General features: G+C 42.5%; 8 protein-coding genes and 3 pseudogenes across 29 annotated transcripts; 9 read left to right on the forward strand and 2 right to left on the reverse strand.

Annotated features, from left to right (window-relative positions):
- The first annotated feature begins 13,312 nt into the window (after positions 1-13,312).
- Positions 13,313-16,662, forward strand: LOC148702586 (uncharacterized). Its single transcript, XM_088705125.1, has 3 exons — positions 13,313-15,480; positions 15,554-15,711; positions 16,589-16,662. The coding sequence occupies exon 1, from the start codon at positions 13,607-13,609 to the stop codon at positions 14,969-14,971; it is 1,365 nt and encodes a 454-aa protein (XP_088561251.1). The 5' UTR covers positions 13,313-13,606; the 3' UTR covers positions 14,972-15,480; positions 15,554-15,711; positions 16,589-16,662.
- LOC120112320 (coatomer subunit beta'-2-like) lies at positions 15,028-25,086 on the forward strand (annotated as a pseudogene). The gene is made up of 8 exons (XR_015969207.2): positions 15,028-15,615; positions 16,738-16,961; positions 17,100-17,193; positions 17,382-17,488; positions 18,560-18,692; positions 21,222-21,440; positions 22,245-22,294; positions 22,484-25,086. The product of XR_015969207.2 is annotated as a coatomer subunit beta'-2-like (transcript).
- Positions 25,087-27,719: 2,633 nt separating this feature from the next.
- LOC103720787 (leucine-rich repeat extensin-like protein 4 pseudogene) lies at positions 27,720-30,495 on the forward strand (annotated as a pseudogene). Its single transcript, XR_015969159.1, has one exon. The product of XR_015969159.1 is annotated as a leucine-rich repeat extensin-like protein 4 pseudogene (transcript).
- Positions 30,496-34,634: 4,139 nt separating this feature from the next.
- On the reverse strand, positions 34,635-39,190 carry LOC103720796 (uncharacterized). The gene is made up of 5 exons (XM_026810093.3): positions 39,070-39,190; positions 36,424-37,084; positions 36,079-36,278; positions 35,760-36,004; positions 34,635-35,680 (listed from the first exon to the last, which is right to left on the reverse strand). The coding sequence occupies exons 2-5, from the start codon at positions 36,970-36,972 to the stop codon at positions 35,178-35,180; spliced, it is 1,497 nt and encodes a 498-aa protein (XP_026665894.3). The 5' UTR covers positions 36,973-37,084; positions 39,070-39,190; the 3' UTR covers positions 34,635-35,177.
- Positions 39,191-44,508: 5,318 nt separating this feature from the next.
- On the forward strand, positions 44,509-54,703 carry LOC103720833 (uncharacterized). Of its 4 annotated transcripts, none has more exons than XM_008810757.5 (14): positions 44,509-44,834; positions 45,094-45,221; positions 48,693-48,754; positions 48,952-49,039; positions 49,132-49,193; positions 49,269-49,362; positions 49,509-49,931; positions 51,492-51,947; positions 52,033-52,197; positions 52,276-52,380; positions 52,481-52,564; positions 53,176-53,323; positions 53,427-53,496; positions 54,049-54,703. In XM_008810757.5, the coding sequence occupies exons 2-14, from the start codon at positions 45,123-45,125 to the stop codon at positions 54,185-54,187; spliced, it is 1,995 nt and encodes a 664-aa protein (XP_008808979.3). In that variant the 5' UTR covers positions 44,509-44,834; positions 45,094-45,122; the 3' UTR covers positions 54,188-54,703. The 4 variants fall into 4 exon arrangements, with proteins under 4 accessions (XP_008808979.3, XP_008808989.3, XP_088561262.1 ...); XM_008810767.5 differs by having other exon boundaries at positions 44,515-44,834; positions 49,269-49,356; XM_088705136.1 differs by having other exon boundaries at positions 44,545-44,834; positions 45,094-45,216; positions 49,269-49,356.
- A 2,026-nt stretch (positions 54,704-56,729) lies between these two features.
- Positions 56,730-74,477, forward strand: LOC103720805 (protein MLN51 homolog). 7 transcript variants are annotated; one of them, XM_088705132.1, is made up of 13 exons: positions 56,748-57,769; positions 59,460-59,562; positions 59,697-59,911; positions 60,011-60,870; positions 61,161-61,275; positions 62,061-62,183; positions 64,131-64,183; positions 64,315-64,360; positions 64,516-64,582; positions 64,672-64,750; positions 69,353-69,553; positions 74,080-74,161; positions 74,248-74,477. In XM_088705132.1, exons 1-9 carry the CDS (start codon positions 57,225-57,227, stop codon positions 64,541-64,543), a joined length of 2,088 nt encoding a protein of 695 aa, XP_088561258.1. In that variant the 5' UTR covers positions 56,748-57,224; the 3' UTR covers positions 64,544-64,582; positions 64,672-64,750; positions 69,353-69,553; positions 74,080-74,161; positions 74,248-74,477. The 7 variants fall into 7 exon arrangements, with proteins under 7 accessions (XP_088561257.1, XP_088561258.1, XP_088561260.1 ...); XM_088705134.1 differs by having other exon boundaries at positions 74,080-74,134; XM_088705131.1 differs by lacking the exon at positions 69,353-69,553 and having other exon boundaries at positions 56,730-57,769.
- Positions 74,478-77,979: 3,502 nt separating this feature from the next.
- On the forward strand, positions 77,980-80,927 carry LOC103720850 (copper transport protein ATX1-like). 2 transcript variants are annotated; one of them, XM_088705137.1, is made up of 4 exons: positions 78,135-78,276; positions 78,635-78,744; positions 78,918-78,993; positions 80,507-80,927. In XM_088705137.1, exons 2-4 carry the CDS (start codon positions 78,661-78,663, stop codon positions 80,689-80,691), a joined length of 345 nt encoding a protein of 114 aa, XP_088561263.1. In that variant the 5' UTR covers positions 78,135-78,276; positions 78,635-78,660; the 3' UTR covers positions 80,692-80,927. The 2 variants fall into 2 exon arrangements, with proteins under 2 accessions (XP_008809019.3, XP_088561263.1); XM_008810797.4 differs by having other exon boundaries at positions 77,980-78,744.
- Positions 80,928-84,649: 3,722 nt separating this feature from the next.
- Positions 84,650-86,703, forward strand: LOC103721634 (karrikin insensitive 2 receptor CA). Its single transcript, XM_008811916.5, has 2 exons — positions 84,650-85,131; positions 86,119-86,703. The coding sequence occupies exons 1-2, from the start codon at positions 84,773-84,775 to the stop codon at positions 86,558-86,560; spliced, it is 801 nt and encodes a 266-aa protein (XP_008810138.3). The 5' UTR covers positions 84,650-84,772; the 3' UTR covers positions 86,561-86,703.
- Positions 86,704-87,628: 925 nt separating this feature from the next.
- On the forward strand, positions 87,629-88,935 carry LOC148702587 (uncharacterized; annotated as a pseudogene).
- Positions 88,936-94,163: 5,228 nt separating this feature from the next.
- On the forward strand, positions 94,164-117,416 carry LOC103720861 (3-hydroxyisobutyryl-CoA hydrolase-like protein 3, mitochondrial). Of its 10 annotated transcripts, none has more exons than XR_015969163.2 (12): positions 94,164-94,462; positions 95,148-95,249; positions 95,425-95,489; positions 102,189-102,323; positions 102,443-102,539; positions 107,071-107,200; positions 109,295-109,473; positions 109,812-110,616; positions 110,706-110,768; positions 115,512-115,639; positions 115,758-115,859; positions 117,068-117,416. XR_015969163.2 is itself a non-coding variant. In XM_088705138.1 (10 exons), exons 1-10 carry the CDS (start codon positions 94,195-94,197, stop codon positions 117,164-117,166), a joined length of 1,305 nt encoding a protein of 434 aa, XP_088561264.1. In that variant the 5' UTR covers positions 94,168-94,194; the 3' UTR covers positions 117,167-117,416. The 10 variants fall into 10 exon arrangements, 4 of the variants coding, with proteins under 4 accessions (XP_088561264.1, XP_088561265.1, XP_088561267.1 ...); XR_015969164.2 differs by having other exon boundaries at positions 110,723-110,768; XR_015969162.2 differs by having other exon boundaries at positions 109,812-110,768.
- Positions 117,417-120,042: 2,626 nt separating this feature from the next.
- On the reverse strand, positions 120,043-122,341 carry LOC103720888 (putative 2-oxoglutarate-dependent dioxygenase AOP1). Its single transcript, XM_008810847.5, has 3 exons — positions 121,922-122,341; positions 120,710-121,028; positions 120,043-120,518 (listed from the first exon to the last, which is right to left on the reverse strand). The coding sequence occupies exons 1-3, from the start codon at positions 122,266-122,268 to the stop codon at positions 120,243-120,245; spliced, it is 942 nt and encodes a 313-aa protein (XP_008809069.3). The 5' UTR covers positions 122,269-122,341; the 3' UTR covers positions 120,043-120,242.
- Between the last annotated feature and the right edge of the window lie 18,914 nt (positions 122,342-141,255).

Genomic DNA, 141,255 nt, shown 5'->3' on the forward strand with positions numbered 1-141,255 from the left:
GGGGGCATTCGGTATGGGATGATTGTCTTAGAATTAAAGGTAATGTGGATGGACAAGCGGGAGAGCACACTGACATACCTGGGTGTGCCGATACTTGGATGACGTCTGCGTAGAGGAGATATTTCCTCTCTTGAGCTCAGCATTAGACTCAGGATTGAGGGGTGGCAGATACACACTTTGTCCATGATAGGCAGAGTCACTTTGGCACGGACAGTATTTAGTTCTATTTCGATATACCTTGTGTCTAATTCAGTTCTTCCCTTGGCCTCGCTGAGGTCAATTGAGCGGCTTATCGGGGACTTTATTTGGGGGAGGCGTGATGACAAAGGCAGTGTCCATCTAGTGGCATAGGAGGTGGTTTGTCAGCCGGTCAGGCATGAGTGCCGTCTTTGGTGGCGAGACGGGAGGCAGTAGTTATGCGGCTTGCAGCTTCTCTTATGTTGGAGTCCGAGAGTTTGTGGTCCTCCTTGATGAGGATTAAGTATGGAGCATTGACGGTTGGCGCTCGGACAGGGAGGACCCATTCCCCTATCTGGTGGGAGATTTGTGCTAGAGCTTCATTGGTGCTTCCAGCGATCCGGTGGGCCATCGGGGACGGGATGTCAGTCGATGTTCTCGAGGACAGCTGGGTGACTGAGCTATTGATTAGTAGACTACCGACTATGGTAGACTCGGGCAGACTAATGGGACACAGGGTTTGTGACTTGCTAGTCCCTGGTGAGGGGAGATGGGCTGAGGACCTGATTCGGGATGCTTTTGGAGAGTTGTTGGCGCAGAGGATTCTGGCCCTGCTGATTTCGACCCGGGTGGAGCCAGACAGACTGATCTGGTTTCCGTCAGGCCGATCGAGGGTACGGACCCGAGACATTCATGCGTGGGCTAGTCGGGAGCTGGATAGGTGGATTGATGGTGGCTGGATATGGAGGACGAGGGTGCATCTCCGGGTGGTGCTTTTTTTGTGGAAGGTGGCCTGGGGTTGCCTTCCGACTAGGAGTATGCTCGCTATGCGGGGGATGAGGATGGACCTGCTCTGCGAGGGGTGTCTGGATGCTGAAGAGACTATTAGCCATGTACTTCTTCGATGTCCTATAGCTGTGCGGTGTTGGAGACGTGCATCTGCTCTACTTCCCCCGCTGTGGGTGTCACTGGAGGATTTGATCCAGTTTCTGAGGGATCCACTCGGAGGCCGAGCGCTGCTGAGACAGGTTCTATAGTTGCTTACATAGCCTATCACATCTGGCTGGATAGGAACGATCGCTTGTTCGAGGGCGGGTGGTCGTCACCTTGGACTGTGATGGAGAGAGCTCTACGACAGGCCGCGGAGGTAGCTATGGTGGCCACATCGACATCATCTGGGAGGGCCAGGGATACCTGGGGTACTTGTACTGCTGTTTCAGCGTCCAGGTTCAGTTACTTCTCTTGGGTACCCCCACCTCCTGGTTATCTTAAGGTGAATGTCGATGGTGATATGGCGGAGGATGGTGCCTCTGGGGGAGTGGGCTTTGTGATCAGGGACAATGGGGACAGTTTTATAGCTGCTGGTGGGCGGAGTACACCTGGCCTAACGGCGGTGGGAGCGAAGCTTCGGACTGCTTGGGTGGGCGTCTTGTATGCGAGACGGGTCCTGGGGGCCGACAGACTTCTACTCGATGGTGACTGTTCTACAGTGATTGACTGGATATGAGGAGTGGACACCTATGGGGATGGCCACCCCCTGATACGGGATACCCGCAGATTGGTGCGAGAGCTGACGTCCTGTCAGATTGTTCATGTATACCGGAAGGCGAACAGTGCTGCAGGTTAGGTCGCCTCTTATGTTGCCCGACACGCTAGGGAGGTCCTCTGGATTAGCTTAGATTGTGTTCCACACTCTCTATTTTGTTTGCTTTCTTTTGATATGTCTGGTTGTATTCACATTAGAGGTATATGAATGAAATACCGTTTTGACCAAAAAAAAGGGTGATGTGGGTGAAGGTGATGAGATCACCGCGTTTGGTATGGAGTGATCGTCTTAGAATCAAGGGTGATGTGGGTGAAGGTGATGAGATCACTGCGTTTAGTTGCACCACGGTGATCCTACGTGGCGATGATCTTAAATCACCTCCACTTCTCAAATCACCCCCTAACTCGGTGATGGGATACCCGTCCTTGAGGTCGAAAATTCAAGATCACCTCAAGGCAGTGATCCTGGGTTGAAAGTTAAAGATAAAAATACCTCTCAAGTTAGCAAAAAAATTGATATATCAATATACCATCAATATATTATGTCAATGTTATATATATATATATATATATATATATATATATATATATATATATATAAAACATTGACATAATATATTGATGGTATATTGATATATCAATTTTTTTGACATAATATGTTGATATTATATATTATATTAATGATATATATTATATTATAATATATTACTAATCATATTATTATCCTATTATTATTGAAGAATAATTTTAAATTCTAGTAGAAATATAGTATTATATTTTATATTTATATAATGAAAATATTTAATATATTACTATATTACTCCTATTTACTTTATTTTTCTAATCAAAATAATTATTAGTATTAAAAAAATCTATTATAAGTATAAATAAAAATATTAATTCTATAATGAAAAATAACATATTTTTTGTCACGCCCCGGATCCGGATCCGTGACACGGCCGTGCTATTGCCGACTATCGCCCACAGTAGCACGCAGCCTCATACAGGGGTAACAGGTAGCCAAAAGGATTCAAACTTATATATATATATTAAAAGTTTTGCAGTACAACCTTCAAGTTTGAAACCAAAAATACAGAACTTCTATGCTATTCAAATGTACAAAAGTATATAAGCTTCTCCAAAAATACGAAGCTCTGTAACAAAATAAAAACATATCTGGTGGCGATCACTGATGAGGATCTGAAAGAAAACGAAGCATAAACAGATGTGAGCTACACGGCTCAGTAAGTAATCCTGCATAATCCTACCGGATCAACCAGTAGGCTAAACATGTAAATCAGGGTTTGAGAAGCTGACATGCATGTTTATCTAATAATCATCATGGTATAATATGTATGCAATTTAAACAAGGTAGTAGTGCAAATCACAAAATTTTCATAATATATGCATATAAAACCGTGCCCCCGGCATGCCGTGGTCCATTCTCTCGGATGCTACTGCGAAGTCAGACTCGACCACTGGCGGGGCCAGCTCAGTTACTATTCAGCCACTGGCGGGGCAGGCTCAGTTACTATTCAGCCACTGGCGGGGCAAGCTCAGTTACTATTCAGCCACTGGCGGGGCAGGCCCAATTCCAACTCAGCCACTGGCGGGGCAGGCTCAGTTACTATTCAGCCACTGGCGGGGCAGCTCAGTTACTATTCAGCCACTGGCGGGGCAGCTCAGTTACTATTCAGCCAATGGCAGCTCAGTCATTCTCAGTAGCATCTTTGAGCCCATTATAGTGCCTCTGGGCTAGCTAAGACTTTATAAACTTACATGCATGATTAAAATATCAGTATCATCATGTTGCATACATAGCCATAGCTTCTGGGATCATGCAAGTTACTTATGCATTGTAACATATCATGCATGAAACATATATACTTAAAATAAATGCTTAGGAAAATATTAATAACATGACATGATCCATAACAGGATTAGGACAGGTTACTTACATTCTTCACTAATCATGCATACAATTCAAATTATATGAAAAACACTGGTTCATCTTATAAAACGTAATACAAGATCTACGATAGGATTAAGACAGATTACTTACCTCAATTCGCTTTCCAAATTTCTCAAGTCCAGGTGACAAATCCTTAATCACCTAAAACAACACCATAGGGATCACATTATTCCCCATTTATTTATTATAAAATTTCTTAGTTCATCATACTATGAACTTACTTGCTTGGATCCCATCCAAGGATCTAGCCCAAGTCCAATTTACCCAATTTAGAGCCTTTGGGGCTTGATTTTTAGACTTAGCCTAGTCTAATTGGGCTTGGGTTAGCCAAATTTGGCTAACCCATTTCATTTTTTTTTTCTTTTCTTTTTTTTTTTTCCTTCTTTTCTTCTCCTTTCTTTCCCTTTTCTTTTTCTTCTTTTCTTCTCCTTCCCGAAGCTTCTCCCGACTCCTCTCTTCCTTCCGCCGCGAAGAGAGGAGGGTGAGCTCGAAAGGGGTTGAGCCACGGACGGCCGGCTCCCGCGACCGGCTCTCGCGGCCGTCACCCGCGACCGAAGCCCGCGACGCCCTCAACCTGCGGCCGAGGCTCGTGCCGGCGACGCTCGCAGCCGAAGCCGGTGGCCGCCGCACGTGACAATAAACCGATGAGTCCCTGTTCCCTCTCTCTTTTTTTTTTTTTTGTGTGTGTGTGGGAGCCGCGCCGCCACCTCTTCGCCGGCGGAGAGGCGGGGGGGGGGGGGGGGGGGGGGGGGCTCGGCGGAGGCTGGTGGCCTCGGGGCCGCGCCGGTCGCCGGTACGGCCAGACCCGGCGATCCCTTGGCTGCCCCTCTGCCCGAGGGCGGCCCTAGCCGGGGTCGGTCATCCGCAGGCCGAGTCCGGTTGGGCTCGGCCCGGGTGGCGTTGGGCTCGGGTTCGGGCCGTTCTCAGGCCGGCCCGCGGCCTGTAGGTCCGGCCTGCAGTCCTCCTCCTGTCTCTCTCTCCCGTGCCGGTCTCCTCCTCACTGTGCCGGTCTCCTCCCCTCTGTTTCATCAGTGAAACAGAGGGGAGAATACCCCACAGAGGGGTACCTCCACCCTGTCCTTGCCCAGAGATCTATTTACAGAGCCTTACCTTTTGCGGTCGGTTGAAGCTGTGGGGGATCACCTCGATTCACAGTCCCTCCTTCCTCCCCTGGGGCTGCAGGGTCCCTTCCGCCTCCAGATCCAAGGCTTGGCTCTCTTGGTTCAGTAGATCCAGAGGGTTAGAGGTTTAGGGAGGGTACATTCCATTCGGGGTTAGCAAGTCTTAGGAGTTTTAAATATAGGGCTTATGACTTGACCCCACAGGAGAGGTGGCGTTCTCTCCTTCCTCACTGCTCCGGGAGCCACCAGCTGCCCCTCCTCCTCAGGCCAGCTCACAGCTCCGTTGCCCGAGGGGGAGGAGGTGGCGGGCTCCTATTTTGCATGCCGGTGGGGGTTTCTCCGTTAGCCATCTGGTGGTCTTGTCTTTTCAGCCCTCAGGCGGGAGATTATGGCCATCTTGGGCCAGCTAACCCCTCCCTAGCCCAATACTATTCAACTGGGCCCTACAGTATTGGGCCCGGTCTGTATTGGGCCCGGACATTACATCCTTCCCCCCTTAAATAAATTCCGTCCTCGAAATTAAGCATACCTTGGTTCTTGAAGAGCTGAGTATAGCATTGTCGCATCTCTTCCTCCAATTCCCAGGTAGCTTCCCTTTCAGTGTGGTTGGTCCACTGGACTTTAACATAGGGAATGGTGCGCCTTCGGAGGATTTGCTCTTTTCTGTCTATGATGCGCAGGGGAGCCTCCTCATAGGTTAAATCTTCATTTAATTGCAGAGGCTCATGTGGCACCACATGGCTGGGATCCGGAACATACCTCCGTAACAAGGAGACGTGGAAGACGTTGTGTACGCCTGATAGCTCCAGGGGTAGGGCCAATTTGTAGGCAACCTTGCCTATCCTGGCAAGAATCTCGAATGGGCCGATGTAGCGAGGACTTAGCTTGCCGTGTCTTCCGAATCGGGTAATGCCCTTCGATGGAGAAATTTTCAGGAAGACAAAGTTTCCCTCCAAAAATTCCAAAGCCCTTCTTCCTCTGTCAGCCCATCTTTTCTGTCTATCCTGAGCAGCCTGAAGCCTTTGCTTAATCAGTAGTACCTTGTCCCTGGTGTGCTGGACCAATTCGGGGCCTAGCATTTTCCGCTCCCCGACATCATCCCAGTGTAAGGGGGATCGGCATTTTCTCCCATAGAGAGCTTCGTATGGGGCCATCTGGATACTGGAATGGTAACTATTGTTATAAGCAAATTCCACCAGTGGTATATGACTATCCCAATTTCCACCTAGGTCCACAGTGCAAGCCCTCAACATGTCTTCCAGAGTTTGGATTGTCCGCTCTGACTGGCCGTCAGTCTGGGGGTGGTATGCTGTACCGAGCCTCAGTCCGGTACCCATGGCCTTCTGAAAGCTTCCCCAGAATCTGGACACGAATCGGGGGTCACGATCAAAAATGATACTCACTGGTACTCCGTGCAGGCGTACAATCTCGTCGATGTATAATTGGGCCAGCTTGTCTAAGGGAGTACCAATTCTGAATGGTAGAAAGTGGGCCGATTTTGTGAGACGGTCAACTATCACCCATACCGCATCATTCTTCCTTACTGTTCTAGGAAGTCCTGTAACAAAATCCATCGTGATGTGCTCCCACTTCCATTCAGAAATTTCTATTGGTTCTAGCAACCCTGCCGGCCTCTGGTGCTCTGCTTTTACCAGCTGACAGGTCAAACATCGGGCCACAAACTCAGCTATCTCTCTCTTCATCCCCTTCCACCAGTAATGTTCCCGAAGGTCCCGGTACATCTTAGTACTGCCTGGGTGAATAGAGAAACGGGATTGGTGGGCCTCTTCCATGATTTCCCTTCTTAGGTCAACATTTGCCGGTACACACAGTCGGTGGCCAAACCTTAGAGTGCCATCGGGGTGCATTTGGAGCTCGGGTCGCAACCCTTTCTCCACTTCATCCTTGAGCTGGCAGATGTGCTCATCAGACTGCTGGGCAATCTTTATTCTGTCGATCAAGGTTGGTTGTATACTCAAGGCGGCCAGCAAACTTCTTGTAGTTCGGGTAACCACCTCAACCTGCAGTTTATCGAGATCCTTCTGAATCTGTGGTTGAGTGGTGAGTAATGCGGCGGAGCTCATTACTGACTTTCTGCTTAGGGCATCAGCCACCACGTTGGCCTTTCCTGGGTGGTACTTAATACTCAGGTCATAATCCTTCAGGAGTTCCAACCACCTTCTTTGCCTCATATTCAATTCCTTCTGGGTGAATATATACTTTAGGCTCTTGTGGTCGGTGTACACTTCACAGTGTTCGCCATATAAATAATGTCTCCAAAGTTTCAAGGCGAACACTACTGCGGCCAACTCCAGGTCATGTGTCGGGTAGTTCTGTTCATAGGGTTTCAGCTGTCTCGAGGCATAGGCTACCACCTTGCCATCTTGCATCAGCACACAGCCTAGCCCGTTCTTGGAAGCATCACTGTAGATGGTAAATTCTCCAGTTAAGGACGGCAATGTTAAAATTGGGGCAGAAACTAACCTTTGTTTAAGCTCCTGGAAGCTCCTCTCACACTTGCCGTCCCAGATAAACTTGGCCCGTTTCTTAGTCAACTGGGTCAAGGGGGTAGCTATTTTGGAGAACCCTTCCACAAATCGCCGGTAATACCCGGCTAATCCCAAAAAGCTTCTTATTTCCTTGGCGTTGGTAGGACGAGGCCAATCCACCACCGCTTCTATCTTCTTGGGGTCCACTGACACTCCTTCCTTGGAGATTATATGGCCGAGAAACGCCACACTGTCCAGCCAGAACTCACATTTGTTCAGCTTGGCATACAGCCTTTTCTCTCGAAGGATTTGTAGCACCACCCTCAAATGGTCCTCATGTTCCTTCCGGCTCTTTGAGTATATCAAAATGTCATCGATGAAAACTATCACGAACTGATCCAAATATAGTTTAAAGACTCTGTTCATTAAGTCCATAAATGCAGCCGGGGCATTGGTCAATCCAAAAGGCATAACCAAAAATTCATAATGCCCATACCTGGTTCGAAATGCAGTTTTTGGCACATCCTCAGATTTGATCTTTAGCTGATGGTAACCCGACCTCAAATCTATCTTGGAGAAGACTTGGGCGCCTTGCAGCTGATCAAACAGGTCATCGATCCGGGGTAGGGGATATTTGTTCTTTATGGTTATCTTGTTCAATTTCCGGTAATCGATGCATAGCCGCATACTCCCGTCTTTCTTTTTCACAAACAGGACAGGAGCTCCCCATGGCGACGCACTGGGCTGAATGAACTTTTTATCTAGGAGTTCTTGTAGTTGTACCTTCAATTCCCTTAACTCAGCAGGGGCCATCCGATAAGGAGCCTTGGAGACTGGCCCCTCTCCTGGTGCGAGGTCGATAGTGAATTCGATCTCTCGATCTGGGGGTAATCCTGGTAGTTCCTCCGGGAAGACATCCGGATATTCTCTGACTACTGGAATATCTTCCAGTTTGGTCTCTTTCTGGGTATCCACTACACAGGCCAGATAGGCCATACACCCTTTTCTCAAAGCCTTTCCAGCTTTCAAGGCAGAAATAAAGTGTAGTGTAGGAGCATCTTGAAGGGGTATATCGCCCTGAAAGAAAAATTCTTGTTCCCCAGGTATCCGAAATACCACCCTCTTGTGGTAACAATCAATGTGGGCGTGATACTGTGACATCCAGTCCATGCCCAAGATAATATCAAAGTCTTGCATGTCAAGCTGTAAAAGATTTGTCTCTAATTCTTTTTCCCCTATCTGAATTATGCAATCTCTATATTTAATATCAACAATTACGGTTTTCTGAAGGGGTGTAGCAACATGCCATGGTTCCACTAATTTCTCAGATGTGCTATGTAGTTGTCTGGAAAAGCTAACTGACACGAAAGAATGCGTAGAACCAGAATCAAATAGAATGAGGGCAGGAACCGAGTTGACCAGAAGTGTACCTGTCACCACCTGATCGCTAGCACTGGCATCCTGTCGAGTCAGTGCGAAAACTCGAGGGTTACCCCTCGATCTCTGGTCCTCTGGTGCAGTTTGTCTAGGCTCGTCCTTCCTTCGGCTAGGGCAGTTGCGAGCGATGTGTCCTGTCTGCCCGCAAGAATAACAAGCTCCAGTCTTCTTCATGCAGGTACCCTTGTGGTTTCCGCCACAGGTGGGGCAGCCTCTGCTCTGTCTCTTCTTGGGCACAGATCCCTTGCTGCCTCCAGACCCACTACTCTGAGCTCCCGACGATCGGGTCCTCTTCATGTCTTCTCTCTCCCTTCCAGACCGTATCAGGTCAGCCTCAACCTTCAAGGCTCGGTCCAGTACATCCTTGTAGCTTGAGAACAGATGGGAGGATATTCGGGATCGAATCCCGTACCTCAATCCCTGTTCAAACCGGTTTACCTTACTTCTCTCCTCCTCCATGAACTGGGGGCAAAATCGTCCCAGCTCGTTGAATTTATTGGCATACTCCAGAACAGACATCCGGTCGGTCTGGGTCAGCGCCAAGAATTCATTCTGCTTAGATTGGTTGACTGAATCCGGAAAATATTGGTTGTAAAACAACCTCTTGAAGTCCCTCCATGTAAGTCCGTCGACGGCATAGGCTGTCTCCATGGCCGTCCACCAGAACTCGGCGTTTCCTGTCAGCATAGAGGTCGCCATCTGGACCTTCACCTCATCGGGGAAAAGAAGAGCTCGGAACATCTTCTCTATTTCCCGGATCCATGCTTCTGCTGCCATAGGGTCAGGCCCACCCTCAAAGGTCGGAGGGTTTAGTCGGCGAAACCTCTCATAGCAGGTGCCTGCCGGTGGCATAGCGGCCAGCTGCATCATCTGCTGCTGTTGCAGCACTTGTGCCATAAGCTGGTACACTCCGGCTAGGCCTGCCTGACCTGCTGCAGATCGTGGAGTATCTGGGGGAACCGACTGCTCACTAGGCTCCGGGGAGGGTGGTCTCCGGTCGTCGTCCATATCTTCCTAATGATCGCCTAGCAGTCAAAAATTTTTAAAGTGAGGTTATGATAAACTAGCATATTATAACATTTTCTATGACGGCGGCATTCTTAACTACCCCTTTCCTTAGGCATTTTATGGTTATCCTATTATTTAACCTGGCACTGATACCACTAGATGTCACGCCCCGGACCCGGATCCGTGACACGGCCGTGCTATTGCCGACTATCGCCCACAGTAGCACGCAGCCTCATACAGGGGTAACAGGTAGCCAAAAGGATTCAAACTTATATATATATATTAAAAGTTTTGCAGTACAACCTTCAAGTTTGAAACCAAAAATACAGAACTTCTATGCTATTCAAATGTACAAAAGTATATAAGCTTCTCCAAAAATACGAAGCTCTGTAACAAAATAAAAACATATCTGGTGGCGATCACTGATGAGGATCTGAAAGAAAACGAAGCATAAACAGATGTGAGCTACACGGCTCAGTAAGTAATCCTGCATAATCCTACCGGATCAACCAGTAGGCTAAACATGTAAATCAGGGTTTGAGAAGCTGACATGCATGTTTATCTAATAATCATCATGGTATAATATGTATGCAATTTAAACAAGGTAGTAGTGCAAATCACAAAATTTTCATAATATATGCATATAAAACCGTGCCCCCGGCATGCCGTGGTCCATTCTCTCGGATGCTACTGCGAAGTCAGACTCGACCACTGGCGGGGCCAGCTCAGTTACTATTCAGCCACTGGCGGGGCAGGCTCAGTTACTATTCAGCCACTGGCGGGGCAAGCTCAGTTACTATTCAGCCACTGGCGGGGCAGGCCCAATTCCAACTCAGCCACTGGCGGGGCAGGCTCAGTTACTATTCAGCCACTGGCGGGGCAGCTCAGTTACTATTCAGCCACTGGCGGGGCAGCTCAGTTACTATTCAGCCAATGGCAGCTCAGTCATTCTCAGTAGCATCTTTGAGCCCATTATAGTGCCTCTGGGCTAGCTAAGACTTTATAAACTTACATGCATGATTAAAATATCAGTATCATCATGTTGCATACATAGCCATAGCTTCTGGGATCATGCAAGTTACTTATGCATTGTAACATATCATGCATGAAACATATATACTTAAAATAAATGCTTAGGAAAACATTAATAACATGACATGATCCATAACAGGATTAGGACAGGTTACTTACATTCTTCACTAATCATGCATACAATTCAAATTATATGAAAAACACTGGTTCATCTTATAAAACGTAATACAAGATCTACGATAGGATTAAGACAGATTACTTACCTCAATTCGCTTTCCAAATTTCTCAAGTCCAGGTGACAAATCCTTAATCACCTAAAACAACACCATAGGGATCACATTATTCCCCATTTATTTATTATAAAATTTCTTAGTTCATCATACTATGAACTTACTTGCTTGGATCCCATCCAAGGATCTAGCCCAAGTCCAATTTACCCAATTTAGAGCCTTTGGGGCTTGATTTTTAGACTTAGCCTAGTCTAATTGGGCTTGGGTTAGCCAAATTTGGCTAACCCATTTCATTTTTTTTTTCTTTTTTTTTTTTTCCTTCTTTTCTTCTCCTTTCTTTCTCTTTTCTTTTTCTTCTTTTCTTCTCCTTCCCGAAGCTTCTCCCGACTCCTCTCTTCCTTCCGCCGCGAAGAGAGGAGGGTGAGCTCGAAAGGGGTTGAGCCACGGACGGCCGGCTCCCGCGACCGGCTCTCGCGGCCGTCACCCGCGACCGAAGCCCGCGACGCCCTCAACCGCGCTCACGGCCGACGCTCGACGCCCGCATCCTCGGCCGGCCTGCGGCCGAGGCTCGTGCCGGCGACGCTCGCAGCCGAAGCCGGTGGCCGCCGCACGTGACAATAAACCGATGAGTCCCTGTTCCCTCTCTCTTTTTTTTTTTTTGTGTGTGTGTGTGAGAGCCGCGCCGCCACCTCTTCGCCGGCGGAGAGGCGGGGGGGGGGGGGGCTCGGCGGAGGCTGGTGGCCTCGGGGCCGCGCCGGTCGCCGGTACGGCCAGACCCGGCGATCCCTTGGCTGCCCCTCTGCCCGAGGGCGGCCCTAGCCGGGGTCGGTCATCCGCAAGCCGAGTCCGGTTGGGCTCGGCCCGGGTGGCGTTGGGCTCGGGTTCGGGCCGTTCTCAGGCCGGCCCGCGGCCTGTAGGTCCGGCCTGCAGTCCTCCTCCTGTCTCTCTCTCCCGTGCCGGTCTCCTCCTCACTGTGCCGGTCTCCTCCCCTCTGTTTCATCAGTGAAACAGAGGGGGGAATACCCCACAGAGGGGTACCTCCACCCTGTCCTTGCCCAGAGATCTATTTACAGAGCCTTACCTTTTGCGGTCGGTTGAAGCTGTGGGGGATCACCTCGGTTCACAGTCCCTCCTTCCTCCCCTGGGGCTGCAGGGTCCCTTCCGCCTCCAGCTCCAAGGCTTGGCTCTCTTGGTTCAGTAGATCCAGAGGGTTAGAGGTTTAGGGAGGGTACATTCCATTCGGGGTTAGCAAGTCTTAGGGGTTTTAAATATAGGGCTTATGACTTGACCCCACAGGAGAGGTGGCGTTCTCTCCTTCCTCACTGCTCCGGGAGCCACCAGCTGCCCCTCCTCCTCAGGCCAGCTCACAGCTCTGTTGCCCGAGGGGGAGGAGGTGGCGGGCTCCTATTTTGCATGCCGGTGGGGGTTTCTCCGTTAGCCATCTGGTGGTCTTGTCTTTTCAGCCCTCAGGCGGGAGATTATGGCCATCTTGGGCCAGCTAACCCCTCCCTGGCCCAATACTATTCAACTGGGCCCTACAGTATTGGGCCCGGTCTGTATTGGGCCCGGACATTACATTTTTATAAGATTAATAATTTATAGGAGTAATAAATATATTTTTATAGAATATATTAATAATTAATATATTGATAAATATATTAATATTTTATTATCTATATTTTATATGATTAATAAATATATGATAAGGGCTACTAAAAGTAGAATATGTGATAAAATTATGGAGCTATTATACGAATTAGTATATTGACTTACATTTTTAATTCATGAGAATTAAAAATATATAAAAAATCCATCTAAGATATATTAAGGATATTTGTGGTATTATGTAGTCAGTGATCTTCGATCCCCGTACCATATCAAACAAGTTATTTATGGATATTCGGAGATTTTTAATCACTGGACCTATCAAATACATTGATTTTAGATCACCGTTGATCAAATCATCCCAGCATTTGGATCACTGGGGATCTTAGATCACCGTGGTGATCCTGTTGGGGTTACCAAACGCCTCCTAAGTTGATGAGAATGGTGTCGTGATATGAAAACTCAGGACCCCATTTTATTGGAGCTGAATCTGGATTAGAGATGTTTCAGCTCAGCAAGGTTTGAGTCGAAAAAGCCAGACCAATCTTTTGGAGGCAGGTTTAAATTGGAATCCCATTAGCTTAGATCCCATTTCTCGAGACAAGACAATTTCGATCCAAAGATTTGATTTGACATGGACTGAAGTGGAAGGCTTATTTGGATCAAATAAGTTGGATTGGATTGGGGTATGATTGTAGCCTAGGTTTGGAAGAGTGATAAATTCCTCGATGATCTCCATTTTTTGCACCGAACTCCGGAGAAAAAGCAGCTCCAACAGCTAGTTGAGGAGAGAGGATCTGTGGCGAAGCCGTGCTCCAACGGCTAGCTCTCGCCGGCGGGTTCTTCGAGGAGGCAAAGATCAGCTAAGTTCTATTTGCTGAGTTCTTTTCTTTAAAACTGAAAATTGACCAGGGAAGACGGCGGTGTTTCTCTGCTTAACGGCTAGTTAGCTCCCTCTAACCGTTGTGTCAAAAACTGTGCGCGGCGGCGATGGAGCGAAAGGCTCCTTTGGAGGGGAAGACGACCTCGGGGAAGACGGCTGCGGGGGCTGGCAAGGGCGATGGCCTCGCGCAACCGGTGCGCGGGGAGGGCTCCGGGGCTCGGGCGAGACCAGGGCCCTGGGTGACCCACAGGCCCACGGATGCGGAGGTGGAACGGCTCTCCCGTCGGTTCTCGACGGTACTGGAGCTGCCGGAGGAGCCTATAGAAGCCTCGCGCCGGGATTGGGAAGGGTTGTCGGTAGTGGTCCGCAGCCTTGGTCGCCGGGTCCCGGCCGACGGGGTGGCCAAGGACGTGGCTGCCCGTGGGAAGATGGCAGGGGAGGTGGTGGCGGTGCCTCTCGCCGACGACCACCTGGCCCTGAGGTTCCGGACGACGGCGGATCGGGATCGGGCTCTCTCCGGGGGTCCGTGGGTGGTGGCGGGTCAGCTCCTCGCCATGGATCCATGGAAGCCCGATTTTGTGCCAGGCGAGGACGCCGTGAAGACGGCGGTGGTGTGGCTCCGGCTTCCCCGGCTGCCGCCGGAGTATTGGGCTGCCACAACCATCCTCCGAATCGCGGCTATGGCGGGGCGGCCGATCGCGCTCGATGGGGTGACAGAGCAACGGCGGGCGATGGGTTTCGCCCGGGTGAAGGTGGCGATTGATGCCACCGAGCCACTCCTTCCCGGCGTTCAGATTCAAGGGAAGACGAGGGTGCGGTGGCAGCCCTTCGTTTATGAAAACGTGCCGGACATTTGCTTCCGGTGCGGGAGGATTGGGCACCTGAAGGTGGCGTGCCGCTTCCCGGCGCTGGAGCAAACGGAGGAGGAGAGGTTCTGGCAAGGGCCAATGTCGGTTGAAACGGGGAATGACCCTAGTACGCAGGAGGCGAGCCCCGAGGAGGTGGCCCGTAAGCCGTTCTACGGCCCCTGGCTGGTGGCGACGCGGATCCGGCCGTCAAGACCAGCGAAAGGGTCGCCGCGGCCGAGGAAGACGACTGAGGCCGCGCCTGAGTCATCTTCGGCTCGGCCGCTCTCATCAGTGGCTCGATCGAGCTTCCCCGAGCCCCCACTGGACACGGAAGGTTGGCAAAAATCGGCGAAGGTGGCTCACCAGCGCTCGCCATCGAAGGTCTCAACGACGGAGGGAAACGGCGACCCCGGGTCAGGGCCTCCGCGAGGAGGAAGCCGAGTTGGCTCGGCTTTCAACCCGCTTGTAGGCCGGGTCGACTCGGCGGAAGGGAAGGGGGCATCTGAGCAGATTGGGCTGCAGGGCATCCCAGAGGTCCGTATAGTGGATGTAGGCCTGGGCCAATACAAAAAGCGGCCCAGAAGCCCCGTATCACCGTCATGGCGCTCAGGGGCGGGCCGGTGATGCAGGCCAGGCCCTATCTGTGGATGGCGTGGGCATGGCCCGTGCGCATAGCACGGATGGGCTGCAACCCCACGGCGAGCTTGGGCATTTTGGGTTGGCGCGCCTCTCTGGGCCAAGAGATGGGCTGGCTATTGGGCAGGCCTCAGGCGCCTGGTGTGGGCGGCCCGCAAAGTGGATCTGGAGCAGAGCCGGGAGCCCTATTCTGGTTTGGTGCAGGGGCCTCGGCGTCCACAGCTCGGGAGGCGAAGAGCGCGCCTGATGCGGGGGGCCCGCTAGCCCAGGACTGTAGCCCTGCCGTAGGGGGCTTTGGCATGGAGACCAACGTGCCACTAGTGCCTAGCATGCACGGGATTGGGCCGGGGCCAGGTGAAGAGGTTGAGGCACCAGCGGGCCGGGAGGTGGTGGGTCCCCCCTTCACCCACCAAGATGAGTCGGAGGGTCGTTCGGAGGTAGGTTTGGACGCAGGTGGATCAGCGATGTCAGGAGAAGGTGCGGCAGTGGCTCAGCCGGTCCGAGCCCCCCTGGGACTAACGACCCAGGAGGGTGGCAGCGATGGAGGCGGTGGCGATGGTGACCGGGCAGCATGCAGGGGGGCCACTGGCAGGGCGGCGGTGGATCATCCGACTGTGGTGCAATGGGTCAAGGCAACAGTGATGCGGCGGTTGTATTTTGCTATGTATTTGTTATGAAGTCTGGATGATGCTAAAGACATGCACAAGTATATGAATGTATTATAGAAAGTAAGAATTTCATATGAATTTTCTAGACATGAAGTAATTAGTTTAGAAATTGCTAAATGGATCATTTTGCTAATACTAGTAATTTTATATCAGCTGTGAACACAGAAAAATTGAAAAGGACTTTGTATCCCTGCTCTAACTAGCAAGAGGCAGGGTAGCAGATTGTGTAATTTCAGGATGTACAGTCTTGTGCACATCATACACTAGCCCTTCTATGTTTTCCCTCAAAACGGACACAATTTTTCCTGCTAATCTTAGTTAGCTGGAGGCAGAGAAATAGGTTTGTTTGCCCTAAGGGAAAATGGCATGCTGTCACCCACATGCTGAATAGGTGCCCCATGGGCCATAATATTCAAAGGTGTCCCACCTGTAATGACAGTGAATCGGTCATGTTTATGATCATCTGAAAGCCACCTGTATGTGTATTCAAACAGAGTGGCAGCATGCCTTCTACTACATGATCCTAATCCTTTGACGAGAGGCACATGTAGTGTGTATGAGCTTATGCTAGCAATGCTAGTCAGTTGTGGCAGTTTTTCAGCCTCAAGGAATCATATTATGGGAAATTAATTGCTGATGTCTATATAGTATCTGGTTGCCATAGAAGTTAAACCATAGTGTAATGCTTTTGTTCCTATCATTTTTGAGCATTCAATTGCAATGCAGTAAGAATAAGAAATGGTTGTATTTTAGGTTAACTGACTTTATCTATCTTTTACATATATCAAAGCAGGTTTCTAGTCAAAATTAATAGATTGAATTGGTATGTCCACGTGATTAAACTGTATTGCTGCTCAATATTGGTCATCAAATGAAACTTGTATTTCCTGTATTCTGTTTCATAATGATAGAATAAAGTTTTTTGTTTTTCTAGCAGAAATTCTGAATTCTACAACTTAGATTGTTATCATCTTGAATTTTCCTCAACTTATGCTGGAGATCTCCCTGCTAGTGTGCATCATGTCTTTATGTGTTAAATAGTTATTCAGGTTGACAAGGTTGATTTTTTGCATTTTCCATTCTTAGGTGATTCTTTCTTTATTTTTTTGGCAGTTAGAGCTGGCTGAGGAATGTTTGTCACGTGCAATGGATTTGAGTGGATTATTGCTTCTTTACTCTGCTCTTGGTGATGCCAATGGAATAACCAAACTTGCATATCTTGCTAAAGAGCAAGGGAAAAACAATGTTTCATTCCTTTGTCTATTTTTGCTAGGCAGATTGGAATAGTGCCTTCAGCTATTGGTTGAGAGGTAATGTTGCATTATATTCTGTATTTCAATTACAAGTTCCTCATGTCATTGTACTTTGATATAATATTTTGGACATTCAACAAAACTGTATTCCCTATAGAGATATATCTATTACTATTATCATAAATTCTTTTGCAGCAATCGTTTTCCTGAAGCAGCATTAATGGCACGATCCTACCTGCCAAGCAAAGTCTCTGAGATTGTTGCAATTTGGAAAAATGATCTGAGCAAGGTTCCTTCTTTTTCACTTTCTCAAGCTGTTATTTTTGGTTGTATGCAATGGGTTCCTGAAATTGCATGTTGGTTTAGAAACCTTAATATTTTGTCATTCTTTATTTGATATATGACTTAGTTTGCACAGGTTTTGTTAACCTGCTACAATTTGTTTTCTTGATTGTGATTATCCTTATATATCTGAAGGTCAATCAGAAAGCTGCTGAGTCTTTGGCTGATCCTGAAGAGTACCCAAATCTATTTGAGGACTGGCAGGTTGCTCTTGCCATCGGGTCTAATCTTGCCCATGACAGGTGCCTTCTAACTTGATAACTGCTTGTTCTTTTCTTTATTTCTCTTCTTCTAATGTCTTTCTTTAGCTTGTTCAGTTTAAGTATGCATGCATTTGTTTTATAATATTCCCTTCCATAGGCATTCTTTTGCATCTAAAGATGAGTATGACCAATTATAGAAGTCAGCAATTCCACTCTTTATGGTAGGCACTTATGTCATTTGATTCTTTTACAGATGTGTCGCATGTTATTTACGTGATCTGTATCTCACGACCTGTAGTTGCATTTTTTTAATTTGAAGCTCTGCCATTTTATCTTAGGAACATATGTTATTTTTGTATTTATGGGAACTTGGGACAACTCTGCATTTAAGATGGCATAGCTAGGATCAAAAGTTTTTCTGTTCACTAATTTGCTTGCAGAACTTTGAGGAACATAACCTCTGTTTACACATTTCCTACATCATTTGCATTCTGTTTCAGGCAGGATTTTTTGTTTCCACTCTTTAGTTTCTTTGCCTGTTTTCCATTCTAGGTCTCTTCTTGAAGAATCCAAACCGTAGCTACTCTGTTAGTTGTTTGCTGAGGTTCTGATTAGTTGGAGGGATGATCATTCATGCTATGAGACAAGTCAGGGCAAAGGCAACTCACAACCAAGTTGCGCACAAAACACATCCAAATTCTCATTGAATAATTATTGTCCTTGTTTAGTTTATGGTTTAATCTGTAAACAAATTACCAAGCTCTCTAGCATCCAAGCATATCCGGGATAGTTGTCAAAATTCTTATTACCATTAGTTTTGTATGACAAAATGCTGTGCATGTGTGTGTATCAGTGATTAGTATTTAGAAAATTATCATTATGTGCTGATCCATGCTTTCACTTGGGGTTGTCAATTGCAAGCAGAGTACATATACTAGTACGAATTTTAATAAAAATCAAATTGAACCATATAAGGACTACAATTCTTTCAATTTCTTTCTAAAGTATAGGTAGTCGATGGAAATTAATTCTCAGGGAGATAGTCAGTTTCTGGAAATTATTGAGAATATGTCTGTTGCTTGGTATTGATTGGTTGTGTCATTACCACAGGGGTGATTATCCTCCTGCTAAGGAATATCTAAGCTATGCTGAAAAGTCAAAGATCAATCTTGTGGAAGCATTCAAAGTCATGCGAGTAGATGAAGGGAATTTGCCACTTGCAAATGGAGATTCTGGCCATGAGGTATGTTCTGCTTATAGATGTTTTTTTCTTTTTTTGCCCCTCAGCATAGTGCACTAGTCTTTTAAGTTAGCTAAATTAGAATTCTTAGAGTAAGGTGAAAGGAAAAATGTGTTGATGTGTTAGCTGAATTAGAATTCCTATCATAAGGTGGAAACAAATATGTGTTGATGTGGTTTTTCTAAAATGATATTCGCTGCTTAATTAATGCATTAGTCGTCACTCAACGTTCACATCTAAGATAGGACCTTGACGAACTTCTAGCACAAAAATATCTGTTATTACCAAAACAATGACCATAGTTCTTTAATGCACGTTGTAGTATTAGCAATGATGTTTCAAGAATGTCAATACAATGATGTTTCAAGAATGGCAATGCTAAGAGATGACTCTTCTATGGAGTTCATCTAGCATAAAAGGGCATGGTTAGATGGTTAAGGAACTAGTTGCTGTACTTGAGAGATGAGCAAATTTGCTAGAATGGTGTTAACATCACCAATATTCCATATTTGGTTACTTTATGAAACTCTTCCGACATTCAATTTGCTGAATTTCAGCATGTCTATTGTGATGGTCTAGAGATGTTGCTCCCTAGGGTATCAGAAAGGGAGGCAAGATTTTGTTGTCTATGAAGAACTTGAAAGGTTTTCATTCTGCTTTACATGGAAGTTCTAAAAGTTGCCTAGGGACATAACTAGTTCGCGTTGAAACTAAGTATAGCCAAAGCTTCAGCTGAAGATAGAAAAGTAATAACCATCTTCTATATTTCAAAATGAAGGATATAGTAAGGATTCGTAAAATCCAATGCAAATTGTTGTCACAGGGCTTATTAGTTATGTTACAATTTTATACATCATTTTATTTTATTCATGACATCTGTTCATAAGCATTAAAACCAAGGTTTGTATCTTGGCACCGAACCCTATACCACTATCATGCTGGTACCCCCGATTTGGTGTCGATACAGGGTGTTATGAACTTGGGTAGTGAATCATGATTAAAACTGAGTACAGCTAAAGCTTCAGCTGAAGACAAAAACAATAACCATCTTCTATATTTTTAAATGATTATAAGATTTAAAGGTGATATTCAAAATTATTCTAATTATCGTGGTATTAAACTTATGAGCCATACTATGAAACTTTGGGAGAGGGTGATTGAGCATAGATGAGATGTGACACAAAAATATCAAAAAACCATTTTAGTTTTATGCCATGAAAGTCAACTATGGAAGTTTTTTTTTTTTTTTTTTTGAGGTTAATGAAAAAGTTATAGAGAAAAGGGAGAAGATCTTTATATGATTTTTGTTGATTTAGAGAAGGCGTATGATAGAGTCACTCGGGAAGTTTTATGGTGGATGTTAGAAAGAAAAGGAATTCCCATTAGATATATTAATGTGATCGAGGAAGTAGATGGAACGGTTACTAGTGTGAGAACTCGTGGTGGTAATAGTAGTAATTTCCAATCACAATAGGTTTCCACCATAGATCTATTCCAAGTCCTCACATTTTTGTGCCAATTATGGATGAGCTTAATAGGCATATTTAGGATGCTATTCCTCGATGAATGCTATCTGCAGATAATATAGTTTTAGTAGATGAAAGTAAGGTCGTGATTAACCATAAATTGGAATTATGGAGGCGTGAATTGAATCCAAGGATTTTAGGTTAACTAGGACCAATATGGAATATATGGAATGTAATTTCAGTAAAATTAGAACTAGAGATGAAGGGGGTGTGCAAATTGAGGATCATGAAATCTCTAAGAGCGATCATTTTTGGTATTTAGGATTGATTATACATAAGTAATAGAAGATTGAAGATGATGTCATCCATAGGATTAAAGCAGCTTGGATAGAATAGAGAAGTGCAATTAGGATATTATATAATTGTAGGATACCTGTCCAGTTGAAGAAAATATTTTATAGGACAGCCATGTGACTAGCTATGCTCTATTGAGCGGAATGTTATGTAGTTAAAAAATAATATGTGCAGAAGATGAGTATGACCGAAATGAAAATATTGAGATGGATGTGTGATTATGCAAAAAAAAGTTAGAATAAGAAATAAAGTTATTTGTAAAAAAGTGAAACCGTGAAGATAGTACCAATTGAGGATAAATTGATAAAAGGGATGCACTAGTATGGAGTGATTTGATACATGTAGAAGGAAAGAGAGGTAGAGATAGGCCAAAAATAACTTGGAATAAAGTAGCAAGGATTTGATATTATAGCATCTCTCAAAAAGTATGACCCTAAACTGAGCGAATGAAGAAAAATGATTCATGTAGCTGAGCCCAACTAGTTTGAGATTAAGGCTTAGTTGAGTTGAATTGACTTCTATATTTCAAAATGAATGGCACAATAAAGATCCATAAAAGTCGAACCCATTAGTTATATTATCATTTTATATAGCATGTTGCTTTATTAATGCTATTTATTCGCTTTTTACTTGCTTGATGCCTTTCTCTTGGCTCTCATCATATTCTACTATTTACTTCTTCATATTATAATTTAATGAGGTGCATATATAGGTAATGGATGAGAATATAGAAGAGGATGGCCATGTAGAAGCTGTCGAAGCTGATGCCGATGATTCTACAGATAGTGCAATCCTCATCAATGGGAATGAGGGTGAAGAAGAGTTGGTTAAAAATATTGAACAAACTCCATCAGCCTAAGAGCAGTTGGCTTGACAAGTGTGAAATCCAAGTTTTGTCCTATGGTGATCAATCAATCTTTTCTCATAATGTGTATGTTCTCTTAACGTACTCTCTCTAGTCTCTCTAGCATTGTGGCTTTCTTTAGTTATAGTACGGGTAGTATTAAAGAATTGGGTCCATGAAAAGGCTGGACTGGGGCCTCTTGTCAAAGCTGCAACTGGATAATGAAGACTATCCAAAAAGAGACCCAAACTGCCTCCACTTTGAAAATATGCAGGTGGTGGTTGATTAGGTTTAAAAAGTGACATACATGGCATGGTCATATTTGATATCCCTTATTGTTTGATGTTAGTCTTGAATTGCTGTTGACAAGTAGCGTTGCAGAATTGGTTTCTCATTTTCATGTAATATTCTTTTGGCCTGAAATAATCATGATTTTTGTGTGCACTTATTTGTAAATGTTGGAAGCATATGTTTTTGTTTTGCTGTGTTAATATGGGGGGAACATAATAGGGTTCCACTATTGCATATAATTTATATAGCTGGAACACGACAGTCTCTATTGTCAAATATTAACTGGATTGTTTTTCATCTACATGGTCAATCTATTACCATCCAGCCTTCTCCCAACTACTCATAATCAGCTTTTCCCCTAAGTCATCAGCATGATACAATTACCTATTTGAGTGGGTACTTAGAATGGTGCAATAAGATGAGATTGTCTTGAAGATATCATGTCACTATGATACCGATGTTTCATTTTACTTGTGAAAGACACTAATGCAGAATTATAGGGACTTATAAATCTCTTATATTTCTTTTCCTGTGACATGTTTTATTTTGGTGAATCCCTACCTTTCCAGCCTGACCGCATTTTGTTTGTTGAATTGGTAGAGCTTACTCTGTAAGGAGCATACAAGACAAACCCCGGTTGTTTTTTCCTGGTGAGTCGACTACTTTATTATCGAAAGCTTTATTCTTTACTTCTCAGGTTTTATTGATTGCTGTGATGTTTTTGAGCCTTACACTTTGATAAGTAAAGTCCATGTAGTCTTAAGTTTTTACTTTGTTTAGGTTGCTAAGAGGAACCCATTTTGGTAAACATCCTTTGACCGTCTCGTCATTCATTGCAGGTCCTTGGCCGAACAGAAATCTCTGGTCGGTATGAATAGTTATTTTGCTGATTGGTGTATTATCAGAAATCTTTGTTTACTTTCTCTCTCTCATTCTCACTCTCTCTTCTCTTTGCTCTCTCCCACTCCCCTCTCCCTTCTCTCTCCTATATCCAATCTCTCTATTCACTCTCCTCCTCCCCCTCTCTCGCCTTCCCCCTCTCCCTCTCCCGTCCTCTCTCTTCCACGTGATCTCTCTCGCCCTTTTTTTGGGCCAAATACTAATCTAATCAGCCTTCCGAGTGACCTTGGATTTGGGCTTGGGCAGGAATTATAAAAGAAAAAAATTATGTTGGAGTCCACTTGAAGCCTGATTTTTTTTTTTTTTTTGTGAATCGGACCCAAGTTGCATAGAAACCTGACCTCGTCCAATTCCATCCGTACGAGCATGTGAGCTTTTGTTGTGCACTGCTTACCCCAAGAGAGATCCGGGGCAAAAGAACTATGATATTTTATTTTTTTTTGGGTACATCGGCGGCTTACACCTGACGACTATAAAAACAGCCAACAAAATTTAAAAAACTTATGTTAAATACCATAAATTTATGCTAGCGTTGGAGTGGGTTGGCCAAGAAATCTTGCATCATCAAGAGCCGGTCTTTCATGTTCATTGTTAAGGTATTTTAAAGCTGAGATACTGGGTTTTTTTTTTCAGCCGAACTTGTGGAGGTGTGGGAAATGCAGAGCCCCTCTTCCGTTTTTTAGGGTCAGGGAGGCCTAAGTTCAGACTGCTTATACTAATCCTCCCTGACTTCACCAATTTTGCTGCTAAAGCTGTGGACAATAAGGACATTCACGGACTGATCAAGATTTTCAGGCAACTTGGTTCATAAAATAGAATTGGACAATTATCAGCTATTTAACAGCATTGATATGTGTTTTAAAAATCAAAAATAGTTGAAAATAAAAATGATTGTGAAATCTGTCGACTCTGGAAATCTTGGCCAACTTCATAAGGCCATGATGGGCAAGATCTCATAAGGAAATTGGGGCAAAATAGGAAGGCGTGAAATATCACAGAATATCCATTGATATTGTTTGGCACAATATCTTGGCAAATAAACTGATATGTTGGCCGAGATCTCAGCTGATAAACTTTGATATATCAATATTATATTGGTTACCATATCAATATTTGGACATTATTTTGTATAGGAATATCTCATAACATATGGTATATTGGTACAAGCTATAGCTCAGCTGACCCAAAATCTCTGTTTAAACTATCAATATTTTGAAGCCATTTTTGGCATTGTCGAGAACATAGTTGCTTGGCGGCTATTATTCTGATTAGCCTCAGAATGGGCTGTCGAGGTCAATTAATGCCCTGCATGTGGCAATTCATAAAATATCTAATGTAGCAATTCATAAAATAGTTTCCCTATGAGCCGTTACATATATTGTCATTCAATTTGTAATACCATTAGTTTTTCTATAGACATATATCACCTCATAATCTATTAGTCTAGCCTCTATTTTCTAATAATGATGGAAACTAGTGTATGAAGATGGTAAATTAGATAGCTACCTAACAATTATCAAAAGTCACCTTCAAGTATAATATGAAAAGCCTTTAGAATGTTCAATGTGTATTTTAAACCTTTCTATGCAACACGCAATTCTATTATATGAATTGTAGTATCAAATAAACTAACACCACTGCTACAATCAGCACAGTGCTATCGTTTCTAATGATAAAGCTTGCTTCATTCGATTCTCCTTTATTTTGAAAGCTACTATCAAAATTAATCTAGGAAAAAAAAATAAAGGACGATGACTTCCAAAGGAAATAAATTATATGTAGAAATAGAGAACATACGGAATAGAAACCACAGCTTTTTTTTAGCTATCAAAATGTTTTTGGACGCGGTTACTTGCAAATACCAAAGACTTTGGAGGGTGGCTATGATTTCCCTCGTAGTTTCATTGCCAGGCGAAAGCTGTCGACACTACCAAGTGGGTCCGTCACTCATACCGGCCGAGGACATCCCAGTATCAGGCACGATTCGCTTATGCGTTCTAAATTTTTATTTGTCACAATCGTCTTGGCGATTTTTTTCCTTTTTCTTTTTTTATCAGATTTGCTGCTGCAGGGCGATGAAGCTGATTATATCCACGCTCTCACTCTCTCCGGTGGCATAATGCGTAAACGGATAGAGATGGTTCTTACCATTGACCTTTTGTGTGTGCGCGCGCGCGTGTGGTGCTTTCATTGAACAAAACATAGTTCAATATGTCAGCGCAGAAGCCAAATTCATTCAACATCTTGGGCTCATAATTTGAGAGGCAATGTTGGAAAAATCTTTTATATACTCATACTAATCTCGCATGAACATTGCTTACAAAGTCAAGAAACAAAATATTCCATAACAGTGGAGGGATAGATACACAACGGGTCCAAAGAAGTTCTCTAAAATGATGAGCAGCAAAGAAGGCAACTCAGTCAACAGCTCTTTTCGTCTTCCGAAACACATGGCCAACCTGAAAAACAATACATTCTTGCAATAATCGTCTAACTTCCTCTAAAAATGAATGGTCGAAGGCCCTCAGCCTTTTCTGCAGAATCCACTTCACCATCTCTGCTGAGTTTTCTTTCAGAATGATATACTGGGCTTCCAAAACTCGCAAGACATCCTTCCATACTGCCTATCATTAACTATTGGCTGGGCCGAACCAGCCAGCTGATCGGCTTTTTTTTCTTTTTCTTTTTTTGGGGGTACAAAGCTCATCGCCTCATTGGCGTGCTCCGTCGGGAGCCTATGCCTCGACGCGGCACGACTGACGCGCGGCGGTAGGTCTCTTCCCGCGGAGTATAAGCATGCCAGCTTTCGCTTGTCAGGGTGCAGCTTGGCCTCTCTTTGAGGAGGTGGCACGGGGCCCCACCTCGTCGATTTGCTCGCTCCACGATGATGGATCAAATAAGCTGTGGAATGCTGCTTTCGCCGTCTTCTATTCCATTTTTTACTTTATTTCTTTTTTTTTGAAGTACTTGATCATGAGTTTGATCACAAATTATTATGATCAGCAGCAATTGAGAACCGTCTGATGCTCTGCAGCCCTCCTGTGGTCACCGCTGATGCGCCACACTGGCAACCCCTAAAATAGCAGGGCCATTACTACATGACGCATGTCCTCGTGTATTGACGAGCAAGAACTCGTTTAGTGGGTTCTACTTGTCCTCCAACCTTATAATTGAACATGGCTCATGGATCCCTTTTAAATTGCGGCGTCACGCGTATGATCGCAGGGAATGAGTAAGATTTTCTAAGGATGAGAGATATCACCTTCCCGTCCCCCCCTCTCTCGATCTGCTTGCCACCCACGGACTCGAAAGCAAAACAAAGTTTGAGCTGCTATCTTACATCCAATCCTGTGCTGCCGCGTAAGCAAGTAAAAGAAGTGCGAAGAACTATGCTTTGGCAGTAGATCACCACTATCACGATGCATTCATTTCATGCACGATGCTATGCTTTGAAGTGCAAACAGCTTCATGTCGTCCAACTTTCTAATGATTATAAACTTCTAACTTACGCTGACATATATGTAATATATCTAAGCAACTTTCCCTTTGTTTAGGTAATTTTTTTTGTTTCTTCCTTGAAGTTTATAAATTAAGCATAGTTTGCCTGATGCAGTGACTCCGTCTGCCCGGGCGCCGGGTTAGAGACATAGAGGCCAGAATGAGTGAGGTGGGTGCAGGATAGAATCATGTTGGGGGGAGGAATGGCCTCTCTTTTTTTTTCGTTTCTTAAGAAAAAAATCTAGTAGACTGAAAAGCTGGAAGCGGTCATTACTCGATTGCGGCACGGACACGGTCCGACAATGCACGAGACTTTAAAACCACGTACCATCCTCTCTCCTTTGCGTGACCATTAAGAACGGGGCGTACGGCATTTGATAGATGTACACCGATTTAAAAATTAGAAGAGGTGGCCGTGAAGTCTCGCCGGCCGGTGAGCACCACCCGGCACCGGCGGGAGCAGGAGGCGGCTCAGTTTCACGGGGACGCGGTGTGGCTGAGGGAGTGTGTCTCGGCGCCGACGGTTTAAGCGTGCGCGCTGATGCGAACGTTGGGGCCGGGCCTGCTCACATGCCAAGCTAATCTCGTTTTCCCGCTCCATGGGCCCCAACGTTATCTTGGAAACCCCACCATCCATCCATCCATCCCATCCGCATGAATCAATGCGGAGCCCTGAGCCTAAGACCATTGGGTTGATGAGAAATGGTGTCGTACAAATTGACTCAGACCTGAAAATTCGGACCCCATTTTATTGGAGCTGAATCTGGGTTAGAGATATTTCAGCTCAGCTAGGTTTGAGTCGAAAAAACCAGACCAATGTTTTGGAGGCAGGCTTAAAATTGGAGTCCCTTTAGCTTAGATCCCATTTCTCCAAACAAGACAGTTGCCATGCAAAGATTTGATTTGACATGGACTGAAGGGTAAGGCTTATTTCGACCAAATAAGTTGGATTGGATTGGGTTATGATTGTGGCCAAGATTTGGAAGAGTGATAAATTTCTCCCACACTAGTTATTTGCTCGTTTTACCACTTCACCTGGCATCAGAATCTGCAACGCTTGATTCTAGCTGCCTGGGTCCGGGTCATGCAGCTTAGATTAGCCCAGGTCATACGATCGGCCGGGGATTGGCGAAGGTTGCACGCTTTACTGTTTGCGCTTCAAGTGGAGCCAAATCCATAGGGACCTAATTTGTGGCTATTCTTAGAAACTTTTTCAAGTTAAACGGCTCCCAAATCCATAGGGACCCAATGTGTTGCTATTCTTAGAGAAGGGCAACGTACCAATCCGACACCTACGACTAACGAACGAGCAAAACGAACCCAATCCCCTTCCCTCGATGATCTCCATTTTTGCACCGAATTCCGGAGAAAAAAAATTGAGAAGAAATGTTAGCAGTTTTGGTTCTCACTAACCGTGCGGATACTTGCACGTTATACGGACCCCTTATTAATCTATTCCTTCCTTCCCCCTTTGTCTTTTATGAAAATTTTTTTCTCCCTCCAAGTTATTCCTATTCTTCCCTTGCCAGGTCCAACCGAATACGATTCAAAACAGCTGAATAAAGCCTCTCCTCTCCATACTCCCTCGCGGAATCGGACCACTTTAATCCCCAACCACGCCCTCTCCCGGAACCTCCTCTGTACTTTAACCCACTTGTCAAGAGAGGAAAAAAAAGAAAAGAAAAAATAGAGTATCCTTTTCCCTTGCATCAAAACTGCGAGTGAGCATAACAAAGGCATGAACAGAAGGCAGGAAATGATGGAAAACTTCGGTATTTCGTAGAGAGATTGAGAGGAGTGATCAAAACCGTCCATCTCCCTTTCTCTAGAAACTCTAGTCTTTCTTCGTGTGGTGGTGTTCTCAATGTTCTCATTCTCCTCCAAGAGCCCCTTAAAGAACAGCCCCCACTTCACTCCTCTCCCCCACCCCCCCAACCCCTCTTCCCTCTAGCATCCATCTTTAGGAGGAGGATGAGATGAAGGAGGATAGACCAAACCTGGATCTTCTCCTCCTCCTCCTCCCGGTCTTGTTTCTCTCCTGTAATCTCCCTCTATCCTCCGCCTTCTCCAGCCATGGCCTCACCGACGCGGAGGCCGGCTACATCCGGCGCCGGCAGCTCCTCACGTACAGGGACGAGCTCGGCGAGCGCGGGGAGAACGTGACGGTGGACCCCAGCTTCGTCTTCCCCAACCCCCGCCTCCGCGACGCCTACATTGCCCTCCAGGCCTGGAAGCTCGCCATCTTCTCCGACCCCCTCGACCTTACCGCCAACTGGGTCGGCCCCGATGTCTGCAACTACACCGACGTCTACTGCGCCCCCCTCCCCTCCGACCCTAACCTCACCGTCGTCGCAGGCATCGACCTCAACCACGGCGACATCGCCGGATACCTCCCCGACGAGCTCGGCCTCCTCTCCGACCTCTCCCTCCTCCACATCAACTCCAACCGCTTCTGCGGCATCGTCCCCGGGACCTTCCGCCGCCTCCGCCTCCTCTTCGAGCTCGACCTCAGCAACAACCGCTTCGCCGGGAAATTCCCCGACGTCGTCCTCGATCTCCCTTCTCTCAGATACCTCGACCTCCGCTATAACGAGTTCGAGGGTGGCGTCCCCAAGGCTCTCTTCGACAAGGATCTCGACGCCATTTTCATCAACAACAACCGCTTCGTCTTCGACATCCCGGAGAACCTCGGCAACTCGCCGGTCTCCGTCGTGGTCTTGGCCAATAACCGGTTCCGTGGCTGCCTCCCGCGGAGCATCGGTAACATGTCGGGGACGTTGAACGAGATCATTTTCCTGAACAATGGGCTCAAATCTTGCCTGCCGCCGGAGATCGGCCTGCTCAAAAGCCTCACTGTTTTTGACGTGAGCTTCAACCAGCTCGTCGGGCCGCTGCCGAGCTCCATTGCTGGGATGCTTAGTTTGGAGCAGCTGGATGTGGCTCATAATCTTCTCTCCGGCCAGATCCCGCCGGAGATCTGCCGGCTTCCCAGGCTCCAGAACTTCACCTACTCGTATAACTTCTTCACCGGAGAGCCGCCGGAGTGTCTCAGGGTGCCGTCGTTCGACGACCGCCGGAACTGCCTGCCCGGCCGTCCGGCCCAGCGATCGGACCGCCAGTGTAAGTCCTTCTTGTCCCACCCCATAGACTGCGCTGCCTTTCGCTGTGCCCCCTTCATCCCCTTCCTCCCTCCACCGCCGCCGCCGTCCCCTTTTCCTCCGCCTCCGCCGGTGCTCTCACCGCCACCTCCGGTCCTCCTTCGTGCTCCTCCCCCGGTTCTTTCGCCGCCGCCGCCGGCGCCATCTGCTACACCACCATCCCCACCACCGCCGTCTCCTCCACCACCATCGCCACCTCCGCCCTCTCCGCCACCTCCATCCCCACCGCCGCCATCTCCTCCACCCCCATCCCCATCTCCGCCGCCTCCATCCCCACCGCCGCCGTCTCCATCCCCACCGCCGCCGTCTCCTCCACCCCCATCCCCATCTCCGCCGCCGCCGATGCCACCACCTCCATCGCCGCCGCCTCCTGCTCAACCGGCGCCCATCTACAGCGTCCGTCCCCCACCGCCGCCTCCACCAAAATCCCCTCCCCCTCCGGTGTACTCTCCACCTCCGCCGACGCCTGCCCCGCGCTTCTCGCTTCCTCCACCACATTACTCGCCGCCTCCGCCACCTAACTCACCATCGCCACCACCAAACTCCCCACCGCCGCCGCCTCCATGCAACGAGCTGCCTCCGCCGCCACCATCGCCACCACCATGCATAGAACCACCACCACTGCCATCACCGCCACCACCTTCTCCCACACCCTCGCCAGTATATTACCATCCTTCGCCGCCGATGACGCCTTCGCCATCACCACTACCCCCAATTCATTATGAAGCGCCCCCTCCACCTTCCCCCTCTCCTCCGCCACCTCCAAAGCCTTACGAGTTCCTGCCGCCACCACCCTCCCTGTATGAGGGCCCATTGCCGCCAGTTGTTGGAATCTCATATGCATCGCCCCCGCCTCCTCCTTTCTACTATTGATTCTTTTGAAAATTTTATTTCTCGCCCTCCTCCTGCCACTGGTTTTTTCTCATCTTCTTTTCCATTGCCGATCGCCAACGGAGAAAGAAGACAAGAAGGCAGAGTTCTTTATCTGGCTTTGTACTCAAAGCAGCTTCTGTCGAGGTGATGAAGAGATGGTGAAGACATGGAGAGAGAAATGGCAACGATGGGGAAAAATTCTCTCTCCATACGTATTTGGATTGCGGATATTTGAGTTGTGAATAAATGGCTTTGAGAGACGGAATCAGAGAGTGAGAGAGGTGCAGGGAAATGAATGTATAGTGCATGAGATTGATGTAGATCTATTGCGGTATCATCGCCTCCTATTATACTTTGTTCTTTTTATTTTGATTTCATGATACGATTATTCATGGCTTCTTAGAACCGGGTATGTTAATTAATTGCTCTCCATCCGATCGCTTGTAAGTATTCGGTTTGGCTTTCTTTTATGTTACAATTGCTGTGTTATTTCGTATGGCTTGTCTCAACTAGGCTCTATCAGTTCTCTCTTGTCCCAAAAAAAAACGAAAAAAAAAAAAAAAGCAGATCTAAAGATGGTAATGCAGACAGAGACACAAGAGCATAGAGATTTGCATGTTTTGGTCTCTGGCTTACGTTTTGGAGCGGAGACGATCGAAGAAAGTTTTACTAACGGTGGAAAGAGTATGAGGATAAAATTCCAATCACAAAATCTTTTAATTTCACCAACTCTCGAATGTCTCAAATCGAAAGCACGCAGAATCCCACGAGTCCTGGGACAGACAAAACCACATACACGTACGGACATCTAAAAAAATCGGACCCAGCCCTTTGTATTGGGCCTCAATCTCCAGACCGAGGGCCCGGGGAGAGGCGTTTTTGCCGGTGCATCCTCTAAATATAATAATAATATAATATATAGCTGGAGATCACCTTGTTTTCAGAGCTCATCCTTGAGGCGCGATGTTACGTTAGTGGGTGGCGGTCTTTGTGCTACTTGTCATTGATTCGACATTTGTTTCTATTTTTTAGCAATCTGTGTTCTATTTCCTACTTTTTTTTCCAGTGTCTTCTGCGTTCGCTGAATGTAGTTTGTTACCAAGAACATGTTGATTGTCTAGGTTTGTGTTTCTGAATCATTCATTGGTTGGAACTTTTTAAACCTTTTTAAGTCATGGGACTTTCTTGTTACTAATTTGAGCATCAGAAGATCGTCTTCTCCGACCTCTCCACCCATAGCAATAGCACTGAAAGCTATTTTCTTAACATTTCTTTCTAGCTCGATCCTATTTATATGTCTGCGTTAAAAACCCTTTCTTCTCATCTGCCGCTTTGGATGCCAAGTTCCACTCATCACCCATTTGTTTTGGGTGTAGACGGTGGCCAACTCCGTTCTTTTTTTTTATAGGGCCACATTGCACATCGGACCAGCTTGCGTCCCTGCCACTTGTTTCTCGTGATCAAAAAATGTCAAGAGACAGGGCCACTGCTGTACAGTAGAAAACCTAATTTGGCTTGGTGGCCGCTGAATGATCTTAAATGGGCAATTAATAGGTTCGCCTTTTGGTTTGCGCTTTGTCGGAAGCTTTTGGTCTAAACTCATAGTCGTCGCCTCTTGTCGCCAATTAGGTGCCGCTTGTTTCCTTAATAAGTCGGTTCAAAGTCTACTGGCTCTAATGACTGGTTGGTGGGAATCATTAATACATTGAAGCTGCCCGGATGGATAGAATTCTCCGTGACGCATATTAAGTTGTTTCCTTTGTATCTTTAATTGCTCTTCTCCTTGCCTTATAGGTTCGTAAGACAAACCAACCTCTTATTTTGTCATCTAAATCTAAATGTAGTCTTGATTCCTTGGTGCACAATTTCGGGTCGCTGCTTCCTCGTCTTAAAAGAACATTTATGTTCTTCAGTCTTTTTTAAGATGCAAGCATATATAATGAATGAGACAAAATAGTTACTCTTTATCCTTGTTTTACATCTTGTGATTCGTGACAGTTTTTCCAAATTTAATTTCCTGAAACGGTAAAACCTATCTAGTTGCTTGCAGACTCCCATAAAGTACTCTTTTGCATCTCTATTCTTTATGTCAAACATTTCGGCAAGTAGAAGAAGCAATATCTGCACCTTCTAAGCCTCTCAGTAGTTAGAACAATTAAATTTCAAACTTTTATCAATAAATGAGTTTAAATAAAGTATCTTCCCTCCAGGTGTATCAATACAAGCTGCCCCAGAACTCTCTAATTGCTATCTAGTAACTCCCACTATTTTCCCATCTTTTTCTGAAATACATACAATCATAATTCTCGCTTTCCAAGGATCGAACATAGAAGCGAGAGCAAGAATATTTCGAATCTCTAAAAGAATGCCAATTATTATTTCTCTGTTTTTAAATTTTTTTAAGCAGTGTGCTGGTGATTCCCTCAAATACGGTGATACCTCCGTGGCCATCAAAAATATTATTTGTTACCTATGAATCCGCACCAATTTGCTTGTCTGGATTCTCGCATACTATCCATATTCATATTGCGACCTTACAGAATTTATTGGAGAGTCCGCATGAGAATTTATTGGACGTAAAACTGTATGGGTTAGAGAAACAGCATTTGTTTGGTTGCTTGTAAATATGGTAGCATCCATGGTTATTCTTAAGCAAAAGAAGGGAAATTTTTTCGATGTGCCCAAAGAATTTTTGTACCTCGAGGTCTGCACTGTTCTATATCTAGTTGATGGCGATAAGGAGCATGACTCTATCCCAACCACCAAAAGTGGCTGGGTTGGGGGCTTCCTCTGCTTTTAGCCTTGCTTCAATGGCCACCAATGCAATGCCCACTCTGGTGCTTTCACTCCTTGAGGAAGGATTCCCATCCCTCCTACTTTTGTTCAATTGTTTTGGTGATTTTTGTGACCGTGGAAAAATTTAATCAACTTCCTTCAGATAAAGGTTACTTGAATTCTTGGGTAGAATGATACAGGGTTCAGGCGCAACCGACTAGATTTCTATACTTCGGAAAGAGATTGTCGCATCCGTGTAATGTTTGAGATCGTGATAGCAGATTGGGGGGGCAAGCTGTCCACATTTTGGCTGCTTGTTTGTCGGACCAGGCCAGGTATGGACCCTATTAGATTGTGGTAGGAGAGAGACTGTGTTGTGGCATCCAGTTCGGAGATTTGTCGGTAGATCTTCTTCTCCCTTTCTCCTATCAGCTTTCGCCAAATATTTGCAAAATGCTTTGCTCACAAAGAGGTTGTTTCGGCTGTTCAAACCAAAAAAAAAAAGGTGGAAGGTAGGACTGAAATTGATGAAACAAACTTGATTGGATCAGTAGTATATATTTTTACCTAAATAGGTCATAAAAGTGGGAGACATAGCTAATTTACAATGAATAACAAAATTAAATTAGTTCAATTCATCCAATTAATTTCGGTTGAATTATTATGTTTGGCTACTAGAAAAAGTGATGGCCCGTGATATGGACAGCTTACTGAAAAATGGAGAACGGCATCGATAAAAGCCGATGCGGGTGGAAATCCTCGGACACCGTAGATAGAGACAACTCATGGAATTGTCCCAACCGTAAATGGAAAAACTGTGTAAAAAGAAACATGCGGCCAAATATGATTTGGATTGAGTCGTTGGTGAAAATGACCGAAATACAATTTACATTTTCTGAATGATTTGAAACTGAATTGTTAACGACTATAACTATTATCTCGAGATAGCAAGTCCTTGAATCCACCCATTAAGTTTTATTTCTGGGAAGCAAATCTTTTTTAATCACGCGTTAGTCTGTTAGTGCTGCTCGTAAAGTTCTGTATAGGTTTATTTTCCATTTAACAACATTCGCTACATTTTTTTTAAGGGAGATACACGCTCTTCCTTCTGCTGAAACATATCGGCTTTTGGTTGGGAGTCGAAGCGGCCGTGACGAGGAACCTCCAACAACCACCACAAACCGTGAACCCAGCCAGCACCATGATGCTCGCCGAAAGGCGCAAAAGGTGGCGGGCCTCTCCCGCCGTATGAACGTGAGCTTACTATACCTGGTAGTTTGCATATCTATCATAGCCAGAAGTGCAAGCTATCGGTGTGCTATTATGCTGATGTGGCAGCCAATGGCAGCTAGATTTTTGATATCTCAATTTTAAAAACTGGTCTGATAACGCCATAAGCCAGATGTAGATGATGTTTGAATTTAATATACCAGCTGGTTTACATATCTATCATAGGTAATTAATACAGCAGAGCAAGCTATTGGAATGCTATTATGCTGATGGTCATGATTCACATTGTAATGCCATAAAAGGGGCAATAGGAATGAATACTATTTTTATTCGCCTAATAATCATGATGATATATTGAAGAGACCTCGACGTAAATTTATGTAAATGACATTGGAGGTGCATCCTCTGTCATAATAGCCGTTAGTTCTTCTAAAAATATTATTTAAATTTTAAATAAAGCTATGTCCTTTTTTTTGTTGGATACGATATGCCCTCTATTTTGAATGGTGAAAAGACAAGAGGCCACGTGCTTTCGCACCCTGCCTTCAATAATGAATTGATGAAATATTAAAACCTTATTTTAGTCTCGATGACAGCTGAATTATTTAAAATCTGCAGCAAAAATCCCAACTAGCAAATAGGACATTAAAAAATAGATGATGAGCTCGCCAGTCCAAACTTTGATATCACTCATCATAACATTACGGTTGCCCATGATCACTTGAAAAACGATGGGCTTAACCATATTTGATTTCTTGGTAAGTATTTGAAGAACCTCTCTCATTTGACCAGTTGGAATCTGAATATTTGCAGGTACTAGTGCCCAGAAAATCAAGTTGTGAGCCCCCATTGTTCAACTGTCTGCTCAAAGTCCTTTGCTTCTTAGTACTCACAATCCTTTCTTGGGCAAACTCGCTTGTGGTGAAATATTTTCACTGAAAAATGCAGTTGCATCTAAAGCAGACGATGGCTGAAGAAGGGCACCGTTGGATAAATCTTCCAAGCCTTTGAGGTCATGCTGCATGCAGGTAGCACGAAAAATAGCATGATCAAGAACTAGAGGACAATCTGGAGAATTCTCCAAAAGGTTAATCAACGTTCAAAGGTATATTTGGCATGCTGATGATGACCTTGATACCTGCCCCCGATTTCTACAGATAATACCTACTTTAATCACATGCTCGCAAAGATTACCCAGCCTCGACCAAGGGCAATCACAGATTGAAAATTCTGAACCAGGATTCCATATTGTGTATACTAGGCTCCCATCAGATTGGGAAACAACCTTTGATAAGTGAAGGTCTTCCTCATCCAATAACACATCAAGATCTGAAATTTGCAATGCCCGATACCATGAATTGGTTGGAAGAAACTCCTCTATGTGATTTCTTAGAAGACCACATTCTTCAGTGTATTTGTGAAACCAATATATGGAGTAAAATTCAGTGGTTAATGTGTGCACCAACCAGTCGACTCGGTGCCATGAACTGGCATGCATGTCACTTAAGAGTTTCGATTTCAATTTTAAATGGTAGGACTCAATTGCAGCATGAAGTTCTTGCTTTGAAACTGGAAGAGCCCTCGTAGCAGCGATCCACATGTCTGAGAACAGATAAGGGAATAATAAGCATACTCTCAGAAAAATAACAAATACAATGCAAATGAATGTAAGGTTGGATACCTATTCTTGCCAACCATCGTTTCTTAAAGTACTCCATGAATTCACGCTGATCAATAAATATTTGCATGAACTCTTCTATTGTACCCATGACATTTGGGCCACTTTTTGCACAGTACAAGATGTGTCCTAGCAGCCTAAATATTTCCTTCTGCACATCAAAATTGACGCATTTCTTCAAAAGGCCTTTAAACCAAGCACGGCGTACATGCCAAAGGCATAAAAAGACCCGACACTGAAATGCATCTCTGCAAGCCCATGATGTTTCAAATTTGTCAGCATAGTAAAACAAAATGTATAATAACAGCTTTAAGAAAAGTACCTGACGATGAAAACATCAAGAGATGGATCATCGACTAAGAAGGAATTTGGCCTCCATCCATGGTGCCTTGCTCGTGCTCGCTCAACAAGGGCATCCATCCAGTTACGTATATACGGACCATCAACACTAGAATTGATGACCCATGCAACAGGAATCACATTTTGGCATGAGTCAAAAACTAACAATGTATGCAAAGGATGCTGTAAAAGAAGGACAAAATATCAGGTGAAAGTGCACAAACATATAATATAAAAGAGAGATAAGTTATAACCTACAAAACTTTACTTCATTAATATAGGAACATATTCCGAAAGAGATATAGGAAATGGAGAAGAAAGCATATACCCGAAGCTTCTTCGAACCAAAAGATGAATGTAAAGCTATGCAACCATTATGCCCATAACGAAGCATCTGCTGTAACTGCCATTCCGTTTGTATGCCTAAAACAAATGGTTCCTTTTTACAGTTGCCTCGGAAGAAAAAAACATACTTCTGATGGCGCTGCACCCACATGTCCACGCTTAGTGCATCATCAGCATGCAATTCGTATGTAGAATGGCGGATTACCCTTTCAATGTTACGAACATCATTTCTTTTCAGAAAATCATCACGATTACAAGGTCCACCATGTCTCTCCACCATTTCTACATGATGTTGAATGATGTTATCTAAAGAGATACCAACATAAAGCATACAAGTTATTTTTTGCCGCAGTCCTTCTGAAATCCGTGGAGCATACATGGCTCGGGTTTCAACAGCATCCCTATCCCGTAGACCATGACAGGGTGCCCCTGTCTTATCAACATGATTTCGCTGGTTATAGATGATGAGTGCTAGAAGTGGACGAGCATACAAGCGCTTAACAGTGAAATGGCAGAGACAGCCTCTCATCATGTGCCGCCTACCAGGCCTGCTACCCTTCCCTGATGATGGTTTATTATTCGGGCAATCGCCAGTGCTAGACTCAGAATGACGATAGTCTTCAGGACCATAAGAACACCAATATCTACATATGATTAAAAAAAACATATATTTAAAATTCTAGAGGCAATGAGATAAAATGCTTACACAACAAATTTCTTGAAAGCATACAGAGTATATTCGATATAACCATCAACCCTAGGCTTGGTAACACTTCCTTCAGATCGTTTTCTTCTAGACTCAATACGAAAACTTGCAGGGCATTCCGCATTTGACGATTCGCCTTTGACAAAATCGCCAAGTCGGGACTCGGGAGTAGGGAATCAGAGTAATATCATCACCACCCTGGCGACCTCCATCTACTTTTATCCAGTTCAAATTAGCGGCAGAAAATTCAGAAAGTGGAGGATCTTGAACCGGAAGATTTAGAATATCCTCCATACGCGGCATCTGAAAATAACAAACCTAACAATTGAAATATATGCATTGGAAACTCTCAGGTATTCCATGAATGACTACTGTAAATATTCAGATTAGATTAAATCTTATACCATTGCCTGGATCAATTAGCAATCACAGGCGGTTTTTTTTTTTTTTTTGGTGGTTGGGGGGGGGGGGGGGGGAGAATCTTGATACATCCAAGTTCAGCGCTGAAAGGAGCCGTGGGATCTCACCAATTACATCTTAAAGCTTCCAGACAAAAGAAGAGGCACTCGATAGCTACCTACTTTCCAGAGTAGCATTTTCAGAAAGACAATGTAAATAGCAATTTTTAAACAAGATAAATAGGAGCACATCTCTTATGCCAAAAAGGAAATTCATGTGTGGTCCAGCTGGAGAAAAAACCTGAAGTAAAAGTGGATCACGCAGGTGAGCAAATATATGATGAAACACCTGTATTCCAATTTCTCAGAAATTATTTCTGCGGTTTGTAATGATCGCTTTGTATTTGTAATGCAGACTCGATGTAAGGCAGGTTAGGTCAATAGACTAGTGCTGTGAGTGCAGATTAAGATGTAATGCAATGTATAATGGATTTGCATCAAATTGTCAGCCCAGCAAACTGCATATGGATACAAATGTCTTTTACTTAGTTGAGTACAGGAATTTTACAAGTTTAGTCATATTTAAATATTATTTAGGTTTTATTTCAAGATTACTTCGCCTCTCCATCTCCTCCCAATCAATCTAAATGGAAACCAGAAAAAGAAAAGGAATAATGACTGAGGCATGTTTCAATTTTCATCTACGTGTCCTTTCCCAACACAACAGTCCTCTCCTCTCTCATACTCCAAAGCACTCCCAAACAATCCTAATACAACAGTCAACTAGTTCAGTAGGAAAAAGAGCTAAGGATAGAGGAAAAGAAAAGGCTCAGTTTTTGGACTACAGAATCAATTGAGGCTTACCATTACGAAGTCAGGGTCACTCACTGCTACATATTGTTTTGGATGGTAAAGTATGATATATACTTTTTACTTATTTAACATTTCTGGCTCTTGATTACTTCATTTGTTTGCCTCTGCATCACTTACACTTCATTCCCATCATGTCATGACCCAGTGGCAGACAAGAATGTAACAGTCATAGCAGAAATTATGATTAAGGAGTATTTATAATCAAGATAACTAGCAATTAATCATATAGAGCTTGTAATTTCACTGTCCATAACTAAGTATATGCATTGGCAAATTATCTATAGTTATTACTACTCTTTGTGAACGGCTGAGAACTTAAATCGAATGGAAATTGGTGTTAAAAAATATATTCTTGAACAACGCTATTGCTCAATGAAGAATCCTTGAACTCTGATACTCCATTCATCGCACTTCGGAATCAAATAAAGTTGCAAGAAACCATTTTCAACATGAACTCAAGATGAATAGAACGAAACTTTACAAAAAAAAAAAAGCTTATTAAACCCTTCAGCAAGAAATCAAGAATCAGACAACAAGATTCGTTTCCGGTAGTCATCCAACAAAATTCAAGGAGTACAAGAAGAAGCCTTTCGCACGGAGAAAACCCTATAAACGGGGGTAGGAAAAATGCAAGAAAAGGATTCAAACATACCTGGAGGGAGGGAGGGGAAAGGAGCTCGAAACAGGAGCGAAGGGAAGGTGGCGACAGAGAAGAGAAAGGCGAGAGCTCTCGCGAGATTGGCCGCGGTCGCGAGCTAGGGTTTCTCGTTCCAACTAAGGGCGGGAGCGCAGAGCTAGAGTTTCACGGTCTTGGGACCAGAAGGAGGTAGAGAGACTGAGATTTGCTGTTTACTTCTGAACAGCGAGGAAACTTCTCAGTCCATCCAAACCGTCCACCTGTGACGTCTAGCACGATGTGTAATGCATTGGCAATTCAAAAAGGAGGGACGGCGGCGACACGCTACGACAAGATAACGGAAGGTTTTCCATCTCAATTGCCACGGGGTAACAGATGAAACTAGCAAATACCTACTTAGATATTGGATAGCAAATACCTATCCAAATTTCATCCTAAAATCCATCAGCTATCTATATAAAAATAAAAATCCGTGAAGATTTTTCTTTTCTTCCTATAAGATTTTAGCTGGAATGTGTTAAATTTACGTGAGTCATGGATATAATTTAGTCGAATTCATAATTCTATCAGAAAATTCAGTCTAATCTTACTAAATTATCTAAACAAATCCTAAGGCATATAATTTTATTTTTTCTTAAATGATAAAAATTATTTAATAAATAATATAGGCCAAAATTCAAATCTTTCGTAAGTTAACAATGGCAAGCTTTAACTAATATGGAGTGCAAAAGATGGAAAGCATGTGGGATTATAAAAAATAGATGGTTGAACATGCTTCATACGTCATCATATTAGATGAGTTGGCCTTATATAACGAAATCGATAAATTGGAGTGATTTTTTTAGGTTCAAATGTTGTTTAACATGATATGAAATTCAAGTTTGTTGGAGATAGCGAAAGTAAATTCACCAACTATTTATTACAAAGATTTTTGCATATAACTCTCAAAATTTCAGAATTTGCATGTGTGAATAATTTTTATTTTATGCAGTCCTACTAGAAATATATTTTTTTACATAAATATTCTTGCCTTTCACTTCCGTCGCCCACCACCGTTCTAACTCGAGGTTAAAGAGACTTACTTACGGTTAAACTTTAATTGTTATTATTAAATGACCAAATTATCATGGAGTTAGCAATCGTTAGAATAATTGTTTAAGTGACTTTTGCATAATTTCATGCCAAAGAGGACTTAATTATGAGTTACATCGTGTTCCTTTCTCTTTCTTCTCCTTCATCGTTCGTCCTTTTCCTTCTTGCCCAATCATTAGCTTAACCTTAACAACTCAAGAGCTTGAGCCTTAGCTCGATCCTTGTGTTAACTCAAGAGCTTGAGCCCTAACTCGATCCTTGTGTTCCTTCTCTTCCCTCGAGAGCTCTATGACTTGATTGCACCTTCGAGAAGGCCTCCTCTCAAAAGCTCCATGGTTGGTTGTCCACCCTTCGCTCAAAAGTCCATGAGTTCGTATACTGTATGTTTTTCCCTCTAAATTTCCTCTCATTCTCCTATTCCTCTTTTCCTCTTACCTTGTTTTTTCTCCCATAAATCTCCTGCTCCTCTCTGATTTAGCACAAAACCTTTATTTTTCCCGCAACCAAGTAATATTCTTTTCCGAAGGTTGACATCCCGTAATCTCTTGTTTGATAAACCTTAAGTCATGAAAAGACTGCTGTTGCGGCCAAGACCGTGATTTTCCTGCTTTCACAATCAAACTTGAATAGAACTAAACTTGCATGATACAAAACTGAATTAGCTGTGTTAGGCCCAAGGTCTCATAAAGTCACTCATATTCTATTCGAAGATTTCATGGTTCTTGCATTTTTCATCCTCTCTCTCTATAATATGGAAGGAGAGGCTACCTTGCCACCTAACACAATATGGTGATGGTACCATAAAAAAAAAAAAAACCAAAACTTGGTAAGTTTTGGTAGGCAAGGGTAATTTGGGGAGTTTTGGTCAAATTATGTGGTTGTTTGCCTGCAAGCTTCCTCTATCCAAAAAATATGGTAGTCATGTCACTATAACAATAATGACAATAATAATAGTGACATGGACAGCTATTCCTAAGAATTATTTATTTGTATTAAGACTTTTTTTTAGCAAAAATAAGGAAAGGCGTAAGTCCAACTACGATTATCTTCTAAACTTATCTAGATGGGTGATATTTCTAATAAAAGCAAGTTCATCATGACTTTTTTGGTAGCTAGGAGAGGCCCGTTAGCCTCCGACAATATACATGAGAACGACAAGGTAATTGTATCAGTCCCCACTAAAGACTGACTTGCCGATGCATATGGTTATTTTAGAAGTTGAAATTAAATTCGGTAGTAAACATGGACTTCTCACTCACTTCCAACTTCAGTATTAATTCCAGCAAGGATGATGAGAAAATTGGGATAGTTGTAGATGGTGAGAAGATTGGCGATGTCAATGGATGGCATAAAGTCGGCGGTGGTAGTAGGAGCAGTGAGGGCAACGCTCAAATAATATATATATATATATATACATATATACATATATATATATATATATATATATATACATATATATATATATATACTGCAAATGATGTTTTGGTACCTTAAATAAGTCTTCTTGGCATGACTCAAACAATATTTTTGGTGTTTTGCCACGTAGCCAATTAGAGGGTAAATAAAGTGATCTAGCGGCCATAACTATACAAAATTTTCTCGGGGGCCGTCCGTGAAAATAGTTATCTAGAAGGATGAACTTATTAAATAAAGAAAGACCAAGCAATCCAGCTCATCCTAATTTCTAACTCATGCGAGGGATCTGGAATCTAGGGCGCACCCACGCTGATAAAAGCACTCCTACATGCCTATATTTTCCGTATTGAAAATTTTTGGAGCTCTCAAATTGCCCATCTCCTTCTCTGCTATTACAACGAAAATATCCCAAGTTTCGTCTAAGACCAATCTCCCAACAACTCCATTTTTTATCAGATTTGCATGTGGAGAAATCTAGTTTGCATGGTAATGGTGCTCGTTCTGCGCTACCCGATTCTTTTACAAGTTCATGTCGACCGGTCGTTCTAATATATATATATATATATATTATTTTAAAGAAAAAGGCATCAATTGTCCCAACAAAAAGAAAAATACAATAATTTTTAGGATATATTCATTATAATTAACGCATTTCAAGTCATTTTTTAATTTAAAAAATGCATCAAATTTTAGGATATCTCTATTGCATTTAATGCACCACAAATACTTATATGGCGGCCTTGGGTCAAAATTTCAAGTTTTTTATGTGTTGCGTTCTTTTCATAACAATGTTATATGCAGTGTGATTTATAGAAGATCTCGATTTAAACCTACTATGACAAGAGGTATGATTACAGCATGTTACAATCATGCTATATCTTTGTAGTATGCTATGATTTTGACATACGTAGACTCTATAGATGTAGAGATATGATCATTTTTAAAAAATAGTTATTTTATTATTTTTTACAGATTAACTTTTGAGCACCTATAATATAGGTAATTTGTCAAAAAGAAGAGAGTATTTGATTAATAGATATGATCTATCTATTCAAGGTAAACTCAATAAACCCCCATTTGCCCTCATGTATCTAGTTTTCCTTTTTTTTTGGCCTTTTAAAACAATATATTTTACTATTTAAATTACAAGCAAATTTTTTAGTAGTTTGTGGAGCCTTGCTTAAGAGTTTGCACGCTTTTATCGATATAGAATATTCGTAGCAAACCTCAGCTATATTTTATTATAAGAAAGTCTCTCTCTTTTCTCTTTATATATATATATATATATATATATGTATGTATGTATGTATGTAATAAAAAAAGATGAAATACTAGGTATTCAAAAAATAAAAAAAAGATGCTCAAAAGATTAGACTATGAAAAAAAATATTGAATGAATGAGATATTTAAGCTAAGTTGAGAAAAATAGAGTTGGAGACATATGAGCAGTTTCTCTACTACTTATTCATGTTATAATGGGTATTATATGTTAACTTGATATCCCTCTTTACTTTTAATATGCATTTCATATATACCCCTTTTTTAAGAATAGGAATTATGGATCACCTATAAATATACTCCAACCCACTGTAACATGTTAAAATGTATTCACTATATGCATTTTCTTCCTTTGAAATCACTTATGCGTAGGAAAACTAATAACATAAAAATAAAATCATGAATCATTATAATGGGACCAAATTATTAAACTGGCATCATGATTACAATAAATTTGTTCTTCAAAGTTTACAATGAACATGTTGATTTTTGAAGTCAAATCGAAAATCTTTCAAAGAAATGGGCATGCCAACCATCTGAGCCGAGACTTATTTATATTGGAATATAAAAGCTATATTATAAAAAATAAGAAATAAATCGTAATTCATTGGACCTTAATATCAGGAGATCCCAAAGAAAAAAAATAAGAGACATCTTATGTTGCTACTTAAAAAAACGCGTTGGTCCTTACCGCAAATTGATATTGTTACCAAGGACGCTAAAGTGATACAAGACCATACTTTGGGAGGGCATTTTAGTAAACTGGCCGTTGCGTAGGGCCAAAATCCCGTGGGTGGTTCTATATACACCCCCCCTATTGCTCAGGACACCCCCCAAAAATTAAAAAAAAATTAAATACTCTCTACACCCCCCCCCCATTTGCTAAGGACACCCCTAAAAAATTAAAAATTCCTAAATTACCCCCCACCCTCCCCACCCCCTCACCTAAATTGCTCTCTACACCCCCTCGCCTCAAGCACCTCGCCGGCGGCCAAACCCCCTCCGTCTCCCTTTGAACTGTTCCGCCCAAAGCACCTCGCCAACGCCCAAAACCCCCCGTTCCCCCTTCTCCCTCTCATCGCCGGCATTCTCCCGATCTCCGACCACCTCGCTGGCTTCTCCCGGAACCACCTCGCCGGCTTCTCCCGAATTTTTTTTTTTCACGGTTCGTGCTCCGTTCGACACTGGATCGCCGAACAAAAGGCTTCTGTTCGGCTGAACAGTGCCGGACAGAAGCCTTCTGTTCGGCACTGTGCAGCCGAACAGATCTGTTCGGTTGAGGGTTGCCGAACAGAAGGCTTCTGTTCGGCACTGTTCAGCCGAACAGAAGCCTTTTGTTCGGCGATCCAGTGCCGAATGGAGCACGAACCGTGAAAAAAAAAATTTCGAAACAAGGTGGAACACGTACCTTTGCGGCCGATTCTTCGTCCCAAATCACTAGTTGCTTGTCCATGCTTCGAATGGGGCTTAAATCTCCTTCAAAGATCGCCTAAACGATGTAAATGGATCGAGGGGTTTAAGGGGTGTTTTTTTTTTTCTTTTCAAAACGAAACGGAGGAGGAAGGGGGGTGTATGAGAAAATTTCAAGGGCAATATGGTAATTACACTAAAGGTTAGTTTGGGTATTTTCTTTTTTTGGTTTTTGGGGGGTGTCCTTAGCAATAGGGGGGGTGTATATAGAACCACCCAAATCCCGTCGTCGCCGGCTATTCCGGCGACGTTTCGTGTGCTTGACCGGAAAGAGAAGCAAGAAGAAACGCAAGACCCTCCGCTTCTCTCTTTCTCTCTCTCTTCCTCAACTAGTTCGGGAAAGCGGCATATCTTCTTCGCCTCCAAACCTGGATAGAAGTAGAGAAGAAGCCCTCGATCTCTCCAAGCCTGTGCGGCTTTTAGATCTCAATCTCCTTCCGCCGTCTTATCATCTGGAGCTCCTCAGCATCGGTTAGGAACTTAGGCTCCAAGCTCTCATTTCCTCCGTCCGGAGCTCGAACCAGGTCCGTTCTTGGCTCTTTTCGCTCTCAGATCTTTCTAGGGATTCTTTTATTTGGACGAATTATGCTTCAAATCTTGGCGATTCATAGGTGTACTCGTTGAGTTGCATCAATTCATGATCTTTCTTGTATTTTTTTTTTAATGTTTTCTTGATGATCTGCTCTTATTTTTTAATGGATTCAGTTTGGTTTCTCGGTTTTTATGTTATGATTTTTTTTTTTTTTTAATTTTGGATCTTGAGCGCGATTGTGATCCTTGAAGGAAGCAAGGGGGGAAATCCTGAAGAGAAAATGGCAAGCCGGATGAAGGAGGACGAGAAAAATGAGAAAATAATACGTGGGCTTCTGAAGCTTCCTGCTAATCGGAGATGCATCAATTGCAACAGTTTGGTACCATTTTCTCACTCTTCTTTTGCGAATTGTAGTCATTTTTTCATTTACTGCACTCTTCCATCGCATAAAATATATGGAATCATGTGGATGAACTAATCTTTAGTTTCATATCGCCCATGCTGTTATAACATTATTCGTTGAAGATGTCTAAATTCTACCTTCTGAAGTACATGATGTAATGGGAGGTGGATTTAGTAGAGGAGCAGGGCTGTGCATGAAATATGGTGAGCTAGTGGGAAGAAATCATGCCTGGAAACCTACAATCAGGTTTCTTTTTCTTTTTCTAAATGTTTTATGGTATATCTCTCCGTTTAGAACTCTGCAGACTGTCTTTCCGCAGGCCTTGTTTGGCCTGACCACTGTCTCGCCCCACTATCTCTGGTCATTTATTTAGAATGCTTCAGCGTAGTGGATATCAGTGTCATCAGTGTCATTGGTAGTATATTGGTGTCATTGGAAGTTGATTGCACTGGATGTATATACAAACGTCCATGACTTATTGTTTCTTAATTATAACTATCTGTTCTGAAAGTAATATTCTGTTTTGACCACTTCTCCTTCCATTGTTTACGCATAATTGCTGTGTAATTCTATGACATAGCGTCATAACCATCTCATCTCAAAGTGATGTTGACCGCTGAGATTCTGGGACTTATCCATTAAATTTGCTACCTTAACTTTGTTCTTTGCTGTCTCATTTAGCCATCCATTGGTCTGATATGTAAATAGAGCTGATTCATATGTTTCAGTTCTGGACTTTATATCAATGGGGCCTGGGATTAAATCCCATAGGACGAGGGTGTCCCCGTTTCTCTATGGAACAAGACGTCTTGCTGTCTCGCCCCACCCCGGCGGCAGTCCAGATCATGCATCTGTTTTGTAGATATCCTCTGTCTCTTTCTCCTTTTTTCCCTTCTTTCTTTCTCTCTTTTTCTTCTTTCCTTCCTTCCTTTCTTTTCTTCTACCTTTCTTTCTTTCCTTTCCTTTTTCTTTATTTTTCTTGTCCCTTCCATTATTTATTATTTTTCTTTTTCCTCTTCTTTCTCTTTCCTTTCTTCCTTTTCTATCCTTTCTTTCCTTTTCTTCTCCCTTCCTTTCTTTCTTTCCTTTTTCTTCTTCTTCTTCTTTCCTTTCACTTTTTTCTTTTCTTCATCGTTCCTTTCTTTCTCCTCTCCTCTTTTTTCTTCTCTCTCCATGTGGATGAGTTTTGGAGTCCCACCCTGTCTTGATCCAGTTTTCTCATGGGAATGGGAAGATGGCTGGGACGCCCCCCATCCTGTTGGAACTTAAAAACTTGAATGGGGCATATAATGCTTGCCTCGTCGTCTAGTGTAGGTGAAGGAGAAAAAATCTAAATTCTTAGGCATCACCTTCATTTTTCTTATTTTCAGAAATAGAAAATAGAAATTTTATTTCTAAGTTTTAAAAATATAAATATGTTTCGTATAGTCCACTACCTCCAAAAATATGAACATGATAATGGTTTCCAAGGCGGCGATAGTGGTGGCGGAGACAATGACGGCCATAGTGGTGGTGGGGTGGTGGCAAAGGGAGGGAGGAGGTGCTGGCAATATGGCGGTGGGGGATGGGTGTGGTGGTGCTAGCACCGATTATGTGCTGGTGGTAGCGTTAATGGTGGTGGTGGTGGCAGTATGGTGGAGGTGGTGAGAATGGTGGTAGCAGTGGTTATGGTGGTAGAGACGACGATGGTGGCGGCAATGATGGTGGTGGACGGTCGGGGTAGAGATGGTGGTGGTAAAAAATATAAGTTTCTTATTTTTTCGAAATAGTGAAAGTTAGAATTTCTTAGTTTTTTCCTAGAAATAATGAAACTGATTTTTGAAAAATAGAAAAATAAAAATAATAACACCAAACATGCTTGTCGTTTCCATGATTTTATTTTTAAAATAAAAATAAAGAAATTAAATCGATGCCAAACAGCTCTTAGCTTTTTTGGTCATATGATTTACAAGCTGCTAACTGGTCTGGAGGGATAAGGCTTATTGATAATGACCATGATTATAAGTAACTAACTAATGACTTGCATGTGAGCTAGCGGGAACACATACGATAAAATGCTTATAATTACAAAGAAGTAATTCATATGCATGGACAAATTGGAAGAAAAATAGATATGAAAAATACTAGAAAACTCTTGGTATATAAATTATAATCTTGTAATTTAACACTTCAAGTCATTTTATGTGGTAGTATAGAGGCAGGTAAGGATGGAGGTCCGGTCCATCATTTGTTGCATGTGTGTAGTGAGAGTAGTGCATGGAATAATATGAAATTAAATACAAGATCTAATAAACTAAAGGAATTGCCTAAGCAAAAGTATGAAAGAGGGTAAAGGTGTTTAGACCATATCACTGGCAGATGTACAAGGGTAACTAAAGGGCCTTGCACCTCGTCTCTCAGTTTTTTTTTCTTTTTGACCTCTAGCATCACCCCTCTGGCTTCACAAACTTTAGTAGATGTGCATAAAAACTTTCAGTAAAAGTCAATGAAGTTGTCCAATGTCTCACCAAGCTCTTGCTCTCTAAATTAACCATGGCCTTGAATCTCAAGCCTCTTACATAGCCTCACTACACAAGAAGATAAAAGAGAAAACTCTCTCAAATTCTATTAACTCAGTTCAATATGTAAACGAAAATAGTACATGGATATTATAGACAGAGGGCCTTAAACTCTTAGGACTCTTGCCTAATTCATGCATGACTAAAATATAACAAAAAAAAAAAAATCCTTTTCTATTTCTAATAGGAACTCTTGCTTGTTTCACAACCTTTTTCATTAGGAATAAGAAAGAAAAGTAGGCCAACAAGCAGTCAGAATTAGAGCTTCAGTCATGAATGGCAGAATCGTAATTTTTGCAAATTTGTTGGTGAATTCTGACATGACAATCCTCCTAAAAGGGCATAACTTTCTCATCCAGTATCTGATTGTAAACGTTCAGTATGTATTGGAAAGTTGAAAAGTTGAGTTGGTATTGGATACCATGGATGTGGCTTAAAATTCAAGTTCCTTGTCTTCTAATTCTAGCGAAGCCTTCTTTAAGCTGCTTTACCTTTAAGGGTTACCCTTGACTTTGGCTTTTTGACTGTAATTCAGTTGTCCTTGAAGCATGGTATCGAGTTACTTTGGCGCCTTGGAGCACATGGGATGGGATGTGACATGTGACCTTGGCCTACCTTAGTTCTCCTTGTAGAAATTCATTTTTATGATGATGATGATGAGAGATCGCCTTGATTTTCACATTGATGAAAGGATGATTACTTTACAAACAAGACCCCAATTTTTTAAATTACCAAGATTTACTAGCTTGCCTTTTTATGTTGTTTTGTCTGTTAAGCATGCTTATCATCTAATTCTATTGAAATTGTTCAATTATATGTATAGAAAAAGCATTTTATATGCAAATATGCACTTTACAATAGATTATTTCTAATGTGCTTCTATGAACAGGGACCGCAATATGTATGCACAAATTTCTGGACTTTCATTTGCACAAATTGTAGTGGATTACAGTAAGTATTGATTGGCATCTCTGTTTGTTTTTTATTTTTATTTGCCTGTAATATTGATTTGTTTCTTGTTGTATGTCTTCACAGTACATGATACATGGTATATTTAGATTATTTGAATATAATATGATATGGATGAGTGATAAAAATAAGTCCTCTGGTTCTATGCTGACTTTATGACTTTTCTTTAAATAATTAAGTCGGGAGTTCACCCACCGTGTCAAATCAATATCGATGGCCAAATTTACTCTGCAAGAAATACGTGCCCTTCAAGAAGGAGGGAATGAGGTACATATGCATTTTAACCACTATGTGCAACCTGAGGTTTCACATTATTTAGTGTTTGTTTCTTACTACATTACCTTTTTCTTTTTAAACAGCGCACCAAAGAATTTTATTTCAAAGAATGGGATCCACAGCGACACTGTGTTCCTGACAGCAGGTTTATTGCTGATGCTAGGTTTTCCATCTTGATAGCTGCATAATTGGTAAATCTGACCATTTGTTCTGGTTTCAGTAATCTTGATAAACTCAGAGATTTCGTTAAGCATGTTTATGTGGATCGGAGATATACTGGGGAAAGGAGCATCAATAGGCCTCCAAAGGTGAAGGTGGTATTGAATGCTTTGAGTCAGATCTTAAATGTTTGCTTTGATATTGTTGCTGGTAGATGTGAAGAAACCTTCTTAGAGGTGTTCCACGGTTGTGTATGATAGTTACCACGTTGTTAAAACAGGATTACATATGTATGATGCAGGATAGGGGAGATTCTTATGAAAACAAAAAGGAAGATTCCTACTGGGGTGGCTCAAGAAGCCCACCTTATGAGGACGCTTATGAACGCCGTCGTAGTGAACGACCTGGTTCCAGAAGTCCTGGATATTATCAAGGTGATCACAAGAGAAGTCCTGGCCGCCTTGAGATGGTAGATGAAAAGCGTCTAGATGATAAAAATGGGAATGGAAGCCAACACCGGAATTTTGAAGATCGCCAGTCTTCAAATGGAATTCCAAGGCCAGGGGAAAGGTCACCAAGCCATCAGAAAGATGTTAATGCACCCAGTCCCCCCATGGTACGATCTGTCAGAGATATTCTAGGTGATGATATTCCATCTGTTCGGATTAATGAGCCACGCAAGTCAAATGCAATCCAGGAACTTGGTAGTCCTGCACCAGCACAGGTGAAATTCTGGTGATTTGTGAAAGATTTATTACTTCCACGTATCTGTGATGATGGAAATCATTTCTGGAATACTTTTGCTTATTTCTTGCCTTTTGTTTTATAGAAAGCCAATGCCAAGCTGAAAGCAATTGCTGTCATGAATATCTGCAAACTTGTTTTCTAATACTAAGAATTGCTGCTGCACAAGCTATATACTTAGTTCCACCCATGGTCAAATATATCTATTTGCATGAAATGGTAGCGTACTAAATTGATGCTTGGTTCATTTTGGTAATAAAGGACAAGCAGAACCCGTTTGTGGATACTTCAAGGACATTGAAGATGTATTAGGGCAAATATCTTGTTAATCTATATTGTTTTGGCCACCTTATGATGGTGAAATCTGTTTTGGAGCTTTGTTGGTAAATATATGATTAGAAAATATACGTACTATGTCATGCAAACAACTCCAGACTGAAACTAGCTTGGAAATAACATTGTGACTGATGTATGCTTTTCAAAAAGGAGACACTTCAGAAACTAGAATCCTTTAAATGTCAACTGCTCTAATACATATTACATAATGCAGTGTATGATGATGCTTTTTTTGCACAGCAATCTTTCTTGGAAAAGAGTGCAGATGAAACAATATCAAGCTATATTAGGATGCTCTATGTCAATAGATAACCTTTCCCACCAAAAAAAACATATATATTCATAGAAATGCATATTGGAATATGTTTAACTGTACTCTGCTGCTTGAATCTGTGGGAAGGTATATCTTACAAGATGTGATATACTGATATGTTAATCCATAAGTTTCTTAAACTTAATTTTATCACCAAAGGCATGATGTGAAAAGGTCAATCTGTTACACTTTGGCTTTGTAATTTTCTTTGTCATTAATAATACATGCTCAATCAACAAAGTGTATTTTCTATTATTGTAATACCAATCTGGGTTCCTTTAGGTTTTTTCATCCTCTTTACCTATCCATTATCACAAATTGAGGTCTTTGCCTAGCTGGGTCCTGTTGTAACCCATGCTATCTTTTTCAGTTTTACATTGCCTTACTGCAGTTCTTCAAAATACTCTTTCAAAATACATGGTATCGCAGCTAAAAATTGCTTTTTAAGGCATAAATTATGGCTACATGACTCACCATGAAACCATGAGAAATTGATTCCCCAGTGCTAATCGCATGTCTCATGTTATGTCACTTGGCTGCCCAGTCCGTAGTCATACCTTCATCAGCAGGTCATACCGAGATGTCAAGAAATCTGATAACTTGTACATAGTTAACCTCAGAAAATGTTAATCATATCATACTGCAGGACTGTGGATCAATTTGTTTCATTAGTCTAGGGCTGTTAGCAGATCTGAAAATTTGCATTATTCCATTTTACCCCTTCTTAATTAATGTTCGGAAGCAGAATTTCTCCATCTCTGGCTAATTTTTCACTTCTGTTCATAAACTCTTGGGAGAAACTGTGGTCTCTGGATGCCGAACCTTGGGTTGTTTGTGTCACTTCTGGGTAGTCAATAAATGGGAGACTTATCTTTCTAAGGTTTATCACAGGCCACTGCACCTTCAAGCAGCAGGGGATCCAGTGCTGGAAATCCTGTGGAATTGAAGAGAGTGAACTCTGGTAGTTTGATTGATTTTAGCACAGATCCTGAACCTCCTGCTGCTGGAGCATCGCATCAATCTCTGCCTCAAGAAACTGCCTCTCCACCTGTTAATGGTGGAGGTTGGGCATTTTTTGATGTTGTTGCCCCTCAAAAAGTACCTCAAGCAGCTTCAAGTGCAAGTCCTCTTGAATCTGTACTGGCCGAATTGTCAGCTCCTGGATCCGCACCTGTTGCCAACTTCTCAATCTCGCACGTTGCTGGAGTTGATTCCTCTCCAAGAACTAATAATGAAGGGCAATGGCCAACTGCAAATCAGCATCATCTTTCTTTATTCTCAGCTGCTGATGTTCAATCTATTAATCCATCCTATAATGCACCTACTGTGGGAGCTCCAAACAACTGGGTAAGTATCTGTCCATGCTATAAAAATTGTAATGATATTGCTGTAATAAGTTATTTAGTTGCTTTCTGTGTATGATCTCTATCAGCTATGGGGTTCTTCACTTCCACCAAACTTACAAGGACCTATGGCTACTCCAACTGCACTATCTTCCCAAGCTGTGACAAAACCACCTCAGGAAAACAGTGCTGGAATTTCATTGGAGCCTCCTTCCTCAGAAGCTAAACCTAGTGGGAGAAAAGAACTTCCAGAGGTAATCATTATTTAATTTAAGTTCTTGTCCTTGTCCTCATGCTTTTGACATTTCTTCTGAGTATCAAATCATCTGCAGGATATTTCTATGACACTTTACCCGCCAGCATCTGCACTTATTCCAGGTTGGCAGACAGGCCTGCATCTTGGCATGGGGTATGGTATGCAATATCCAAATGCAGCAGTATGTGCTACAGCTCATTGTCATCTTGGTCCATCAGTAACTTCTGCTTCCAACGTGTCTTTTTCTGATGGTGGCTTGTGTATGTTCTTTTTTCATACAGGCATTGCCAACAAATCCTTATTCATCAAAATCTATGAATCCATTTGATCTTGTCAATGAGCGAAAACTACCACATGCTTCCACGGTAAGTAAAGTTCATGTTTCAATATGTTCTGTCATTACAGAGTTGCATTCTGGAGAAATATTCAATACAAAGCTTTTCAGTCACTTTGTAGTATTATTTTTCTATTTGAGCACCTGTTAGTGATGGCCTCATTGGCAGGAAGAGGCCTTTATTTAAGCTCTGAAGTTTGCTTCTAATGGTAATACTAAGGATGCCTTTAAATGGCACTGGCTATGTTCCACCAGACAAGTTGATTATCTAGGAATCAACCGAATCTTATAAATGCAAACTCTTATTATCATTTTCAATGGCCTATAATACCATGATCATACTCTTGTTAGCCTTCTATCCTTGATGTCATTAAATATGTGACTCGTATTCTTGCAACATTATTTGGTCTTATGACTTTACCATCAGGTATATTCATCTGGAAGTCATAACTTCTTATTTTTCTTGGGCATAGCTAACATATTTATGCCATATCAAAATGCATAGTGGAAGATCAAATCTGAAAAATGCAGATCCTCTAATTTAATTGGTTACTTGGTATTATTTTCTTGCTGGAGGTCTTAGAACATGCGCTGGCGAGTTTTTCACAATGTTGATTTGGGGTTACTCGTTTTCCTGTGTAGTTCCCATCTTTGACATCCTTGCAAGGAGAATTACCGAACCTGAACATGAATAACATGTCAGCTTTGTTGCATACTTCCAGCCTCGGTTCCCCCTCCCCACAGTGGGTGCCCCCACAACAACCATCCTATCCATCGGCTGTGACTCCAAGTAATATTATGTTCTGGCATTTCAATTTTCTTTTATTGATGCAAGTTACTTGAATTGTCTTAAAGTATCTTTGATGGTGCTGATGACTTAGTTTACTTCACAGGTTCCTCCATGATGCACCAGGGTGTGAATCACATGCCCCAGCAAGTACCTAATAGTGCATTTCCTGTTGTGTAAGTCCTATGATGGTGTCTGCTTGTCTTTGTTGAGTTTCTCTGATGATCAAGGATGTGTCATAATGTCCTCACAAGTTGCCAAGTTGACGTCTTATTCGGATAGCAGTGATTTAGTAATTTATCTTGTCTTGATCAAAACCATGAAAAAGCAAAGTTCATTCTACAATATATATTTCTCTCCAAACAGTATTCATTTTTTAAATCCTTCTTTGTTGTTTGTCACAGTTGTTACCAAATCACATATTTCGCCTCGTATTGTACTGGTGAATGTACATCAGATAGCTCCTTGTTGTGATTTATTTAAAGTTTCTATCTCCCAACCAGTTCTTTAGGTGGCAAGACTTGTGACATTGTATACAAAAATGCTGGAAATAAATGCCATATTTGAAACATGTTAACTGCATTCTATGTCTCTGAAGTTAAAAATATGTTGAACTCTAGGATGCTAACATGCAGAAGTTTAACTTAGGATGTGCGAAACATGTTTCACTTTTTTTTTGGAGGAAACATGTTTATGTTTGTACTGAATCTATATGTACATGATTACAGGCCTCAAAGAATTGGAGGTTTGGGCACTGAGGGTGCTGCATTTGCCTTTTCAGGCATGGATCGACATTCAGCTGCTAGAAGCTACCAATCGGGCACCCCAAATTCATTTGCTACTGTTGGAGGAAATCCTTTTGGATAGCCGCAATAATCGACGGTGGTATTTGCTATTTCTATGTACGTTATCATACAATGCCTATTAGCATTGAAAGTCTCAGCAGATTTTCTTTGGTTGGGATTGTTCGAAGAAGCAGTTCCACTGAGTTACATATCCTCGGTCTGTTATCTGTCTGGTGAGACTTAAATCAGAAGTTATGATGTAAACTGAGCATGGATAGAGGCAAGAGCACTTCCTGATTGTGGAAGGATCATGCCGTCACAGTGGTTCAAGGATTTTTGTTTGAAAAAAACCTTCCAGTGTATTATAAATTTTTAGTGAGTCATGGTACTGTTATGCATGTTTAGGGCTCCATAATGTCTCCGTTAAGAGTTCATTGTAATCTTTATTTTATCACTGTCATCAATTTTGGGGTGCATAATTTTTTGGTTAGGGTTTTGCTGTTTATTTTTTTTAATTGTCCACTTAGGTGGTTACTGAGTTTGTGAAGGAACTTCTTGTATCAGTTGACTGAAAATTCAATGAGAATGTACTTGAATATCTGTGCTTGTGGTCATTCTCCTGCCACGCCTAGAATTTATGGCCAAAACTTCTCAAGTATTCAGGTAGCTTATTCCTGAGGATGGTTTTGAATTTGTAATAAACTTGCAGTGGTCACTTGATGGCTATAAATAGCAATTCACAGATAACTCTAAACAGATGCAGCTTGAAGTGGCATAAATTTGGAATATTGTCTGTCAATATTGCTTATTTGGCTCCATGACTGCAGGAATAAGATTGTCACTGGCTCCCAGAGGCAGCATGGAACACCTTCATATATTTTGGCTTTTATATGGCAGTGAAACAAACTTTTATCTTCTTGATCATCATCTATTTAGGTTCTGGCACTGGCACCATAACAATAGCTACTTGGAAGCGAGCATTCCCGTCAAGCGGCCACCCGTTTTCTGTCCGCAGTCCTCATCTATCAGATCTTCCGCAAGTGGGGACTACTTTAAAGTAAAAGAAGAAAAGGTGCATGACGTTATAGCCTCTTTTAGCTCTACCATTGTCAGTGATGTAATTTTAATTGCGTTGCCTTTTTGATAGCAGGCTGAAGCCTAAGAAGCTGTGTATAGGTGGTCCCTCAGTTTCCAGGTAGAGTTCTCGCTACTTTAATAAATGTCTGAAGATGCACCTGCTACTGATATATTGTTATTAGAAATCCAGCGAGCTTAGCTTTTAATGGAAAGGTGATGCATAAAGAGCTCAAGGCAATAAGCGACTGGATGCTTTTGATGTCTGGACTGCTAGTATATATTGGATAATTGTGCTGTTGTTTATGGGATAGAGCAGCATCAAATTCTTGAACTATTGAGCTACTAGTATTGTCTTTCTTTTGAGTTGGCCATTAATCATCAGATGTTGATACTGCAACCTTTGCCATGATTTCAAGCTTTGTTCCATCTATCAGAAATCTACAATCCAGATACTGCTGCCATTCATGTATCAAAAGGCTGGAGCCTCTTGAATTCTTCTGATACTTCTTTCTCCTTGTTCCAATCCATCTTCTCAGTATCTTATCAAGGCTATCTTCATGTAAGGTCATATCTTTTTTGCCAGTTGGTACAGCTCTTAAACCTCTTTGCCCGTTGGAAGGCAAAAAGGTTCATTTTGTTAATCAAACTCAAGTGGATGTTCATTTTCTTACTTAATGGGATATGCAATTATATCCAGCAGGTGCAATGCATATGAGAAGGCATATAATCATGGTTGTGCATGCAATTTACATGTGAAAAACAAGGATTACTGCAATTGAGAAATAATAGGGATATCGTGAGAATTAAATAAGAGAGCAAATGGAGAGTCTAATGCTGGCTTATCATTATCCTCCATGCTTCCCTACATAGCACCTGTCAAGTTCTATTGTTTCCTATGGGAAAGGATTTTATCATCAAGGATTTTATTCATGGATCCGTACTCTGACTGTCTTGATGAACCAGGCTTGGCCCTAATAATTCGATCCCGGCGATCCGGTCCATGGATATTCTTTTGATATTCCTGTTATCGCGAGTTGTCGCCTGTACGAAGGGGCCTAATGGGCTACCAAGGCTTCCGTTGGGCCATTCTCGCGAAGCGCATTAATCAACGGACTGTCTCCAATCCGAGATCAATCTTCCGTCAAATGAACGACGGCTATGACCGATTCGCCGCAAACGCAAGCTCCCGCTGATGACCAATGTCCCCTTCCAGCCGACGGTCGAGATTCTTCCATGCGTACCCCCACCACCGGAGATCCACCGCATAAAGATCGGTTGCACGTCACACACCCCATATTTATCCAATCACAAGCCGCCAAGTCATCAGGCGGGGTAGTCTCCTAACTCCCCACACACGTGCGCGCTATGGTCGTAGATGCTCGAATCGTGGCGAATTATCCTCCATCCATCCTATACCATAAATCGTAACCTCTTTCCGTACAATTACGCTGTTGAAATCGCTCACCACCGATAAACCAACCGCAACGTCAGTGGGCCCCAGAAAGAAATTGGCGAAGCCACATACAAGGTTCCTTCTTAGACTCAATGGATAAGTTATTTTAATATTTGTTTCTAGATTTCCATTATGTATTTTTTCACACTTGTTCTTCACACCCGCAGTTGCGGCGGTGCATAGTCTCAGGCGATTAAAAGGGGAGAGTCGGACTGGGAGTCGGAAACCGCTGTAGAATGTAGAGGTTAACAAGTCCGTTTCCCTTCCTCTCCCCCATCGTCGAGCGATTCCTCCCTTTTTCTCTTCTACTCTCTCTCGACTCTATAATAGGTTCCTCTCTTTCTTTATCCCCATCCCTGATTCAAAGACATCTCCCCTCCTCCCGTTTCGAAGCCACCGATCGTGCTCGATCAAAACCCTAATTCATCTCTTCGCGACCTCCGTCGCCTCTCCTCGCTCTCGATTCGGGGAATCGGTGGAGGGTTCTGGGGGAATTCGTAGATTCCGGCCAGAGTTAGGGTTTTCGGCTTTCTTGATTTGAATTGGTGAGGTTTTCTTGGTTGGGGGGCTAGGGTTTGGGAAAGGATCCATGGCGGCAGAGGGGGAGGAGGTGGAGTACGAGAGCGATCCCGAGGATGCGCCGCTGCCATCGATGCGGCGGAGGGAGGCGAGCGACGACGAGGACGGGGAGGGGTCAGACGGGGGAGGCAAGACGACGAGGAGGGATCCTAGGGCGGGGATTGGATCTGATGGCGAGTCGGACGGTCAGGGCGGAGCCCAGGTGTACGAAGATGATGAGGAATTCGAGGCGGAGCAAGATGACGAGGAATTAGAGGCGGGGGAAGAAGTGGAGGAAGAACTCGAAGAAGAAGGAGCGGAACTTGAGGAGAGTGCTGGTGAAGAGGGTGGGCATCATGGTTCTGTAGGGAAGGCTGAAAGCCCTGCCGAGGGGCGGCCGCCGGTGGAACCCGCCGGCGATGGCTGGAGATCTGGTGGGGAACCAGTGGAATATCGGGGCAAGAATCAAGTGGAAGAGGAGGAAAAGAAGGAGAACGAGCCGTACGCTGTGCCGACTGCCGGGGCTTTCTACATGCATGACGATCGCTTCCAGGAAAATGGCCGGGGTCGCCACAGGTGCTGTTCTTTGTCCTTTGGCCTTGAGTTTGATAAAATGCCTCCTTGCTACTGATGTCTGAAGTATATGTTCTTCGACCCTATATTTCGTTGTAGCAAGTTAATTGCTTCCGTCCTGTTTATAGAATAAGGAAAGAAACGGACGTCGACTCTTTTAAAATTTATAATCATTTCTTTTTTAGGTTTGATTTTGTTGATCATGGCCACATAGAATATTATTGTATGGTGGATATGCTTGTGCAAGAAATATTTTTCATTCTACACCTGGTATATGTTTCATCAATTCTGTTGTAGAATTTGGATTTTGAAGATTAAATTGCGAAAACTTAGAAAACATCACAGTATCCACCAAAATTTCACGTGTGGTTTTATCAGATTCAATTTTACATGTTGTTCTTTTCCTCAAGAAAATTCCATGAAATCCATAGAAATCCCCACTACCGCTTTTCCAATGTGAATAATTGCTGTAAGATCACATAAATCTTACCATAAAAACCACAATAGGGGCTTTAATCATAAACATCTGCTTCTTAGAGTACTGCTACAGATGACTGCTCCATTCAGCACTCAAATTCTTGTCCTATCAGGCTGTTGGAGATTGGTGTGATATATAGGATATGGGGGTAGGTGGTGTCAGAGGTATGAATGATGCAGTAATGTTTAGAATTTTCCTTTCTCAAAATGAATTGAGAGCTTTGATTATATACTCTGTGATGCCAAAATATAGGTTTACTTAGCTCATGCCTTGTAGCTTTGAAATTCTTTAATCATCTTTACCTGTAGTGTTTTTTTTTTCTTGATAATTTCTTTGTGGACTTGCTTAGTGACTGTAAATATTGTTCTGGTGCTAAGAATTTTAAGAACAAACGAGATTTTATTGTGATGTCAGTTCCTTTTTTCACTTTATTTCGCAGATTCACTAGTTCAGTTCACTAAACATACTCTTATTACCTCAATTTCATTCGTAGAAAAGTGTAAAACTTTGAGTTACAGTTATGTGTAGTATCTCGAGTCAGGTGGCAGTGTATTGCTGGGTTGGTGTTGGTTGGTGGCTGCATCATAGCCTAGTTGTGTTTGTAGCGCAATTGTTTCATGTCATAGTTTTATTGGCAAGGGTTGTTTTGTAGCAGCATGTTGCTTCCTTGACATTCTTCTGCTCAGTTTGTTTGTGGTTGTTGAAGTAGCATTAGCTGCTTGATTTGTGGTGGCGGTACTTGTTCCAGTTCTTGTATTTTCTTAGATTACAAACTGATGCCTTTGTTTTGGTTGTGGTAATGAAACTGATTCTGTCTGCTTAGCTTTTTGTATCATAGCTCTTTCTGCATTTCTCTCTCTCTCTCTCTCTAGGCGATGTTTATTGTCATTGTATCTCAAACAAAGTGCAATCCTGATAGTATTCTGCAAGGATGAGTGTCTTTAGGTTTCTTTCTTTTTTCTTTTTCCTCGTTTGCTATGTGAAAATTGATTCAGCAACTTATGTCCCATAGAAGGATGAAACTGGTCTAGCTAGTTTTACTATGACAGTTTGATATGTTGTTGCCTTGATATGTAAATGTTTCTGCATTTGCTGCATTTTCCAGTGATTTATATTTTTAGCTTACATAATAACATTACTTGCCTCATATTTTGATTTAAAGTTTTGCATTCTATCCCTGCGATAATCAGATTTTTCTTTGATCATTACATCCAGGCGTATGTTTGGTGGGCGGAAATTGTGGGACCCAAAAGATGACCATGCCTGGGTGCATGATAGGTTTGAAGAGATGAACTTGCAAGATGCACATTATGATGAGGTCAGGTCTTTTTTTTTGGAGCGTCTATCATTCTGTTTTCATTTTATCCTTCCTTCATGTCGTCAATGCAATTCATTGTATCATGTTATGTTGAACTCACATGCAATTTTCTAAGTGGTGCATTTATATTACAGGAAAGGAGAAGATCCAGAGGTCGATTTAGAGGCCGTGGTAGTGGCAAAAGATGGGGTAATGATCGTGGTTATGCTCGAGGTAGCAAATCTCGTGCTTACTGTGGCGATGGTGGCAACCAAAGCCGTGCTTCAAAGTCTGTGAGAGGGAGAGGGCCAAGACGCTATGAACCTCTTCCAAAACACAACAGCGAGATCCCTGCAACTCAAAACAAGCAGTAAGTAGTGAATCCTTCCCCTTCGTTCTGCAACAAATGCCATTTCCCCTTTTCTATATTGTGCTTATTGTGATGTTCAATTTTACTTGGCATTTTCAGCTCTGTAAAACCTCAAGAACCAACAGCCAATGCATATGCAGGGAGACCCTCTTCGCAAACTTCAAATGTGCAACTGGAACCAGTAGTTCCTAGGAAGCAAGTTTTTCCTTCGAGTTTAAGTTCTGCTTCTCCTCCATTTTACCCCTCTGGGTCATCCAATCAAGATGTCTCCATGACTCAGAAAAGCAATGCACAAATTGGAAGTGCCAATAAGACACTGTCATCTTCGATGCAGATGGAGGATAATTTTTCAGCTTCACAATCTGGTTCGTTGTCGAGAGGCAAAATGATTGTTGATTCCCTAGCTCATGATAGGTTATGTGCTGATGATTCTCTTCGTCGAGGTGCTGGAAAAGTGATGGCTAGTTCTCCATTGCAGTCTTCTGGCTTTTCTTTATCGTCGACCAATGCTGGTCAATCTTCAAATTCCAGGGTTCAGGGGAGGGGTGTAAGCATCGGTGGACTGCCAAACAATCAATCTGCCCCGTCACTTGATCGAGCTGCAAGAGTTCCTGCTCAAATCCAGCCCCCGATAGTTCAACAGAGACCAGTTCAAACTCCAAATCAATCTGCATTACGAACTTCCACTCAGCAGTTGGGTCAACGGCCTGGCAGTGGAAATCAAGCTTCCTCTTCATCTCAACCTCAATCAACAAATTCGTCTGAAGTTGGAGAAACTGATTCACCTCCTGGATCAAGTAAATCCAAGACGGCATTGACTGGAAGGGGGAAAACTAGCAGTCAAGGAACTGGAAGGGGCTCTATTCTGTACAACGGAGCTCAGGTTATTGGAGCAACTGGGACTATGGGCCTTGCACATGGGGACCAGGGCTTTCCTCGAACTCCAGCACTGTTGCCAGGTTCATTCCATTTCTTTTTCTTCATTCTGAGTTGCATGAGGAATTCTCTACCACATTAGACAATCTCACTAGCCCTTAGGTTGCACAGAAAGTGTTGTAGAGAGCTTACCCCCTTCGAGTAGCATTGGCTGCTAATTGGCCCGTGCCTTGCTCATTATGTTTTTCATATGGTCTTCTGCTTAATTTATAAGATTTCTTTCCTATTATAGTAAAAAAGAAAAAAAGCATTAAAAATTTCTGTTGAATTTTGTAGCATTCACATTGCCTTTTTTTCTTAAAAAAATACACAGTTATGCAATTTGGTGGTCAACATAATGCTGGTCTTGGGGTTCCTACTGTTGGTATGGCTCTGCCAGGATACGTGGCTCAACCGCAGCTTGGTTTTGGGAATTCTGAAATGACTTGGTAAAGTAAATATGCACATTGCTTGTCATGTTCAACTAGGCTGAATAACGGTCATTTATTTCTACTGCCTCAGTGAATGTTTGAACTTCTTTTTATATGTATATGTGCGTGTGTGTGTGTGTGTGTGTGTGTGTTTTGCATTTTAATTGCATTTTCCTGAACAGCCATTCCAGATCTTAGAAGTGGATGTCAGTTAGGTATGTTGTTGAAATTGTCCCCAAGCTGCCATTTGATTCATTTGCTGCTGTGATGCATGAACATCGTAAAGCTTATCGTTCCATTCTATCCTTGTCATCTCATTCTGTTACTACTTCTGATCCCACTTCGTTCCATGTTGAGAACCTGTTGTGTGCTGGTTCTGTGCTGGAGATTGCTTTTTGGGACTTGATCAAATTGAATGTTTGTGATTGTTTTTTTGAATGACTTTTTCTCACGTGTTTTAACTGCTATTATATTCTTTATCTCAGCTATTTTGGATCCATTAATTAATTGTCACTTGCTCATATTTCAAATGACTAGATAGGGTCTGGTAGGCTGGTAGTGTATGTTTTCTGTATTTCACAATCTATTAGTTACTTGAGACTGGCATTTGTTTCTGCACCCCCCCCCCCTCCTCCTCCTCCTCCTCCTCCTCCTCCTCCTCCTCCTCCTCCAACAATCTGTATGAAAGATAAATTATGGAAAGAAATATGCTGCAGACTGATTTTGAGATATATCTGATTCTTCGCATTTCTTTTCATTAATTCATTGCTGACTGAATTTTTGTTCTTGAATTTGGATATTAGGGTGCCGGTATTAGCTGGTGCTGCTGGAGCTTTAGGGACATCATATTGCTCGCCCTATATAGCACTTGATGGTAGTTATATTGCCCGTCCTTCAGGACCGGCATCTTCATCAGTTTCTTCCAGGCAAGTGTCTCTGGCAATATTTGGTCTCTGCAGAGGCATCCTTTCCTCTTCTTATATCTGCTTATCATTTCTTCGGAGACTTTCAACTACTTTTTGGTAATTTATTGCTACTTATACATGAAAGGAGATAAAACCTAGTTTTGCGTTCTTAGGAATGTTGGTTTGGGCGGTAATATATTCAACTGTGTCCAGGATTCCAAGGTGATTCGAGTGCTGAACAGGATAGGCACATTTGAAGTAATCATGATATAAGATGTCTGATTTTATGGATCTGAAGCTTTAAGCCTGAGATCTTTGTCTTGCCAGGCAGAGTCTATAAGGAGCATAATACAATAGAAGGAAAAGTGGGCTAGAGTTTTATTACAGGAGTTACTGAGACTGTTATAAGTTTCTTATAAGATCAATGAAGAATCCACAGGATAATGTAGTAGAAACTTGATATGATAGAGATTTCTTTTAATGTTTTGTTTTTTTTTGGGGGGGGTGGGGGAGGTGGGGTACAAGGGCCCATAGATTGGGGGTTACATATCCAGCTATATCTTTTGACAAAGTGGATGCAATTCTAAACATCCCTTAGTGGATGCATCACTCCAAACATCCCTTATCCAGATGGAAACTGCACTGTTCATGCAAAGAGGACCTTACCAGGTCTACATTCTGTCTTACCGGCACATTAGCTCGGCCCATGAGCTTGCCTGTTATTGCAGTAAATTTCATGCTCAAAGTTCAAATAGTGACATTGGGCAACCCAAGAACTAACCTGCCTCACATCAGGTGGAGGTCAACCAACTCTTGTGATGGGCTATTGGTGGCTAAAGGACTAGTAATTTAATTATAACTTTACAATATTTTCCCTTCAGTACAGTTAAGAACATTCATCTAGATTCTGGAGGATCTGTCAACCTGTCTTGAAGATACATGGAAGAGAAAGATAATTTTTTTTCTTCCTTTTTCTGTTTCCCAGCCTAAAACATGTCTGTATAATAATGAGATCGCAAGGGGTTTGACATTGATGCCTATTTGAATTTCTAACTCCTAGATTATTTCCAAAAAAGTACGTTAATTTGATTCCTGAGAACTTTCTTTCACACCTTTCTGTTAATAAAAGTGAAGAAACAGAAATACCAGTCTCTTGTGGTTGGACTTGTGGCAGAAATAACACATCTAAGACTTTTTTTTTATTAGAGGGACTAGCTGCCTTTAGTCCAAGGCAATCTTGGTATGTCATTAGTATTTTTGTAAGTTTTGGATTCTTTATTTTATCATTATCAATTGATGTTTGTCCTGACTTACAATATAAGTGATGTACATAATGGCTAAGGTATCAGGAAAAAAAAAGGTCAGGGCTTAAGAGGTGCTAGAAGTGTGGATCTTAATCTTTTGCTTTTTTGTTAAATTTGGCACACTTTGACATACCATTGATGATCTTAAACTCATATCTGAGAACTAACTTTTGTTATCTGATAATATTATGACTGGTATCACACTTTTTGCTTGACAATGACTTCATGTTCAGTTGCTTGTTGCTTGCTCATTTTTTGTTCTTTTTTCACGTGTCTAACAAGTTATACGTATAGTTTATTCCCCTCTCTTGCACTTATCTATTTATACAATAAAAATAAAAGTATCTACTATGATATTATTGCCAGTTTATTGTAGAACAGTGAATTGCTTCTTCTTTTCTTCATCTTCTTCTCCTCTCTCTCATTCTCTCTTCCTTTGGGGAGGGCAGGGGTGCTGGAAGGATTTACTTCTTTTTAATGCTTGGATGGTGTAGGTTTTATTATATCGTATATGGTGTAAATATGATGAAATATGGTCTCATAGAGCATTTCGGATGCTGATGCCATCCGAGTGATGCATTTGCAGATTTTACTTAAATATCCTCCTCCTGTGGTGCTTTCTATGAAATCTTGAATAACTTATCACTGATTTGCTATGCTGCAGGGAAACTAGTGCAACTAAATCTTCTAGTTCCTGGAAACCGCCACAGAGACCTGGTAAAGTATTTTCTAATGCCTTTTTTGATATTATTATTACACTCGCAAAATGGTTGGTCACAAAATCTATTTTTACAAAAAAAATTCTATCCTTTTATTATATTCTGAATTTGTTCTTATCTATTTTGCAGAGATTGTGAATGATGAATTTGGGCAACACCAGAACAAGCCTCGTAGGTAAGTGAAAATATAAAGCTGATCTCAATATGAGCACTTTTTAATGGTCACATATATTCTGGTAGCTGCACTGTTGCTTTCTGAATGTATTACAAAGTTTTTTATATGTATAAAATATATTTTATTTATTTATTTTTATATTTATGTTTTAGCAGATATTCAGAGATGAACTTTGGCCAGTGAAGTACATCCGTAAGATCGTGTTCGAATAAGCACCTTAAGGTTAGTAACCTAGATACCTATTCCTGCAAGATGCTTTGATTCATCCTTTTTTGTTGTTGTCTCAGCTATATTTGTGTTCATTCATGCAGGCCCATTTGCTAGCCCTCTGTGATTTTCAGTTTCTTATCTGGAGCACTTTGGGCTGCCTAGTGTCCCAAAATATGCTAGGTTTGTGTTCTTTTGGCATTTGTCTATCATAATTATATATTTCTTTTTATCATGTAACATCAGTTCTGATATTCAGTATTGGAAATCGAAAAGTAAAAAAAAAACTTAGTAGAATAGAGGTATTTCCATGCAATAATGCTATGAATGGCACCATCTTTGTATCTTGTGGCTCTGATCATTGTTTAATCCATTGCCACTTGGAATATAATAAAGCTGTTTATTGATGGTGTTACACATGTGCTCTGTTCTAGCATGGTACTATTGGCTAGTTTTTCTTTTAGTGCCTCTTTATTGATTGATAACCTTTGAAGAAGCATCATGTATCTAGGTTTCTGTTTTCTTTTCTACTTTGCAATGTTTTATCTATGTACATTTTAGTTTGAAATTTGAAGTCAAGAATTGTGCTGTCATAATAGTTTCATGGTGTTAATGCTTTTATATGAATTGCCATATATTGTATTGTGTATAGCATTTCAGAGTGTAATGCAGATGGCTATGGAAATAACCTTTATGCTAATCTTGTACAATAGTAGGGTCTAAGGCATGGTCTGCCGTACCGGTCGGTACGGGCCGGTACCGGCCGGTGCATACCGGTACCGGACCCTACCGGTACGGTACAGCTACATATTTCGGTACCGAACCGTACCGGCCCGTACCGACGCGGTACCGGCCTGTACCGACTCGGTACCGGCCCGTACCGACGCGGTACCGGCCCGTACCGAACCGGTACCGGCTCGAACTGACCAGTCCGTACCGGCTCCAATTTTTTTTGGTTTTTAGCCCCATCGGTACAGTACCGGTTCGGCACCGTACCGGTACCGATGCCCACCGGTACGTCGGTATTGTCGGTACCGCGTACCTTGGTCTAAGGTTTGTTGTGCCAGTACCGGAGCCTGTACCGGTTGCCCGGGGGCATGGGTCGGTATGTCGCCGTGTCGTGCCAGCCCAATACCCACACAATAGAGGCGAGGGAGCGGGAGAACGAGAGAGAGAGGGGGAATGAGGGAGAGGGAAAGAAAGGAAGAGAGAGGCCGGCTGGGGCCGGCCGACAGAAGCCAGGGAGCCTTCGCACGAAGGAGGCGGAGCTGGAGAGACATGGAGGTGGGGCTCCACCTCCGATCCTCTGTTTCGTTTGAAATAGGGGCTCAGAGGGGGCCCTTTTATTTTTGCGGATTTTAAGCTGAAGTCGACAAATCCATTGCTGACTTATTTTTTTTTATTTAGTAGTTCTTTCTTGGAACTCAAATGATCCTTTCATTAAGGTGGGATCTCTCTCGCATGCAAATTTTTCTATCGGAAAATCCTCGAAAATGTTTTTTTGGACCAAAAAACATTCTCCCGTAATCATTGCTTTTAGGCCAAATCTGTACGAAGAAGCACTGCAATGTGACTTCTTTGAGGCGAGGGCATTTGTTTCTTCAGACGTGGGTGCTAATGGGCCTTCTACTTCGCCAACTACAAGATTGAGATCTCTTTCATTTAAAAAAAAAAGTGAAGTTAGCAATGGGTTTGCCGATTTCAACTTAAAATCCGCAAAAATAAAAGGCCCCCCTTTGGGCCCCTGTTTTGAACGAAACAGAGGACCGGAGTGGAGCCCCGCCTCCGCGTCTCCTCGGCCTCTCTCTGCTGGCCCCGGCCAACCTCTCTTCCTTCCTCTCCCTCTCCCTCCCTTCCCCCCTTCTCTTTTCTTTTTTTTCCTTCTCCTCCTCTGGCGACGACATCTCGGTTTCAATGCCGGAACTGTCCCGGTTCGCCGCCGGTACGGCTCGGGATGCTCTAAATCGGACGGTTCGGGACAGTTCCGTAGACGTTGGTAGGGTCCATTGGTACGTTGGATTGTATACTGACCATATTAAATACATGTTAGACACAAATACTTGTTGTATGGAGTTATTATAGATGTTGGACACTTATTTCAAGTGTCCTATTTTTCAAGTTTAAAAGGGGCTTTGGATGCTTGGATATGCCTGAGGTACTTCTTGGATGAGTTTTTTTTAATGGTTGATTTGATGATTAATCTTCATTGTGCACGTGGGTTGGGTTAGGTTCCAACTTCGAACTGTGCTGACCTTGTTTGATTCTCAACATTTGGATTTAGAACTAAAGCATTTAAATTTGGAACCTGAATGAAGGAACCAATCAAGATCAGTTTGGTTCAGATTGGTTCTGAGGTTATCAAAAATAAAGAATGCTTTCAGCAATAAAAATTTCTTCATTCTATTTTAGAACCCATTTATTACTGGTAGTAGTCTAACAAATAATCTATTGAATAGTTGAACAGCATCTTTTTGAGCAAAATCTATTGACAACATCATACAATTAGAGAAACAAATAAAAGAACTATAAATTCTGGATAATCTATTGAACAGTTGAACAGCATCTTTTTGAGCAAAATCTATTTGACAACATCATACAATTAGAGAAACGAAAAAAGAACTGTAAATTCTGGATATGTTCTGACAACAAGAAAAATGAATGCCCTATTAAACAATCAAAAAAATTCACATAAATCATTGACCTTTAACATAAAATGGTGCAGCGGTATATATTTTTTAATCATAATTATATTATGATATATTATAGATCAGTTTGGTTCAGGTTAAATTAGGTAACTTAGCCCCATTGGACTTGGGCCAACAATCCAATCGAACTTCAAGAACGACAAATGGAACCAAATGTTCTATGTTCAATCCCGAACCACTGACCAAATGAGGTTAGTTCGATTCAGTTCTTAGATTGGTTTGAAACCATGTGTACCAGTATTTTAGAGTTTGTGATGTTGATGTTATTGTATGAATTGTGGACCATGGTTTATAGATTTAAGTGACGTTGAAGTTATTGAGTTTTTGTGCATGTTGATGTTGTTTTATGGAGTATTTCACTATATATTATTATAACATTTTATGACTATTTATTTCTGTATCCCAACCATATTGCATTTTATTTTATTTTATTTTCTAAAAGATATGTTGGTGTATCTGCATCGTCTTGTAGCATTTATTATATCGTGCCTGTGCTTCAGAGGTACAATATTCTATTTTCTTTAATGAGATAGCATTTGTCTATGTAATATATGCAACATTGACAATGCAATGAGTCATGATAGGAAGTAAAGAAATACAAGTATAAGGGTGAGGAACTTCATATAAGGCGATCAAAGATGAGGTTTCTTAAGCGCTATGTTGCAAGTCATTTTTTTGCAATGGGTTAATGCATTCAACAATAGTGTCTGTTTTACCTAAGCTCCCATTTTGTGGTTTATGGAGAAAGAATGGTGAAAAGAATGGTTAGATATGCGATAATATGCTTGGAACTGGATGACCTGTATTGAACAGTTTTGAGGTTCGGGTCATGGGTCACTTGTTCAACCGTGGTTCACCCTAGTTCAACCATAACCCTTACCTAGTCGGCTTCTCTTAATCCTTCTACTCGTAAGCCTTGTTCTCAATTCCAACAAGCATCTCCATTCTCATCACTAGATCTCATTCCCCTCCTTCCACCTCCTTGACCTAAACCGTTTAGTTCCACCATCTACTACCACTTGCTTGACGATCCTCAAGCCCTGCCACCTCGATCTCTTTTCGGCCCATCCTGGTTGCCACCTGCTGCCCCAATCACACTTCTTGTCTACCGTCTTGGCATCTGGCATCTTGACCTCCGAATCCAACCCCAGTATACAGTGACATCACCTCACTGCCCTTGAGCTCGGCCTCTGCCATCTTGTAGTCCCACCATCCCCTTGCTTCTTCGACCACCTTCTGACTTTGTCTTGGCTTTCAATCCCACCACCTCAAACACTTCGACAGTGTCTCAGCGTTATAGCCCACCACCTCAACCGCGTTCTCAATGCCTCAGTCCAAGCGGAGAGGGATAGGGACCTTCATGCCTCACCCAAGATTGCGGAAGGCATTGCAGTTTTTTCTCTTTTCTTTACTCAATCAACGGAGGTGCTGACACTTGGCTGGTTGAACTGCTAGGTGCAGTGGTTCAAGCGGCTTTTAGGAATTGCAGGTTTTTCTTTGACCCAATCCACTTTGGCTGGCGGGTCAGGGATTGGATAGGTTGAGCTGGTTGACCCCTTTGGGTCTTGAAAAACTGCTATCTGATGTTGAAGCTGGATTTTGATTCATCCAGAGGGTGATTTCAGGTCTATCATTGGAGAGTATATAAACCCTTTCCTAACAAGTGACTCATAATGGAAGTTGGGGTACACCTGCAAGCAGGTCTGCTTGTGGTTTGAATCTAAATGAGATCATATGTAGGACTTTGATAATAACATAGGTGTTATAGATTTAACAAGGAATATGCTTGATCAGTTAATTTTAACTGACCTGCAATTTGGTTATTGTGGGGATTATAACATAACTGTGAACACTATGAGTGAATAAATTGCTTATTGGCTGACAGCAGTTGCACAGAAGTTGAAATTAACATGAATTTTGATGATAATAGTTGAGAGAGCTGTTCATTTTCTCTAGAAAAGCACTCTGAACTTTCTTCTAAGTGGGCATAAAATTTTTTGACTCTTTATAATATGAAGTCATCTCTGAATATTGCATTCCAAGCCGTGCCCTGATCTTTTTGGCTTGTATTTGGTCGCAGATAACAGCCTCCATGTGTTCAACTGGGTTCAATTCATAGTACTGTTACACCACCCAGAAGAATAGAAGCAGCATGGGAAGATTTAACATGATCTTGTAATATATGTATTGTTTGCCGATGAGTAGATAGTGTTGATGGGATTATGGTTGTGTGAAGAAAATGAGTTGAGGAGAGATGTGGTGGCTGGATCATTTTAACAAGGTAAGGATGGGAACAGTGAGCAGTCTATCTTAGTAAATTAATAGTTAGGTATGTTATTATTTGTTTGGGAATAGATTGTGATAAAAAACTATATTAGACTCTCATGTCATCTAAAATGCAACTCTTGGAATAAAAACTGGTACAAATGGTCTTTTGGGTTGGCATAACACCAACTTAGTGATTATGTTAATGTTCATAAGTAATTGTTTTGGTTTTGTCAAAACATATATCTTGGGCATAAAGCACAAGCTTCAAGATAGGGCTAGGAGTACTTAAGTGCTGCTATATGATGGCTGTCTTCACGGTGCATCAGCTGGACCTGGTGCAGTAGCAGTCTAGTCATTGCTGTCCCTCATATTTGTAATTGTCAAGGTGCTAAGAAACTGGTTGACCATTTTCATGAGACCTATGTGTTGAATATAACATCTAACATCTGGACGTGGCTCAGTACTATACAACTGAACTATAGGGGTTTATAAGGAGCAAGGGGTATCATAAAATCATATTACGATAAATCTGATTTCTTGCAAGTTAACAAGGGGCATATGCTGCATATTTTTACCTGTAGGCATTCCAAGTATAGCAAATCCCAGCAAGAACTTTAGCAAACTCAAGGCCAAGTAGATGCTCTGGTACTTTGTAAGAAAGACTTGGGGAATGCGTGAAATGATCTATTTGCTGATAATGGTTCAAGAGAGTACTGAGATTAGTGGTCATGTATGCCTTAGCACTAATAATTATAAAAAAATGATATTAATATGTTATGAACCATCCTTATAGAATGTAGTGACATACATGCTAACGATATTTAAATTTCTATATGCTAGAAAGATAGAATAGGTTGTTCAGGCGAGGTGATGCAGTTTTAGGATTGGTTCCAAAACATGTTGGGCCCAAAGCAAAACTTAACTAATGAAATATTTGTTTCAATCTAACATTGTTTGTTCTTCTATTGATGGCTCATGATCTTTTATCAGGTGTCACTGAGAACTCCCATAAAGAGGTGAATGCATGGCATGTACTCAATCAAGGACTTTCCTATTATGTCATTAAGGCTTAAATGGATACTAATCATGTCCATAGTATTCTAACCTAGCAAGGTGATAGTCCAATGGAATGCCCATTGTTTTAGAAATGGAAGCGGTTTGAGGGCACTGAGGTTATTGCATAAGGAACTCAGCCTGTTTAAATCTGGACTATATATGCAGCTGCCTGGACACATGCTGATTGATTATGCAGTCCATATGTGACCCACTGCATAAAGGGACAGCATATGGCTTGTGCTGTCTAGTCCAGGAACACATCTTGAGTTCTCGGTTGGGCACAGCTGATCCAATGCGTGGCTGTGCACTCTCAATGTTGGAAGTGTGGAAGTGAGACAATGATCAAAAAGTATCCTAACTCTGTTTCTTCTGGTTCTTTGTTGCACATTATTATGCAAAATGTTAAGGAAACCATCAAACAAAGTTGCAACTCTGACAGGAAAAAGAGAAGGGCGTCCTCCAACGTTGTTCATCATTGTTTACATCGGTGTTGGTCAATGGTACTGGTGACACCGCCGCTGCATTGCACTCATCCTCCTCCCAAAGTGGAAGGTGCAATGTTAGGATTCTTTTGTCAGATGTGAACAGTTGTATGGGCTCCCTTGTGCTGGGAATGTATCCTTTGATATCTACATGAGAGCGAGCTACCACTCCAGATTCTGTGCAATGGTATTTTTGTGGCTTCTTCGTATTCTTCATTGTCCTCTCTGAAGAAACCATAATCCATTCTGGTTAGAGTGTATCATTGAAACTTTAGTTTTTGAGAACTCATGACATTCTAAAGAAGGAGATTGCTGGCATTTGGTATGGTAGTTGAGAGGATGGAATTGGAAAAGGAAAGGGTAAAGGCTATGAGGCAGAATGAAAAGCAAAGAAACGAGTCAAGGAAGCATTTTTGAGATGCTTCACAATCCATGCCTTCCATGTATTGAATGCGTGCAGCCACACGAATTGGATCAGCTGTGTGTGGCTGCGATCTCAAAATGTCTGTAGTGTAGGAGTTGCTTCTCCATATGGGCCCTATAAACCGAAATTTAAAACATTGGTAATGTTAGAATTAGTTGACGATACTAGTTCCTTCGATATTTATACAAAGCCCCATATACTCGACTAGGGAAGGGAATCAGGTCTACCATCTAGAAACTACATTGATCTTCTTTTATATATGCAAATACAACCTCATGTGGTGCAACAGCTGCGTTATAGGGAATGTTACATAAGTTCATCTTTTATTATTTGGGCTCTTCTGTAAATTCTGGAAAAAGTTGTTAGTATGTTTATTCAAGTTTTAACATGTTGGCCTGCAAGTCTCCTGATATATATGTATGTATGCCTAAATGTTGGACTGCACACTTTATGCTAACTCATGGAAAAGGGATTAACGATGTTAAAATCAATGATAGGCTATCCAAATTGAAGATTCAAACCATCGAACATCATTTGCACTACAAAAAATGCCGTGAAACCAAAATGATTTCTTTTTGGTCTTTAATGTATACATCAAGTTGGTACAAAAATGAATGGTATTAATTGTATTAGTATGGTAAAATACACGATATGGCATATAGATTGAAGATCCACTTCATGGATCATAATCTATACATCTTAAAACATGAGTAGCTTTAAATTTGCTAGATTTTAATGATTAGATCATAGTAAAATATAGGATCGTGCTAGTAAAACTGTCCATTTTAATGCCTACATCATGATTGGATTAGAAACCAACAACATGTAAAAATTTCGGTTTCTAGGCTTTTTTGTTGTAGTGAGATCATGTTCAAGGGTTTGGATCTTGAATTATATTTTGAATCGTCGAGTCCTTTTTCAAGAAGTTAACCACTCTCTCTCTCTCCCTCCCTCCCTCCCTCCCCTCCTCCCTTCTCTCTTCTCTAGATATGGATTTTCAGAAAATGGAAATAATGAAAACAGTGAACTTGTAGAGCAAATAATGGATATATAGATTCCTATGCAGAGGTTGGTCTGCGCATATGGAATATGTGTATGATGGTTAATGCTCAGAACTACTGGTGTTGGCAGACTGATGGTATGCTGTGATATACACTCGTGAAGTGTGGGCACAGCATGGTTCATGTGGGTAATGGAATGGCAAGGTTAAGCATTGCTGTTGTGAGCCTCGTGTTGTCTGCCTGCTTGTAAACCTTTGCTTGCAGACTGCCTGATGCCGAGAAACATTATTTTGTGGCATACATTGATATGGTGATAATGTATAATTCGTGAGTGCGAGTAGTGTTCATAAGTCAATCACATGTAGTTTCTGTTTGCTGCTCATTTTTCGCTTCTTATTTTCAACTAGTCATGGTTCAAGTCACTGTCAGGAGTGTTTATTGGGTTAATTTTTTATTGATGTAATTGTTCATGAATGCTGTATGAGAGGTGAAATTGGTCAGTGGTTCAATTTGATTGTGATGATAATCTAACAAAGTGGTGGCTTTTGAGGAACTGTCAATATTGTAATACTCCATTGAAAGCTGACTCGATTTGTGGAAGCAAAGCAAATGGCATAACATAATGATTGAGGAAGCTGTAGATCAATCTAAAACGGCATATAATAACCCATGCTTGTGATACAATATATTTGGTGGATATAGTTGTAGCTTAATGGAATTGGGTATGCCTTCATTTTTCACTCAACTTTGGCTAGATTAGCTGTTTTGGTGAATTGGAGTACAAGTTGTGAAGGGATATGATGGAAGTCTTTAATCCTTGGATCATATTTTTTTATTCCATATTAATTCATGTTTTGTACTGCATACTGTAGTAAGACCAACGTTCCCAATGGGCACTTTGTTCTTGTAGAGGTGGGTTTACCTTTATTATGATGATAGAATTGATTGTATGGAAGAACCTGCTTACAGTGAGGTCCTAGAATGGAACTTTGAAGCAACTTTGGTAGTAATCCTAGCCCTCCAGGATTGCTGTCTTGGGATCCACCGACATCAAAAATTTAAGTGAAATGGGTGACTTTAAGGGTGTTATTTCCGTACTCTGATTCATCGTTGAGGGCATTTCCTTATTACCTTGCATTCTAAACAAGATTGACCTCTAGCTATTTTCTGTAGCTCTTTTATTTTTACTTAATGGTAAATGTATTTACACTTGTACTAAGCTATAGGTTTTGAATTAGTCAGTATGTCTTTATTTCCACTCAGATAATTTAGCTTTTGGGTCCCTAAGAGTTGAAATGTGTATACATTCTTCTACAAATCTGCAGAGATCTACTTATACATATTGTCATCTTTCTGATCTATTGTTCTGAATGATTAACCTTTTTTAAAAAAATAAAATAAAAATAACAATGAGTGCTGGCAAGTACCAACTCTTGTGCGAGCCTGGTTCTTGAGGTGTTTTAGTTACTGCACTTCATAAGATTTTAAAACCTGGCTGCATTTTTGAATAACTTTGATGGCCAGAGGTGGTAGTTTTGCGAAGCTCTCACTGTGTATTATTGTGTTGACTTTGCAGTTATATAACGCCTGTTATTGCTTGTTGCTGTGTGAGAAGAACATTACGCAGCAGGGTGGGTGGCACTCTTGTTTGCACCGTGGTAGGGATTTTTGGAGTAATACTGTGTGAAAAGCTCAATATTATGTAGTTGAACTAACATTGAGTTTTTGAATTATGAATTTGCAGGTATTGTTGAAGTTGTTGATAGAAGCTTGAGAGAAATGTGACGAGCTTCTGTTAGGAGTGAAGAAAAGGGTTGAAAAACAAATTGCAGTGGTTGTTAGGTTTACTTTGTACTATGTTTTGCCGTGAAGTGTTGTCGGGTAGAAGTGCTTGTCGTAGGAGCTGATGCATCTTTGTTAATCTGGATGTACACTTGGTAATATGACTGGTAGCTATGTTATTACAATGTTCTAGCCGGATTCTTCCGTTTAGACGTCGTAGCCCCGCTTGAGACATGGTGTCTGGGGTTCGTCGTCATTTTCTGTTGCCTGTTGACGGTCTGATGATTTGGGTGGGTGGCTCCATTTTGCGTGTGCTCCAGCTGGAGTGTGTCGGACGGGTTATTACATTAAAGAAACAAAGGTAATACATGCTTGCTTCCAATTGGCCGCCCGAAAGTCATAGATCCTTGTGTGGCCTCTGGTTGCGTAAGCGTGACGCATATTCCTTATTTTATCGTCAGTCCGCCAGCTTGTTGGCAGAAATCTAAAGTCCTCGCGTGGTGCTGGCTCTGTACGTAATGGAAGCTGCACCCCGCGGTGGAGGGATATAAGGGTACGTGGGATTATTAATTTCATATGCACGGCATGGATTTGGTGGACCTGGTTGAAAGTCGAGAGAGTAAAGCTCCTTACCGGGCGCCCGTAGAATGCCTGGAGGTACCCAGTGTTCCGGCTGTTCAGTATGGTACGATTATATTTCAACTTTCCCCAGTTAGAGCGCACGGTAGGGATTTGCTGGTGAATCTTGGTGGGTGTTTCTTCGTGTCTGGGCGAGCATGAAGCTCCGAAGAGCTGGAATCGTGGCGACATGCTTCGCTAAATTAGAAGTAAAAGAATTATTACGCGCGGATGTGATGCTAATGCAAGGAAATATATAACTTAGAAATTTGATGATTCATTTAATAAATCGTATCCGTTTTCGGATGTGACTTGGAAAGCAAAATGCTTCATTAAGGCCTCCTCCTGATTAGCTCCATTGTCATCTATTCTTCGCTCGAGAACTCCACGAGTTCAGGTAAGTTCTTCCCCCAAATTTTCCCCTCATTCTGCTGTGCCTCTCCCCGCCGCCTCTTTTTTTTTCTTCCCCAATTTTTTTACGCTTATTTCGTCGTAATCTCCTATTTTCTTGTTTTGTAAACCGAAAATCATGAAAAGATTTCTCGAGACCAACCTATTGGTCGCACGAGGGTGGCAATGGTTGTGGTTAGGTATAGGTTTGACCAAATTAGAGAATGAAGCTTGGCACCTACTTGAGTGGACCTGCACTCGCATGACATCAGGTCCAGACCTCTTAAACCATACTCAGAGACACTCAGACCTCATGATTTAACCTGTGTAATTCCAAATCAGTTTTGAAGTGGAATTAAACCAGTAGTGCACCACATGATCTAACCTAGCCTCTGCAATAATCTCCCAAGATTTCGATCCCGACTAATTTTCTCCGGGATTTCTAGGTTACAAACTTGGATTCTTTCCTAGACCAGCCCAACTATTTCCGCCTCCCCTATTCTCGCATCCTGATCTCCTTTGAGAAAACGTGGAAAAAAGGGGGGGAAAAATGATTCAGGCCAAAGCTTTGCCTCGTACATGGCATATCTATGGATCTGAGTCGATGTTGGATAGAAACATAGCTTGAACTTAGCGTAACAGACAAAAAGAGAGGATCAAAACAGGGGAAAGAGGGATCAAAAAATAAAAGAAGAAAGAAAAGAAAAGATGATCCCATAAACACAAATGACGGTAACTACAGAGATTTGGATTATTCTCTTTCTTTCTCTTGTTCATGGTAGGATATCGGGATTCAGATGATCCAGCACAGCGACAACCTTGCATTAATGCATGGGCCAAAAAGGCCACATGAAACAGCCGAGTGCCATCTCCTCTCTTTTGTTAGCTATCGCGAACATGCGACCCACACGAGCATAACGTAATTGAAAGTTTCACAGGAACCATCATGTCTTACTTAAGACTACTCTGTACGGAGATGATATAGTAATTAAAATTTAGTTAAACCAAGAAGGTTAGACAGGAAACATATTTGCTTTTACTCAAAGCAAGCAAAAATGACGGGCTTCAATGGAACAAGCAGATCCAAAAGGTTTGCACACAAACCTCCGTAAATTAGGATTTAATTAGTAGGATGATAAAAAGGAATTATGACCAATTTAAATTTCAAACCGTCCGTCGCCTTCTCAATAATGCATGGACCCACTTTGTCACCGTTTGCACATCAAACCACCGCGCTCAAAGTGCTTCTAGTCTCACCCGTTTCCCTATAATGGTCTGCTATACTTTTCCAGAGGAATCCTCCACCCACCGCCACCCTCGGCGATCTTCCATGATCGAAAGGTTCCAAACCTCTGACAGACAGAGAAGGGGCCTCCATGGTCGGAGCAATTCAACTTTTTTACGACGGTTCACCAGGTACCAGCTTGCCCAATTTTTCTGGGAGTATCTTGGACATAGCTGTAAACGGGCGCAGCAGTATTCCTAGGAATTCCATGAGGGAGTAACAGAGGCCAGAATTGGCATTGCGAATATGATGGGCATCATGCCTTCTTTTGGCACCATACTATGTGCATGTGTAAATACTTGCCTTCGCAGTTGTAGAATTTGTTGGAAATATATTTTGCCTAAAAACTATTGAATCTTTATTTTATAGAAGTATTATACAAGAATAATCTATTAGGATAAAATCAGAAGATTCAGAAGAGCTTGCTTGAATTGAGATGTGTGATATATACTGTCCTAAGAATGTGATTCGTCCCATATGTGCAGGTTTGCGGCGTTCTTGTCCTCAAAGTACAACAACCCGTCAGTTGCCTAGAAAATAAAAAATAGAAAGCAGAAAGTTGAATGTAGAAGAACTCAAAAACTTTTGGAAGAGAGAGAGAGAGAGAGAGAGAGAGAGAGAGAGATATTAGATTGGATTATTTTTTTGATTAATTCCGAAGGAGTCTATTTATAGACTAAAGATCGAAGAGATGCGCTGGTTCTGAAGATGCATAATGTTTTGGAAACACCGTACCTTTTCGAAAACCAGCATTCTCTTTCGAAGAGTGACAATCCTATGTAAGAGGCGTCTTACAAAAAAGTATTTTAAAGCATTTAAAACAACTAAAGTTTAAAAAATAAAAAAATTAATTTTTTTAATTAAAACTCCAACAAGATTATCTTACCACCGCAACAAAAATGATTTTTTTGGGCATTCAATTAGGTTCATGTCAATCTCTTTTCCATTATAAAATTAAGAGGACTGCAAGAACCACGCCTCTGTGCGCAGATGCTGCTTTTTTAGTGGGAAAAGGATGTAGGTTATGTCACGTGTAGGTGAACGACTTGCACGCTTAGCATTAATTAGGATTAATATTAAATATAGAGACATGAAGATGAACATAGCCACTTTAATATTTGGCATACCTTCAAATGACGACCTACCATTACTCTAGTCGTTCACCATCAACACATCTGCCATAATGCATACGTATTTAGACTAGAAATATTTGTGCTTTTCTCCGTCACTCGGGTGGTGGTCGGTAGATTAATCCACAATTAGAGTTATTTTGATCGCAATCGGACGTGACGCATTTGGTGTCTGTTGCAATAATTGAAGGCCCGCATTAGATAATATGCAGATCTTTTGATGGCACATGCAATCAGTAATATTTGCATGATACCGCCACCTTCATCATAAGAATTCTTATCCAGACTCGCCTATAAATATTTTCTTCTCTTCTTTGGCCGACCACTCACATGCTCTCAAGCTATAGATATTCCCACATTAATCCATGAAATAGCTTCTTTACTCCTTAAGTGGAAAGCGAACTCCTTGTATTTAAAAATCTCGATAATTCAGCTGTTGTTTTTCCTTTAGCACCTAGTCGTATGGGAGTTCTGCTGGCAACCACAATTTGATCGTGGATTCCTTTTGCTGGAATTTTCCATGCATTTATTTCTTGGAGGTTGGTCAGATGAAGAGAACCAGCCACAAGTGAGATTTACTAGTTGGGCCATTTTCATATTATTATTTTTATTTGGAGGAATTTGTCTAGGTGGGACTATGCGTCTTCTCACTTAAACTTGCTCAGCCATGCAAGGTGGCTGAGCACTTCCTTCTGTTTTTCAAGGGATTCCTGGGATTTAACCTTTCTGTCTTGTGTTCTGCCCAAGGGAATACAGGGGAGGTTCTTCTGTCAGGGTATTAGGTTCTTTTAATTGAGGGTGCGCACTTTGTAGTGTAGTGTAGTGTAGTGTAGTAATGGGGAGGCTAGGTTTTGACAGGGTTTTGGATTGCTTCTCTCTTTCAATTTCTCCAAATTCTTGTCTTTGCATGGATCCCATGGAAGAAGAAGACGATCTGGAGAGAAATGCTCTGATGAAGAGTCACGTCGAGGAGATGTTAAAGCTTAGAGATATTGTTGATGGAAGCAAGACACTGGCTTTTCATCTTGAGCCCAAGGTGAGGGTAATCTTTATCCTTGGTCATGTTTAGATTTACGTTCGTTTCAAAATTCATACTGTTTCCTCCTGAAAATGTCCTCCTAGCAAAGAAATTTCAGAATGGAAGAAGAAAACTTTTTTCACCGACCTTTTTGCCACTCACTGCAATGCCATGCTTTTCGTTGGATGCAGACTGTAGTTTTAAGGGTGTCAATGCATTGCAATGGCTGTGCAAGAAAAGTGCAGAAACACATCTCAAAGATGGAAGGTATGGGCAAGATTGTCTGCTTTTGTTCATTATTTTTGCTCAGGAAGTAGTAGCAGCTCCTCCATCATAGTAATCCTCAATCCCCTTTACTGTATGAAATATATTGAGGAATATAAACTCAAACATATACGCTACTGCTTCATCTATTGACCTACTAACAGGAAGGCTATGCCATCATGAAAGCTTATACTTGATAGATAAAAAAGAGGGAGAAAAATACGAAGTTTTGTTAGTAAAAATGGGAAGATAGGTAACATATTGTACTGTTTGGTTTTCATATTCTTCGCTTCAAAAGTTTAGATAAGTGTTTGTGAAATCAGGATTTCTTAGAATTCTCTCCTTTCTTTCATCATAATCTGCTGACATTAAATGAATTAACGCCCTAAAATAACTCAGATAGAAAGGGTTGAGGAATAAAGTCAGATTGGATTGGATTACTTACTCTTGAGAACATCCTTGGAAAGGTTTTAAGAAATATTTGTTATGCAATATATTGTAAATAAAATTTTACCTGCATCAGTGTAATGAATTTTTTAAGCTTTTTGGGTACATGTAATTATTAGGCTAATTCGATTGCCACAAAGAGCATAAATACAGAAAATTATTGAACAGGGAGCATGTGAAACATACAGGAGTCTCATGAACTTGCCCCTTTGGATGGCAATTACATGTCTTATATCTATGCTTATGCCTATGAGTTTTAGCCGTAGATTGTAGATTACCTAGTCTGATAATCCTTTGCCAGTTTAGCTCTTTTTTGAGTGAAAATATTAAGCAGTCTTCTGACAGATAAAAGCAAGCAGCTTCCACATGTACATCAGAACCACTTGGACTTTACTCTGTACAAGGACAAAAAGCTGTGTCTATTGTTTATTATGCTGCATTTAAGAAGTAATGACCTCCAAGGGGTAAATGTCAAGTGTCACCTACTTCGCATAGTACGAGTTAGATTTATCCTAATCACCAATCAATGCTTTCAGAGTGATCTATTAAGAATAATAAGTCTGAACATGAAGATATTCTCTAGCATACCTTTTTCCTATTTCACTGTTTTCTTTCTTAAGGTTATCTTTTTAACACCTGCAGTTTCCTACAAAGCTCCGTATTCTCTTTTGAGATGTAAAAAACCCAAGAGCATGAGAAAATTAAAATGTCTGCACTTTCTTTTGTCTTCCTTTTTTTGTTTGAAATGATCATCATTCGATCCACTTCCATTTTCTTCTCCCACATTGAAAATTCTCATGAGAACAAGAGTCTTAATAATGTATCATGGAAGCTAGAGAGTGATCAAACCCATTAATTGGGAACGGAGAAGGAAACTCCCAAGTCTCAAGGAGCATGAACTCGTGGACTTCTAGGGAGCAGCTCCTCAAGAAATTAAGGCCTCTTTATGCCTTCATTTTTTTTTCGATAAACTAAAGAAGGCAATGAGAAATATTGCGCAGCGGGAGTAGTGCAAAACTAATTTATTATATCCCTCGCTCTCTCCCTAACTCTCCTGTTCTCTCTCCAGGAGTGACCTCCTTTGAAGTAGATTTGGAGAACAAGAAGGTGGTTGTGATGGGGGACATCACTCCTTTCGAGGTCTTGGAGAGTGTTTCCCGGGTCAAGTTTGCAGAGCTATGGGTGGCTCCTCAGTCATCTAAAAGTCAACTGCTTGACGAAGGCACCAACACAAAGTCTACCAGTTCTCACTGACAGATCATTTACTTTCATGGAACCTTGCACTTGGTCTTCTTCTCACATTTCTTGTCCTGTGTCTTCTGTCTTGTTACCAAGCTTGGTTGCTTTATTTCAACCAGGGGTTTCCTTGGTGATGAAGCTAAATTTTCACATAGTTTCCCTCTTTCTTTTATTTGGGAAGTGGAAAAATTCCATTGTTGGGCATCACTTTTTCGCTATAAATATCATCCGATGTGTTGTTTTGTTTTGTAGGAGGCATCTATCATTGTTGCAAGGCATATGGGATACCATGTGTCAATATTTTGAACCAGCTCTAAATTGGGGAGCCTCTGGTATAGGGCTTTGGCATGTAACTTTGGGACCATCAAACTTTTTACGTTGAGGCCTATCCCAGAAAATGGAGAAATGGTCTTCGCAAAGAGTAGTTTTGTGAGTTAAAATGGATAAATTTTGAGACATCAGGTTAGTTTGATTCCTGATTCAGCCTGGCCTGGCAAGGTGAAGGGCAGGACCCAGTCTTGCTGCTATAGCCTATAGGCTCTGAACCCCACTTTAAGAGAAAGATAGCTTCCTTTATGGATAGGCCCGAGCCTGGCCTGGTTGGTTCATATTGGGCTTTGTTGGAAGGCAGATCTCACAGCTAATCTTATTCTTCTAGGGCTCTACCAAGCTTAATTGAATAAAGGCAATGTTACTGGTTACTAGCAAGATATATGTCATACCATATCGAGCCAGATAGTATGAAATATGAGGCACTCTACTTTTGCTTGGGCATGTGGGCGTCGCACCCTTCTTTCCACCACAAATGGAATAAATTGATCTGAGATACATATATAACGTGATGGTAGCCATCTAGGGTTATATAGTACTCAGCGATGCACACCATGTTTGTCCACAAGCCATGATGTCTGTATGGTTAGGCGATCCTTTTGAATCACCGTACATTAATTTGACCTGGACATCGTGTAATTAGTGGAACCTGTGGATCCAATATTCAGTACAGCCCATGTTGCCTACTACGCACAAAAAAACATTTCATGCATTGAAGCTAGCATGAGCCCAAGTTATACAACATCAACTCTTGCCGCCTAGTTAACACACAATTAATCTCCCATGTTTCCGTGGGTCAAATGGTGTCATGTAGACACTTTATAGTAGAGTCTTTCTTATTTCTTGTTCTTATGCCTTCAAAGCATTCCCTTCTTCTTCCTAGACAAGGTAATATTCTTTTTCGTGTTCCCTTAAAAACTTTGATCATACAAATAAAAGCATGGTAGGTCCGCACAGATTAATCCTGTACGTTTCATGCTAGAAGTCGAGAGAGGCCCATGCAACTTTGAGATTCATGCAGTACATGAATTCACTATATCATTCACCACTTCTGAATATAATAGAAAGAAGAAAAAAAATAGCTGTTTACATTAAAAAATGAGAAAACTAAGGATCTAAAAAGTTTGCACGTCGAGACACAAACAGTACCTGCACTGTTGAAAATAAGACTGCGCCATATCTTTGAAAATCTTATTGTATACGGCTTCAAAGCATCTTGTAGCTATCATGCAAAGACATATGCGTATATGACACGTTTTCTTCGGAGAGAGAGAGAGAGAGAGAGAGAGAGAGAGATGAGGCCATATGACACGGAACATATTAATGGGCTGAGAATGAATGCAATTTTAGTCACGACCATCGCATTCCAACGACCAATGGGCCAAATCCGAGACCACACGTCCTGTGGTCCACGGAGCACCTTTTCTGCAACGGCATGGCCCCATTCCTTCGACTGGTTCATGGGCTTGCCTCCTTCCGAGCCCGCGTGGTTTGGTCCCCAAAGAAGCCATCCCTCTCAACGCAAGAGTTTTCAAAGGCTCCAGTCACGAGGGTTGGCAAGCATTTAAATCGTTAATGCTGGATAATTTATAGTGCGAAAAGTTTGTAGATGGCATATCTGAGGTCAGAACAGTCGAAAAACGATTCTCGACTTGCTCTTCAAAGAAGTTTGGGGGAGGCTAAAAGATATCATCAGCATCGACATCATATAATTTTGACTCCATCCGTTTGCTGACAAGGCCAGGATATCGATGGAAGTTACATCGAATCTTGTTGACTAATTTAACTTTTTTTTTTCCACTTTTAACAGCATATGCATGGTCAGTTTACCATGGCATTTGAATTGATTTTTTTATAATCTATTCTAAGAATAATTTGGAGGTGTTTTGGTTTGATTCTCATAGGCTACTTGTGTAGATGCATGATACTGCTTTAAGATTAATTCCATAACTACTTCAAGATTTCACCTGAAACTTGATCAGTATATTGTCCGAATGAGTGATCATGAGTGATTACAGTTAACGATGAGTTATTAAACTGAAGAGAGACAGAAATTTGTGATCTCAAAGAGTATCCAAAAGTCCTTGGGCAATCTACCGTGGCCCCAAAACCCCTTGCAAGTTCCAAGTCTTTACTCTTTACCATGTTTTTGGACGTTGTTTCCTTTTCACTGCCTCAACGAAGGGAAAGTAGACGCATGCATGATCGCTGCTTTGGATCAGTCTCGTGCATGGTTGAGCGGTCTGAACGGCAAAGCCATCAGGCTTTATTGCTAGAAAGGGTTGCCTTTGGACGCATCTTAAAAAGGTCAAAACTAGAACACGTCCATAAAGGTTTTTGAACACGAATAGTTTCTACTTCAGGCTTTATTGCTAGAAAGGGTTGCCTTTGGACGCATCTTAAAAAGGTCAAAACTAGAACACGTCCATAAAGGTTTTTGAACACGAATAGTTCCTACTTCAGGCTTTATTGCTAGAAAGGGTTGCCTTTGGACGCATCTTAAAAAGGTCACACCTAGAACACGTCCATAAAGGCTTTTGAACACGAATAGTTCCTACTTCACTTTTTCTATGGCTGCCTTTTAGGGGCAACGAAACTAACCCTCTCCTTGTTCCTTTCGATTGAAAGTGATGATCATTATCTTCAACTCAAAGCTCGATACCCTCAAATAAGTTCCTTGATGCCCTCATCCAACGTTTAGTTCCACACGATATATAGCAGACCGAAGCATCATCCTCAAATTAGCAATTAAGATACCATTTTGAGTTAATTAATGACCTAAAAACTAAATTGATCATGAGTACTAATAAAAGTACAACAGCAGATTCTATAATTAGTACCTTGGGATCTTAAAATTAGACCTCAAAGAGTTCTCTTTTGCTTAGTGAGGACCATTTCAAGTTGATCGTGATTTAGGAGTCATGCTATCTCAGCATTTTAGTTAACGAAAATCATATCAATTCGGTTCGTTGTAGCTTATTTTCTCGGCTTCTTGGCCTGCAATTGACCCAATTGAGTATTTAAAAGTAAGATACAGATCTTTATTAATAAATTTGGGTGTCTTCTATCTCGTTTATTGTTCGAGAAATTGGGATATGAATATGATCAATCGTCCTAATGTGGAGAGTAGATCACGAGCATATTTGGTTGGAGAGAATTGGACTCTAGAATGAAAATGGAAATGAGTGACTCTTATTCCGGTTATTTGGTTTGAGGGAGTCTCATTTCCATTTCGATTCCAGAGGAGAATAGAAATACTTCAAGCTTTCAAAATCCAATCCCTATTTTTTTCTAGTATTCAAATTTAATTCAGATTCTGATCACAAAATAAATAAGTCGAAGGATATGGTTATTCCGATTTCCATTCTAATGCATTTCGATTCAGGTTTTGATTTCGATCGATCACTTGCGCATGTCTGCCAAATTTAGAAAAAAAGCTAATCATTAATTATGTGGTCAACATTTGGTAGCGTCTTTTCTAGGTCTCTCCGATGCACTTGCACCCTATCAAATAAAACAAGACTCTCAATTACCGTGAAGTATCGGTGACTATGAAACAAAGCCGTAAGTGCTGGGATCGAAATCTTAATTAGATTAATGCTTAATAATCCAATAGTCCGGTAGGCTCCAACTCTCATTACTGTCACCATAATAGCACGGATAAATTCTTTTCTGAAACAAATAAAACCTCCAATCCCTTTAAATAGCATCGGACACCCCAGCCTCCCACCATCATCTCTCGCGCGCGCGCGTGCATCTGCTCGCGATGCACAGCAACGCAAGGATCGTAGGGAATGGAGAGCAAACTGTGGTGTTCTCGCATGGCTATGGAGGGAGCCAGTCGATTTGGGACGACGTGGTCCCGCACCTGTCCCAAAGGTATCAACTCCTGCTCTTCGACTGGAACTTTTCCGGTGCCGCCGACGACTCCGGCAAGGCCTTGGAGCTGGCCAAGTACTCCTCCTTCACTGCCTTCGCCGATGACCTCATCTCTCTCATCGACGAGATGAACCTCAACGGCGTCATCTTTATTGGCCACTCCATGTCCGGCATGATCGGTTGCATCGCCTCCGTTAAAAGGCCCGATCTCTTCAGCCACCTCGTGCTCATTGGAGCGTCGCCCAGGTATCGATCACCTTCATATCCATGCTTTATTTGCTTTGCTCGCAAGCGCCAACCTTGCTTTCTTAATTTAAACTGTTTCTCATTTTCTTTGGTAAACAACTCTCTTTCCCCTAAATTGCTTCGGTTCTCTTTCATTTCCGTGCTCGAGAACGCTGTGGGTTGGGTCTGGTCTGGATCCAGGTCCAGATCCCGTATGAATTGTACCCAACTCAGACTCGTTTGGAGCTTTTTGATCGACAAAATCATATGCTGTCAGTATAACTGCTGCTGCTGCTGGTGGTAAACGTTGCTCGAATGGTTCAATTCATGAACTATTTGGCAACAGTACTCGGGAACGATGGCACATGCAAGAACGGTGCTTGAACGGGGTTGTCAGATGCATATATAAGACTGCTTCCAGGAAGGAACAAAATATACGCTACATGCATGGGGGTATGCAAATGGAGCCAATAAGTATGCAGTTAATAACAGAATTAGAGAACAAGAAAATATTACTTGGAACTTAAGAAGCCAAAGGAACAACTATTTTGTGACTGCTTACATGGATTCGGATGGATCCGGATGATAAATGGCCGCCGCAAGGCTTCCCGGGGATTTTTCTCTCTGAGATGTCACTGAGAGGCCCTTACTATATATCTTCCTTCTAAAGTGAAGGAACTTTAAGGCAGCAGCCTGAGATGTTAAACAACCTTTAACTCCATCTTTAGGGGATACATCCACTCTCGACAACAGTAAGACTCCACCTTTTTTCCCTTTTTTTTCTTAGCTGGCACCTGGGCTCTAACCAATTCCGTCCACACGTACGTGTTGCCGAGACTCGGAGAGGGAACGGGTTTGGATGATTTAGAAATAAGTGGCGGAAATTGTACTGTTCTCTTCAGGTTATCGTCCGTCATCAGCTATTCACTGGTGCGAACACATTCAGCATCACGGCATCGTTCGATGAAGAATCGCTGCGTATTAATTGACGGAGTTCATTTCTTGTAGGTACTTGAATTCGGAAGATTACGAAGGAGGATTTGAGAGAACGGAGGTGGAAAACATGTTCACCAATATCGAGTCTAATTTCCAGTCATGGGCTGAAAGCTTCGTCAGACTCGTCATCGGAGCAAATGATCACATCTTCATCGAGAAATTCAGGAGAAGCTTTCTGAAAATGAGGCCCGATATCGCGCTGTGCGCTGCGAGGATGATCTTCCTGAGTGATCTGAGGGATGTCTTGGAGGAGGTTGAGGTGGCTTGCACCATAATCCAAGGCACCAATGACGTGGTCGTGCCCACCTCCGTCGCCCATTTTATGCAGCAGGAGATGAAGGGAAAGGCGACGGTGGAGACCATAGACTCGGCCGGGCATTTTCCGCAGCTCACCGCCCACCGGATGCTACTTGAAGTTCTTGACAGGGTCTTGGCAGGAACGAAGGGACCGTAAAAACGTGGCAAGGCTTTCGATGAAGGAAGACGCTGTGAATTCTTGTGTCCTGGGGATGGGGTGATGTGGGGATAGAACCTCATCCCAGTAGCTCGTTGTAATGTTTCGAATTTGAGCATGAGAATATTGTAAATTCGATGTCACTTGGATAAACTTATTGAGTCGTTTGTCGAGTTGCAAAATTGGCTATGACATGAATTACGAATCAAAGCAGCTCGGTTTTGAATCATATCGTTTGCTGTTGTAAAATACATCATAATTTGCGTAGTCGAGATCAAAGTTTATCGGGACGGATGAACTATAAGAGGGTGACCAGTGAGTTGCTATTAAATTATATAGCTGAAACCAGCTGAGTGCATAAGCTGGGTATGGGCCGACCAAAATCTGGATACGAAGGACAATTTCACAAAAGATATTTAGGCTAGCCAGGTCTGCACCAGTCCTCGCATTTTGTAATAACTCAGGAACTCATTCAAAATGGCTAGCCAAAAAATATTATTTCAGTTTTTTGATCTGTATAACTACCCAAGATTTATTTAGCGAATAACTGATGTAGGACTAAATACATGCCCATATGGGTGCTTACATATTAAGCAAAATTTGATTGCAAATCGTATCTGAAGCCATGTAAATCCGATCAAAAGAATTGATCGGCCTTATAAATCCAACATAAATAACAGATTTTATATCTTCAATTTTTAGCATTTCTAACCTTCATGATTCATGTAGGCATTTTCCTTCACCAAAGAAACGCATGAAATTGTCTTGTTCTAGATATATAAGACACCAGCCCCATCTCAGACTACGGGATACTGCAGTCTTTGTTGGCGTGAGCTGTTAGAATGGAGCAATTATAGGAACCCATTTATTGTTGGCATGAGCTGTTAGAATGGAGCAGTTATAGGAACCCGTTTATTTGTAAAATCCCATACTTCATGGGTCAACCATAATTCTAGCCTTAGACAATGTATAGTTTATAATAGGTGCCGAAACTTTCTCCCTGTATCTATATATTACTGTACTTGGTTCTGAAGAGAAATATGAAAAATGAGAAAAATTTCTGTTAACATGGCATCAGAGCATGGTACGAAAAAATCTGCTCTACCCACCCCTCGACCAAGAAACACTCTAGATCGTGTGGAATCCATGGAGGATTTAGCTGAGATGGTGCAACACCACAACTCCCAGGCCGAATCCATTCTTAATGACCTGATGAAGAAGATGATAGATGTTCTGATCAAAGCCCAAACCTCCCCACACCCACCGCTTGCAGATTCTTCAACGGCTTCAATCGGCATTAAGTTGGATGGTTCCAACTATGCCTTGTGGTCCCAGGTTGTTGAGATGTATATCTCTCGCAAAGACAAATTGGGATATATCAATGGAGACTCTCCCCAGAAATTGACCCATCTTTTTGGAGATGGTGAACCGAGAACGCCATTGTCAAAGGATGGCTGATCAACTCGATGGATTCGTCCTTGATTGCAAACTTCATCTGCTTCCCTCCTCCAAAACAGGTATGGGATTCTGCTGCTACAACTTATTTTGATGGGACTGATACTTCTCAAGTTTATGATCTCCGACGTCGTGTGACTCGCATGAGACAAGCCGGTGGATCTATTGAAAAATACTACAATGACTTTCAAGGATTATGGCGAGAAATCGATTTTCGTCGTCCCAATCCTATGGTCTGCCCTGGTGATATCCAGAAATACAACTCAAGCCTACAGAAAGATAGAGTTTATATCTTCCTTGATGGATTGGACGATCGGCTTGACAAGATTTGAAGTGATGTGCTACAGCTGAAACTGTTCCCTACGGTTGAGCAGGCCTATGCTCATGTCTGACGGGAAGATGTCCGGCAGACCGTGATGACCTCAGGTGCGGATTCTAGTCCTGGCGCTGTTATGGCATCTAAAGGAATCAAGACCGGCCAATCGAACACACAGTCGAAAACATGGTCACTTCCTCTGAGCAAAGGAAAGTTGAACCCAACCTCCAAGTCTAAAACGGGCCAATTTGATGGTGGAAAATGCACTCACTAGTGTGGTAACACCAAACATACCCGTGAAACTTGCTTCAAGTTACATGGGTACCCAGACTGGTGGAATGAACTTCACGCACGAAAAAAGCGTGAGACTACAGCCACTGATGAAAGCACGAGTAGAGCTGCGGTGGTTACTGTTGAACCCCAGTTATCTCTCATTTTCCAAGAAGACTATCGGAATGATTCTACGACTCTCAATGATCAAGGTAACTGTGGTTAGGTATTTCTTAGCCCTAGTCACTGTGATAATGGCATCTAGATTATCGACTCTGGGGCTACCGATCACATGACGTTTGTTTCCAATAATTTCTCTCATGTTACTCCACCAAGACGAAGTCATGTTGCTAATGCTAATGGGGTCACATATCCAGTTACAGGGGCTGGAACTGTGACCCTATCCCCTTTTCTTTCTTTATCTCATACTTTACTAGTTCCATCTCTCTCCAATAAACTAATGTCTGTGAGCCAAGTTACTACGAATCTCAATTGTATGGTACTAATATATCCTACCTTTTGTCTTCTTCAGGATATTCTCACCAAGGAGATCATTGGGCGTGGTACTAAGAGGGGGGAATTATACTACATAGATGACTTCAGTCCAGGAAGAGCCAATCACATACATCACACGGTTAGTAGCAAGGAGAGACATATTTGGCTGTTACATCACTGCCTGGGGCATCCATCTTTTGGTTATTTAAGGCACTTATTTTTGGATCTTTTTTCAAATTTAAAACACTCAGACTTTACATGTGATACTTGCATTATAGCCAAAAGTCATAGAGTTCCTTATCCTGTGAGCATGAATAAGAGTGCTACTCCTTTTGCTTTAATACATTCTGATGTGTGGGGACCTTCTCCTGTTACTACTTTATCTGGTTATCATTGGTTTGTGTTTTTTGTCGATTATTGCACTCAGATGATATGGCTTTATTTGCTGAAGGTTGTTTCCAAGAGGTAGACACCACCTCCAAAAAAGAGTAGTATGAAAGCCAAAATCTCTCTTTTTTAAACGGCCGGAAGGCGACGCTGTGGAAGAAAAATCAGAAATGAAAAAGGTAATAAAGATCACCACACAAAGATAAAGTTTTTAGTATTTTTCAATCCTTCCATATCATGGTTCAAACACAATTTTCAGCTAAGATTCAGATCCTCCGTTCTGACAATGGTGGAGAATATGTAAACCAGTGATTTCAGACATGCTTCCAGAACCATGGTCTTCTCTATGAAACCTCATGTTCTCAGACTCCACAACAAAATGGCATTGCCGAAAGGAAGAACCGACATATCTTAGAAATTGCACGCGCTTTATTGATCAGGGCACATGTGCCTAGTCGCCACTGGGACGATGCGGTCACCACTGCCGTGTACTTACTAAATCGCATGCCTACAAAAGTCTTAAATTTTAAGACTCCCTTACAGGTTCTTTCTAACCATGTTTACTTGCCTACCTTTTGATGATTCCTCTCCGAATCTTTGGTTGTGTTGCCTTCGTTCATCTTCACAAGAATCAACGCATTAAGTTGGATCCGTGTGCAGTCTGTTGTCTGTTTTTGGGGTATACATTACATAAGAAGGGTTACCGGTGCTACGATCCTATCACCAAACATACCTACATCACTATGGATGTTACTTTTCTAGAGTCCGACACTTTTTTTCACCACCAGTATCCAATTCTCCTCCTCAGGGGGAGATCTGAGATGAAGAGCAGAATTGGTTGAGTGTTGAAGGGTCGGAATTTGCAGAGAACGGGACAGGATTTGAAGGTAACTCAAACCCAACCCAACCGAATGATCGAAACAAAGTGATGGAACCGAATGTTGAAGCTGCTTCAGAAGTTGATATGGCTCCACGAGCCGAACCTATTTCATTGGCATCTGAAGATGGATTCCCCCACTCCTTAGTACCTGAAGATCCTACTCCTGAGAATATTTCTGAGGTAAGCTCTCCTACTACACCTTCCCATACTAATGCTTTAGGTACACCTGCGGGTTATATGTTACCTTTCAGACAAAATCATGGCAAACCACCAAATAGATACTCTCCGGACGTGGAAGAAAGAAGATCCAAGTATCCGATTGCTAACTATGTGTCCACTCAAAGATTATCTGAACCTCTCAAAGCTTTTGCTCACACGCTATCCTCGTGTCATATCCCCAGCAGTGTTGAAGAAGCTTTATCAGATCCAAATTGGGCATAAGCTATAAAAGAGGAATTGGAGGCTTTGCAGAAAAATAAAATATGGACGTTGGTCGCTCTACTTGAAGAAAAGAAGATCGTGGGGTGCAAGTGAATTTTCTCCATTAAATACAAGGCGGATGGATCCATCGATCGATACAAAGTAAGACTTGTGGCAAAGGGATATACGCAGACATATGGCATTGATTATCAAGAAACTTTCTCACCGGTAGCCAAACTAAATACAGTTCGAGTTTTGTTATCTCTTGCAGCAAATTTAGATTAGCCGTTGCACCAGTTTGATGTAAAGAACGCCTTTCTCCATGGTGATCTCGAAGAGGAAGTTTACATGAATATTCCACCAGGATACACTGCATCTTCAGAGGCAAAGATTGCATGCAAGCTGCATCGAGCTCTGTACGGATTGAAACAATCACCTCGAGCATGGTTTGGTCGATTTAGTTTGGTTATGAGAAAATATGGCTTTCAACAAAGCAATTCGGATCATACTCTCTTCCTAAAACACCGAATGGGAAAAGTGACAGCTCTAATAGTCTATGTAGACAACATGATTATTACTGGGGATGATGCAGAAGAGATTACTAGACTCCAAGAGCAATTGTCAACTGAATTTGAAATGAAGAACCTTGGGGGGCTGAAGTATTTTCTTGGAATTGAAGTGGCCAGATCAAAACAAGGCATATTTCTTTCCCAAAGAAAGTACATGCTAGACTTGTTGTTAGAAGTGGGATTACTGGAGTGTAAGCCAGCTGATACTCCAATTGTTCAGAACCATAAACTTGGAGAATATTCGTATCAGGTGCCAGCAGATAAAGAGAGGTACCAAAGGTTATTTGGTAAACTCATCTATCTATCTCATACTCGGCCAGACATCGCCTATGCTGTGAGTGTAGTGAGTCAATTTATGCACTGCCCGAGTGAAGACCATATGGATGCGGTAACTCGGATTCTTCGATATTTAAAGTCCTCTCATGGAAAAGGCCTTTTGTTTTCAAAGAATAATCATCTGAACGTTGATGGCTACACGGATGCTGACTGGGTAGAAAATATTTCAGATGGAAAATCGACTTCGGGCTACTTTACTTTTGTAGGAGGCAATCTGGTTATGTGGAGGAGTAAGAAACAAAAGGTGGTGGCATTATCCAGCGCTGAAGCTGAATTCCAAGGAATAGCAAAGGGTCTTTGCGAACTCCTTTGGCTTAGAAGGTTGCTAATTGAGATTGGCTTAGCTTCTAGCTCTGAAATGAACTTGTTTTGTGATAACAAGGCATCCATTGACATCTCCCATAATCCTGTCCAGCATGATCGTACTAAGCACGTTGAAGTAGACCGACATTTTATCAAACAGAACCTTGAAGAAAAAATCATTCGGTTCCCTTTTGTCAAATCAGAGGACCAATAGGCGGACATTCTTACGAAGGCAGTGTCCAGTAAAAATTTCTATAGCTCACTCGACAAGTTGTGCATTAGAGATATCTATGCACCAACTTGAGGAGGAGTGTTGGCGTGAGCTGTTAGAATAGAGCAATTATAGGAACCCATTTATTGTTGGCGTGAGCTGTTAGAATGGAGCAATTATAGTAACCTGTTTATTTGTAAAATCCCATACTTCATAGGTCAACCATAATTCTAGCCTTAGACAATGTATAGTCTATAATAGGTGCCGGAACTTTCTCCCTGTATCTATATATTACTGTACTTTGTTCTGAAGAGAAATATGAAAAATGAGAAAACTTCCTATTAACAATCTTCACAAGATCTCTAGCCACAGTGACGTCGGTTTTTAATTATTTTTTTTCCCCATAAATCATTAGACACTGTCACTAGGTCCCCATTATATTGTTTTAATATACTCACGTAACCAAATCGAGATACGTGACAAGTTTCCAAGTCCCATCCTGGTTGGAACCAATCAAAATGATTGCCGAGATTGCAGATAAAATTGCATCAAGATGGAATTGCATGTGTAATATAATGCATTTGAAATATGCATCAAGGTACCAATGCAAGTTTTATTTAATGTGTTATCGCATATTTCTTTAGAAACCTACATGTTTGGAATCTCCTTTAACAGTCAACACGAGTCTGACACGTTCATGCGCAAAAGATCAAAACCCGCTTCCATGTTCAGGTCAGATTATGATATAGAGAAAATACCAAATAGAATCCGCTAAAACTTAATATGCCACCAAATCTAATAATCTTTCCATTTCTCCAATAACACATTATAAATCTCCTCAGGAAATGTTTGTTTTCCAACTAGTGTTGGATCTAAAGCAATGTTTCTAATAATGATAGGAGATAGATCTCAAACCCTATAACTTTGTGAGGTTGATCATCTTGCGTGGTTTTGCTTCTAAATATCATTGCCAACAAAGATCAGGTTGAACCTAAAGAATATCCCGATACATATGGCTCCCACCATTATGGAGTTTGAAAAGAGTCGGATATATGCAGCCTTATTCTCATATGCCGAATGGTTTTTTTTGTATTTTGAATCCACGGCACCAATGCTGCCCTAAGTTCTGTTTGGAACCTCATCCACAATATGTTGCCTAAAATGGTATTAATAAATATGCTGAATATTGTAACACGCACTCAAGGACTAATGACAAACAATAAATGAAGAAAAATAAAACCAATTCAAGAACTGACAACTGGTGGCAGAAGTATTGGTAGCTAACTAGTGTCTCGTGGAGTGTGCAGGTAGCTAATTATAGTTAAATCAGCTAAAGTTGACAGTAGCATAAACTGCCAAAGCAACGGAAGTCTCCTTAAAAATGCTAGAAACTTTGGAAAGTGATCTCAACAAATATTCAGGTGCTTATCACACAGGAGTTTATACATATTAATTACTTTTTCAATTGTTTGCACTAATGGATACATTAGCCAGATTCTCCTGTTCAAAACTTCAATAAACTTGGATACCTTTATGTTCAACATTGTCGCTGATCAAGAAAACAAGAAAATATTTTATTATAATATAAACAATAATCATTATTTTTATTTATTCTTTATAAATAAAATATTAAATGTTGTGAAATCTAATTCATGCTAGATTTTTTGATTGCGTGGTCAAAAAAAAAAAAATTCTTACCTAACAAAAAGTGAACAGAAAGATAACACCTGTGATTTTTCTGTTATCACTCATTTTTTAGTTATGTCACCAAGATTATCACAGCAACTGATTTAATACATAAATTTCAAAAGCTATTTTTTGAAGGCAATAAAGCCATTATAACCGCTATTATAAGTTTATAACGGCCATTTGTAAAATCAAAAAAAAAAAAAAAGTCATTCCACCGGTCCCTGACGAAAATACCCTTAACCTTTGACGAAGCTTGAGAGGAATGCATCCGCTGCTTGCACCGTGGCCTTTTAACCACTAACCATGCCACGGCAGGCACTCCTCGCTCGCCTCCACCTCCTCAAACCCTCTTATCCTCGATTCTCCCCGATCCCCCTGTCTAATCCCAAAACCCTCGTCCAGAATCTCAATTCCCTCTCGTCTTTCCATCACCGCGGTGCCCTCCGCCCCTCTCGCCCCTTCGCGGCCATGGCAGGCGCCGCGGACGATTGCGTCAAGGGCACAGTCTTCCCCAATGGTGTCGCCGTTATCACTCTTGATCGCCCCAAAGCCCTCAACGCCATGAACCTCGGTCTCCTTCTACGCCCTTTCTCTGTTCTTGTTATTATTTTCCCCATCTTTTCTTTGTTTCTTTTCTCGAGTTTTTCTCGAATCTTGGTTACCTTGTTCCTCGATTCCATGCTGGAACTTAGATTCCCTGTTTATTTCTAGAGTTCACGGCTTCTTGTTTCATTGCTATGGGAATAGAAGCAGATCGAGTGGACCAGTTGATTCTTTGTATCTTCAAGAATCGAACTTCTTGCCAAGAAAGTAGAAATTTAGCCCGTCGCCCAGATTATCTAGTTGTTTTTTGTTTTCGTTACGGTTTATTTTGGTCTTTTTTTCTTTTTAATAAAGACGTCTGGTTCCGTCAAAGCTGGATCAACATCAAGGCACCAGTTGAATCGCTGGTAGTTTTATAGGAAGAAATTGAAGTTAATGTGATCCAAAAAGTCGAGCTGGGGTTTCAAAATCCCATTTCCTCTCCAAGTCATTTAGCTTAACAACAATCGAAATATGATGACCTAGTTTTCCATCTGAAAAGTTAACATGCTTCCAATCTTTCAGAAGATACATCAATAATGATGGCTTGACTTTAATCACATGATTTACTCATTCATTAGTCTTCTTTTTTTTTAAGTATCTTGGATAGATTTCATCAATCATATGCTTATGTAATCTTAGTGTACTGACCCATAATTGAAACGGTAGTGCAGAGATGGACATAAGATACAAAGGCTATCTTGATGAGTGGGAAAGTAATCCAAGTGTCAAATGTGTCCTCGTGGAGAGCAGCTCGCCTCGTGCCTTTTCAGCAGGTTTTCCTCCTTTTTCATTGCAATAACCACTGACAGGCTGATGTTCCCCCTCCCCTCTTTTTCTCAGTATACCATGAAATCATCAATCTTTCAAGATTTCTTTATGCATTTCGTTTTACTTATCCATTTTGTGGGGTCTTCAGTATGGCCTGAGGTTGAATTATGGCCCATGCAGGAATGGATATTAAGGGTGTTGTAGCTGAAATTCAAAAGGACAAAACTACACCACTCGTGAAAAAGGTCTTTCTGTAGGCATAAAGTATGTCTTGTGTTGCGAATGCCATGCATGGTTGCATAATATGCATGCTTTACTATGACATTTTATTTGTAGTGGTGCTTAAAATTTGCTTTATCATATAAGATTTTTAGAATAATATGCAGGTAATATTGTGAATCAGGTTACTATTTGATGCAAAATGCCAGAACTAATTCAGTTCTAACATTTTAAGCAGAATGCTACACTTATTAGCTTTTAGAATTGTCATTGTTTTCACCATAAATCACATTAAAAAACCTTCTTGACTTATTTTTGCATGCATGGTCTATGCCTTCAATATTGTACACCTGAAACACTTATTTTAGTAATTGATGCTATTTTTGAAAACCTTTTTGTAGAGATAGGAGTTTTAAAATATAAGCCTGAAGCATCGTGTCATCAACTGAACTAATATTTACAATTATGATAAAATGGTGGATTTAATTGGCCTTTTAAATTGATGACATTCAAGTTTTCTTTTTATTGGCATCTAAGTTTCAAAATCATTTTGATCCATCATTAATTTCCCTGTTTTGCCTTCAATATCTTTTGCCACTAAATATGTACATTGAGTTCTTGTTCAATTGAAGGAATTTCTTTGCTGCAGTACTTAGGGTGGGCAGCATAAAAATGCAGGGCTATATGGTACCCGACTTTCTCATTACAATTTGATGTACTTCTTCTCTCTAATAAATATAAACAGTCTCCTTTATCAAATCTTCAGGGTTAGTCCTTAAGACCACCTCTGCCTTAATCCACCTGTAACAGAATTTGGGAATTAAGCGGTCGGGAACTTTAACATGACATGACAATTGGAGACCTGTCTATCTAATTTTCTTGGGACAATTTGATGTATATCTTCTCTCTTATAAAGTATAAAGTATAAACACTCTTTCTTACCAAATATTCAATTTTAGTACATAAGATTACCTTCACTTAATTCATCTATATTGGAATTTGAAAACAGGAGCTTATATATAATGTTTAGCTGGCATGTCCGTTAATTATGTCACGTAAAGGTTTGTCAGAACAGGTGGTGTTCCCTTTCTGATTTTCATATTCAATTGTATGCTTGAACATTTTGAATCTTTGATTCTTTGAATTAACACTAATGCTTGCTTTTGATTTAACAACATTTTCTTAGAATTTGACCCCCTCTGTCTCTTTTCCATGTTCAATTGTTTGTATGTGTATTTTGCTCATTTTAATTAACACTATTGCTTGCTTTGATTAAGTAGCACTTTCTTAGAAACATGTAGTCATAAAAAGGTTGGCCCGATGCATGAGGCTCCCACCGTTTTTGGAGTCTAGGGAGAGAAATATATGCAGCCTCACCTCCGCATGTGGAGAGGCTGTTTCTGTGTTTTGAACCCACGACCTCAAGGTCACAATAGCAACCTTAATGTTGCTCTAGGGTTCACCCTCAAAAAACCTGCAGAGTCATGCATGAACTGAAGGTGTCAATATGCTGCATTGGGATAAGATCTATTTGAGTCAAGCTAGGGACTCCAACCAACATGCCATTTCCTGACTGCATAGCATCAGAGACAATTGGACATTTATTTTTAGACTTGGTGTTAGGGATGCCTGGCTGGATGGCATGTCTAACTTTGACCCAGGATATCTATCTTATGTGCCATGTGAAAATTCAATTTCATAATGATAACACTACTTAATTTTAGACATGGCATCTCGACAACTTGAATTTGCGAATCAAAGTAGATCATGATCTAGATGAAAGATTAATATTGGATCGGATCCCTTACCAGAGTTGCTATGATCATGGAAGAGCCCCAGTTGAAATTAGAAACAAAAGGTTACCTTGGCTTAAGAGTCCTAATGCTAGTCGGACTTGGATTTATGAATTATGGCCTAATACCATGGAATCATGAAATGATCGAAATAAGAGGTATAAAGAATACCATCTGTTGAGAGTAATGACAGGAAAAAATTAAAATTTTAATTTTTATGGGGGTATTTTTGAGGAAGAGGTATAATTTAATTATTATAGGGCATTTTTTAGGAAAAGGATATTCTGAGAATGCCAAAGTTTTCACTGGGAACATTAGCACACTTATTAAGTTCTCAAAGTTTGTTTCTTTATCTGCAAGAGTCCTTACTGACTCAAAAGTTGGAAGTTCTACATGATTGATGATGTTTATAAAGAGTAAAGAGTCCACAAAGGGTCTGTTGCATGCTGAAAAGTTTTTTGAAGAAAAGAAGGCAGTGAGCTGGCTGTTACCTCTCCATATCTCCTTATTTCTTCTCCTTTTTCTTATTCTGTATAAGTTCTCTACATCAGTCTCTGTTAATTGTTCAGTGCTATTATTACATAGATTGTCGGCAGTTTTCGGTTTTATTTCCATACCTTTGCTATAATGAACCACTGCATTGAAATACCTGTTGGGTTTGACATGTTAGGACCTTCGTTGTAATATCAATAAGGATTTCAGTATTAATTTCTCTGATATTTGATTGTTCGGATATGAAAGTTATTGCTGCCTGTTTAAATTTGTTATTAATTCTGGAAATCTGATTATAAGTTTATAGTGAACGAGTCAATTGAACCCTAAAAAACCCTAGATCTTGATATCTTCTATCCTCCTTCACACATAAAACCTAGAGTAGGGTTATTTGATCTTTCACCTAGAAAACTAAAATTAGTTTTCAGCTGCCCTGTTATGATGTCTTGGATAGCAGGCAGTGAAGCTGCTTTAAGACCACAACTATCCTATTTCATACAATACAGGCCAACCCTAAGTGGTGCTGCATATGCCAGGTGATTCCGCTGCATCCAATAGGTTATAGGTTACAGCACTAAAAGAAGAAACTTCCTTAGTGGGCTTGCAGAACTATAAATACAAACCTTTCAACTAGTTTGATTTGCTAATACAATTTTGGAATTGAATTTATTTTACTCTAAATAACATCCTTTAAATCTACTCAGTTAGAATTTCAAAAATGTGTAGGCAACTAACAAAAATTATATAGTTGCTTTTTTTTTCAAGGACTAGCCAAATAGCAGTAGTGGCCATGTATAGTCATAAAATGGTTTCTATCTGACCTTGTGAGCTTTGGATATTGCATATATTGAATACAATTACTGTAGAACTTTGCAAATCTTTGTTAACATCATACTATCCAAGGTTCGCAGTCTCGGTACCGAACTGCGTACTCGTAGGGGATCGATAACTGTACCATACCAATACCGTACCGAACTGTAACTATACACAAAAAAATATATTTTTGTTTGTAAAAGTTTTAATGTTTTTAAGCTTCCTTTATCTAGTTTTGAGGGAAAAATAGGATTTTGTGAGTTTTTGATGTTTAAATGAAATATATTTAGTTTTTTAATGTTAAATGCCTAAAGAATGTGTAACTATTAATTTAACTAAGTATGACATTGAAAGTATATAATATTTATATTAAGAAATCGGAAACACAACGTACATGCATTTGTTCGATTCGAAGTTTGAGTTCGTAGTCAGGTCCTAAGACTTGAGTAACTATCAGAATAATATGATACATGCTTCAAATCTGAAATATCTTTACATGCTATTGAAATTTCAAGATTTTTTTTGCATTGGTAATATTTTATTATTTTTAATAAAAATAATAGTTAATTTAAATAAAATATTAAAAATAATTTTTAATTATGTCTAATGTAGCATCTGACAGGAGGTACCATGTATATTTTTTTCAGTTCATGTTAAGCACTAATAGCCTAATTAATCTAGGAATTACTTTAAAGTTGGGTTTTATTCGTGAAGCAATTAGTATGCCAAAGATTAATCAAATTGTTGTCGGCAGATAGCATGCGAGATTGCGAGCATAATAGAAAGTTTTGGATTCTAACAAGTTTTTTTTATTTTATCTATTATTTTTATATGAAAATATATTTTACTAAAAATAAAATAAATATCAAAAAGTAAAAAATTATATCATTGTGTAGATTTGACTAAGATCTTTGGCATGATTTCTCTATTTTTTAAATTTCTCCATATTTTTGGGTTGTAATAGAAAAATGGAAGAGAAAAATAGTTGGATTGAAGGAATAGCTTAAACTTCCACTCTCTCCATCTTTTTCTCCTCTCCTTCTCTCTTTCTCTCTTACCTTGAAATAGAGGGGAAAAAAAGGTTCCAGATCCCTTCTCCCCTAATTTTTGAGATCTTGAACTGGTATAGGGCTCTTACCAGGCCAAACTGCTCAAAATTGAGCAATTCTAGGTAGTTCAGCCTGATAAGGATCGATAAGTACCAATTCGGGTAAAATCCTGTATTGAGACCATGAATCGTCCTAGTTCATGGTTGGTATGGTACGATTTGACCGAACTGGGTGGTTCGATATGATATTGCATGCCTTGATACTATCACTCCACTTGTGATTATGATAACTTTATCCATATTGTCATTAACTACTGATATATACAGCATCATGTAGGTCCAAAAGGATCGGAGCATGTGTTTGAATCTATTGTAAGCATCACATGTTGTCTATTTTCTTTTTTCAGCTGCATTTATGGTACATCTTTGTTGAATCTTTCATCGTTCAACAGGACCAAATGTGACCCTCAATTCAGTTGCTTGGATCAACTATGGCGGTAACTTTTTGCCTGTTGTTCCTTCTATATTGCCTTGTTTCACATGATAGTGAAGGGGCACGGGTTTGGTGGACCACATGGCTTGCGGTCCACCAAATCCGGCTACTACTGGAATCCAAGTTTTCCAATTAATTCATGGCAGCAAACGACTATAGAAATGGAAATCTTTGTCATTTCTTTGGGAATTGCTGCTTCGCCCCCCTTCGATCAGTTCCTCCAACCGCCTCTAGCATGGTTGAAAAATTATTGGCACTAGCCGTAACATTCTCTACTATTTTCTCCACTACCACTTCTCTTTTACGTCTTACAACTACCACCAATTCCCTCCATTAGGGATCTCCACTATCCTCAACTCTACCTGCCTCTCTTTCTACACCCACCACTTGCAGTTTTTCGGTGCTCCATTCTTACTTGACCATTGGAAAGGTTTGCTTCAGCTTGCCCCTCAGGGGAAGTGTCAGATTCTTCCTGTTGAGCCTCCAATATCAAAGTGCCATGGGGTATCTGAAACATTGTTGGAGTTCATAAGCAGCGGCAACAGCACTGGGATCTTCCTTGTGCTTGTTGGCTTCACGGTGCACATGCTTGTCCCCTGCTCTCGAGAGTGCTCCCTTAAGAGCCATGCCATGCGTTCCTTGGCCCACCTCCAGCCACTGCTTGGAAATTATAGGTTGCTTGTGGCAGAGGCAGCTGGTTGGCGAGGGAGGGGGAAGGACGAGGTGGATGTGGGCCGAGGAGAAAGGTGAGGCAAGGCGGTCTAGGGGCTTCTTATTATGCATGTGACAAGTAGAGCCCGGGGAGGAACTAGATGGAGAATGAGGGTGATGCAGCACTTCCCGAGGCAAAAGATAAGTGACAATTTTTTTATAATTTTTTCCTCAGTTCAGAAAAGGAAATGGTTTAGATTTCATTTCCATAGCTGCTTGCTGCTGTGGATAAGTGGAAGACATGGGATCTCAGTATTAGCTGGAAACAGTAGACTGCAAACTGCGCAGTCCAGTGGATCTGTGCCCATAGCTAGGCTTTATAAAATAAATCATTGGTTTGCTCTGATGGTAATGGAAACAAATCACCCAAATGGTGTAATTGTTGGAAACTAGGTGTGGTTGATCACCTCTATAGAGTACCCAGGCGGTTTCTTATCATCTGCCATTGAAAGGGACATGACATCTTATAGGAAGAATGAGATCGGGGTTTTGGATTGCTTTATAATGAAGTTGCTTATAGGGTGTGAAGTGTGAACCATTTGTTTGATCTTGGCTATTTTTGATATTGTCCTTCTTACTGTTTCTCTTATATACTTTTTCATTTTTTTGATGCAAGACAATTCATGAATAAAAATATGATCAATTTGATACGAGTATCAAGAGGTTTGTAGCACTACAACTTAATCTTCTTTATGGTTTTCATGACATGTTGAGAAGGTCAGCATAGTTCTACATGACTGATGAACACCATTTTGCATACATCAGCACATAACTTCTAAGCAATTAATGCTACCCTGCCTGTATTTTTTTTTGTATTTTGTACCCTTGTCTATAAAATACCATGCATTCTTTTCCTTGCTTCTGTTGTCATGATAATGTCATGCTTACTGGAAAAGAGAAGAACAAACCCCTCGTGGATAAATGCTTTATTTTTTGGGAAAATTTCTTTTGCCACCACTGATGTTAAATTGCTCCCAAGCATGACCATAGGAAGATTGGAAATATGATCAGCTTATCAAATATGAGTTTTCCTCATGTTTTACTTGCATTTGTCTCGTATAAAGATTGTATATAGTTTGATCCTGCCAAACGTTGTTATTTGGATGTTGAAAGATGACTGCTCTCAAAAAGTTGTTCAGAGCTTCACAGATATCTCTCTTCTTTTGCTAGATCTGTAATAGGCAACTGACATGACGCTAGACTTTAGATGTCATGTGCGTGAAACTTCTTGTTTTGCATGCGTATCTTCTTGATTTTTTTTAACAATTAATGTAACTATATTTTGGATCCATGTAATAGATAATAATTGATTTAAGTCCTTATTCAGTTGAACTATGCTATTCTTCTTTAAGCTCACGCTATGATTCTGTTGTAGGTTTTTGCTGCGGAATATTCTCTGATATGTAAAATTTTTGGATATCAAAAGCCTTACATTTGTTTCATGGATGGTGTCACAATGGGGTTTGGGATTGGGCTGTCTGGACATGGCCACTGCCGAATTGTCACTGAGGTGTATATCTTTCTTCAAGACAGGGATGTTGTTAAGTGATATCTTCAACTTTTCTGTATGTATGCTTGTACGAAAATTGATTTTAATCCTCTACTTGATTTTATATGGTTTTGTGCCAGAGAACACTACTTGCCATGCCGGAAAATGGAATTGGCTTGTTCCCAGATGTTGGCTTTGCTTATATAGCTGCAGAGAGTCCGGGAGAAGGGGCAGTCGGTATGTCCTTTCAAAAAATTCCTTCACATTCATCACTCAACTGATCTTCATAACTGCACATCAACTTGCTTGATTTCTCAAATTATGCATCATAATTTAAAACCCAAAAAAATTCTTACTGAATCTTGTGATAGATATTTGCTTTCTGTCTTATAGACAAGGTGGGGTCCTCCTTATCTTTGGTATTCATTGAATTGTATGTCAAGCATTAGTCTATATTCATTAAATGCTGCAGTATGTAGGGATAGATATCGATTTTGATTTTTTTTTGAAGGTTTGCTTGCATTAATTTTCATGAGAGAAATACTACTTTCACTTTTACTTTCTACCCTTGAAGTTAGTTTGACCTTCCAGTTTTTGTTAAGGTCATATAGTATAGTGCTTATTGTTGTTGTCTTCTATTATAAGTCATCAAACAAATGATAATATGTTGTTGCATGTTTCCAAGCATAGTTCGCCGTACGGGACGTACTATACCGTACCAATTCGGTATCAGTATCCGGTACGGATGGCGTGCTGACATAGGCCAGTACGGGATGTACTGTACAGTACCAATTCAGTATCAGTATCCGGTACGGATGGCGTGCTGACACTTGGTATGCCAGAAAAAATTTCGTACCGTATTGTACCGATACTGTGCTAGTATGGCACTGGTACGAGGTCTGGTATTAAGACGGCGAACTTTGCTTCCAAGTAACAATAACCTACAATATTAGGGCAGTAAGTCAAGGAAGAAACACAAAAATAAAAGTATGTAAAAACTACTTCTGACCATCAATTGCCATACTTTATCTTGCTTACCTTGCATGCGCAACAGCGTCCTGTAACTCAAACCATCTTGAATAGTCTTTTCTCAGAGATCAGAAGATCTTGTAAACCATAACCAGAACTTTTAACCATCACATCTTATTCATACTTAACTGCATATATAGTTAGCATGAAGTAATCACATCAGCCAAGACTTGAAAATAAATAATCAAATAATGAACCACATGGATTGGCTTTCATTTCCAAGGAATCCTAGGGTTCTTTGTCCTTTAAAACATGTAGGCTAGTATACATGCAGGAAAAAGATGTCAAAGAAAACCATTGGAAGAAGAAATGGGTAGATGTATCAAAAATCATAAACTTATTATTCTAATCAAGGAAGGCGGAACTGTCTCAAACTGCCCAGTTTGGGGCGTACCGAGCCATACCAGCGGTCGACCAGGACGGTTCCAACAATAAAATCAAGAAACCGGTGAGGGAGGGGGAGAGGGAGAAGGAAAGAGAGGAAAAGAGAGAGGGGGGAGAGAGAAGAAGAAAGCCCTCCCTGCCCCCTCTCTCAGCTTGTTTCGGTGACCACCGCTCATTGCCGCCCTATCCCTCTCTCTTCCTCCCTCCCTCTCTCTCTCTCTCTTTCTTTCTTTCTTTCTCCCTCTCCCCCTCCCTCTGCCTCTCTCTCCGCTGCGCTCTCGCGCTTTCTCCCTCTCTTCCTCTCCCTCTCCCTCTCCCTTTTCCTCCTTCCCTCCCTTTTTCTCTCTCTCATTTCCTGTCTCTCCTTCTTCCTCTCCCCCTCTCTTGTTGGTTTCCCTGTCAGTTCACGCCAGAATGACATGGCACAAAGGCATGCCGTACCATCCCGCCAGCCTACTAGCATGGTGTTGGTTCCGGTATTGCAGACCTTGGCTTTAATACCGTGTAAAATTGCAACATTATCATTTTGTAAACAAAAGGCATCTTTTTTTCTTTTTTTTTTCTTTTGGTTATGTGTGTGTGTGTAAGGTGGTGGGGGAGGGCTAGGGGGTGGGGGGAATGAAGAAGAGGTGCACAGCTTGCCGGACTTGTTCAATGCCCAATACTAATTTATTGGCACGGTTAATTGAGCAGAGGAGAATAAGAGTTAACGGTGAAACTGATCTAAGTACATCAAATTTAAATATCTGCAATACAAGGACAGCTGCGGAACCATCTAGGGTTTAAACCGCTACTCTATTGGGTGCCTTTGTTCTCTAATAACCTTGATGCATAATTTGTGTTTTGGAGTCATCAGTATGCTGCATAATTTGTGAACTAATGCAATGTTTGTTAGCAAGTATAGCTTCGTAGATTTATTAAGCATGATGTGTTTCAAAATCTAGCATGTTTTAATTTAAAGAAATGATTCAAAGGTGGTCTTTTAGAAGCTTGTTTGTTTTGGTGCCGGTTCATGGGTATATCATTGTTCTCAAACGTGTAACCTTATTCATAAAGTTTTTCGTTAGCCCAACATTTTAACCCTTGCAGCACTGCTAACTCTTGAAATTTTTATTTTCATGCCATCTATCCTGCTCTGATCCTATTAATTTTCTTCTTCACTCTATCCTTGTGTAAACAGGATTTGAAATGAAACAGATAACTATTTTAGAGGATTTCTTGATTATCAATTTTAGCAAGACTTTGTTTTTCACCTGCATATTATTGTTTTAATAAGGTTTAACCTTTCATATTTCTACAGATTTTATGACCCTTAACTTCAAAATTTTATATATCAACTTAAATTCTTTTTCTTTGTTTCCATCTTTTGTATGTGTGCATGCATGTGGCCTGACAGGCACACTAGGGTGGGGATGATGTATTATGGGCTTTTTGAATAAATCTTATGACTATAAATCTTTTTAAAGGCCTTTCTGTCCTCTTTGTTGACTCATTAGACAATTATGAGCTTGTAACCTTGCTAGAACTGGCCTCAGATCTTTGCTGGACTTGTCCTTAGCATTTTAATTTGCCACAACTCTCTCCTAAACCTTTGCCTCCTATCTTTCTGTCTATGTACTTGTCATTACCCTTTTCTTCTTGCTTTTATAAAGCCAACTTTTGACATCTGTGTGCCACTAAGCTTATGCTTTGACAGTCTTTATAATCCAACAGTATCAACCATGCAATAATGTTGGCCCTTGCATACAAAATCATTTTGATTGGAAGTAAATCCGTAAAGATGAAGAGAGCCGCTTTAGTGATGTGATGTAGACATTTTACATGTATTGCTGTTTGTGCACATGTATGTGCATTCTTGAGAGGAAATTGCTTGAGATGACATTCATATACCATGTATATAGTATCTCCAAAATTGTCAAGAGGTGGTCTGCAATCTTTTGTTAACAAGAAAACACATTACGTTATGCCATCTTTATTCTTTGATACATAAAAGAAATTGTGTCAATAACAGAATGTGGGCACAATACAAATGCATCTTATTTATTTATATTGTTGTTTGTAAAAATAAAACCTTGGCTACCTAAAGTGGGTGGGGGTGCAATGTGGGGAAGCGGGTCTCCTGAAAATATTATGAATAAGAAAACACTTAGAAAGCAGGTGCAGGGACTGGTTTCTGGATAGATTTTGAAGTGGGTGCCTCATTCTAAGTGGAAGCTTCCTGCTCCTAAGGATAAAACTATCTTTTTTGAGTTAAAAAGGATTGACCTTTGGCATTTCAACTTTGTTTCTATGATGACATCGACAGTATCCAGAGCTCCTATCTTGCTTATTAGTATCACTTTTAGGTGTTCAAAAATCTTGGGTTATCCAGCAATCTATATTCTATACATCCATGTGTCATGATGCTGCCTTTAAAGTTAGATAAGGTATACTGATATTTGCTGATCTATGCTAATATTAGAATCAATCTCCCAGGAGCCATTCTAGGGGCCAGATCCCAGACCTTATAACCATCCATCTCTAGTTGCTAAAACTACAACTCAAAATAGACATACCCAAAATTGTTTACTTGCGAGGGAGCTATATGAATAGAAAGAATATTTTAGTCAGACTGGGATTACTCAGCCATCCATAGTTCTCTCATGCACATCGCATGTGTCAGACTCTAGTAATGTAAACTGCATGGTGGTGCATTTTAAGCTATTGGAGGAGTTGAAATGTGCAACGCATCGTCCTCTTCGATTAAGAACATGCTAATTGGGATTTCATACTTCATTGCTAGAAGCCTAGAACTTTTATTGCTTTTGGTTGGACGTTTCAGAGTTGAAGACATTTTTCTCAGTGGTTATCTTTTAACAGGTTTATTTGAATGTCTTGTTAATTTATCTTATTTTAAGTCTGATATTCAAGAGTCTAAATACTGTGCACGAAAGTTGATAATTCGATATCATGAGTATTATTCTATTCTGGTGCGGGCAAAATCAAGAAGACATCTATCCATTATTTTCACTCAACATTCTGTATATACTCTTCTATGCTAAAATCTTTTTTTTGAAAGTATTTGCTGTATTTTTTTTGAAAGTGTTGGCGATGCCTTCTGTTGTACTCCATTCCATATTTAGTCATACTTGTTAACTTCTTTCTGTGTTATATTATAAATGTCTATTTACTTATTACAGTCAAATGTTCTGTTATATTTATAGAGTAACATAATCAAGGAGGGGGGAAGCTTTAATCCCTGAAGTAACAAAAGTAAAGTTGCATTGCCTATTTTTTACGTTGTGATCTTCTAAGGTTGGTTTTCTTTTTATTCCTTTTTTTGTTTGTTTGCTAAACTCTAGAAGTTCCTTTGCAGGGGCTTACCTTGGAATGACTGGGAAAAGGATTTCATCTCCTGCTGATGCATTATATGTGGGCTTGGGAACTCATTATGTGCCTTCTGGAAACTTAGGATCCCTTAAGGGAGCACTTCTATCAATCAACTTGTATATTTCTGATCATTCTTTATTTGTATCTTGTGCTGAACTTTTATCAGAAACTATATCTTCTTGTGCTTCAACACCTGAGGAACTTGAAAAGAGTTCTTGTGTTGCTATTGCTTCATTTCCATGGAGATCCAGTATATGATTAATTTTGAAATTTACACTTGGTGGGTTGACTTTTGTGAGTAAAAATTTGCTTTCTTATGTTATAATTAATTGGTTATTATGATTTGAGATAGTTGGTGAAGCTAGCGCAATCAATAAAATACATATCTTTACATTTCCTGAATTATGTAGATCATATTTAATACAAAGTGGTTATTTGGGCAAACTTATTTCCATTGAGCTGGAAAACAAAGCACAAAGTGCTTGCTTTGTGCCTTGGTGCTATTTATTTATGGCTCTTTCAGTTTATTGATCGTGACAATGATTCTATATGTAATTTGTTTTGTTTGTTTGTTAATGATATCAAATGCTCTTTGAGAATTTAATCAACAAATTAACCTTGACTTTGAATCTGGAGTTTAAAGGATATCCAATTTCTTAGTCAATATTATTGAATTTATTAATTTAATCGACAGACTGTCCCATCAATATGGTGTCGATTTTAAGGATCAATGTGTTGTCTAAGTTTGAGGATGTTCTAGGACCAGCTCTCAACATGATGTCAGTCCTCTTGATTGGTGTTAGATCTTGGTTAAGGCATATTTGGACTGGATAAGTGTCTGCTAAAACTTGGTTAAGGCATATTCGGACTGGATAAATGTCTGCTAGGGGACCTAGAAGGCCTGTTAGGCAGGAAACCCACTCTCTTGGCTATGGAGGTTGAGGTCATGTCACCTAACAACCACCTTCCAATATTTTCTAGACTTGGAAGAAGAGTCTAGTTAAAGAATAAAGAAGGCCCCACATACTTTACTATACTGAAGTAACAGAACCAACCCCATTAATCTGATGAGGCAGAAATTATGAACTGAAGAATCAGGATTTTGAACTTTAGACAACCTCCCTCCCTCCCTCTTGTAGAATAACACAAACACAAGAAAAGTCCTTCATCTTCCCTTTATTATTTGTCTTATTTCATTCATTTTACTCATTACTCGCCCTTCTTCTAATCTTTCTTGATAAAAAAATGTACTGATCTTTCATGCAATGCCTTGGATTTTTTTCCCAAAAAAATTCCAGCAAGCGCTTGATTTCAATTATTTTTTTTAATTTCACAAACCCTTAAAAACTCAATTTAAACCCTAGAATCCTCAACCTAGGTTAAATAGTAGTCATTTGTTCCCTATTTCTCAAAAAAATATTGCCTTGCTAGTTCAGTTTTATTGAAAACTTGGGTCTTAACCTGAAATTCCAGCACCTTGTAGGTCTCAGTTCTTTTCCTAAACCCTCAAACAAAGGTCTCTTCCTAGGTCTGTCCTGCATCAAAGGTTTTCTTAATTTTTCTCATTCTACCAAAAATGTTACATCATGATCAATCTTAGGTATTGCTAGTGTGTTGAAATCAAGGATTGCTGAACCGGTACCGGGTGCCGTACCGGTCGGCGCCCAGTCCGGTTCGAACCGGATGGAACCATCCGGTTTCGTCCAGTTCTGTCTAGTACCGGCCAGTTTGGTTTGCCTCGAACCGGGCGGTACGGCTCAGTTTGGCAATCCTTGGTTGAAACATAATTTTGAAACCTTGATCTTGATCATGTCATGGGCTTGTTTAGAAACTCATAATGTTTGATTTAAAATGGTGCAAATGTATGTGAATTAATACATGAGAATATTTTAGTAGTTTTGGAAATTTTGTAGTTTTTTCTCAACAGAAGTTCTTTGGTACCTCTGCAGTGCAGCGTAGATAGATGCTACTGTGCAAAATTGTGTCATACATTGGTTTATTAGATTTGAGAAGATTCATTTAGTTCAACTGTTTTTTTTTTAATTTTTTGGACACTGCTTTTAAATTGGGTAATGAGTACGGCTTGAATTATAGATTATGGACATGCTTTATGTTTCACAAATGCGTTTCAGGATCATACCTTGTTTCATATTTCACCAAATTCCCATTGAATGTTAAGTTGTCTTGACTTGCATATTTTGCACATGCAGCTCTGATGACCCTCACAAAGATGTCATGTCATTACTAGCAGAATATAAGAAGGAACCTGAATCAGAGGCTCAACTGAAGATGCTTTTGCCTCACATAGTATCATCTTTTGGTGGACATAAATCAGTCTCCAAAATCATGGAAGAGTTGGAGAAGTCTCGGTCGAATACTGATGTTGCAGGTATACCTTTCTACCATATACTTTAAAGAAAGGAATGCTTGATATTGGAAAACCAACTTCTGCCAGTGATGCAGTGATGCTGAGTTGCTGTGCTGTGGGACATATAGTTCTTGTTGGTTTTCCAATTCTGCTGTTCTGCCATAGCCCACTACTATGACACTTTTAGTAGTACTGATAGTTGTCATGCGCTTTAAGGGACAGAACTGGGGAAGATAGTGAGATATTGCCTAAGTAGGCAACACATCTGCTTTGTTAATTGTATAAATTCTAAATTTCTTTCGCCAAGCTGCTATTTCGATGTTATGAAAGTATTCCTATGTAATGGTGGACCGCCGCAGGGAGAAGAGAGAAAGAGGAAGAAGAAGGGAAAGAGGAGGAAGAAGAAGGGAAAAAGGAGGAAGAAGAGGTTATAGAGATGCAGGAAGAAGAGAAGAGAAAAAAGAAGCAAAAAGGAGGCTAGGGTTTTTTATTCAATCATTCAATTTTCTAATTCATGAGCGGGGTGGTCTTTATATAGGCCTTACATTAGGTCAAACAATTGACGTACCAAACTTGGATCCTCAATCACTTGACTAAGTCAACCGATTGCTTACATACCAAAATCGATTCAATGACTCAACAGCTAACCCAATTGACTTCAATAACAAATAATTGACCAAATTGACTTGACTAAACAAGAACAAATGACCAAATTGATTCGATGACATCAATAACAAATAACTGACCAAATTGACTTGACTAAACAAAAGCAACTGACCAAATTGATTCGATGACTTCAATAACAAACAACTGACCAAATTGACTTGACTAAACAAAAGCAAATGACCAAATTGACTCGATCAAACAAAAGCAAAATGCTGAAAATAAAAAATGACGCAAATTAGATTGGACCCAATTCGGAGCCCAACTCAATTTGGTGGCTCAAAAGTATCTCCCAGCCACAATGATGTCAAATCTTTGGTGCGGCTATAATCGAGTCGCTCTGATGTCCCCATCAACTTTGGGGCGGAAAAAACTCGACCCCGTCGAGTGCAGGTTTGGCCGGCTGTCGTACTGCTTCAGAAGGTCAGGGTCAAGGCGCTGCAACTCGGCTCTGAAAATTCACGTCACATCAGACTTTGGTTGGCTGTTCCAGCAGACAAGGTAACGTTGGTGTCCACCATTTCTGGTTGACATAACCTGCTCATCCAATATATGTTCTATTTATTCTCTGTGTGCATGAAATTTTGGAGGTGGGGCTCAACAATAGGTACCGCATCAGGGTGATCAATAAAAGCAGGCGTGTCAACAAAGAGGTCAGAATGAATAATTGCTGTCTTTTTGTAAGAGATTAAATCTTTAATATTAAATGTCGTACTAATCTCATAGTTTTTAGGAATATTCACAACATAAGCATTCGAACTGATTTTTTATTGGACTTTGAACGGTCCCGCACTACGAGCTTGCAATTTCGTAAACGTTTTCGAAGAAAGTCGTTTAATCCTAATTCTTATCATGACGTAACCTCCTTCACTTAGCTCTTTATAACGTTTGTGTAAATCAGCAATGGATTTATATTTTAAGTTATCAGAGTGAATGCATTTGCTGATTTTTTGATGCAATGAATGTGGATGCGATGCGAATGACTGTGCTGACTCAGACACTCTATACTGATGAGACATGGAGATAAGATCTATGGGTTGTCTAGGTTTGTAATCATGCACCACTTCGAATAGACTCATGCCTATGGACTTATTGACCAAACTATCATATGCAAACTCAACTGTCGGTAACATTAAATCACGGATCCTAGCATGTTCGTTCGGGTTGAGCCTATGACGTGAAAAGTTAGAGATGCTCTGGGAATTAAATCAATTGTGTGTTGGATATCACACATCGGAGGAAGTGCATCCAGAAAATCATCAGGGATTACAGAATGAAACTCCTCTAGAAGAGAAACTACTACAGGGGAACGCTCAAGGTTGGACTCCACATTGATATCTTTAGCTATAAGTGCCAACACAGGTGATTAGCTCTCGATATCTTTGACTACCTCTTTCAAAGTAGTGATGTGAAGTGGTTTAATTGTACTTAGGGTCAATAGTTTTTCTTTGAGAATCATTTTGGACAAATTCTCATCCGGTGGATTCGTCTTCAAAGTCTTCTTTATAATTTTTTATATTTGGTTCATAGACTTCTTCGACATATTCGGCCTCTTGGTTTTCAGCTTCTGGTTCAGTAATCAGGTAGGTCTTAGTGGAACATTGGGATCAGCTTCTGGTTCGCTCGAATCGGGCTGGGGCGACGATCAAAGACATGGTTGCAGCTGATGGATCCTTCAATTGGCTTCAATTTGGGTCTGATCACAACAAATTGGCAAATCTGATCTCAGCAACTCGTTGGTTCTGAAAGCTTTTGGGGGCCCTGATGATGGGGCCTGATTGAGTAGAAGGGATTGATCAGATCTGATGGGCCTGCTATTTGCGGGCCTAATGAAAAATGGAAGGATGGCCAGGTGGGGTGGTGGCATGTTGGGCCGGCAATTGAGGAGGGCGTGGATGAGATGGGCGCGGGTGGTGGCTGCGGACCGGTTGGACTGGGTTTGTTGGACCCAAACACCGGATGCGAAGAGGGCTTGGGGATGGGCCTGTTATAAAGCCAAAACCCCTGAGGAAAATGAGGGAGAAGGGAACCTGTGGGTTGGAGAAGAGGGGTGGGGGGTGTGGGAGTGCGGTGGAGCACGGATTGAGCGGGAGATATGGCCGACGAAGGAGCAGCAGAGGGAGAGGAGATGAGGGGAAAGAGGGGAGGCGGAGGGGCAGAGGGCTCGTGAGAGGGCTCGGAGGAGGAAGCAAGGAGGAGCAACAGCTGACGGGGCGGGGGAGGCCGAAGATGCAGTGAAAGGGGGGGCGAAGGGGTGGAGCTCGGCGGCAGCAAAGGAAGAGGGCGGAGGTGGCGGTGGTGCTTGGGCAGAAGGCGACCGTGGATGGCGGTGGCGTTTGGGGCAGCGGGCCGGGAGGCGGGACCGGCCGGGGATGGATACGGCGAAGGCGGAGGCGATTGACAGCGGAGCGGCGTTGCGGCCGCGGCGAGCGGGGGCAGCGAACCGGAAGAAGGAAGAACAAGTATTTTTCTCTTCTTTTTTTTTCTTTTTCTTTTTTTTTTTTAACTCGGATCTGTTAGGATTCGAGTTATCGGGTTGGACCCAACCCGATACCCGTTACGGTCTATCACGTGCAAGTCACGTGCGTTCTGTTTTTTTTTCAGAGACCTGGGTTACCGGGATGTTGGTTAACGGGTTTGACTCTTACCCATTAATCCAATTGTCTTCAACCTCCCGATGGGTTCGGGAGGATGCTCCGACCTCTGCGGGGCTCCGTGGACATTGGCGGCCAATCACGGCTCCAGGACGAAATAGTCGACAGGCGGCAGCTGGTTATGGCGGCGAGCGATTCTTCTCCGGGCGGTGCGGCATGCGCGTAGAGGCGACGAACTGGGTTTTCCCGATTCTTCACGGGCGACGTTGGCCGGCGCGGTTGATCCGGCGATGGCGGCACGAGAGTGAGGGTGGCTTCAGCTGTGACGGCAGGTGGGACGAACTGAGGAAGGGGGGGTTTGGAGGGAGAAAGGGGAGAGGGGGGGGGGGTTCTGTGGTGCGGCCTGTGGAGTCAGGGAGGGATGGAAGCTTTTGGAGGTGGGTGAGTGGGGGTGGGGGCATGGGATCAGCCCGATGGGAAGGGGGGAGCCGTCGGCGATGGGGATTTGGGCTTGGAAGAATACAATGCCCAAAAACCTCTGTAAGAAGAGAAACGGCACCCACAGCCTTCGTTCCTTCTCTTTTGCTCTACTTTTGATGCGATGGGGCTTGGGAGAAGACACCCAAAACCTTTTGAGCCCACCACGTGAAGAAGTAGAAACTGGATCGCGGCTTTGGCAGCAAGGGCAAAGCCGAGCTGCTCTGATACCAAGCTGATGGCGGACCACTGCAGGGAGAAGAGAGAGAGAAAGAAGAAGGGGAGGAGGAAGAAGAGGTTATGAGACGTAGAAAGAAGAGGTTATAGAGATGCAGAAAGAAAAGAAGAGGAAGAAAAAGAAGCAGAAAGAAGGCTAGAATTTTTTCTTCAATCATCAATTCTCTAATTCATGAGCGGGGTGGCCTTTATATAGGCCTTACATCAGTTCAAACAATTAACGACATACCAAACTTGAATCCTCAATCAATTGACTAAGTCAACCGATGGATTACATACCAAAATCGATCCAATGACTCAACAGCTAACCCAATTGACTTCAATAACAAACAACTGACCAAATTGACTTGACCAAACAAAAGAAAATGACCAAATTGACTCGATCAAACAATAGCAAAATGCTGAAAATAAAAAATGTCGCAAACTAGATTGGACCCAATTCGGGGCTCGACTCAATCTGGTGGCTCAAGAGCATCTCCCAGCCACAATGATGCCAATCTTTGGTGCAGCCGCAATCGAGTCACTCTGATGTCCCCATCACTATGTTAGTTGTCAGAATAGTGCGGCGGAGGGATGATGTATTTTTTAGTATTAGATAATATATCTCATTTATGGAAGAAGGATTTCTCTTGGTGGTATCATGGCCTAGAGAAAGGATCGTTGTACCAGTTGCCCAGCGACAATTCAATACACCCCAGTGCTGTTCCATGCTATGCCCACACCAATACAACAGAGAGGGCAGAGGGGAGGGAGAACGGCAGAGAGGAAAAGAGAGAGTGGGCGAGGAGGAAGAGGGAGAGGGAAGAAGGGAGAGAGAGAAGGCCAGCGGAGCGCAGCCTAACTTAGCAGAGAGGGCGGGGGAGGGAGAACGGAAGAGAGGAAAAGCGAGAGAGAAGGGGGGGAGGGAGAGGGAGGAAGGGAGGGTGGCGGGCAGACAGCCGACAAGGGGCAACGGTGGGGCGTGGAGGGGCTCTACCCTCCAGTTTTCTTGTTTTGTTTGAAACAAAAATTTCGGAGGCCTTTTTTTTTTAATTTGGAAGAATCTAAGTGAAGTCGGCAACCACCTTGTCAACTTCACATAAATTTTTCAAAATTAAAAAAAGCTTTTTTTATTTTGACAAAATTAAGTGAAGTCGGTAAGGGGTTGCCGATTTCACTTAAACTTGTCAAAATAAAAAACAGGCTCCACTCTGGAACTCTTGTTTTGTACGAAACAGGAAAAATGAAGGGTGGAGCCTCTCCAATGCCCCTTTCCGGCCATCCGCCGGCCATCCGTGACCCTTCCTTTCTCTCCTCCCGCTGCCTCTCCCTCCCTCCCCCTTTCCCTTTCTCTTTTCCTCTCTTTTCTTTTCCCTCTCCCCCTTCTTCGCCGGTTTCTTAATTTGAAGGCCGGAATCATCCCAGTCCGCTGCCAATATTGCTCAATATGCACTGAACCGAGTGGTTCGAGACGGTTCCATCAATGTTGGCCTAGAGCATCATAGCTTTCAATTATATAAATCAATGTTGCATTCACATGTTCACACTTCTTCTAGAAATGGTGATCTGTGTCTGATGACCCAGGACTTCACAAAAAAAGCTGGCCAGAAATTGTAACTTGGAGTTCTTGGCCCTGCTTTGGTACCAAGACCTCTCTAACACACACACACACACAAACATGATGTAGAACTAAATACATGCTTGTGCAGGTCCTCACATTGCACGTAACTATATACACAAAGGTACAATTTTATGTTGATGAAATCAGAAATTAGTAATGTGAAGCTCATGCATTCTTGATAATATTGCAGGTCTGTATAATTGGTTGTATAACATGGTATAATGGCTGTAGTTGTTCTAAATCCTTCAAAGTTGATCCATGATGTTTGGTGAAGCACTTGGAACCTCTTTGCATATATCGCTATCTCTTATGGCCAACTTTTCCTTCTGGCCTTAGAAAACCCTCATATAGTTGTCCTCTGATGGGCAACATTGTTCATAGTGTTTCTGGCCATTTTCTATTTCAAAGAGAATCAGGTTGTACAAATTGTTATTGTTTTTTTAAAAATTTGCAGTTCCTTGGATTGATTTTGCTTCTTTTGGGAGCAGTAGCACAATGGGCAAATGATGCTCTTCTAGGACTTGGGAAAGGTGCACCATTTTCTCTCTGCTTAACGCAAAAGCATTTCTCGGAAGTTGCATCTGCACATGGAAATGATGAACATCATTTATCAAAAGTAAGATCTTAGACGCCAATTTTTGGCAGTTGGAAATTAGAGTGTATCTTTTGCTTTTCTCCTTTTTGTTGATCCAAAAATATAAAGACTGCTGATTGTGATGGCATTGAGCATGCAGCTCTGTGGTGTAATGAAGGTCGAATACCGCATCGCCTTGAGATCCTCACTTCGAAATGATTTTGCTGAAGGTGTACGGGCAGTTTTGGTGGACAAGGACCTGGTATTTCTGATCCCAGACAAACCTTTTCTTGCATTTATCAAGAGAATAATTTCATGTTTAACTGTTCTTTAAAAAGGATTGATGTGACTCTATACGTGAGTGATAAGTTATCAAAACAATTCATCATTTTCATCTCTTACAATTGTCCATTGTTAATCTTTGATAGTATATATCCTGTTCAGTTCATTAATTGGTTTGTCTTATTGGCATAAGCTTAACTAGGTATTCCATCATAGTTTTCTACCTGCCAATCAAACATCATCTCTAAATACTTAATACAAATTTTACACCTAGGAAAAGAAAGAAGAAAACTAGAATTTCTGGGATGTAGGTCTAGCCTTCCACCATACCAGCAATATTGTATTAAAAACAAAGAAATATGTGAAAATTAACAAATTTCGATACTACGACATGTATAAGGAGTACATGTAATATGTGGAGATGGACTCTTGAGAGGAGAGGATATCTAATCCCCTTGATACCAAAATCAATAATAGGGCGTTCAAATCAAAGATTCACATTATTGATCATCTATATAACTAAAATGTCTAGAAAACAAAAAATCACATATGTTGGTGGTTTCTAATCTATGCATAATGTGGATACAAATATTGATGGTTTTCAATGTGCTAGTATGTGCTAAAATACATAATGAAGTATTTATTAGGAGTCCATCTTATTGATTTAACTACCCATCTTAGAACATATATAGATTGAAAGTTTATATAGATTTTAATGCTTAGATTATAACACATATTGTCTCATTTTTGCATCCACTTGATACATTGTTTAAAGATCACCAAAATATATGATGTTGATTTAAAGACATTTACTAGTATAGATCATGATCAATGGTATTTGGATGCCACATCTTTTGGTTTTATAATCGAGAGTAGATACTCTCTCCTCTCGGGAGATATATAGTTCGTGTTTTTACTCCCGTTGTTACTTGTTTTCACATCTTGAATGTGCGTGAATGCAAATGCAATTATGTCAATTGACGTGTGGACATACTTCTTTCTGTCACACACAGAGAGAGAGAGAGAGAGAGAGACTCCTTGGAACATAATTATCTTGATTTGTTTTAACATTCTTTTTCTTCTTTGCAGATATTTCTGTGTGTTTACCCTTTTGCCTTGTTTTTCAGATGGGTGTATTGTAGAGATTATGTTCTCCCCTTAATTAGCCCACGATTCCATTTTTTGCAGAATCCAAAGTGGAGCCCTTCAAAACTGGAGGATGTCGACAGGTCTGAAGTTGAATCAGTTTTTGAGCCTTTACCCCCTGAAGATGAACTGGCTGTTTGATGGTGTAGTTGCACTCATCATGAAGGAATGAGAAAGATCGGCAGTGTTTTTTTTTCCCTGATTGATTTCGTCTTGTTATTTATGTTGAAAAGGGACCACTAATTTGCCACTTTCACTTAAAGAATAAACCAGGTGGACTTTATGTTCTCAACCTAATTAAATTACAGCCCGGACTAAGCCTTCTTTATAACGGAACGTCATGGCACTCACAGATGTATCATTGGATTTTGTTAAATGGTTTGTTGGCCTATATTTCTTCTAGTTTGGCACTATGAACCTCGCCATTATTTCCATTATTTCATCTGGGAGAGAGTGCGGTGCTAGTAAAAAATTTAAGATTTTTTTTTTTTAGCTTTTTAATATCCAAGAAGAATGAAGATGGTGACCTTTTATTTTTTAAATTATTTGTAAAATTTAAGGGTTTTTAGTAGCAAATATTTTATTGCTTTTGAGAGAGTAAAATCAAGATTAAGGATGTTAAAAGATATTTGCAAATGCTATCTTCAACATCAATCGTTGCATAATATTTCATTAATTTGTATAGAAATGCTTTCTTGAACATTAATCTTAAAATCGATGGGCTCAGTTTTATGTACGAACGATTCAGTCATAGATCAGATGACTTCAAATATCCCTACTCTGGTTTCTCAAATTTAGTTATTTAGGATCTCAACAAGCTTCGTATTCCGTGTTAGCTACTCGTTGAGAGGCAAATTTGGTTGCTGACTCGTTTGCGTCTCTCCTTTCGGTGTGTTGGTGAGGGTTCTGATCCTTTTGTGGTTTTATGTTTGTCTGCGTGTTGGCGGGGGCTGTGGTTTTTTTTTTTTATGCTTTTTTTTTTTTTTATGGGCGCGCGTGCGTTCCCATGCGCGGTTGCTCACGCATGAATCAGTTTTCCTAGGGGCTACCCTTTCCCGGCATTAGCTATTTAGGGCTCGTTTGATTCGCGGGAAGTATTTTCCTTCCTAGGAATATGATTTCTGGAAAATAAATTCGTAGGAAGAGGATGCCTAGGAAAGTACTTTTGGAATGTTTAGTTGACCATGGAAAAGTGATAAATTTACAAAGTGCTTATGTTTGGTTGGCCATCCACTTTCCTAGAAAAGTTATGTATAATTTCTATTATGCCCTTAATAAAAATTATATCTTTAATGCCTCTTTAATGCTTCTTTAATGCTGAAGGGGTTTTTTAGAGAAAAAATAAAAATAAAGTGATTTCCACCTCATGGGAAAGTAACTTTCCTATGTTTCTTCTGGGAAGGACTTTTTCATGAAATATGGGAATCATATTTTCATGAGAATACAAGTTTTTCATCTCTCTTTTTTAAAAACTCTAACCAAATAAGAGGCATCTCATTACTTTTTCGTTGATCACACTTTTTTTTCTTTTTTTCACGAACCAAACGAGCCTTAGTGCGCCTGTTCTCACATTTATTCGGCCCCTGTCGGATGCGATGCATGTTAAGGGTGATATTCATTGGAGCGTACATGTGTCTTTAATATTGATTTATGAAGACCACAGTTTTTGTTTGTATATGGTAAAGCTACTTTATATAAGTTTACTAAGATATGGTTGAAATTTTTTTATTTATGAATAATTAAAAATTCTTATCACAATGGTTTCCATCTTACGTGCAGCTTTGCATATAAATCTTCACCACTCTTCCTAAAAGAAATTTAAAAAATGGAGTATCTATCTATTCTGAAGGCTTTACCCATGCAATCCTCTACCGATCCTCCATATTTCATGTGTCTCACGTGCATAGCACGTTCCGAGAGCTGGTATTGCGGTTTTCTTTAATTAGCATAAGTGGCGTTCCAATCCGATCCCATCTAAAAGCTGATATTCCTTCTTCATTTATTTATTTATTTATTTATTTATTATTAAAATATATTTATTTATTAACTTATTTATTTATTTATTTATTCATCCATTTATATATTTATTTAATTGTTTTTCTTCTTCTTCCTTTTTATTTTTCTTTTCTTCTCTTCTTTTTCTTTTCTCCTCTTCTTTTTTTTTTCTTTTCTTTCTTTTTTTTTTTTCTTCTTCTTCTTTCTTCTCTCTTTTTTTGCCCTCCCGTAAGGTCGGCAGCGTCAGAAGGAAGCCGCGCCGTGGCGGCCGCAGGAGGGGACCTGGCCGCAGCCGGCAACGATTGGCTAAAAGAGAACTCTTCTCCTTCTGCGAGGCCGGCGGCGCCAAAAAGGGGCCGGGCCGCGGCGGACGCAGGAGGGGGCCGAGCCGTGGCCGGCGCCAGCAGCAGGACACGGGAGGGCGCCCCCTTCTTTTTTCTCTTCTCGGCGGCACGGAAGAGGGCGGGGCCGTGGCAGCCGCGGAAGGGGGTCGGGCCGTTGCCGGCAGCGGCCGCGGCGGGCTGTTGCGGCCAACCCCTTTTTCTTCCTCTTCTTCAGTGGGAATGGAAGATCAATAGAGGTGGGAGCATTTTCGTCTCATAATGAAATATTGAAATATAGCTAGATCGATTGTTGAACAACTAGTCAACATAGATTAAAAGTTAGAGTCTAGTCGGAAAAAAAAAAAAAAAAAAGGACCGGTGATTAGTTTTTCCTAATTAAAAATTCTTATCACAATGGTTTCCATCTTACGTGTAGCTTTGCATATAAATCTTCACCACTCTTCCTAATTTTTTTTAAAAAAATGGATTATCTATCTATTTCTGAAGGCTCTACCCATGCAATCCTCCACCGATCCTCCATATTTCATGTGTCTCACGTGCATAGCACGTTGCGAGAGCAGGTATCACGGTTTTCTTTTATTAGCATGAGTGGCGAACCGATCCGAACCCATCTAAGAGCAAAGCCATGGAGAAACTTTGTTTATTGTCAGAAAAAGAGAGGATTGGAAGTGCGACAGGAGCAAGCAAAGCACCCAAAGATAAGGGTATGTTTTGATGAAGTGCATGACAGACAGCAGAGAGCATTCAATGAAATTAAGCAGCAGCAACAAGGGGAAAAGGGTTTATTTTACTAAGGATCAGGAGCAGAGCTCCTTCCGATGAGACGGCACGACATCTCGCTAGAAGCTTTCAAATGAAGCCTTAGAGAGAGATGATGATCATGCTTCCTCTTCCACTTGGTCTCCTTGGACCCCGCAGTAGGCCTTGAGCACGTCTCCTACTTTCGGAGCGGCCTCCGATGTGCGGAAACGGAAGTAGTCCGAGAACTCGAACGGCTTGAAGAGAGCCGGGTGGTGCTGATCAACCAGCTCCTTGGGGGCTTGGACCACGTACCCTTCCTTGGGAGCGGCTGCAAAGATGATGGAGTATCTCGTCTCTTCACCACTCAGCACCACTCGATGCTTGACGGACTGCAACCTTCCGTTGGTCCATGCCTTTTAGCAGACAAAAAACAAAACAAAACAGAATAAAACAAAATAAAATAGGGTCGACCTGCTTAGCTTTGCTTGTTAATCTTTGAAATATAACTATATATATATATATATAGTCTAAAGCTAGCTACTTGATCGTGGGCATCTTATATATCTTATATATCTTATATATCTTATATATCTTATATATATACCTCAAAGGAATCGGCCGGCATGACTATGAAAGAGTTAGGGCTGGCGCGGATCCAATCACCATTCTTGATCTGCACCTCAAGCCCGTTTATTTCATCCTGGGAAATAATGGTCGGTAGGTGAGGATCCGTGTGGCTCGGAAAGACCTCCATCTCTTGCTGTTGACCGGGTTCATTGTTGTATGACGACAATCGCAGACCGTAAGATGTGGATTCGACGAGACAGTCATGGTACTTCTCTACGCCCAACCCCTCCAGCACCATCTTTTGGATCATCCGACCCAACTCCTTTAGTCCCTCTACGTAGCACTTAATCGTCTCACTAGCCAAACAGAGACAAACAATAAAGTCGGCATATTTTTTGGTAAATCAACAATAAAGTCGGCTTTACAAGAACAAGATAGTGATAAAAGATAGATATATATATGTATATATATGTATATATAAAGAAAAGGGTAACAGGGCATCTCAATGTATAAGCCTCCTGCCGGTTTTGGAAGCTAAAAATGTATAAGCCTTCGCATGAAGAAAGATAATTTTCATATTTTGAACTTACGACACTAAAGTTAAAATAAATTTATCTTATCATTGCACCAAAACCCACTTTCCACGATACGTACGTACAGGCACACTCCTTTTTTGTAAACAAAAATTATCTAAAAAGAGATGATTGCATTGGCAAACAACGTAGCCAAGCGCAAGATCTTTCTTTCCTTTTCTAAGAATAGTAGTGAGATCACAGCCAACCATTCAATAGAAATAATGGATTTATTACTCATGGCAAACACTAGTTATCAACTGGAAAATATATTCAAAGATTTGAATACTTATTTAACCTCTTTCCAGTAGCGGAGTGGTGCAATTAATTTTTGGGCGATATATAGTCATATTACATGGTATTTAATTATATGCAGGATGGAGAAATAGGATTCCGAGAATACTATATACAGGAGCCTTGAGATCTTCATTTATGAGAACTGCAGGTTCTACCCCAACGGTGTGAGATAGTGCGTGATGTGCCTACGTCCGGGGGTGGTTTACTATAGGTCAAGGATTAAAGAATAGAGGAGAAATCTCTATTGTTCGATGAACCTCCATTTCTTATACACAGTTATGAATAGGTCAAGGATTAAAGATAAATAAAATGGCTATCTAAATTAAGGATCAGGTATCAAAACTCAGTCAACAGAGAATAAACATGAAATGATAGGATACCAAAAGCTTGCATTTCCTTGGGGCCACATAAGATTGGTGAAGGTCTGGATGCCCTCTGGTGTGCAATCCGGCATGTCCACGCTGTCCAGCGCCTTAAGAGCGGTATGGCGTAAGTAGCCAGGGCTCCGCGACTTGGTCTCGGCTGGGAGGCTGAGCACCTCCCTCTCTGCAGCTCCGAAGACCGTCTCGCGAAGCTGCTGGGTGACCCCATCATAGATGACCTCGAAACAGCCGTAGGACCGCAGCGCCTGGAGGACCTGGGCTCTCGCAGCTTCCCATTCCGGGGTCCCTGTATGCTTCTCTCGCAGCCCTGAGAGGTCTATTTGGGGTAGTTGGAGCTGAGCCATGTCTCAGTGGTTCTTGGCACTAAGGATGCTACCTTTCAAAGTAGAGATAGGTCTTTAGTATCTCTTGTTCTTGCTCTCCCCCTTCTTCACTGTTATATACACAGCGAACCCATGCATGGACGCCAGCTGTCAAGACTTGCATACCCTTTTTCCTTTTTTTCTTTTTTACACGGAGAAAAATTACTTTCTCCCAGTTTTTCCGATTCTTGTCCTTACGTCTTTCCCCGATGATGATGATATTAACGAAGGGATGCTATAAAATAAGTAATAGCATGCAGCAGTTATATTTATTATGGAGTCTATCATGCATTGTACGTAGGAAAAATTTTAAATAAGAGCCGTGTTATGTATAGTACAGATAATTCATCTAAACAATTTTTTTTAAGGTCAAATCTTTGTACCATTTATGAAACTTTTACCAATGAATTGCGCGTTGCACAAATAATTTTGTACAAATAATTCATTAACAGTTGTGTTTATTGCGGTGGTGAAAAGTGGCACCTCTCACTGCCATTACGTAGTTCTGCGAAAACAACGTACAGCTGATAATGGTATTCATGAATATCCAGAGAAACCAGCCAAATCTTGGTATTATTGGATCCACCTTCTATATTTTATTCAAGGGAGTGTTGTTTATAATGATCTTGTCCATATTTGAAGTGATTGGTTTCAATAAAAATATTCATCTAAAAATCAGTTCTATAACTCATGAAATTGCTTATTTGGAGACCTTTTTGGAAAACAAATTATATATATATATATATATATATATATATATATATATATGTATATCTAAAATCTTTATATTCAGAAAGAAGTTTTATAAGAAAAAGTTGCTCCGAATACGAAAAGAAAAAATGGGGAGGAAATTAAGAAAGCCCTACCTGAAAGTTGAGAATCCCAAAGAATCCGAGTCACAGATACGTCCTCCTGTCTCTGCTCACGTGGCCACGGCTGCCTGCATGACGGACAACAGTTCTCGTTTCAGGCTACCCAGGGCACCGCAGTTCCAAATTTCAAGTTGCGGCAGCACCTTGATCACGCCGTTTGCCCACTAAAATCACCGAGTAACGAGTCACCGATGCTTTTCTGATTGCTTTTCCGAGTAAAGTTTGCACCTACTCCGTTTCCCACCGTTGGAATTCTTTAAATGTTGGAACCAACGTGCCGGGAATACATTCTTTGATTATTGGGCTGTGTCTTATCAGCCAACCACAAAGGAAGTCGCGCTTTGCAGCGATTTTTTAATTCTTTTTTGTTAAAAAAATCATGGAGCAATACACGTGAAAGTTGTTTTTTGAAAAAAATAATAATTTATGTATACTTATATTCAAAACGGATTTTTATTAAAAAAAAATCTTATACCAAGAATGTGCTAAGTTTACAAATTCTAGAAGGTTGAACCCATATTAGATCTAGAATGCCGGCTTAGGATGCTAGTTCAAGTCCGCATCGATTTAGCTATATTGACCTAAGTTGATTATTGCAGGAATACTAGTTCGAGTTTAAATCGATTTGCTATATTATGCATATCCGATACACCTTGGAACCAACCTATGCTGAACTTAGCAACGGGCTGGCTATTCAAAGCTTGCCACGTAGGCAACTCAAAAAGCATTCGGAGAGTTCTTTATATCTCAAACTCTCTCCATAGTTGGTAACAACTCGGCTATATTGCTAACTGTTTTCTAACAAAACACAATACTTAAGTAAATCTCACGATCGAAAAATGCAGGTGAGATTCACAGGCGAGATATGCGGTTTGTTGCCTTATCAATCAATATATAGCATCAAACTAATCGACAACGGGCTCTGATCTTAGCCTATATATATATATATATATATATATATATATATATATATATATATATATATATATATATTGCATTTCCGGAGGCTCTCTACTTAAGAACTCTTTCGACTCTCTTGCACTGCCTCTCTACACCTTTAAGGTCTTCTGCTGTTTTCTGAGAGGTATGTCTAACTTAGGCATCGAAGAGTTCCTTGCTGGACATGCTTCACCGAGTATACTTTTTTATTTTTGCTGTTTCAGATTGGAGCCAGCATCGAAGTGCTGCCTGAAGCTGTTTCTTTGCCGTCCAATGCTAACTTGTGCATGCTCGACACTGAGATCACTACCAATCAAGCATAGCAGTCTAACAAAGTATCACAACGAAGACGTGTTCTATCCGATTTTTCCAATTCAGACAGTAGATAACTTGGGATCTTCGATAACCCTCACCAACTCGATGTCGGACCGATTTCTAATGGCAACATATCTAAAAGCTTTATATTCATAATCAAGTTTTGTAAGAAAAAACTTGCTCGAAAAATCAAAAGAAGATGAAGAGCCCTACCTGAAAAGTCGAGAATTCCAAAGAGTTCTCGGATACGTCCTCTTGTGTCTCTTCACCTGGCCATGACTCTCCGCGTGTCAGGCAACTGCGCTCGTTTCCCACCACCCATAGCGGAACTATTCCAAATTTCAAGTTCCAACGGCTCCTCGATCGCGCCGTGTGCCCACTAAAATCACAGAGTAATCAGTGTACCATGCAGGTGGTTCATCAAAGAAATTACCATGCAGATGCCCTCATGGCCCACCAACTCTCCGATTGATCTTCCTCTCTATTAGCTCCTAAATTGACACGGGCAAATAAACTCACAGAAAATAATACATAGTTTTCAATATTAATAAGAGCAAAAGAACAATGCTATGGTAACCAAGAAAAATCGCTTCACTCAACCGTCCACCATTCATGTTGCCGGCACAATGCAAATAACGAGCGAGCAAGACCATACTGAGTGCCTCGTGGAGTCACCTTTTCAAGTCACTACAGCATTTTGATTGCCGCACTTGTTGATATAGATTTGATGCTAAAGTTTCTCTTTATTATTAATCCAGAACTGTCTAAAACCATTTAGGCCACCGAGTTTGTGTATGATGACCACCATCAATTCTTCTTCTTCTTTTTTTTTTTTTTGAAACAGATACACTTTACTTCATTTCACACCGTTCGAATTCTTTAAATGTTGGAATCGATATACAGTGAACGCATTCTTCTATTATTGGGCTGTGTCTTGTCAGCTAGCTACCAGGGAACCCGCGCTTTATGGAGATTTTTTAATTTTTTCTTAAAAAAATCATGGAGCAATACTCGTGTTACATATGCAAAGTTAATAATTGTTTTGCATTTACGGATGACTTATTTGTCGGTTCCACGAGGGTGTTTTTGGAAATAAAATAATTTATGTACTCTAGAAGCTTTATCTTCCGTAGAAGTTTTATAAGCAAAATCTTGTATTGGGTATTGTTGCGGGATTTGCACCCCGTCACCAGCACAGCCCACACACCAGCCGAGCAGAGAAAGCGACCGCGTCCTCACCGAGGTATTGTCCGCTTTGGGGATCGGGGATCGTGACCGCTCCCGAGGGTCCGCGCTTTGACGGCGCTCCGGGTGGAACCACCCATTCCACCCCTCACGGGTTTGCCCTTCAAAAGGCGCCTCGGTGAGAAGAGATTATTGAGCCCCCCATTTAAGGCACAGACCTTTCCGCTGATTAGCCGATGTGGGACTAAATTCGGAGAACCCCCCATAACACAGCCCCCCCAGCGGGAAGGTCCTGTGCCCGGGTCGGCTCCTTGCTGGATAGGCGGAGGGCCAGGCCCTCCTTCTAGCGCCAACTGTTGCGGGATTTGCACCCCGTCACCAGCACAGCCCACACACCAGCCGAGCAGGGAAAGCGACCGCGTCCTCACCGAGGTATTGTCCGCTTTGGGGATCGGAGATCGTGACCGCTCCCGGGAGTCCGCGCTTTGGCGGCACCCGGGGTGGAACCACCCATTCCACCCCTCACGGGTTTGCCCTTCAAAAGGCGCATCGGTGAGAAGAGGTTATTGAGCCCCCCATTTAAGGCACAGACCTTTCCGCTGATTAGCCGATGCGGGACTAAATTCGGGGAACCCCCGTAACAGGTATGTCTTGTATTATATATATATATATATATATTATAATCCAAAGAGAAGGGAGTAATTGAGTGTCTTAGGGATCGGATATATTAGAATATATTAGAAGCTAGAGTTTCTGAGGTAATTTTATACTCTACAATTTTTATTTTTTTTAGTAGTAAAGCTTTTGCATTATTTTTACCAGTAAATATAGATCAATAGTTCAAACAACATCATTATTATACGTTCTTATTCTTCTTTTATTTTATTTTTTTGTTTCGTTATTTTTCTTGCCTGCCGCAACACCTTACTCCAAAAAAAAAAAAAAAAAAAAAAAAATGGAGGCAAGAAAGAGAAAAAGCCCTACTGAAAGTTTAGAATTTCATAAAAATTGAGTCTAAGACACGTCCTCTTATCTCTCTTCCTGCACATAAGCATGGTGACCATGACCGTCCACACGATGGCAACATTTTCATTTCTAGCGAATTAACCCGTCAACCCAACCTGCGAATGGCAGGTTTGGATTTAATATAAATAGATTTTGATTATAAACTAGATAACCCGTTTAGACCTATTTATTAAATGGTTGGTTTTAAGTTTAAACCTTTCACCTGTTTGAACTGTTTTAACTCGTTTAATAATTAGGTCAAATTATTATCCAACCCCTTTATCCTATATGAAACTTATTTAACCTATTTGAAATATGCTTAATCTGTTTATGACATGTTTAACTTGACTCGCTTAACCTACTTAGCTTGTTTAAATCCATTTGACTCATTCAATATCTGATTAACAGGTTTAACCTAACTTGACATGTTTAATAAATGAGTTCTATAGATTAGGTCGGGTTATCTATTTAATAAACACGTCATATTCAAATCTAAAATTTTAACTTGTTTACTAAATAAGTTGGGTTTGGGTTAAAGAATTTTTGACCCGACCTGCATCTAACCCAGCTCGTATATGATCCGACTCGACCCGATTGCCACCCCTACTAATGAACCATGGTGCAGCAATTCAAAATTTCAAGTTTCTGAAAGTTGTGTCTGACTTAGACATCAAAAGGTCCCTTGTCGAACATGCTCCAAAGAGTAGACTTTTTTATTTTTGTTATTTTAGATTCGAGCCAGCATCGAAGCGCCGCCCAGAGCTATTTATTTGCCATCCAATGCTGACTTGTGCATGCTCAACATCGGGATCACTGCTGATCGAGCGCAGTAGTCTAACGGAGCATCACCATGGAGGCATGCAGCGTTCCTCTCCGATCTTTCTTATTCGGATGGCAGACGAGCTGGATCTCCAATAAGCCTCACCAACTCAGACGTTTAAGTTGGACTGGTTTCTAATATTAACATATCTAAAAGATTTATATTCATAATGAAGTTTTGTAAGAAAAGCCTTGCTCGTAAAATCAAAAGAAGATGAAGAGCCCTATCTGAAAAGTCAAGAATTCCAACGAGTTCTCAGATACGTCCGAGCTCTTGTCTCTCTTCACCTGGCCATGACTCTGTGTGTGTCAGGCAAGTGGCAACTACTCTCGTTTCTCCCCACCCATAGCATAACTGTTGCAAGTTACAAGTTCCAACAGCTCCTCGATCGTGTGCCCACTAAAATCCCAGAGTAATAAGGGTACTATGTGGATGGTTCATCAAAGATGTTAGCTGTATGTGAATTGTGTATGAACTGTATATAAGCTATATTATTAGCTATATATAAGCTGTATATATATGTTGTATATGAGTTATACGTAGATATTTTCAACTATAAAGCCCTGTTTGGAAGAGCTGTCGGCAGTACAACCTTTGGAATTAGAGCTTTTATAAAAAGCTGCTTGTTGTTTAGTAACTACATTTCTAAAATGCTAAAACACTTTAGAAATATATTCGGTAAACAAACTGAGAAAGTACTTTTGTATGACAAAATTACCATAAACAACATTGCAGAGTATTATACAACAGAGCATAATAAAATATATGTATTAATACATAAATATATAATATAGTATAATATTAATGTAATGTAATATAATATTATTATAATATCATACTATAGGATAATAATTTAATATAATATTAAATTATTTAACATAGCATATCAATGTATTATGATATAATGTAATATAATATCATATTTATAGTATAATACAACAATAAATGTATAAAATATTATAATTATTAGTGTAAATTAATTTTTCACCTTTCTAATGACCATTTATCTCTTTAACAAATTATCTCTTTACTTAACTAATTACAATGGTGACAAATTCACTGTACCTATCAATATCATAAAGATCAGATTATTTGCCATTCACTTATTATTTTCTTTTATTTATTTATTTATTTATACGTTCAATTATATATATATTTATTTATGTATTTATTTATTTATTCATTGAAATTATATTTATGTATTATCTTATTTATTTATTCATTCATTCATTCATTTTTATACATATTTATTTATTTATTTATTCTTTTCTTTTTTTTCTTTTTTTTTCTTTTTTTGTCTTTCCTTTTTCTTCTTTTTCTTTCATTTTCTTCTTTTTTTTCTTTTCCTTTTCTTTTCTTTTTTCTTCTCTTCTTCTCCTTCCTTCCTCTCCTCCCTTCTCCTTTCTTCTCCTCTCGCGCAGCCGACAGCACTGGAAGGGGGCCAAGTCGCAGGAGAGGGCCGAGCCATGGCCGGTGACGCCTGCGGCAGTCTCGGCGGCCACAGCTGGCCTCCTACGAAGTGTTCTCCTCCTGCGAGGCCGACGGCATCGGAAAGAGGCCGAGCCGTGGCAGACGTAGGAGAGGGGCAGGTCATGGCCGACGGCGGCCGCAGGAAGCTGGAGGGCACCCCCTTCTTCTTCCTCTTCTTCAGCACCTCCCTACCGTGGGGTCGGGGACATTCGCAGCGACCGACCTCCTTCTTCAGCACCTCCCCATCTGTGACAGGGACATCGTGGCCGCGAGAAGGGGAAGACCGAGCCTTCTTCTTCCTCTTCTTCGGCACCTCCTTACTGTGGGTAGGGCTGTTAACGAGCCGAGCCCGAGCCTCCGCAGGCTCGGCTCGGCTCGTTTCACTAATTTCCTGGCTCGGGCTCGGGCTCGGGCTCGGTACCGAGCCTTGTATTGGGCTCGGGCTCGGGCTCAGGTGGCACAGCCCGGCTCGGGCTCGGGCTCGTAAAGCTCGTTTGCCCGAGCCAGAGCCCGAGCGGCGAGCCCGAGCCCGCCCCATCCCCATCCGGCCATCCCCATCCCCATCCCCGCCCCCATCTCCGTCGCCCGTCGGAGAGAACAACGAGCAGCCGAGCTCGGTTCCGAGTCCCGACGGTTCGTCGTCGGAGAGAAGAACGAAGGAGAGAAAGAAAAGAAGAAGAAGAAGAGAAGAAAGAAGGAAAGAAAGAAAAAAAGAAAAAAAGAAAAAAAAAGGAGAGAAGAATGGACTCACCTCATCGCGTGTGGCGGCCGCCGGCTTCGGCCGCGAGCACCTGCACCGCCGGCACGGGCGTCGGCCGCAGGCACGGCCGAGGAAGCCGCGGGCTCGACCGCGGGCGCCGCCGGCCGTGGCCCGACCCTCCTGTATGAGGGACTCCTCGGCTCCTTCCCTGATTCGCCGGTGGAGGAGAGCTTCTCATCCCCTCCTCTATCGCAGTCTCGCCGGTAGAAACGGAGAAGAAAGAGGGGGAGGGGCCTCGCGTGCTTCTTTCCCAGGCGGTGGAAGGAGGCAGCGAGGCATCGGCGGCGGTCGGCGGAGGAGGAAGGCGAGAGGGGAGTCAGGGGAGGGACACCGCCACACTGACACCGGGTGCGGGAAGCTTCTGGAAAAACCCAGAAGAAAGGAGAAGAAAAAAAATAAAAAGAGAGAGGAGGTGGTCAGGTGGAGGGAATGGGTTATTGGTTGGGCTCGTGAGCTGCTCGGGCTCGAGCTCGGGCTTGGGCTCGAATTTAAACGGGCCTCATTTTGGGCTCGGGCTCGGGCTCGTTTGACTAACGAGCCGAGCCCGAGCCGGGCTTTTACCGAGCCGGGCCCGAGCCGAGCCCGAGCAGCTCGGCCCGTTGACAGCCCTAACTGTGGGGGCGGGGGCATGGGGGGCAGCAGCGGGGAAGAGGAAGGGGGTGGGTGGGAGAGGAAGAGGCGGTGAGATGGAGTGTTTTGGGAGAATTTTTTTTTTAAATGGAGGTATTTTGGTCAAAAATAGAGCTTCCGACAAAGCTCAAAATAGCTTTTTCGGAAAACTTCAAAATGGAGCTTCTGCCCAGAAGTTATTTTTCGCTTTCTGAAAAAGCTAAAACAGCTTTTCAAAATTTTTACCAAACACCATTTTTTATCTAAAAGTACTTTTGGATGGCGAGAAAGTGCTTTTTAGCCCTCCAAAAGTTCCCCCAAACGGGGCCTAAGGCATAGTTTGAAGTGTGGAATTAAGAGCCAATACTTCCCTCCTCTGATATTCTCTCCTCTCCCTCTACGTCCTTCTCTCCTCTCCCTTTTCCCTTTACATGGAATCAGAGCCTTACCTGGTATACATGAAGGTAGCCAACGGTCTTTCTCTCCTCCCTCTATACCTCCTTCTTCTTCCTGAAGGAGGGGGGGTAGGATACTCCGGATTGTACAGCTGTTCAGTGAGCCACCGGCTGAGAGAATCAGATCGCTTCCTGTTCTGGAGCACCTCTGCCCTGATATCAGGGGTTGGGGCACATCATGCAGGACTAGAGTTACAGTGGCCGATATTTGCTCCATAGGTCGGGGTGGCGAGCAGTTAGCGATGGACTTCGGCTGTCTCAGGTACCCTACCAGAAAGTTGAGAATCCGAAAGAATTCGAGTCTGAGGTACGTCCTCCTGTCTCTCATCACGTGGCCACGGCTGCCTACATGACGGACAACTATTCTCGTTTCAGACTACCCACGACCCCGCGGTTCCAAATTTAAAGTTTTGGCAGCACCACGATCACGCCGTTTACCCACTAAAATCACCGAGTAACGAGTCACTGATGCTTTTCTGCTTGCTTTTCCGAGTAAAGTTTGCACTCGGTTATATCGCTAACTGTTTTCCAACAAAATACAAAACTTAAGTAAATCTCATGATCGAAAAATGCAAGTGAGATTCACAGGCGAGATATACGGTTTGTTGCCTTATCAACCAACATATAGCTTCAAACTACTCGACAACAGGCTCTAATCTTAACCTATTGTTGCTGGAAATTGGACCCGGGGGCAGTCTTCGGTCGAGGAGAGGGAGCGGCGATGAGTTCTCACGGCGGGGCGGCGGTCCGTCGGCGAGCGGCGTCCTCCGTCTGGGGCGGTCGGAGAGAAGGGGCGGCAGGTCCTCGTGGCGAAGCGGCGATCCGTCAGTTGGCGGCGTCCTCCGTCCGGGTGCCTGCACACGAACCGGTGGCCGGATTTTCCGGCGCCGGCCCTCCGACGCTCAAGTCAGGGAGGGGGCAAATAGTGTAGAAAGGGAGATAAATAATGTCTGTAGAGTGTATCAATCTTCCAACCCCCTCCTGAGAGGCCAAGGCTCCCTTTTATAGGCGGGGGTCGGTTTACCTGCGATGTAACAGGGCGAGGCCGTAGTACGGCTCGGCATGTTGTTCAGGTCGGCGCATGGTCAGGCGAATCATTGCTCTGATGTCGGCGGTGAGGGCGTCGTATAACCCGAACTAGCACGCTGTCAAACGAATTATTGCATTGGTGTCGGAGGTATGGCCGAGATCGGAGACTTATCATAGTTGACTAGACTCTGCTGGGCTGATTTGCCGTGGAGAGCTGAGAGTCCGTAGATGACAGGAGCCATGCGCATTTATGGTGGAGTAAGCTGGAGATCCGCATTTATTGTGGAGTAAGCCGGAGATCCACATTTATTGTGGAGTAAGCCGGAGATCCGCATTTATTGTGGAGTAAGTCGGAGATCCGCATTTATTGTGGAGTAAGCCGGAGATCCGCATTTATTGTGGAGTAAGCCGGAGGGTTACAGCGACCATGCGCAATAAATGCCAGAGGGGCGTCAGGGTATGGTCCTCGGCCAGACCTCTGAGGCGCACGGCCGTAGTAGGTGGCTGACAAGAGTAGACCTCGAACATCGTGGTTTTTCTTAGGTCGGAGGTCTCGAGGTCGGGCGTTCCGAAGTCGGATGCCGACTTCGGCCGTCCGAGGTCGGAAGTTGTACGGCTTCTTAGGGGCATTTATGTCATTTGGGAAAAAATCTTATTCCCCCCAACACTACCCTCCGACTTCCGAGTTCGAGCGACTTGTGGGCTCGGACGTGGGAAGTAAAGTCTGTCACTGAGGTTGGGGGCGAGTCTCGTCCGCCCCCTTGCGCTTCTCGGAGCTTTCATGGTGAAAACTGCGCCCTTTGGCGTCTCGAGGCTGCTTTATTCAGTGAGCTTATGATGAAGCTCGTATCATTACGCTTCTTGAAGCGGAGGTGGCGTCTCTTGAATCGCCAGGATCGCCTTACGGCGGATTAATGATGGGGGTCCTCGAGCTCGTCGAGGCGGTGCCTCAATCCCGTAATCGAGGCTTCTCGCTCATTAATGAGTGTGCCGTTACGGGGTTTAAAACGGACACGCGGCGTGACCCAAGGTCGGACGCTTCCGATTTCGTGTTACTGGATCACAATTCCGGAGAGGTGGAGGCCACATCGAGGCTCCACGTGTCCCAGATCTTATTAAATGAGGGGAGCGGGGCAGCGTCCGCTCGTTCCTCAAGACGATTTGATTTTGCAGATCCATGATGAGGCCACGAGATCCGATGGGACAACGCTTCGATTTCGTACCCGATTTATTAATCCGGAGTGAATACGGTGCCTCGGCTTCCGAGGTCGACACGTGGCGCAACCCGATCGGGGGATGGGAACCGACCCCATCGATCTGGGCCGTCAGGGGGGTCTATATAAACCCCTCGAGGTTGCCCTAAAGGTCTTGTTTGGCTGCTTCTTATTTTCGTTGCCTTTCTCCCTTGCTTCCTTTCTCAACCGAACCTTGCCGTCGGTGCCCGGAGCGATTTCCGGCGATGTTCAGTAGGTTTTCACCCTGTTTTCACTAGGGTTTCCTCTTTTCTTCTCCTCCCCAGCTTCCATTTTCCGCTTTTTTTAACTTTTATTTCGTTCTTCTGTGGGAATGGGTTTGGGTCCTGAGGAAGTGGGATCGAGCCTGTCGGGGGAGGAGTTGGAGCTGATCCGCTCCCGGTTCTTCTTCCAGCCCGGGTTTCGTCTTGAAACTGCGGGGCCGGAGGACAGGGTGACGCAGCCGCCCCCAGGTCGGATCGCGGTCTACCGCGAGACACTTTGGGCTGGCCTACGTTTTCCCGCCCATGAGTTCGTGAGCCAGCTGCTGGCCGAGTACCAGCTCGTCCCGGCGCAGTTGGCTCCGAACACGTGGAGGACCATAATCGGGTTCTTGTCCCTGTGCCTCGGGCACGGGATCCCGATCTCGGTAGGCCTCTTCCGCCGGTGTTTTCTGTTAAAGAAGAACCCGGCGGATGCAGGGTGGCTATACTTCGCCTTTCGGGGCGGTATGTCACTCTTCCAGGGTGCCCCTTCCTCGATTCATGAGTGGAAGGGGAAGTTTTTCTTCCTGGCGTCCGAGGCGCCTTGGGGGTTCGACCCGAGGTGGGGGAACCCTCGGTTGAAGACCCTCAATAAGCTCTCCGAGCCCTCGAGGAGGGAGCTGAGGACCCTGGACTCCGTGCGAGCCCTCGGGAGGGGCAACGACCTGACCGAGCTCCTGCGGGAGGACGCCCTGGCGAGCGTAGGTCTGAGCTCGGCGCGCCCCGAGGATAAGGGTGGTTACATTATTTTATTTTTTCTTCGTTCTTTGCTTTTACTGTCACTGGTCTGACACTTAACGAAATTTTGATTTCAGATATTCTCCGCCTGCCGACCAGCAACACATCACTTTTCTCTCGCCTGAGGAGGCGAGAGGCCGAGGCCGGAGGAGCTAGGCCCCAGCCCCGGAAGAGGGCGAGGTCGGACGGCGCCTCCAGTTCAGCCGGCATGAGCGGCCCCGAGGCGGGGGCCCCTGCAGCCGACCCGAGGCGGGAGCGGGTCGTTAGTGATGCGGGCCCGTCGGCCCCTCCTTGCCCTGCCCCCCTTGCCCAGCGGGGGGAGTCGTCCATGGCCCCGCAGCAGCCAGAACCCGGGCTTGCTCGAGGCCCCGAAGCGAGCGGCTCCGGGACCTCGGGCCCGGTCGTGCCGAGCTCTTCCCGGGCTTCCGAGAAGAGTCGGTCGAGCCGGACTCCCCTATTCCCGAGGGGAGCTCGGCCTTTCAGGATGCCGAGGTCGCGCGCTCCATGTTACGGCGTGCGGTACTTCCAGCGGACCGGGCCGTGTTCCGGAATGTTTCGCTGGAGGAGGTCGTTGGCAGCGCTTACTGCAACACCGCCCGGGTAAGCTTCCTTCTTAATTTCCTTGAGTTACTAGCGTACTTGTGTGCTTTTCAACTCACAATACCCTCGTTTCTTTCTTTTCAGCATATTCTCGAGCTCGACACCTTGGCGTTCATCGCCCACGGGTGTCGGGAAGAAGTCCGACAGCTCGGCCGACAGCTGGAGCCGGCCAAGAAAAGAGTCGCCGAGCTGGAGGCGGCGTTGGCCGCGGCCGAGGCTCGGTGGGCGGCCACCGAGGCTGAGCGCCTCGCTACGGCGGAGGGGCTCGGGGAGGAGAAGGCCGCCCACGCCCTAACCAGGTCGGCCTTGCGCGGCACGGAGGCGCGCTTAGGGGAGGTCCAGGCCGAGGTCGCGGCCCTCAGGTATGAGGACGGGTTCTCCCGCCTCCGAATCGAGCAACTTGAGGCCCGGGAGAGGAGGGCACTCGAGCGAGCCGAACATGCCGTGGAGCTCTTCAAGGAGTCGCAAGAGTTCCGCGACATGTTGGAGGAGGAGACAGTGGACGGGTTCCTCCGAGGTTTCGAGAACTTCCGGGCTCAGATGCGCCGGTACTGCCCTCAATACGACCTCTCGACGGTCTGTCCGAGGGAGGACCTGGGCCTGGGGTCCGACGTGGAAGCCCTCCCCGCCATTTTGACATCCGAGGCGGGGATATACGAAGAAGACCCCGCCGAGCCTTCGACGGGGGCGGCCGAGGCGGTTGGCACCATAGAGGCGGCTCCGGCGGCCGAGACGGACGCCGTCCCGGAGGCGGTACCCGAGGCCCCTACCCCCGACCCCGAGCCTGTGCCGGCTGAAAACCTCGAGATCATCAATGTGCCGGACGACCCCCCGGACGTTGCTCCCGCTGCTTAGGACTTAGCGTATTTTTCCTTTCTTTTTCATTGTATCCGAGGTCGGCTCTTAAATGGTCGACCTCCAATTTTGTAATCGGCCTTCGGCCTTCTGTTAATGAAAAACACTTTCATCATTATGTGTTTGCCTTTCTTTTTTATTGCGAACGAGGCTAGAGCCTTAGCTAACTGCCTCGACGACCTCTAACTTCACATCTTAGTTTTCGGGTTGCTTAACGAAGTTGTCCCCTTTTTCCGGGCTATGTCTTAGCCTCTCGGGTTTCAGTCATTCCGACCAAAAGGAGCTCCGAGTCTTAGGTTTTTTAGAAAATTCCTCTAAGTCCCATAGCTCGGATCTAAGAATCATGGAAGTCATCACGTTTAGCCTTTAGGGAAATCCCAAGGCATCGAGGTCGGGCCTTAGCCCTTCAAGTAAGACCGGACTAGGTCTATGCCTGCTGCTATTCGGAGATTTTAGTCGGGTTTCCGAACTTAACTCCGAACCCCTCGTAGGGAGCGCGGGCTAATAAGTAAGTCATCGTCGAAGGTTTTCGTAGTTATCGTTCTCGGACTCTGCCGAGATCTCGGTGAGCAAGGCTGGGATTTCCAAAAATTGCCTTGGTATCCATGTTTGGCTGATACACTCGTGGTCGGGACCACTTTCTCAGCTAGATGTCGGAGTTTACGTAGAAGAGCCGAGTTGGGCCCTAATTTATGAAGCCTTCGTACAGATTGCGGAGACTTGACGAACGGAGCCTGCATAATGTAGTTAGGGGGTCGATCTTAAGCCGACCCATTGGAGAGGCCCGACTTTGGGGCGAGATAAGACTCCAACGTTGGGATTTCGCTCAGCAATATGTAGATAAAATTTAACAAGGAGGGCGTCTAGTTGGATGTACCTCTTGCATTCTCCGAGTCACGCTTCGCATGGTGGAGTAGGTTGCCTCCTTTCCTCGTTGACCTTCGGAGTCATTTTGACTTAAAGGGGGGCTCGGGTTTCTCACGGACCCAACAGCGCCCACCGAGGTTGAGAGGATTTGGCGAGGCTTTATTGAATTGTAGCTCTCTGCGAGGTCGAGGGAGTTTCAGACCCCATGGTAGGACCTCGAGCGCCTCAACCTTGGTCGAGGGATCTTGCGTCAGGTCGGCGAGTCCGTGGACGCTTTGCTGACCTGTGGTGCCTCCCGTGGTCGAGGGAGTTTGGGACTCTACGGTCGACCCTCGGGGCATCCCGACCTTAGTCGAGGGATCGTTCGTCAGGTCGGCGGGTCTGGGCACGCTCTACCGACCTGCAACGCTTCCCGAGGTCGAGGGAGTCTGGTTCTCTACGGTCGACCCTCGGGGCATCCCGACCTTAGTCGAGGGATCGTTCGTCAGGTCGGCGGGTCTGGGCACGCTCTACCGACCTGCAACGCTTTCCGAGGTCGAGGGAGTCTGGTTCTCTACGGTCGACCCTCGGGGCATCCCGACCTTAGTCGGGGAATAGCTCGCTTCGGGGATCGGGGATCGTCGACCGCTCTCGGGGGTCCACTTCGTGGCGCCCCGGGTGGAGCCACCCTTTCCACCCCTTACGGCTTCTTCCCGAGGTCGAGGGAGTCTGGTTCTCTACGGTCGACCCTCGGGGCATCCCGACCTTAGTCGAGGGATCGTTCGTCAAGTCGGCGGGTCTGGGCACGCTCTACCGACCTGCGACGCTTCCCGAGGTCGAGGGAGTCTGGTTCTCTACGGTCGACCCTCGGGGCATCCCGACCTTAGTCGAGGGATCGCTCGCTTCGGGGATCGGGGATCGTCGACCGCTCCCGGGGGTCCACTTTGTGGCGCCCCGGGTGGAGCCACCCTTTCCATCCCTCACGGCGCCTTCCCGAGGTCGAGGGAGTCTGGTTCTCTACGGTCGACCCTCGGGGCATCCCGACCTTAGTCGAGGTAGGAGAACGAGCCGAGCTCGTCTGGTCAGAGAGGACCGTGCTCATAGGGAGAAGTTGATGGAGAACGAGCCGAGCTCGTCTGGTCAGAGAGGACCGTGCTCATAGATGGAAGTTGATGGAGAACGAGCCGAGCTCGTCTGGTCAGAGAGGACCGTGCTCATAGATGGAAGTTGATGGAGAACGAGCCGAGCTCGTCTGGTCAGAGAGGACCGCACTCATATCTTGACGTCTCGAGCATCCCTATAGCCGGGGCATCCCGACGAACCGGGGCATTCTGACCTTAGTCGAGGGAATTTCGAGCCAAGTCGATATTTCGTCGTCCTGCGATTCTTTCCGAGGTCGAGGGAGTTTGGGACTCTACGGTCGAGCCTCGAGGCATCCCGATTTTGGCCGAGGAATCTGAGGATCACAGACGACCCAATATTAGAAGAGAATTACAGCCATCAAGATAAGAGAATTGTTTGCGAAAAGGAAGCTGAGTCCATTGTCCTGATTGTCTTGAACCCCTAGGGGTTTTACTGGTAGTACATTCGTAGATTCTCGGAGTTCCAGCTTCGCGGGATCAGGGTCCCCTCTAGGGACTTTAATTTATACGCCCCTGGTCGTTGTACCCGGGCGATCTGATACGGCCCCTCCCAATTTGGGGCGAGCTTTCCTTGCTCAGTCGGTTGAGAAGCCTCGGCTCTCCTGAGGACGAGGTCCCCCACTTTGAAGAGCTTGGGCTTGACTCTAGAGTTGTAGTATTGGGCCGTTCGCTGTTGGTATCTCGCCATGCGGACCCGGGCAACCTCTCTTGTCTCTTCGACGAGGTCCAAGTTGCTCCTGAGCTGGAAAGAATTGGTGTCGGGGTCGTAATGCTCCACCCTTGAAGAAGGCAGGCCGATCTCCAACGGGATGACGGCCTCGGTGCCGTATGCTAGGTTGAAAGGGGTCTCTCCCGTGGGCAGTCGGAACGTGGTCCGGTACGCCCAAAGGACATTGTACAAGTCCTTGACCCACTGTCCTTTGGACCGATCAAGCCTAGCCTTGAGCCCCTGCAAAATAGTGCGGTTAGTTACCTCAGTTTCCCCGTTTGTCTGGGGGTGAGCGACTGAGGTGAAACGGTGATCAATGCCGAGCTCAGAGCAAAATTCCCTGAAACGAACATTGTCAAATTATCGACCATTGTCAGATATAAGGATACGGGGTAGTCCGAATCTGCAGATTATGGACCTCCACACGAAGTCTCGCATCTTTTGCTCGGTGATCCGGGCGACGGGTTCGGCCTCGACCCATTTGGTGAAGTAGTCGATGGAGACGACCAGGAACTTTCTCTGTCCGGTGGCCAGGGGAAAGGGCCCCAGGATGTCGATCCCCCATTGGGCAAACAGCCAGGGGGCGATGATGGAGGTCAGCAGAGCTGAAGGTCGGCGCTGGACATTGGTGTTTCGCTGGCACCGATCGCACTTCCGGACGAAATCCATTGCATCCTTCTAGAGTGTGGGCCAATAATATCCTTGTCGCAGGACCTTATGGGCTAATGCCCGACCCCCCAGGTGATTTCCGCAGATCCCTTCATGGACCTCTCGGAGGGCATAGTCCGCCTCGGAGGGGCGGAGGCATCTGAGAAGGGGAGAAGTAAATGATCGCCGGTAGAGTCTATTCTCGTATAAGACATACCGGGGGGTCTGGCGCTTGATTCGGCGAGCTTCCGTCTCGTCGTGAGGTAGGGTTCCGTCCTGAAGGTAGCAGACGAGCCCATCGATCCAGCTTGGCTCGGAGTCGATGCACATGGTGGGCTCGGGTTCCTCCGTGCTGGGGATCTGAAGATACTCGAGCGCTGTTCCCTTGGGAAGCTCGCTTATGCGGGAGGTTGCCAATTTGGATAGTTGGTCTGCCCTGAGGTTTTCCGTTCTGGGGATGTATTGAATATTGAAAGAATTCAGGGCAGATATGAGTTCCCGCACCTTTTGGAGATACTTTTGCATGGATGGCTCTTTAGCTCCAAAATCTTCTTGGACCTGGTTCACCACCAGCTGGGAGTCACTGAAGGCCGTCAGGTCTTCCACTCTTAGTTCTTTCGCCAGCTTGAGCCCGGCGATGAGAGCCTCATACTCGGCCTCATTGTTCGAGGCCGGAAATTCGAGGCGCAAAGCTTGCTCGGCCACCACTCCGTCTGGACTGGTGAGGATAAGTCCGGCCCCGCTACCCCCCGAGGTCGAAGACCCGTCCGAGTGCAGGACCCATGGCTGCCTCGGGGCCTCCTCTACGGATTCGGGTGGCCTCTCGGGGTTGTCCGGAAGGGTGCACTCCACGATGAAGTCGGCGAGTATCTGAGCTTTGATAGCCGGCCTGGGCCGATATTCGAGGTCGAATTCCCCGAGCTCGACCGCCCATTTGGCGATCCTCCCCGCACGATCCGACCTTTGCAATATCTGCTTCATAGGCTGGTCGGTCAATACAGCTATCGTGTGGGCTTGGAAGTAAGGCCTGAGTCTCCGAGCCTAGATGATGAGAGCGAAGATGGTCTTCTCAAGTTTAGAATACCGGGTCTCAGCATCCCTGAGAACCCGGCTGGTGTAATAGACCGGCTTTTGGAGCTTGTCCTCTTCCCGGACGAGAACTGAGCTCACTGCAGCTGGGGAGACGGCCAAGTATAAGTAAAGAATCTCGCCTTTCTGGGGCTTGGTGAGCAGCGGGGGAGAGGCCAGAAGGCTCCGAAGCTCCTCAAAGGCCTACTGGCATTCTTCCGTCCATCGGAAGTCTTTCGGCCATTTGAGGCTCTCGAAGAAGGGGAGGCATCGCTCGGCTGACCGAGAGACGAACCTTCCCAGGGCGGCAACCCGCCCCGCGAGCCGTTGCACCTCCTTAACAGTCTTTGGAGGCGACATCTCTTGCAGTGCCCGGATTTTCTCCGGGTTGGCTTCAATTCCGCGCTGGGTCACTATGAAACCCAGGAACTTGCCCGAGGTGACCCCGAACGCGCACTTCGCCGGGTTGAGTTTAATTTGATATCTTCTGAGCTTGGCGAATGTCTCGTTGAGATCGGCTATGTGGTGTTCCGCCGCCCGGCTCTTTACCAACATGTCGTCCACATAGACCTCCATGTTCCGGCCGATCTGGTCTTTAAAAATTTGGCTGACCAGTCTCTGATAGGTGGCCCCAGCATTCTTCAGGCCAAAGGGCATCACCTTGTAGCAGTAGGTGCCCTTGTCGGTGATGAAGGCCGTCTTCTCCTCGTCTTCTGGCGCCATTCGGATTTGATTGTACCCTGAAAAGGCGTCCATAAAAGTTAGCAGCTGGTGTCCTGAAGTGGAGTCGACGAGCTGGTCGATGCTCGGGAGGGGGAAGCTGTCTTTCGGGCAGGCCTTGTTCAGGTCGGTATAGTCCACGCACATACGCCACTTCCCGTTGGCCTTCTTTACGAGGACTACGTTGGCGAGCCAGTCCGGGTAGGAGACCTCCCGGATGAAGCCGGCCCCGAGGAGTTTGTCCACCTCCTCAGCCGCAGCTCGTTGTCGTTCCGGGGCGGAGCCTCTTTTCTTCTGCTTTACAGGCCTGCTGGTCGGTCTCACCTGGAGTCGGTGGACCATGACCTCAGGGTCAATTCCTGGCACGTCCGCGGGCGATCAGGCGAAGACGTCAGCGTTGTCCCGCAGGAAGCTGACGAGGCAATCCCTCTCGCGGGCGCCGAGGCCGGAGCCGACCTGCACAGTTAGCTTGGGAAAATTTTCTTGTAGTGGGATTTGAATAAGGAGCTCACCGGGCTCTACTTGCTTCTTCCAGAGGGTGTCCCTCGCATCGAGGGTTTCTATGGGCAGCGAAGGGCCCATCGGGTGGTCCGGCGCCTCGGCTGGTTGCTTTACTGTGTGGGCCGCCAAGTAGCATTGCTTGGCGACCAGCTGGTCTCCGCGGACCTCGCCTACTCCTTGGTCGGTGG

Source organism: Phoenix dactylifera, chromosome 9, assembly GCF_051530095.1.
Source record: "Phoenix dactylifera cultivar Ajwa chromosome 9, Ajwa_hap1_PhDact_Kaust_v1.1, whole genome shotgun sequence".
Classification (NCBI taxonomy): domain Eukaryota; kingdom Viridiplantae; phylum Streptophyta; class Magnoliopsida; order Arecales; family Arecaceae; genus Phoenix; species Phoenix dactylifera.

Excerpts from the sequence above, each read along its gene's own strand:
- LOC148702586 (XM_088705125.1), top strand. The coding sequence starts at position 13,607 with ATGGAGCGAAAGGCTCCTTTGGAGGGGAAGACGACCTCGGGGAAGACG.
- LOC103720850 (XM_008810797.4), top strand. The coding sequence starts at position 78,544 with ATGGGGAGGCTAGGTTTTGACAGGGTTTTGGATTGCTTCTCTCTTTCA. Across the intron at positions 78,745-78,917 it reads CTTTTCATCTTGAGCCCAAG|ACTGTAGTTTTAAGGGTGTC; the intron begins GTGAGGGTAATC and ends CGTTGGATGCAG. Across the intron at positions 78,994-80,506 it reads ACACATCTCAAAGATGGAAG|GAGTGACCTCCTTTGAAGTA; the intron begins GTATGGGCAAGA and ends TTCTCTCTCCAG.
- LOC103720796 (XM_026810093.3), bottom strand. The coding sequence starts at position 36,972 with ATGATGAGAGGCTGTCTCTGCCATTTCACTGTTAAGCGCTTGTATGCT. Across the intron at positions 36,005-36,078 it reads CTTGATGTTTTCATCGTCAG|AGATGCATTTCAGTGTCGGG; the intron begins GTACTTTTCTTA and ends ATGGGCTTGCAG. Across the intron at positions 35,681-35,759 it reads ACGATGGTTGGCAAGAATAG|ACATGTGGATCGCTGCTACG; the intron begins GTATCCAACCTT and ends ATCTGTTCTCAG.
- LOC103720861 (XM_088705138.1), top strand. The coding sequence starts at position 94,195 with ATGCCACGGCAGGCACTCCTCGCTCGCCTCCACCTCCTCAAACCCTCT. Across the intron at positions 109,474-115,511 it reads GTCGAATACTGATGTTGCAG|TAGCACAATGGGCAAATGAT; the intron begins GTATACCTTTCT and ends TTTTGGGAGCAG. Across the intron at positions 115,860-117,067 it reads TTTTGGTGGACAAGGACCTG|AATCCAAAGTGGAGCCCTTC; the intron begins GTATTTCTGATC and ends CATTTTTTGCAG.
- LOC103721634 (XM_008811916.5), top strand. The coding sequence starts at position 84,773 with ATGCACAGCAACGCAAGGATCGTAGGGAATGGAGAGCAAACTGTGGTG. Across the intron at positions 85,132-86,118 it reads CTCATTGGAGCGTCGCCCAG|GTACTTGAATTCGGAAGATT; the intron begins GTATCGATCACC and ends CATTTCTTGTAG.
- LOC103720833 (XM_008810757.5), top strand. The coding sequence starts at position 45,123 with ATGGCAAGCCGGATGAAGGAGGACGAGAAAAATGAGAAAATAATACGT. Across the intron at positions 49,363-49,508 it reads ATAGGCCTCCAAAGGTGAAG|GATAGGGGAGATTCTTATGA; the intron begins GTGGTATTGAAT and ends TGTATGATGCAG. Across the intron at positions 53,497-54,048 it reads AATAGTGCATTTCCTGTTGT|GCCTCAAAGAATTGGAGGTT; the intron begins GTAAGTCCTATG and ends ACATGATTACAG.
- LOC103720888 (XM_008810847.5), bottom strand. The coding sequence starts at position 122,268 with ATGGCTCAGCTCCAACTACCCCAAATAGACCTCTCAGGGCTGCGAGAG. Across the intron at positions 121,029-121,921 it reads CAAGGAAATGCAAGCTTTTG|TGAGACGATTAAGTGCTACG; the intron begins GTATCCTATCAT and ends CTGTTTGGCTAG. Across the intron at positions 120,519-120,709 it reads TGCCGGCCGATTCCTTTGAG|GCATGGACCAACGGAAGGTT; the intron begins GTATATATATAA and ends GTCTGCTAAAAG.
- LOC103720805 (XM_088705128.1), top strand. The coding sequence starts at position 57,225 with ATGGCGGCAGAGGGGGAGGAGGTGGAGTACGAGAGCGATCCCGAGGAT. Across the intron at positions 60,871-61,160 it reads AACTCCAGCACTGTTGCCAG|TTATGCAATTTGGTGGTCAA; the intron begins GTTCATTCCATT and ends AAAAATACACAG. Across the intron at positions 61,276-62,060 it reads GGGAATTCTGAAATGACTTG|GGTGCCGGTATTAGCTGGTG; the intron begins GTAAAGTAAATA and ends TTTGGATATTAG.